General features: G+C 38.4%; 3 protein-coding genes and 1 long non-coding RNA gene across 5 annotated transcripts; 2 read left to right on the top strand and 2 right to left on the bottom strand.

The window, feature by feature from the left end:
• Positions 1-4,619: 4,619 nt before the first annotated feature.
• Positions 4,620-5,044, top strand: LOC129408891 (uncharacterized). Its single transcript, XR_008632134.1, has 3 exons — positions 4,620-4,688; positions 4,800-4,896; positions 4,987-5,044. It is a non-coding gene; the product is annotated as an uncharacterized LOC129408891 (long non-coding RNA).
• Positions 5,045-5,178: 134 nt separating this feature from the next.
• On the top strand, positions 5,179-6,732 carry LOC129408875 (uncharacterized). Its single transcript, XM_055153200.1, has 5 exons — positions 5,179-5,250; positions 5,496-5,679; positions 5,813-5,940; positions 6,087-6,353; positions 6,640-6,732. The coding sequence occupies exons 1-5, from the start codon at positions 5,179-5,181 to the stop codon at positions 6,730-6,732; spliced, it is 744 nt and encodes a 247-aa protein (XP_055009175.1).
• A 2,636-nt stretch (positions 6,733-9,368) lies between these two features.
• LOC110168522 (radial spoke head protein 6 homolog A) lies at positions 9,369-23,869 on the bottom strand. The gene is made up of 6 exons (XM_055153201.1): positions 23,825-23,869; positions 16,977-17,255; positions 15,333-15,500; positions 13,679-13,817; positions 11,606-11,723; positions 9,369-9,594 (listed from the first exon to the last, which is right to left on the bottom strand). Exons 1-6 carry the CDS (start codon positions 23,867-23,869, stop codon positions 9,369-9,371), a joined length of 975 nt encoding a protein of 324 aa, XP_055009176.1.
• A 17,887-nt stretch (positions 23,870-41,756) lies between these two features.
• Positions 41,757-110,902, bottom strand: phf24 (PHD finger protein 24). 2 transcript variants are annotated; one of them, XM_055153879.1, is made up of 8 exons: positions 110,471-110,902; positions 91,510-91,695; positions 70,308-70,386; positions 67,377-67,579; positions 59,709-59,875; positions 59,423-59,425; positions 50,298-50,375; positions 41,757-41,873 (listed from the first exon to the last, which is right to left on the bottom strand). In XM_055153879.1, the coding sequence occupies exons 1-8, from the start codon at positions 110,900-110,902 to the stop codon at positions 41,777-41,779; spliced, it is 1,245 nt and encodes a 414-aa protein (XP_055009854.1). In that variant the 3' UTR covers positions 41,757-41,776. The 2 variants fall into 2 exon arrangements, with proteins under 2 accessions (XP_055009854.1, XP_055009853.1); XM_055153878.1 differs by lacking the exon at positions 59,423-59,425.
• Between the last annotated feature and the right edge of the window lie 33,277 nt (positions 110,903-144,179).

The following is a 144,179-nucleotide window of genomic DNA, read 5'->3' on the forward strand; positions in this document are numbered from 1 at the left end:
GCTGCTGCGTCTCTGTAATGGTATTTTAATCTTTCACTGACAGTTTGAAACAAACAAAAAAAATCCTCCATACAACCTTTAATTATTTTGTTACAGCTACAGTTTTGTTGCTTGTTCAGAGGAAGGAAACTCATTTATGCGACACATTTGACATTTTTTGTTTTATGAGCATGTTTCATAAAAACTCTGCACAGGAAGTGGTTTAACAAAGACTTTTAGTATCACAGACATAATTTAACCTTTATTTTTTAATTGAATCATATCGAATTGATTGATCGAAAGCTCACTGTATCGGGATATGTATCGTACCATGGCTTATGTATCGAGGTATGTATCGTACCAGTAATTTCACGACACCCAGCCCTAAGTCACCCCTCACCCTAAATAAATGTTTACTGAAACATGTGTGAATGAAACAAAACACAACTCCAGGTCTGTTTTTGACGAGGTAACAACATTAGGGTGACTAGATTTCAAATCAAAAACTGGGACTCCTCCAGTTTGTGGTGGTTGGTAATAATAAAATTGTGAAACGAGTGTGTGATTAAAGAAAATTTTTATACACTTGGCCCATTCATGACGAACACGTGAGTCGGTATAGTCACATTTTCTTTGTGTTTTGGTCGTTTTTAAGCAACTTTTCTGTATTTTACCTAAACAAATGTCAATGTATGCCTCTTTTTAGTGTTGGCAGGGATCAGATTGGTCAAAAATCTGACATTTCTTGTATAAAACTGGGACAAATCTGCAGGGACAGGGGACACACGACTCAAAACTGGGACTGTAAAAAGGGTAAAAATCAGTGTTGTGGAGTAACAGATTACATGTACTGGAGTTACATAATCAGAGGACAAATTATGAGTAACTGTATTCAGTTACAGTTACTGTTTCAGTGAGTGGTAATTGAATTACAGTTACTTTGTTGAAATAAATGGATTACACGGCGATGTATTTCTTATTCTGTAAAGCACTTTGAATTACTTTGTGTACGAATTGTGCTGTACAAATAAACTTGCCTTACAGGTGGTATTACAACTCAAAAATACATAGAAAAAAACTTTCTGACTGTGAGCGGGGTCGCCTCTCCACAGATTTGACCTGGAACTTGGTCTGGTGTGGTCTCCATGAAGATAAAAAGATTTAATACCATACTGTGGAACATTCTAGATCAGGGGTGTCAAACTCATTTTGGTCCGAGGGTTGTATCCAACCGACTTTGATCCCAAAGTGTCCGGATCAGAAAACTCATGACATATAAACCCCAAAAATAACAATAAGTTCAAATATTTGTGCAGAGAAACACAAATCTATTACAGAAATCTTTTTTAATTGATAAACTCTTTCTTTTACAAAATATTATAATATTATGAACAACCTGAAACTTTAAGAAAAAATACAATTTCAACACAAAGTTTTAATATGAACTTGTATGTAAATAGGAATAAGTCCATTTTTGTTGTAAAATTCTGCACTCGGCTCCACTTTTCTCATGTTGGACATTTTGTTGATGAGGGTGTCACGGTCAACAGTCAAAACGATCGTCCTTTAAGAGCGTTTGGAAAGAGACAAGTCTTCATTTGTGCTGCTCTGGTGGGAGGGGCCACGTACAGAGACACTGGAGACGCTGCTGTGATAAACACCACAGAAAATTAACAAGATTTTAATAGAAAATATAATTCAAATATTTTAGTAGAAAATAAGCCGAGGGCCAGATTAAAGGACTTGGAGGGCCGGATCTGGCCCCCGGGCCATATGTTTGACACCTGTGTTCTAGATGGACCCTTCATCAGAAAAGTTACACAATGTACCTTTAAATCTCCAAACTTCTTGTATCTTTGTGAACATCTGCTGTTTCTTTTAAATAATGAGTCAACTTCATACAGTGCTTATTATTTTATTTAACTTTATTAAATATAAAACAAGAAACTACTTTATAAAATGTAATAATAATGTAATAATTCAAAATAAACAATGAGCATTTCCTTCCTGAAAAGCAGTCTCGACTTTTATAACGTTATACAGACCGATGAAACGCCCTAAACCTTTTAAAACCCACACAGTAAATTTTCCAGTGTAAAAAATCCATAGTAAAAGTTTTTTTTACTCTTTAAGAGTATATATTACAAAAAATTGAGTGATACTCCCTCTAGCGTCCTTGTAAAAACACAGTGTAAGTCCTTCAGTGTCATAATTGCACTGAGAAGCTCCGCCCCCTCAAACTCCTCTCAAACTTTTTCGAGTCCGCCATTTTTCCCTCCTCGCTTCACTTCGACCAGTGGCCGCTACAAGTCTCAAGTAAGTAGTAGTTTGGCAATTTCAGCTACATTTCAAGTATAAATGTGCTAGAATGGCTGGGTATAGCATATTTATTTGTCTACCTTGTGATGTTTATGACATACTAAGCGGTTATATCGAGCCCGCGCGAGGTGCGAACGGGCGGGCTGGCTAGCTAGTTTCGGGGGAGAAAAAACGGACACTCAATTTGAAACGAATTGCCAGATATGCAGTTTGAAAATGGTTCTAAATGGATAATTATATTCTAAGAATCTACATCGAAGTAGTAGTAACTTTCAAGTATTGCTACCAAAAGTAAGATTTTATTCTCCGTTCAATTCATTTAAATACGGACAGTGACCAGGAATTAGACGGAGCCAAACGATGCTACGTTAACGCCCCGTCTCCGTCTATATCATGGTCACAGTCTGCAAATGTCTTTGCTACACTTAGCAAGTAATGTGCGCGACTAAGAACTATAATCTGAAGGGTTTTTTGCGTTGTTTTAGCATTAAGTAGTTCATGTGTACTATTTGATTGAATCTGGACTATGATAGGGAGCGTAGCTGAGGCGGACCATGAAATAGTCGGTGACAAAGGACTATGTAAACCGGAGTTTTCTTAAGGATGTGCTCATAATAAACCCAGTCGAATCGTGCCTGAGCACGGAAAGCCAAGCACCATAAATGTGTCTAATGTGAGTGCAAACGATCCATATCCAGGCGCGGAACATTTCCATTTTGGCTCTGTTTGGGGAAGTGAACTAAAGTACGGCACGTTACCTTGTTTCCGTGCACACGCACGACTTTAGTGTACGAGCCCGGTCAGGGCTATGCGTGGAGGTGAACCCGACTGGAGAAAGTGTTTTAACTCCTTTCCAAAACGACCGACGGATCCGCGCACACCATAAATAGGACTGAGGATGTGAAGCCCTGTTGCGAGCGCGGCTCCGTGTTGCCATTGAGTCACGGAGGAGCGTATCACAACAGGACTCGTATCGGCGCCACTATTTGTGTCCTCTTGTACGTATTTTCGCCGCTGGAGCGTTAGGACATCAGCTCGTCATGTAAACAGCTCTGTGTGGTGACGTCACTGTACCGGTGCCGTGTTTTTATTTGTGCAGGTGAACGTGCAGGCAACAAAATCTCCCACATTCGTGCCCGAGCACGGCAGCATTGGTGTAAGTGTGCACAAAATAACGGTTGAACTGTATGGATTTCATAATACAGTGAAGAGTGTCTTGGCATTATAAACATGTTCTGTCTTTTTTCAGGAAAAATGCTGCTGAAAGTTAAAATAGCCAACGTCCAAAAATTTGTTCGAGTTCCTGAGCCGAATCTGACAGCATTTCTGGATGCAGGTAAGTAATATAGTATAATGACCACATTTTCAACTTGTAACTGGTAACTAATATAAACTGTTTAAATATCAGAACAGTACTAATCTTAACTGTCAGATGTGGTGCTGCTGGTATTACAGCAACAAATTACACTGAAAAGAACAGCATTATTTTTAGTTTTAATTCAATGTTTGATAGCAGTAAATATAATGAACTCTGAGAATAATTTTGCAAATGAAACATGGCTTTAAGTTTGAAATGTCAAACATTGTTCATACTGTTTATTTCTTATTAGCATTTACCAAGTTTGGTGTTCCAGCTGTGACAGAAGGTGTACGTGTCCTTGACAGTTCTGGAACTGAGCTTGATGAGGATGTTTTTGAGGATGTGGTAAAGGATCCTCAAACTGGTGTTCTGACCATCACATATGATACTGGTTTGTATTGTTTGTTAAACATGACTTGGCCACTCTTTACTTTAATTGTTTTTCTTAACTCACTGATGGTCTCAGAACACAGTATGTTTTTAATGTTTGTTTTACTTTTCTTTTTACAAAGGGAATGTTGAGAGTTTCTCTTCTCCTGGGCCTTGTGCTTCTTCACCCAGCAGTGGTGACTCCCAGGACACAATCATACTTCCTGTTAGTCCTGCTTCGAAGCGTCAGCGGCTGGATGACGAGGCTAAGCATGTATGACTTAAGTGAAGGTGTACAGCTTGAATACTGTATATTTTGAATTGCTTGGTTTTAATACCTATTTCATTTTTCTTTTTATATAGTTGGTGAAAGACATTCTTTCCAAAAAGCCTGGGGGAGAAAGGGTAATAATGGAGTACAATCGAACTAAGTCTTTGGCAGATGACACCCGAAAAAAAATGGTGAACATTCTTTTGCTGTCATATGACAGAGAAAAATGGGTATGTTTTTATTTATCTGCAGCTTTTAATGTACAGAAATGGTAATTTATCGTTCTAATTTTGCAGTACATCTCCACCCAGACGAGTGAAAGAAAAATATGCCAGAGGAATTGTGAGCTTGTTCCCCCATCTCTGGGACCCCTTCTCAGAAAATGGACACGTGAGTAGTATATTTCAGTGAATTAGTAATTTCTAATCTATCTTGTATTCACTAAAAATCTTTTTTTTTAATTATTATTATTATTTTTATTATTATTATTGTTACATCCAGGAGCATTATTATGATGGTAAAAGTGACAGTGGCTACTTGGCTTGGAGGCTTAAATACATTCAAAGATGCAATGCCCAAGAAAGAAAATCAATTGAAGGTAAGTTTTTAAAATACATCAAGACAAAATATTGTACATTTTGAGGGCTGTTTTGTCCTGCAGTTATTTTTGATTATTTGTGCATTCTAGCCTCCTCCACTGAAGGAATGAGCGGTGACGAACTGTTGGGAGGACCAACAGCCAGGCGGGAGTCCCAGTATCTTCCAGAGCCACCAATGAGTGAAGAAGAATGTCGAGAAGCCATGTCCCTGATGAAACACTCCTCTGATGAAAACACAGTGAAGAAGAAAAATGAAGCAAACGTTTGCTCATCGTCGAAGCATGGTCCTGGACCCCCAGTTGTCAAGCAACATACTGTCACACTTCCCTCGATTCAAAGACGTCAAAGGATTGGTAATTATCAATTATGAGTATTGGAATTGAGGCTATGTCTAGACATCAGATATTACGTGCATATTTGATTAGTTAATAATTTTGTAGAATAGGTCTACTCATATTGCAATGATTTAAAACCTAAATACATATATTTATCCCTTTTTTACTGATAAAATAAATCTGATCTGATGAATTTAAGGTTCATAGTAAATCAAAAGGCACAATCAGCTGCAAATTCATCAATCCATTCTCTCTTAATACAGATTGAACAAGATTTTGTTCTGATGTTTGGTGAGGATGTATCTGGCAAGTTTCTGGAGAAATGGCCAACAATGTTCAAGGAGAAGATAATCAAGCAGTGCAGAAAGCTTCCCTCCACCACAGAGCTAAATGACCTCCTATTGGCTGCAGATCCTCAGGAGGATGATGCTGATGGTGCTGACTTTGGTAAGTTATTAACTAACCTTTCAAATTCTTTAACATGCAAATGACCTCTAAGAATTAAAATTCAGTTCAAAACATAACATCAGTTTTTAAGTAAAACAATGTGTGTTGTGTTTTTCTTTTTTTCTTTTCAAAGGCTGGGATAGTGACTTTGCTTCTATTTTGTTGCTTCTGCATCTTGTTCCACCCACTGCTCAAGGCCGTAAGAAACCGGGGAAGATGTCAGCATCTCAAGCAGAAAAACATCTTGTGGTCTTCAAGAAGGTGTGCATAGTTTCTTGCTCATCACTGGAAAAAAAAAGTTTCTGACCATGTTAACCAGTGCAAAGTTGCCTAAATTTTTTGTCTGTCATAAGAACAAGTTTATGCTGTTATTTTTAAAAACTAAACATCTTTTACATGTTTTTCAGAGTGGCACAAGTATCGAAGAACATCTCGACACCATCACTTCTAGCACTCAGCCTTATCTCCTTGCTGTTGGCACCCAAAGGAACAGGATCAGCCAGTACTTCATTATCCTGGACAAGACTGCCATCCCCTGTATGTCTAACTCCTCTTTAAGTTCTTTTGATGAGTTGTTTAAGGCACATTTTGTGTTTGGCACATCATACCACACCATGTTGTACAACATGTACACATTCATTCAGACCACAATTTACAATATTGATGTTGGCAAGGTGAGGGAGAGACCCCGTATTGCAGAAATAAGAGCAAGGTTACTTCATTATTAGTGTTTCTATGAAGTGCAGTGTTTGCCGAGCTGAGTTCCAGAGTTCAAATTTGCTTGTTAGGCATATCAAACTGTTCCATGGGTTTCTTCCAGGAAAAACCCTCCGTCTTAGATGTGTTGAGACTGGATGTGGTCGTGTGTTTGGTTCCTTCTCTGGGTTTAGAAAGCACTTAAATGCCAAGCACAGTGACCATAGTGCAACAGCTACTGAATTGGCTGATGTTGTGTCCCAGATGTTGGTGGCAGTTGTCAAAGTGAGACACACATGGGTTACATGGAAGAGAGAACTTCAGATGAGCTTCAACCTTCTAACAAGAGCACTCTAGATATATGCGCCTCTGCAGTTGCACAGCTTAAGGCAGCTGGTTTAAGTCAGTCAACCCTGAATGGTTTTGTTTCTTGCATGGAGGAAGCTTTTACTGAGATCCACATTCAGGCTAAAAATGCAGCTTTACAGTGTTTGTCTTCACAGGATACAGAAATTATGAACAAAATTGAGCAGTCCTTTCATATGCTTGAGAATCCATTTACACCCATAAATTCAGAAAGTAAACGAGTAAAACATTTTGCTGAGAAATGAAATGGAAAATTGTTGACCCAGTTGAAAAGGTTCTTGGCACACGATTTGATAGTAGAAGAAACAAATCTACTGGTACCTATGAGCAAGTTGTTGTTACTGATAAATTTGCATACATCCCAATTTTGGAAACCCTAAAAACTGTTTATCTAAACCCTAATCTGGCCGTAATTTTAAACAGTCCACATAATGAAAATGAAGGCACATATTCGGACATAATGGATGCCACCTATCTGAAAGAAAATCTTCTCTTCTCTCAGAAGATAGATGCTTTGCAGATTCAGTTGTTTTATGATGATTTTTAAAACTGCAAATCCTCTAGGCTCCAAAAAGGGGATTCACAAATTGGGTGCCATTTATTTTACATTGAGGAATTTCCCACCGGTTTATAATTCTTCACTATCAAATATTTACTTGTGTGCTCTTTTTTCATGCCCAAGATGTCAAGCGGTATGGTTTTAACGCTATACTTGAGCCTCTTGTCGGTGATCTTAAAATTCTTGAGAATGAGGGTCTTAAAGTTCCCAGGTCTGATCATGTTGTTTATGGAACAATAGTTCAAGTAACAGGAGACAATCTTGGCTTGCATAGTATTTTTGGCTTTGTGGAGTCATTTGGGGCTCGCTATTGCTGTCGCTTCTGTCTTCTTGAAAAAGAAAAATTCCAAACTGTATTCTGTGAAGACAATCCTGAAGTAATATTAAGAACTGTTGAGTTACATGCACAGCATTGTCAAACTGCTGACTCAGACTCTACACTGTCTCATGTATTTGGTGTGAAACGCAGTTGTTTGTTGAATTCACTGCAGTATTTTAACACAGCCAACAATTTTGCTGTTGATATCATGCATGACATTCTAGAGGGTGTTGGGCAGTTTGAAATGAAGCTTATTCTCCAGTACATTCAAGAAAACTATATTAGTGCAGAGCAGCTTTCAGGTAGAATACATGCTTTTGATTATGGCTACATTCAACGGCGAAATCGACCACCAGGAATCAAATTGTGTGATGGAAGCAATGATTTGGGACTTAACGCTATACAATCTTGGTGCTTACTGCGCAACTTGCCTTTGTTGTTTGGGGATTTAATAGAGACAGGAGATGAGCATTGGGAACTTCTGCTTTTGCTTCTCCAAATTGTCAACATTATATTTTCTCCTGTTCTTTCTAAAGGTATGACGGTATACCTAAAACATTTAATCGCTGATCATCATAGACTTTTTAAGCGCTTATTTCCAACAATGAATCTCCTTCCGAAGCATCATTTTATGCTCCACTATCCCCGTAGCATAAGAAAAGTTGGCCCAGTCCTCTACTTTTGGTGCATGCGCTATGAAGCCAAACATAACTTCTTTAAAAAACAGTTGAAAAGCTTCAAAAACATCACACTGACTTTAGCCAAGAAGCACCAGAATTGTATGGCGTTGGGCCAGGAGTCATTTACCAAGGAACAGCTAACTTTAGGTCCAGGAAAGATCATCCCACTTTGTCAGATCAGAGAAGGTCCAGATATTGCTTCCAAGTTGAAATGTGACTTATCAACAAATGTATTTTCCGTTAAGTGGGTTAAATGTCATGGGACAGAATATCGTCCAAACTGCATTGTCTGTACAAAGGTACTTTCTGGAATACCTGTGTTTTATATGATCAAAGCCATTTCTGTGATCAATGAGACTGTTGTCTTCTGTGGTGGTCTTATGGACACTGTCTGTTTTGACCAACATTTCTATGCTTTTAAGATCCAACGGCATCCAGACAAAGTTTCAAAAGTGTTTACAGTGAGCGAACTGTGCTACTACAAGCCATTTGATGTTCAAATGAAGTATGGAACTTTGGATTCATCCAAGTATGTTGTACCTTACTGTCATTTTGTATCTTAAGTCAATGTTTTATTGAAATGTTTTAACATAAATAAATTGGCATTTATATTTGCAATTTGTGGTTTTATTTCTTTAGTAGCAGAGTGTAATTTGCACTATAAAATTGTGAAATTAACTCTTGCAAGAGTAAATATGATGATTAAATATGACCCTTACAAAGAGTAATTTTTACTCTATGGAGTGTTATAGCTGTTATTAAAATCACTCTAATAAGTGTCATTATTAGCATTGCAACAGAGTAAACAATGAACACTACTTTTAGTACTATTCACTCTGTGTAGAGTAAATAATCGACTAGAGTAAAATTCTGAAAACACTACAGAGTGTCATCAGCTTACTCTTTAAGTGTAAATTTGACACTGAAAATTTTTACTCTGAAGCTAGAGTAAATTTTACTCTGTACAGATAAGGACCATATACACTCGGAAATAGAGTAAAATTTTATTCTTTAAGTGTTAATTTGACACTTGGAAATTTACTGTGCACAGAATATTTCAGCTGGTTCCTCAGTCGTCTTCGTCCTCGTCCTCCTCTTCCTCGTCTTCTTCTTTGGCCGCCTCCTGCTCCTCCAGCGCGTCCTTCAGGTCCTGTTCTTCCTCTACGCTGGGGTCCCCGTCCTCTGTGATCTCGGGGCCGCTCGGGTACTCCCTCTGCGGCGGGGGAGGCACGGGCGGGCTGTACCCCTCCCCCGTGTACTTCAGCCCCCAGCCGATGTAAACGTTCTCAAACTTTCTACAGGGAGAAACAGAAGATGGTTTGGTTTAAGACACAAGAGAACTACGAGGAATTTGAGCACTGGTTCCATTTCCAGTTTCATGTATAGTTTACCAATCTAGTTTATTTTGAATTGCATATTTTCTATTCACCTGCTGATCTTGTACTACAACACTGGAATTTCCCCCATTTTCACAACTCAAATTGATCTATTTTCTTAAAAACTCGTTATCCTGACCTGATGTAATCCTCATTTGTCCATGTTACTTAACAGCCCATGATCAGAGCTGGGACCAGATCGTTGTTTTGCGAGTCCCAAGTCAAATACAGGCAAGTCCAAGTTGGGTCTCAAGTCCCTGGCCCATAAGTCCAAATACAACTTAGATTTTTGCAGTTTATATGAATTTTAAACTAAACTGTTTTTAAAAATCATGGTATATTTATATGAGTTGTAGAAATGCTATTTTTTTTCTTTTTAAATGGCTTGACAAGATCTTAGTGTGAATCATTACGCTCAGACATAGTGTTGCAGTCAAGAGCGCACTAATCGAGACCAAGACCAGTCCGAGACCACAGGGACCCGAGACCAGGACAAGACCAAGACTTTTAAAGGTTGAGACCGAGACCACAACCCATCGAGACCAAATCGAGACCATCTTTGTAGTTTTGGATATTTTTTTTGTATTTTAGAGTTATTTTGGCACATTTATATCAGTGTTTTTATGAATCTGTCTCCATTTTTATCACTTGTCACGTCCAAGCGCCTTCCAGACCGAGACAAGACCGAGCCTAAACGCCTTCAAGACCGAGACAAGACCGAGCCTAAACGCCTTCAAGACCGAGACAAGACCGAGCCTAAACGCCTTCAAGATCGAGACAAGACCGAGTCCAAACGCCTTCAAGATCGAGTCCAAGTGCCTTCAAGATCGAGACAAGACCGAGTCCAAACGCCTTCAAGACCGAGACAAGACCGAGCCTAAACGCCTTCAAGACCGAGACAAGACCGAGTCCAAACGCCTTCAAGACCTAGACAAGACCGAGCCTAAACGCCTTCAAGACCGAGACAAGACCGAGTCCAAACGCCTTCAAGATCGAGACAAGACCGAGTCCAAGTGCCTTCAAGACTGAGTCCAAGCGCCTTCAAGATCGAGTCCAAGTGCCTTCAAGACCAAGACAAAACCGAGTCCAAACGCCTTCAAGACCGAGTCCAAGTGCCTTCATGACCGCCCCTTCAAGCCTGAGACAAGACCGAGTCCGAACGCCTCCAAGACCGAGACAAGACCGAGTCCAAACACTGCCGAGTCCGAGACGAGACCAAGAATGCAAAAAGTGTCGAGGCTGGTATCGAGACCAAGACCGGTCTTGAGTACTACAACACTAGTCAGAATAAAAAGAGTAAAGATTTAAAAGAGCTAAATAACATTTTTTTTGGCGTGTGTCTGCACTGAAATGGAAGGATCATGTTCTGTGTAGTTCCCTTTGTTTTACTGCATTGCACTGTAAATACTGCAGTAAATTTGAGTATCACTGTACTTCAGTTTCATCCAAAGTAACAAACAGAAGAGTATTTTCTAAAAGTATTTTCTAAAAACTTTTTATTTTTAGGAGAAGCATCGACTCTTCTCAAGTCACAGGTTTTAAGTCCAAGTCCCGAGTCATTGACCTTCAAGTCCAAGTCCAGTCCCAAGTCTTAGTCTATTTCATCAAGTCTCAAAAATAGTCCTAAAAAGAGTGACTCAAGTCTGACTCGAGTCCAAATCTCCATCTCTGCTTTTTATTCTAATTGTCTCTTTCTGTGGCACAAATGGAGTAAAAATATAGGATTAAAAGTAAAAGTTGCGTTCACATTGTAGATCTTGATGAACCTTTGTAAATATTGAATCTTATTATTATTTTTTAGGAATTGTCTCCACAAAATTGCCTTATTAAAGTAAAGGCTATACCAATACAAAATTCAAAATAACCTAATTGTGATAAATGCTGCAGCCCCAAAGCTAAGAAAAACATAAAAAAATAAATAAAATCTTACTTTCCGGTGGCGTAGGCATAAGCTCCGGGCCACAGGTTGGAGCGGACAAAAGCCACGGCGTGTTCTGGAGTCAAACTGGACGACATCTTCAGAGTCCAGGGAGGAGTGTTGAACAGTTCTACGAAACAGAGAAGAGTTTTTTTGTTTGTTTATTTTGTATCTCCGTCCAAAATCTAAACTCTGCAGGTGTTGACAGTCACATCCAAGATAAAAATATATTGTTAATGGGCAGATTTTGTTAGGACAATATTGTAGTGCCACTGTAAAAATGTTTAATTATATCAACATTTAAAGGTGCACTGTGTAACTTTTTGGTTTGAGGTCTGTCACATTCTTGTTTCAGCTAAAATTTGGAATCAAAATAATTCAAACATGTTTTATCAGGGTTAAAAAATTCAGTGGCATTTTAAATTCATAATCTAATGGAACAAATTATCTTCCATAGGGACGCCTCTCCACAGATCTGACCTGCAACTTGGTCGGGTTTAAGAGAATAGATAATAATACTTAACACTTGTAACACTTGTATGGCGCTTTTCATGACACTCAAAGACGTTTAAGATAGAAAGCTTTGATGCCAAACTGTGAAACATCTCCAGAAAAATGCACATTTAAAGGTTGTATGGAGGATTTTTTGTTTTGTTTCAAATTGTCATTGAAAGTTTAAAATACCATTACAGAGACGCAGCGGCCTTGTAATCATGATGACCAAAAAAAAAAGAATGAAAATCTATCAACTGTGGATGTAGTGAGGCCGGATAAACATCAGCCAATAGAAAACGAGGCTACCTCATTTTCTATTGGCTGTTAGGTCGTCAATCAAACTCCCTACGTTTATGCAGAGGTTCTTAGGCTGCGTTCAGACTGCAGCCTGAAGTGACCCAAATCTGATTTTTTGGCTTCTATGTTCCTGTATCTGATCTTTTAATGACAGTCTGAACGACACAGATCTGATTTTTTCAAATGTGACCCAGGACACTTGGATATGTGCTCCTGAAACCGATACATATCTGATCTTTTGACATGTGACTTCAGTGTGAACGGCCAAAGCGCATTCATCCACCTACACGTTATCAACAAGACACAAACGTCACTATTCTGCGCTGAAGTCGGCGAAAATTGTTAATGAACTCCGTGTCACTGAAGTGAAGCACATCACCACTCACCACTCTTGGCTCCGTCTCCACATCCACACGTTCCTTTCAACAGACACTGCCCCACAAAACACCACGACCAAAAACCTCGTCCTTCTCCTTCTCAATCTCCTCCTTAAAACAAGTAAGTTGTTCATGTTCTGGCTCCGGTACGAGAGGAACTTTAAAATCTCTCAACTAAAAAGTTGGACAACTTCTGTAAACACAGAGCACGCTCGCTGCGGTTGACGTCGTCGTGTCTCCAGTGCACATACGGGACACTTTTGGGCCGTTTAACATTCACACAGGAGACGCATACAAATCACATTTAATTGGAAATGTGAACGACCTCGAAAAAAAACATCGGATTTCACAAAAAATCGGAATTGAGCGTTAAGCCCTGCAGTCTGAACGTATGTCTTAGAGGCTTTTTCAAACTGTCACTTCCTCGCAATTTGCAAAGTTTGTTGCGATGGTGGACAAGAATCCACGACCAGTTCGCCCCAAAAGAAAATCCGTTTTTGAGATCGCTGAAAGAACAAGAGAAGGGGAAAAGGAGCGAAACCAAACTGACGTGATTCTTGGAGATTCCTTCCAGCGATGGCGCGAATGAAGCAGACGAAGGGTCTAAAAACTGACGCGTCGATCACTAAATTATTTCTAGACAGGAAACTTCAACAGTAATTCTGAACGAGCACTGGCTGTAAACAAATGTAATTTCTAGAGTAAAGAGGCAGGAGGAGATGTTTCTACTGAGGAGCTGTGGAGGAGGAAGGTGGTGTCACACAAGCACAACATTTGAAAAAGGACTGTCGCTGTATTTCACTTCCCTTAAAAAATCCTCTGTACAACCTTTAAGCATGAATTTACCGTGCACCTTTTTGATTGCCAACAGTAATTTTTTTTCTACTATTTGATTTAAAACAAAATATGACTGTACCTATGTCTTGGGACAGAGGTGTGAGCAGTGGAGGCCCCAGCTCAGGCTCTGCTTCCTCTGACTCTTCCTCTCGCTCCTCCTCTCCTTCCTCGTTCTGTTCTTCTGCTTTTGACGTGAGGTTCACCCACGTACAGCGACCCTGAAGAGTAACAATAAGAAATACTAAACTTTCTAAACTTTTCCATGGCTTTTTCATGACCTAAAGTGAATTTTCCATGACTTTACAGCACCTACATGTGGAGAACTGATCAGACTTTTAGGGCTAAATATGAAATGTGAACTCTTCCCACTCACCTTATGGTTTGGGATTATACTTTTTTTAACATTCTAAATCCTGTCAGTGCATTTATTGTCGTCTCTTTTAAACAAAAGGTGCAGACGTTCAGAAATAATCAGAATCGCTTAATGAGAACTTAAAAGAATGCTGGAGTTGTGTGAAAGAGATACTAAAATTCCATGACTTTTGCGAAACTTTCATTGAATCTACAAAATTCCATGAATTTTCCAGGCCTGGAACATGACATTTTCAATTTCCATGACGTGGGAACCCTGTGTACAACAAGCTCTATTCACGCTCACATCACAAAACCAGCAGACGTCAGAAACATGTGGATGACGACTTCCTTTGGGCTTTGTTGGCAACAGTAACACAATCTGGGAAAACTGAGAAAATAGCCCAGTTTTCTTCATCTAGATCAGGAGTGTCAAACTCAAATTCACAGAGGCCAAAATTAAAAAAGTGAAACTAAGTCGTGGGCCAAACTAAATATTTATTGAAAAACTTCAACAACATTTGCATATTTTCTTTTCTTTCGAATATGTAATGTTAAACCTTTTCTTATTAAAATAAATGTTTGATAATAGATTTGCTTAAATATTGAATCCAGAAGAAGCAGAATATAAAACAATAACAACATTTTAAATAAATAAAGTCAATATAGTCTATCTGAGTGGGTCAGCTCTAATACATATTTGATATGATCTTGTGGGCCAAATTTAATTATATCACAGGCCAAATTTGGCCCCCGGGCCTGAGTTTGACATGTCAGATCTGGATGTCTTTGTATTCTTTCTTTTTTCCTTTTATAAACTGCTTATTAATTTGTGCTTTTATAATTTGTCTAATTTAATAAAAAAAGACGTCATTGTAGTGTTCCGTTATGTTCGACAGATCAACAGTTCCAACCAGCTGTTTGTAAGTGACGTGGAAGAAGTGGATTAGAGTCTTGTCCTCCACGGAAATCTTTGGCAAGTTGTGAAGACGCTGCTGCTGAATCCACAGTTTTATTGTTTTATCTCATGCCCAGTGTCGGTAAGTACACCGGAAGTCGTCATCCGCATGTTTCCAAACGTCTTAGAGCCAATACATAAGAAACAAGTGACATTCTGTAACTCCTTATGTCCTATATCTTTAGTAGTAGATTCTCCAAACAAACTTCTCTTATTTGAGTAATTTATTGGACCACTACTTTGTACTTTTACTTGAGTAGTATTATTTTAAAGTACACAAGCACACAACAACAGTAGAGCTTCAAAACATCAGTATTTCTAGTATAAGATGACACATTTTCTCCCCTCTAAAACCACTGTCCTAAAATGTTTGCAGACAATTTATGATGATTTGTTAAACGTGACTAGTTGTGTGCTCACTCACCTGTTCCAGAATGTGCTGCGTGTGGTGGACCCACGCGGACAGAGACTCGGACAGTTTGACGGCCGGGAGCCCCTCGAACTCTGGGTCCGCCTCGTAAGTGTCCTGGGTCACCTCGTCCTCCTCGTTCCCCTCCTCTTCTTTAAAGTGGTAAAAACCCTTTGGACTCACCTGTCCAGAGGAAACACGAAAAAATGACAAATGCTGAATATTTGTTTATAATTCTGGAAAAGTAGAATTAAAAATATACAGTATAAAATATATTTATGGGGTAAATTCTCCTGAGATACACATGAACATAAACATGGGCATTGTAGGGCACTTCCACTCATCCTGTTTTTTCCTGGTCAGTTTGAATCCTGATGTAAATGTGGGTTAGTCTTGTCCCAGTTCTGGTCTAGTCCTGGTTTAGTACTGGTCTAGTCCTGGTTTAATTATGGGTTTAGTCTCAGATTGTCCTAATTGCGATGGACTGATTGTGCAAACTCCTGGACGCCTCTCTGGGGAGGGCACGTCCCACCGGGAAGCCAGAGGAATTATATCTCCTGGGCTGGTCTGGGAACACCTCGGGATCCCCTGAAAGAGCTGGAGGAAGTGTTTGTGGAGAGGGAAGTCTGGGAGTCCCTGCTCAGACTGCTGTCCTCGCGACCCAGCCCCAGATAAAGTGGAAGAAAATGGATGGATGGATGATTGTGCGAACTAATGAATGCATCCTTTATAGTACTGTGTTTTTCGGACTGTAAGACGCACTTTTTTTCATGGTTTGGGTGTTTCCTGTAACTTATACTCCGGTGCAACTTATATATTAAAATTTTCAGACTGAAGCCATGAGAGGCTCTAGGCTCGTGTGTCAGTTTTCTGCGCATGTCTCTGGCAGAAAAAGCCTCTGTCCTGCTGCAAGTAGTGAAATATACAGCAGAAAACAGTAATCAAGCAGCAGAAAGAAAGTTTGGAGTGAGTGAGAAACTTGTGAGGGACTGGAAAAAAGCGGGAATGGAGAACACAGCTTCACGGTAACAGGAAGGATGCACCATGAAACTTTCTGGGAAGTCACTGGATCGACAAATCCTGGACTTCAGCCTGGACTCTCCACAGATCTGATGATAGAAAGCTTTAATCTTTACTGGCACACAATAACATTTCCGTAGGGAAGAGAAGTTGGCGTCTACAAATTTTGCACAATGTGCCTTTAAGATAAATTTATACCCTCTAATTTGAACATTTTGGAAGCCCTGAGAGGCAAGCTTTTATCCAAAAAAAAAAACCAAACAAAAAAACAAAAACAAAACAAAAAACATAGAAAATTGAGCCAAATGGCGTGCCTCTTTTTTTTTTTTTTTTGCTCTCTGCTCAGGGTTTCCGAAAAACCTTTAACAAATAAGTGTTGATAAAAATGTGGTTGCTGAATTACTGACATGATAAATGGTAAATAGTCACATTTATATCACGCTTTTCCACTTTCAACGCACTCAAAGAGCTTTACACACTCACACATTCACACACTGGTGTATGCAGACATTAGGATTGAGGTGAGTTAAGTGTCTTGCCCAAGAACACAACAACAGCATTCATCTGTGGGAGCTGGAATCTTTGCACAAACAGGTGGTGTGGTATATTTTTCATGTAAATAACTCCGGTCCGTCTCACCTGTGTCCCTCCGGAGATGCGAGCGATCTGGGCCCTCAGGTAGTTGGCCTCGTTGCCGGGGAAAGGCGGGAAGCTCTCGATGGGAGCGTCCAGTCTCCCGGTGAAGAACTTCTTGATGAGGCGCGCGGCGGTGATCTGAGCCGGAGTGACCGCGGGGAGCCTGGTCCACGGGAAGCCCGGCTCTTTACACACATAGTACACGTATTTGTTTGTGCCTGTGCCGAGGGCCTCGGTGGGGACGACCGGAGGAGGTTTGTACGTCGACTGAGGAAGAAGATCCTGAAACAACAAACCAGCGAGTATTTTTACACTGCCAAAAAACAAACGAAACCAAAAAATCTGTTTTTATTGGTATATTTTTGTTCTTAAACTACAAATGTGCTTCAAAATAAACTTCTCAACAAGTCTCAAGCTAAATTAAAAATACTGTTCATTTCAGTTCAAATACTGTATGTAGTGGAGCAGAAATTACAGACACTTGTTCTCAAATGTAGTGAAGTAAAAGTATAAGCAATCCAATAGAAGATAATTTGGTCCACTAGATTTTGAAATTCTAATACAGCTGAATTTCTCTTTTCATTTTGAAACTCTGAAAAAAGATGTTTGAATAATTAGGCCCGATCCCCGACAGGGCGTAGGGCCTATTGCTTCCACTCAGCGGAGCGAATGGGGAGCGACGTGCGCATGTCCGAATGCGACAAGACGACATGCAACTATGTCCACGGTCGCCCCCGGCACGAACAGCAGTATCCCAGTAACCCACGCCCAAGGCCTGGCTCATATTTACTACTGCTAAAATGAATGGAAGTCAATGGGAGGTCGGGGGTGACCCCGACGAGATGGTCCAGACGTGCCCGTCACTCACCAATGACCCCACGGTGACGTGGGGAAGGTCGAGAGATTTCAAAAAATGTATAATATGTTGTTCTAAAGTTTTCGGATATATTGTTTTTGCTCGAATTATTATTATTTTATTTTTTTATTATTCTTCTGCTCTTTGAGCTCTAATTTGACCCCCTAAACACGTTCAAACACTCACCAAACTTGGCACAATATTCAGAAGTGGCGAAAAATTCGATAAAATACAGGTTTCGTGCACGGGCATAAAAAAATGGCGACACAGCGCCACCTGGAAAAGTAAAAAATTTTGCGTCTATGGGAGATTTCTCGGTCAACTTTGTCGTAGAGCCACTAAATTTGGTACACACATTCGTCATGTGAAGACAAACAAAAAATGTTATTATGGCCACGCCCCCCGACAATCCAGAAGGCGGCCATCTTGGATTGAAATTTCCGTCCGCATTTTCATTCACATTGCATTTGAACGAACTCCTCTGAAGGCGCTTCACCCACAGGGCTGAAAATCACCGTACATCATCTAGACAAGTGGAACATCTAAAGTTAGCTGATTTATGTTGATAACTGTCACGGTTTACGTGCGGCAAAGCCGCAAATTTCACTCAAAATTTCACCTAATTTCAAGGTAACATTATTTGCTCCTGTTCGCACAGACTTAGTCCGATCGTGCTGAAATTTGAATCACTAATGTGTGATCTCAGTCTGAATATAATACACTATAAAACATATGAAAAGTGAACACTATAGCGCCCCCTACCATAGACATGAAAAGTCAACATTATCAGATCTGCACCAAATTTGGGAATTAAATTCTATGCATGATTACGAGTAAAAAAGTATAATATGGACATGGGGAATTTTTCACTGTTGGCCAGCAGGGGCGCAAATATTCCTCCAAAAAACATAAAATAATATATTACACGCACATGCGTAGTCCGATCATGCTGAAATTTGAATCACTAATGCGTGATCTCAACCTGAATATAATACACTATAAAACATATGAAAATTGAACACTATAGCGCCCCCTACCATACACATGAAACGTCAACATTGTCGGATTTGTACCAAATTTGGGAATTCAGTTATATTAATGACTAGAAGAAAAAACATATATTACTGACATGGGAATATTTCAAGGTTGGCCAGCAGGGGGCGCATAGAACATTTAAAGGCGTACTATGTCATTTCGCCATTTGCAGGTAAAGAGTTTGCGGGCACGGCGTTTAGGGTATGGTGTTGGTAGGTCGCACGATTTGCGGGCGCGGCGTTCACGGGCGCGGTGTTTGCGGGCACGGCGGGCGAGGGCCGTTTGACGCCGCTTGCGGCTTTAATTGTTATTGTTATTGTTATTATTATATTGATTCTAAATAAAATTATCATTGCTGTTTTACTTTGTCTCCATTTGATTTTAGCTCTCCATTTTGATTTTGATTTTAACCTTTAGGAGCTTTATGTTTTTGTTTTTATGTTTATGTTTAAATTCTTGCATATATGGATGAAACAATGGGGTGACGTGGGATGAAAAGTGCTATACAAATAAAGTTTGATTGATTGATTGATAACTCTGAAGTTTTTGAAATGTCACTATTTTAATGCAAACACTCACATGCACATATAACCTATTCAGATGAAAAAAATGAAATTAGACTCTAAGTTAGTATTTCTATCTTTGAGTAGGCACATATGCACATGTGGCTGGGCACTGTTAGATTTTTTTCAATACCGGTAACCTAACAATACCTGTTTTTCGAAACTGATATATAACTCAAAAAATATAACTTTTTGACAAGGGTTCAGTATTACAATGAGGACTTTTCCCCATTCAAAAGCTATATAGCATTGTTTTTTCTATAGTTATTGCTAGGGATGTAACAATAATTGAAATATTGTGATATTGTATTGTCAAAGTTCTCACAATATTATCGTGGACCATCACAATATATTGAATTACAAGTCTTTTTCTTAAATTAAGAGTTATGGTGCAGAAATAACTGAAAAAAGACAGAGGGAACCACATAGACCATGATCCTTTGCTCCATTTCAGTGTAGACTGCATGAAGAAATAACAGTTCTATGCACTTATAAGTCTTAGTTCTTGTCAAGGACTTTGTCCAGGACATTTTTAAGAGGAAAAAGTAGCATATTAACAGTTTTGTTAGCCCCCACAAAATATTGCAATAATTGGATATTGTTACATCCCTAATCGTGAGCCTCCCCAGCATATAGTGAGCTTTCCCACGATATCGCAAAAAATATTGTACAGTGAGGCTCATACCGTGACAATATCATATCATGAGACTTGGATATCGTTACACCCCTAGTTATTGCTTTTAAGGAACTTTAGCCTGTGCTCTTGCAGTTATAAAAAAGGTATTATAATCACAGCTAAACCTGGGTTGCCAGTGCCTTAACAGTGCAGATAAAGGACAAAGACAATGTTTTTTCTTTCAGCAATAGAGGCTGCACTAGCACTACCTAATAATTGGCTGCAGGTTCTGAGGTTTAGGTAGAGAAGATGCAGATCAGAGACTCATTTTTGGGTTTTAACAACTGGATTTCAGCATTGAAACTGGCAAGACAAATGAGAGACTCACGAGAGGCTCAATCTGCATTCTGATCTTGAGAATCTGTATATATATATTTTTTTTGTAATTAAGAATTAAACCAGGATTACAGTTGTGATCAGCAAAAGCTATACTTGATTTGAGCATGTCTACCACGTGTCTGTGAACACTGTTAGGTAATGTTTATGGAATTTAAAATCAATTTTACAATGACGAACTGTTGCCATGCCAAATCCTTCAAGTCGCTAAGGAATCCTTTGCCTGAAATCCTTGAATAGGCCTCGTAATAAGACTGAGATCTGAGAATGAGTGGAGTCTTTAGAGCAGAGAGAAAAGGCCATTAGGATAAACTGATAATAATTGAAATCATTAAAAGAATGTTTAGCCCCAATTATTTTAATGTGCATGACTTGCTGATAGTACATTTACTGTAGACCTATCTAAATTTAGACTTGTGAATAAAAAAGTATTAGCAGTATATATCTGTGACGTGGGAGCCAACTTACCATTCACATAAAGGTCTCCCTGTGACCTCTGACCTTGAGGTGCAGCTGGTACAATAAGCTTAATAAGGCCATCTTTTCTGTAATAGTGTCTGTCCGAGTGTGCAGTGACTCAGAGGTCACACGATAGAGATGGGGTCTGGCAATTACCGTCAAGAACTATGGAGAAAATACAGTGTGCTTCAGTTGACTAGTATAGGATTGTATGTTCAAATACACATGCCAGATGAATTTGGCAATTAAAGCAGACCTTTTTTTTAAAAAAATCTCGAAATAACATGATTTTACTCTACCACAAGCTCTTTTGAACATTTTTAAATATTACAAAATTCTCTCTGGTAAGCCTTAAAGGTGCATTGTATAACTTTTCTGGTGGAGTGCCCGTCATCTTGTTTCTATGGATATGTCATTGCTCTGCCTGGAATGTTCCACAGTATGACATTAAGCATCTCTACTTAACATCACATGAATCGTCGCATGTTGAGGGACTATTTTCTTATATATCAGTCCGCTGCTGCCAAGCTTTCTATCAGGAATTACAACTCGCTGTTGCTCAGACATAAATCTTTCTAATGCAAGGTTGGTTTTACTTCTAAAATTATTCTATCGACACAGACATTCACCTCGACAGTCTGGTGTAATGATAGATTTGCTTCTGGTGCTTTGTGGAGTAGGTAAGACTGTTTTTAGTGGCAGGACAACTATGGCCATTGACATGCACTAGCCTAGCACCAGCGACCTCTGCAAATACAAGTACTGGATGGAATATTTAAAAAAGTGTCTCCACACATCTCCAACACACTGGCTAACAAGGAAATTAAGCCCTATGTCCAAAATTCCAAACTATCCCTTTAATACAAACAGACAAAGAAAGCAATAATATCTCCATGGAGAAAAGCTGTGGATGGACCCTTCACCAGAAAAGTTACACAGTGCACCTTTAAAGGAGATACCTTGTGCCTGCTATATAGTTATAATCTATGACACCCATGGATCATTATGTTATAATTTACACTTTTGAAATCGCAACATACATCTAAACGTCTCTAAGATGCTCAAATATGCACAAATCACTCTAAATACAACTTTGAGCAAGAGTAAAAGAGAAAGGGAGACAGTTATAACATGGTTCAAAGCTGAAAAAAGTCAATTTTGCATAATAGGTCTGCTTTAACCTCATAAGAGTCCTGGGTTTGCCGGTGGGCTTTTCTTGTGAAGCTACGAGGCATGTGAAAGATGAAGGGAAAACTGTAACCCCCTTATTTTCAGACAAATCAACTATTTTGAGAAGAATGTGGACCAATTTGTTTACTATGACCTCACAAATAATAAAATAAATAACTCTGAATTAAATTTTTAGTGGGATATGCTTCAGCTTTGACGTGGGAATTGTCAAGATCCGACCGGACAAAACTCCAGAGCCTCGGCTTCGCAAAGAGTCCAACCATTTTTCTGTGCTCCAAAGGGTTCAGACACAGATTCAGTTTGAAGAGAAAAGGCTGGAATTCTAATTAATTACATTAGAAAGAGTATTTCCAGGTATTTCCAATCAATTCAAACACGCCATACCATAAATATGATTAATTTACAAAAGTATATCGCATAAACATAAATTATTTGCTTAGTTTTATTACATGACCACCATTTTAAGTTATTTATTTAACCCTTAATGTATTTGTGATGTCTTACCACGACCTATCCTGGACCAATGATTTATGGTCTTAATTTGCAGGAAGTACATTTTAATGGTGGACTGACTTTCATTCTGTGATTGTTCTTGCAAAAACAAACCCACAGTTGCGATGGCACAGAGGAGCCTGCCAGTTTCTCTCCGTCTCAAAGTTTGACACACATTTAATCTTCGTAATGATGCCAAGGCTGCTATGGAGCTCCAGCATTTTGCAGAAGCATGGTGCAGTGTGCCGTTCTATCTGGCACACACAAAGCTCAAAAAGAATGTGTTCTAAATAAGATCTAACCATGGTTTGTTAGATTGACAGTTTCTTACACAGTTTATTGCATTCGGTTAAAGAGGGGGTGTTACATTTCTAAGGGGTATTAATTGCTAACACATAACATCTTTAGATCACAATGTCCATTATCTTTTATTGTATTCTTTTATTAGTATCCCTCCCTTTAGAATGCTATCACAGCACAATCATTCGTGCATCCCGCTAATGAAACTACTGCACAAAATATCAATTTGTTAAGTTGTAGTGTATTGTGTTGTGTCCTGCTATTGTATATCTGTGAAAATTGTCATGTGGGAGCACAGGTTATGTTGGCTTGTGGGCTGAATAATGTATGGGATCATCTAACTGTAAGTTGGGTTCAAATAATGCCCACACTGCAAAAAAACTATGGGCATTTTGTCAACAAAACTTACAATTATATATACATATATACATATATATATATATATATATATATATATATATATATATATATATATATATATATGAACTTATGATTATAATTTCAGCTGAGTTCAACTGTATTCATTCACTGTGTTTCAGGGAATGATGATCGCAGCCTCTCGGGAGTGGAACTCTGTCCCTGGCAGCATTAGGGATCTAACGTCATTCATCCATCCACCCATTTTTTTCCACTTATCTGGGGCCAGGTCGTGGGGGCAGAAGTCTGAGCAGGGACTCACAGACTTCCCTCACCCGGACACTTCCTCCAGCTCCTCCAGGGGCACCCCAAGACATTCTCAGGCCAGCCAAGAGACATAGTCCCTGCAGTGTGTCCTGGGTCTTCCCTGGGGCCTCCTTCTGGTGGGACATGTCCGGAACATCTCCCAAGGAAGATGCCCAGGAGGCATCCGGAACAGATGCCTGAGGCACCTCAACTGACTCCTCTCGACATGGAGGAGCAGCGGCTCTACACCGAGTTCCTGCTGTGTGACTGAGCTCCTCACCCTATCTCTAAGGGAGCACCCAGCCCCTCTGCGCAGGAAACTCATTTCGACCGCTTGTATCTGCAATCTCATCCCTTCGGTCCTTACCCAGAGCTCATGACCATAGGTGAGAGTAGGAACGAAGACTGACTGGTAAATCTTCACCGCAACATCATGCATTCTGTTCAAAAACATGTTAAGAATTGACTAATAACTCATCAAACCTGTGATCATCAGTGTGCCATCCTCCCTACCCAAGTGTGTGTGCTCTGTCTGTGTGCTCTAGTGTGTGTGTTATTTCTCATTGTGTTCATTGTGGTTATGGTTGTTAGTGTCTGTTTGTATTCTCACCGCCTTTTAATTGAACTGTTACGCACAATTGCACTTTTTTGTATAATTCTTATTGTTGTGTTGTTAGGGTGACCATGTTTACCATCTGTCCAGGGACTACAGATGAAAAATAGCTTCTCTGGCTAATTCTGGTACATTTACAGAAGTGTTGATTAATGTACACTGTCCCTGCTAAATAAAACAAATAAATAAATAAACAATATGTTGAAAGAACTTGTTATCTTAGTTCTGTAGTTGAAAGCTCAAACTTCATTTTTTGGACATGCTCAGTCAGAAAATGCACAGATTTCCCAGAGTCCTCTCGACAGCCATGTTGACTGAACACGTGGCTCTTCAAGTTAATGTAATTTTCTGTTTTATGTCAAAATTAGCTTCATATAACAATGGGCATGTCTTTCTTATGAACATTTTGCACTCCTGATTAAGATATTTGTTCAGCTAGCAATTTAAATAAGCTAGAGACATAAGTAACTGTCTGTAGCAACACAAATAGCATAAGAAAATAATTCATGAGTGTTATCATTAAGTCAAATAAAACTGCGTGGTTTATGTTTTTAGTTAAAGTAGTTTAAGTCAATGTTTCCCAAACTTTTTTTCTGGGGACCCATATTTTAAAAGTCACAAACCTTCACAACCCAAGTCAACAGACATTATTCGTACATCACAAAATAAAGGTGGATTTGACCATTATTGAACATTAATGAAAAACAGTCATTGACCCAGCAATAAAAGGATCCATAAGTCACCTATTTGGACATTAAATGTAGCCCATTTCTTTTTCTTTTGAACATGTAATTGAACCAGCAATATTGGAACAAAACAGTCAATAAAGTAATTACAAAAAGATTAGAAATTACACAAAACATGTCTTAACATTTCAACATTTCTAATGAGATAAGTGGACCTGTCTGCGTTTTTGTAGCATGTTCCAGTCTGAGGTGCAGGAGAGCGCAGCCGCAGATCAGGTGACCCAAAAAAAAATCTCTTGCGACCCACCTGAGGATTGCAACACAGTCTTTGGGGGAACAATGGTTGAAGTCATATGGCCAAATACTTCTGTGTAGGATATTTCCCGCACTCTTAGGTGACTCCAGTGTCTTGGACTTGGAAGAAGTGCGATGGACAAGAGGCGAGTCTGCCCACAAGGAGAGGGAAGTCTGGATAAAGATAAAGCAGCAGAAAACTGGTGGATTCATGAAGTAAGTGCCTTCTTTAATTTTTCCGCACCTCTGATGATGCACATGCCATATAACAGCATTTACACCATGTAATGTATTCAAAATGATGAAGGAGGTGGAACAAAACAAAACTCCAGGGATGTTCTTGATGAGGAAACAATAACATCAGATCAGAAAATAGCACAATATGAGCTCTTTATTTATTTATTTTTTATTTATTTATTTTATTTATTTATTTATTTTTATTAAATAATTTTTATTTGCAAACTACATAGATTACAACAAATAGGAACCAAACGACATACAAGATACAAGACAGACATTACATACAAATAGGAACAAAGATGACAGGGGTTGGTGACAGTGTGAACCTTATGTGCGTGTCTGTGTGTGTATATGCGTGCGTGTGTGTGTGTGTATGTGTGTGTATACGCGTGTGTATGTATGTGTGCCGGGGGGGGGATAGACAGGCTATGCGGATGATTTAATGTTGACCTGTATTATTGTTATTTAATTTGAGTATTGAAAATTTGTTAAGTGTGTGTTGGCATTTTGCCTCAGATCCCCACTGAAGTGGGAGCAGGCCAAGCCACACTCATGCCCACCAAGGCGGGTGCGGGGGCCACCCCCAGGGCTCCGCACGTGGTCGCCCATCGACCAGGCCGGCCCACCCCCCAATGAACCACCTCCCGGTCTGAATGCTCCCCCTCCCTGATATATATGTACATGTGCATACATTCACACGCACACATGCATGCACGCACCTGCCTGCACAGGAATGTGCACGCACATCCACATACACACAAGCCTACACACATACTCACACAATTCACACACATGAACCCACATTCATCCCTGGTTGACTTATGATGCATTAAAAAAAAAAATTGGGTGTGATGCATTAAAAGTATCAGGGAGGTAAGGAGCTTGGGGGTAGCCCAGAGAGTGAAGCCAGCACAGAGGGGAGACCCTGAGGGGACGGGAGAGCACGCAACCGGGCACCCGTAGGAGGACCCCCACACCCAACACCCAGGTGACAGCAGAGAGGGCCCAGCCCGCTAGGGACCTGAGGCAGACAACTTTGTGCTGTGTTCCTAAGTCTGTTAAAGTTCTATTTTATATAGCCTGTCTATCCCATCCCTGTTTCTTTATAAAATTAAGCGGTGTGTATGGCATTGTGTGTGTTTGTACAGGTGTGTGTGAGTGTGTATGGGTGTGTTATGTGTGTGTGCATGTGTGCATGTGTATGTACTCTCAGGACTTCATCTATTTTAATGTCAAGCAAAAGGTGATAGGCAACCAGACAAAGAAAAGTGTTAAAGAACGAGGAGGAGAAGAGTAATCAAATATGAAATTACATTTGTAGAAAATCGAGGAAGGTGGACCAGGGTGAGTGTGGTGCTGTTGTGCTGACGGGGGTAGTAGATGTGTATTCCAGAGAGATATGGTCAATGAGTAGGTTTTTCCAGTGTGTCAGATGTATGTTGTGTCTTGATTTCCAGTTCATGAGGATAGTTTTCTTGGCGATAGTTAGGGCCACAAGGAGAGGTTTATGGTTTTTATTATCTATTGAGATTATTGAAAGGTCTCCTAGAAGACAGAGTGAGGGGGACATGGGGATGCGACAACCCATGAAGTGGGATAGTGAGTCCGTGATTCCTTCCCAGAAGTGCCTGATGGGTGTGCAATGCCAGAAGGCGTGAATATAAGTGTCGGGGAGGTTTTGTGTGCAATTTGTGCAGTTAATTTCTGATGTGAAACCCATTTTCAGCATTTTTTGACCAGTGTAGTGAGTTCTGTGGAGTACCTTATATTGTATGAGTTGTAGATTTGCATTTTTTGTCATGAGATAAATGTTTTTTAATATGAGCTCTTTAAAACCGCACCATCCAGAATTTGCTACACACAAATGACTTTCTTTTATTTTCTTTTTTGCGTAGGCGTAAACTGGCTGAGACTTGCGGTCCAAATACAGACAAAGCATCTCTATGTTTGATCAGATGTGCTTTAAACCAGAGGAGCTGTGTGCAGACTGGCTGTAATTGGCCGCAGACAGCTGGAGACTGACTGGTATTAGTGGGATGTGATTCTAACGCTAGCGGAGGTGGATCTAAAAATGGCGCGCGGTGTGAGGGTTGGTTGGCTGGGTGGTGCTATGTGACACTTAGCTGATGTATTTGAAAAGGCTTTTGGGAATAGAGAGATTCAAGACGGAGAAAAAACAGTGGGATCTGATGCATTGTCCTTCTAACTGTCCTTTCCGCCTACGTGGATTTGCAACCTACACTAAACAAATTTATGCCAAGACTGTGAAACGGACTAGGTTTTATTGTAAATTAGTTTAGAAAAAAAGTGTTTGTGAAATATTTTATTATTACAACAGAGAATCTTGGGTAATATGTTCAAAATACTGTATATTAAAGATCCTGTTTATGCGCATACGACTCTTGTAAGCTTTTAGCCATGTTATAATTCTATTACCTCTTCAAAATCATACCTGGAGTTGTGTTTTGGGTCTGTCTACATCTTGAGAGCTCAAAATGCTGTGTTCCACCTTGTGATGTCATGAAGCCATAGTTGACAGCTACAGTGTTGAGAATAACGACGTTTAAGTATAACGGAGCTACTAACGGTGCTACATTTTTGGTAACGGAGTGTTAGGTTTGGGCACTTTTTGTTTTTTCCCTGCTTTCTTTTTATTGTTTATATTTTTTGTAGCATTTCTGCCTAGTTTTGTTCTTATAAGTTAATTATGTTTTTGTAGTTTTTTTGTACTCATTTCCGGCAGGAGGCCTTAAATGCGCGAGCCCGGCGCCGCCTCTCTCTCTCTCTCTCTCATTCTCTCCTCCTCGTCCGCCGCCGCCGCAGGTACCAGAGCGCTCACGCCTTGCGATGGGAGCCGCCCTGCTGGCTCCCCTGCTCCATCATTTTGGTAGCTTTTGTTAGTCGTTAGCCTTTTGTTTTGACCTGGTGGGACCGGCTGTCCTGTTTTCGCTTTTCTGTTGGGTTTAGGTTGTTGGGTTTTTTTTGGTCTTTAGTTACGGGTGCTGGCACCGGCTCCTACGGCCCTGTATAGGGTTGGCCCGGTGTCGCACCCTTTTGTTCTTTTTGGCCGGCTCCCCAGGTCCACCTTTCCATTGATACTTTTGGTTTGGGCACGGGTAGGGTTTCTTTTTTTGGGTTTAAACATCTCTGCACAAACAAAAATAAAAACTCTAAAATTCTACTTTGGTTTCCGTGTCCTTTCCTAAATATGTTGGGACTCAAATTTTTTGGGTCGTAACACGGAGTAATCTAATTAATTACACTCCCCATTGTACATACATACAACACCGTTATCATTACCGAGAAAGCAAAGTGACTTCCTGTGACTTCCTGTATTACCAAATGACATCAGAAGGTGAGACAGAGTATTTTCAGTTTGAGAAAAAAAAATTAAACATGTGTGAATGAAACAAAACACAAACTCCATGTATGTTTGTGATGACAAAACAACATTATAACATACATCACAAAATACTGTAATATGGGCCATTTAACAAGTTTTGAAATTCACTAGAATTAGTTGGATGATGTTTTCCCTGGAACTGACAGTCTCTACTGACCAAAACGTAAAATGTAGGTGATAACTTGAAAACTACCATTACATGACATCACAAAGTGGAACAGAGAATTTTGAGCTTTGGAGATGTTGGCAGACTAATAATAAAGGATTACGTAGACATGTGAATGAAACAAAACACAACTCACGTAATAAAGAACCTTTAGCTTTCAACCCTATGGCAGCCTTGCCCTATTGCGATGGACGTGTTGACATTTGTGCAGAAGTGCATTGTGGGACGGGATCACGCTGCCCCTGGTGTTTACCGTTTGTCATGCAGGCGGAGTGTCCCCATCACCGCTGCCAGGGCAAAGCACCTCTCCTCCCCTCCTCCACCCTTTCATCCAGCTCCTGTCCACTCTCCTCAGACAGGCCTGATAACCTTTCCATCGAGAGCCCACTGTTTACAAAGCGGCAGATGACTCACACAAACAGCCACTACTTCATAACTATTCTAACTGAGAGAATGGCCTGATAAATGGTGTTGAATTTTGTATAATGTAAGGTTGTTGTTGTTGTTTTTTTGCTATTTTCTTGCCCAATGCATCTGACACTGGCTAAGTTTACATGCACATCAAAAATCTGATCATTATCTTGTTTCTGGAGAGACCCGATTATTAAAGTGTCATGTAAACAGTTATATCTGATGTGAGGAATAGGATTTCTTGCTGATTCCTAGTGCCTTCGTTCAATTTCATTTCTCTCCAATAACTATGTCAGGAATCGGAATACATGGTTCGCAAAAACCCCGAAAGTGCAAGTTCGGGCACCAGCCAATCAGCGAAGAGCCATATATTCTGTGTTGGCAACGATTCCCGAAATCGAGAATTTAAAGCTGGAACAAAGAAAATGTTTGGTGAATTTTATCAAGGGGAAAGACGTTATTGCCCTTCTTCCTACAGGATTTGGGAAATGCTTAATATACCATTTAGCCCCATTAGCAGCACATTACGTACGTCATGACCAAATAGCAGTGAGTGGTTAAGTAAAAAAAAGTACCCACCTACCGTCGAGCGAATAAATTCTAATGCTGCGAGGTCAGACTGATGAATCAGGCTAGGTAGAAGAAAGGAAGAATTATGTAAAAAAACGAACAAAAAAAACAACAAAAAACTATGTAACAAAGACAAAAATGAAATAAAAGATGTTAAAAGTAAAGAGATATTTTAAAATTCACTGGTCTTTCTCTTCCAAATTCCAAAATGAACTGATAAAAATCGACATGTGTTTTTGATCATGACATTTGATTACAGAACCACTGCCTTAAGCCTTATTGTCTTCTAAGATTGTTGAATGTCACACAAGACGACGTGAGGAGTTTAAATAGTTCAGCGGCACACATGCACACTGTGATGGTGCACACGATCAAAGTTTGCCAATAGGCTCCAGGCTCCGTGTGGTAACGCCTCTGTAGCTGTACCCATTTGCTGAGGCTAGTGCTACATTCTAGTCATGTTTTAATGACTCAAGATTTTCCTCACGTTCAGTAATCTTTCTTTGAAGATTGCCAAAACTGTGCAGCGGACACCAGACAATTCATCACCGACATGTAATCATAATAAAAACTCAGGACATGATCAAATTACATTCACCCAGTTTTAGTTTGTGCACATAGATACACACAAAGGTCAGATCTAAATATCGGGTCACATCAATTTTCCAATTTTCAGACCTTTACCGGCCATGTAAATATGACTCATTGTATTTGAGGAACTCACTGGAAGAGAATTTGCCCTCAGATGAAGATTGGTGGTTTGATCCCAGCTGTGCATATTGTATTTGTGTCCCTGGGCAAGGTACTCACTTTTGAATTTAAAGATGCAAATAAATTGTCACAGAATGTTGGCAGAGCAGAGCAAAGTCTCAGGTTTGATTCCTAGACTGGAGTATGTCTTTGTGCATGAAGTTCTCATGTTCTCCCTGTGTCTGCATATGTTACTTGCACTTTATATTGGTCAAGCACAACACAAAATAGAATATTGAGCTGAAATTAGATTTTCTGGATAAGCTGTTAAACAGTAGCACCAATTATATAGACATTGTTGATGACTTCCTGTTCTTCCAGCTGATTTGAAACATGTTTTAGTTCAAGGTTTAATTACCTATATCTTAGCTGTTTAACATTTAATCATTTCATTTGGAACATTCAGTTTATAGCTTATTTAGTTTGGTATCTCTCTGTAAGATGACCCATTTCCGGCTGTTCTCTCTTGTTCTTTGGCTCTGTGTTCTGACTAGCCCTGGCTGTAATGGTGAAATGATGATTTTAAATTGCCTTTAGGAGTGACTGAGTGTGAATGGGATTCTGCTTGGACGTGTCAGACGTGTGATTAACTGGTGTCTACATAGCCTAGTATATATAGTCTAGTGCACTGTATCAGCAGTACAAGGCTACAGTGTGAAAGGTCAACTCTACTAAAGAAATCATCTCTTCTATAGCAGTGAATGGCTTAGAAAGCTAGAAAGCTTTTTTTTTTTTTTTTTTTTACATCAAACTCTTTAAGATCCATCAATTATTTTCAGTTTTATCAGGAGACAAAGGAATTCTGAAGCATCCAGGGGCCATCTGGAACAACTAGATGTGGTCAAACCTCCTTGTCAAATCCTGATCTCATCAGATACTCAGGTGAGAGACCACTGAGAATACCACAATATTGCTGCATCCTTAGGCAAAACACTTCACCCATTGTGTCTAATCAGTGTGGTGTGGATTAATGATGATCAGAGGGTCCATCAGTGCAGGTTGGCAGTCTCACTTCTGTCAGACTGCCTCAAGGCAGCTGTGGATGCAGTTGTAGTGTACCGCCATATAGGAAAGAATATAAAGTGCTTGATATGTGCCACATAAATCGAGTGCTACTTTTCTCTTTTCATTATTAACTGTCGTACACCTCAGCAGTGAAGGAGAAGCAACTCTTCTCTTGTCTCATGTGATTGATGATAAAAAACTCATTATGTCAAACATGTCGATGAAATTACATTATTACACTATGATGCATCTTAATCTCACAATGAGCATCTATTGCTTTTAGCCCCATTCAAACTGGTTTTCTGATGGTCAGTTTGTATGTTCAAATATGGGTGCTGAGTAGATGGAATAATCAGTTTAAATGTAAAATGCCCCTTGAATGTATGGATAGAAGCTGTGAGTGTCATAATGAGAAAAGTGCTATAAAAAGACTTGATTCAGTTGAGCTGATGAGATAAATAGCTTTCATCCTACCATGTACAGACACATACAGTGTCAAGAGAGTCACAGCCCATGGTAGCACTCATAAAAGCCATTGACGCTAAGTGTGTGCTCAGGTCAAGGTTAAGGACTCTTATTTACACTGTATCCTTGACCCATTTTGTATCCTATTATAACCAGGATGTATATACTACTGCTAGCAGGTCAAGGAGCAAATGAAATCGACTTGCAATTGCACTGCAGAGAGTGTACCTGTTATAGTACTTCAGAAGTCCACCTCTGCATGCCAAAACCTGCACTGTTTTTATTTGACCGTAAAAAGGTGAGTTAAACAAAAGGTCAGTGCTGTGAAAAGTGAAAGAGGCAGCCCACAGTGGTACAAGCTGGAGACAAAGACACATGAAGAAAATAGCTCAGAGAAGTGTGTAGGAGATTACAGATTGTGCTTGGAAACTTGTGAGGATTAGATATTAATTTTAACACCTGACAAACTGTGCACATTTCTGTCACAAAGAAAACATAACAGGCTTATTTAGGTCTTTACATTTCTTGTATTATTGGCAATGTATTGTGGTGTCTATATAAAGGAGCACTGTGTAACTTTTTTGGTGTGGGTCACATGCTACAGTATCTCCATGAGGATGTTTGCCTGGAATGTTCTACAGTATGGCATTAAATATTGTTTTTTACAACATGTGTTGCTATTGTGAGCAGGTTTAACTCTCCCCAGATTCCAGGCAAAGCTATTATGTCTCTAGAATGAAAAGTTACATCGTGCGCCTTTAAATTAGAGAATAAATGTATTAACTTGTTGGTTTCTTTTTAAAGGCAAAACAGTAGGAGATGTATTTGTCTTGTTGTTATGTTTTGGCTGTGAGTTGCACTTCAGAACTTTCCTACTGTGTTGTCTTTAAAAAGATGTTATTATACAAAAGAAGACAAAATAAATGTTTTTGGATTAGAACAAACAAGTATACTCTTGCAATAATCGGATAGTAATGTTTTGATTTCATCCTTTGCAGCTAGTGGGGTAATTATAAAAGCCATCAGCCTGTTCAGCTCCGAGACTTCACACTTCACTGTGATTGGTTGGACCTGCCTCTCCATTGACACTGTGACTGTCAGTGACATATGTGACTGTGAGCATACTTACTTCCGCTGTGCTAAGTGGAACTCATTTCATTATGGTCTGAGTTTTAGATATAATCTCAGACTTAAAGACATTTGTGTGAAACAGAATCTTGGTGAATGCACTCACCTTTGAACCTCTTCAGAGCTGGTATCGATCTCACTCACAGTGTAAGAAGTCCTAATGTTTGCTACAATTGGGTTTGGTGTAAGAATGTAACAGAAGACTGGAGAAGCACATATTTACAGACGATGGACACGCAACACTGGAGCCATGCTGTCTGCACGCTCAGTTTGTGTAGTGTGTTGTTTGGGAGTTTGGTTGGAGGATCATTGTCTAGTCTCCAATCATTTCACAATCTGCCATATTTAACCTAATCACATTAATGCCATCAGTGATTGTGGAATGCTTTTATGGAACCAATAGCAACTGTGTTCACATTGACATATTTCTGAGTTTCCAGAATACATCTACAGGCCAGTGCCATGGCAATCCCCCCAGATCAAAAGTTAGTTTTTTTCTGTCCCATTAGGCGTATTAAAGGTTTTAGAATAAATTAGAATAAATGCTGATATGTAGCTCCAACAATCCATGAAATCACTTGTGTTAAAAAGTTATATGCTTATGTGTCCATCAATTAGTGAATTAAATAACATGTGCTGAGTTATTAATGTAGTGCTTCGAACTCCACTTTTTGTTTGTTTTAGATATGTATCACTATTACATGTTCCGCACCTTGGTGAACAGTGATTGTTAATGGGCTATAGAATAAGAAATTAATTAAACACTTTTGCTACTAAAGAAGTATTTTCTACTGTTCTTAGTCCTCATTTGAGTGCAAACTGCATATACATATTTGCAGCTTTATGGTCAAAAACAAAAAGTATGTGTTGCCTCCAGTGTCCTCTGTGATTTCAAGTGCTATGTGACATCACACCAGACTGCTCTTATTACAGCCATGTGTTTCTGATACGAACACCTGGGTGCAGGGTGTTTGAAGTGATGATACCTGTTACACCAATCACATTGTTCCTTCTAAACTCATATCAAGAGTAATAAAATTGCTTTCCTGCCCTCTCATGTTGTCTCCAGCTCTGTATGGGAAGTTAACCAGACGTGGGGGTAATTAGGAGTTTAGTGCCTCGACCAATGCATCACATGTGTCTGTCTAAAGGTGAATGAGCGGCTGTCGCTATGGCAATATTGTCTCCCTGCTCCAGCCTGCATAGGAAATGAAAGAGAGCTGGTCACTTGCATCGCTCTTGGTGTTAGCCTTTAGTCCTCGAGGTACTGTCCAGTTTAGCAGTTTTATTTGAAATGTAAGTGTTTAAGTGTATTGTGATTGACACTTAATTGTTTAGTCCTATTTTAACACATGTGGGTCACAAAGCAATAAAAGTGATTCATTTGAATAACAATTAAGACACACATGTAATAATTCATTTTCTAAGTGTATGTTTAAATGCATTTACTACATATTTATTTATAATACGTGAGCTTGATATGAATGTGGTCCATAGTATATATAAATAGACATAGCTAACCCTTAAGCCACAGTGTTGTGAATTGGAAGTGTTCATGGAGTTGCTTTTGGCTCCATCAACTGTTTCCCATTGACAGTACTTTTTTTTTTTTTTTAAGTCACCCCTGTGTAATTGTTGAAGTGAGCCTTGCTATTTTGCTCTTAAAATGTTCATATTAAACCACTCTACCTGATCCTGGTGTTTTTATTTCGCTATATTGTACGTACGGTAAATAAATTCCTATTCTTAATATGGACTTGGCTCCTATAACTACCAGCCTCGACGAGCTTCATTTGACTGGAGCCGCTATGGGTGACGTCACACTCACTTAGTCCACTTCTTTATACAGTCTGTGAGGTGGTAGAGGTGGAAAAAGTACATGGTGATGAGAGAAGACACCAGACCAGGACCGTCCAGGAGGTAAACGCCATGCATTTATTTCAGTGCTGTGACACAACTGTCAGAACCAAACTCTTTTCACTAACAAACCCTGCATATCACATCATACACTATATATTACATTCTATTATATTCATCTAGACTGTCAGTGATCCTAGAGCCATTTGTGCGTCATAATCTTTAATCAACATTACAGCTTTGCCATGACAATTTTCTATACATTTGAACAGTACTTATGCATATCAACAAGGGATGCAATCAAACCTGTGCACCATCTCCTATTGTCTTTCTGTAGTTCATTAGGGACTAGATACCTTCAGTGATGGGAAGAACACTTAAAAAATGTATTTAGTATCATTTTGTATCATATTCTACATGGTCCAATGAGAGTACTGTATTCTGAATACTTAGAATACTTTTACACAAAGTTGCATTATATTATAGTAAAAAAACAAAAAAAAACAAAACATGGTATATAATTACAAACATCTTGATTTATTTTTTATTTTTTTGCTTACACTACCAGTCAAAAGGTTGGACACCTTGTTCAATGTTTTGTTTCTTGATTTTTACTACTTTTTACATTTTAGATACAGTGGTCCCTTGTTTATCACAGGAGATTACTTTCTAAAAATAACCCGCAATAAAAAAATCCACAAAGTAGTCTGCTTTATTATTATTTCTGTTTTAAGGCTGTAAAACTCCTCACCACACACTTTAACCACTTTTCTCAGATAGGACAGTTAACCCTTTTTACATCCTTCTTAAAACGTATTGCTGCTGTCGTCCTTTTGTCATTTTCCTCTTTCTTCATGTAACGAACCGAAGATTAATTTATTCCATAATGGAGCCCTACAGCCGCGTAACTTCTACCTTCCTACAGCATGACCAGAAGTCCAACTTTTTGTGCGATGGTTTGCATCTTCCTCTGCCTTTTGGGTGCGACCCATTTCATCGACTTTGGGGGTTTTGTCGGGGAGAAAACTTGCAAACATACTGCACTTCAGAATCACACTGCAGGTGATCGAACATTTATGTAAATTTGGGAAGCTGAACGCATTCTGTACTGTACAGGAGACACGGCACAGAGGAGATTGATTGACAGTGGTCTACAATCTCTTAGCCAATCAGGACACAGGACACACTGCGTTATAGTGAGGGACGACTGTACATACAGAAGACTTCAAATATATGAAGCATTCTATCTGGATTAATTTAGTAAAGAAAAGAATATTGTCTTTGCTAGATAATTCCATACATCTTACTTCATATATTTGATGTCTTCTGCATGTATATCAAATGTAAAAGTAGTAAACATATAGAAAAAAAACACTGAATGAGAGTGTAAGTCCAAACTTTTGACTGGTAGTGTACTTCTTACTCAGAATATACATTTTCAGTACATGTATTTAGCTCCTTCCCATCACTGACTGTAGCTCACAAATTCATCAACGTTCACCAACCCCACACACTGCAAAAAGCGATATCTAGCGAAGTTAAAGGTGCATTATGTAACTTTTCTGGTGGAGGATCAGTCAAATGCTTTTCTCCATGGAGATGTTATTGCTTTACCTGGAATTTTCACAGTTTCACAGTATGGCCTTAAACCTAAATCGTCATGGAGTTACAGGTCAGATCTGTGCAGAAGCAACCCCACAAATGCCTGTTTTTCTATGTATTTTTGAGCTATAAAATCACCTGTAATTGAATAGAAAGATAGAGCTGTTTAATGTGATACTGTGGAACATTTTAGGCTGGGCAATGACGTATCTATAGAAACAAGCATTTGACAGACCCCCAACCACAAAGTTACATAATGCACTTTTAAAATGACTTAAATTAAGAACATGTAACTTAATTCGAGTAGATTCAACTTGACAAGTAAAACGGGCTACTAATGGAATAAGTGTGTTTTAATTCAAGCAACATTAGATTTTGTTTCTTATTTTAAGTGCAAAAAGTTGTTGTTTTTAAGTGTAGCAAGATGCATTTTCATATTTTATGTACAAAAAGTCTTGTTCCATTGGTAGATAAGTTTACTTGTACGTGAAATTGACTCAAATCATGATAAAACTTAAAGATGCATTGTGTAACTTTCATGGTGGAGGGCCCGTTATCTGCTTGCACTGGAAAAAAAAAACTAATATCTAGGTAAGTTAAATGACTTAAATTAAGAACATTTTACTTTATTTTTATGTTGATTCAACTTGATAAGTAAAATTATCTCCAACTGAATAAGTGTGTTTTTCTTAATTCAAGCAACATTTGATTTTATGTCTTATTTTAAGTACAAAAAATCTTCTTCCACTGGCAGATCATTTTACTTGTCAAGTAAAATCGACTCAAATCATGATAAAAATTTCTTAATTCAAGTCAACTTAACTTGACTAGATTTTGTTTTTTGCAGTGTGTGTCCATGGAGATATTATCACTATGCCTGCAATGTTCCAAAGTACAGCATTAATCTTATCCACTCCATAGAGACAAGCAGAAGACACAACTAGGCCAATTTACAGGTGAGATCTGTGAAGCGATGACCCTAATCAGTAAGAATGCATGTTTTAATGGTATTTTTAAGCAATAAATCCATCCATGATTGAATAAATGCATTCTATATATGTTTATTTCCAAATTTTGGAACATTCCAGGCCAAGCAACAGCATCTCCATGGTAGCAGATCTCCAACCTGAAAAGTCGCACAATGCAATAACCTTAAAGGTGCACTGTGTAACTTTTTGGTTAGGGGTGTGTCACTTGCATGTTTTTAAGGATATGCCATTGCTCTGCCTGAAATGTTCCTCAGTATGATATTAAACAGTTCTACCTTACATTTATTCAAATACAGGTGGTTTTACTGCTCAAAAAAAAAAGCATTTTGAGGGCCTGTTTACACGAGAACGCTTGTGGATAAAAACAACAAAATATTTTATCGGAAGTGCCTTTCATTTAGACGGTGACGGTGTATTGGGGTAGCCAGGCTGGCACCACCTAGTGCCTCTGCTCAATTTCATTTCTCTCTGGCAACTAGGTCAAGAATCAAAATACACTTGACGGTTCGCAAAAACTCCAGAAGTACAAGTTCGGGCACAAGCCAATCAGCGAAGAGCCATACATTCAGTGTTGTCAACGATTACGGAGATCAAAGGTTTAAAGCCGGAATAAAGAGAATGTTGAATTGAATGATGAATTTCATCAAGGGGAACAACGTTATTGCCCTTCTTCCTATGGGATTTGGGAAAAGATTAATATACGAGCGAACAAATTCTAACACTGCGAGGTCAGACGGTTTCTATGAAGTGAACCCGGCTGATGAATCAGGCTAGTATTGGGGGCTTAAAAATGCAAAAATCTGAAACCACCCTCCAGAGTGGAAAAGTTGAATACGCTTCGCCGTAGCGTTTCCGTCTACACTGCCCAAGACTCAAAACTCTGGTCAGATCTGCTCACGTCGCCTACATGTTCACCAACTAGCGTCACCAACTAGTCGCCTAGCATGCATACACAATCGAATTCCACACACTTTTGCGTCACGGTATGCACGCAGATTTACTCCCGAAAACGCTTGTCTAAACGCGGAATAAAAAGTGACGACGTGACACCACTTTTGCGTCTTCTGTTCAGACCATCATCATATAAACATAGCCTGAGATCTGACCTGTAACTTGGTCTTGTTTGGTCTCCATGAAGATAGAAAGGTTTAATACCATACTGTGAACCATTCCAGACAAATCAACAACAACCATTTGACGGACTCTCCACCAGAATAGTCAAGCGATGCACCTTTAACTCGGCTAGATTTTAGTTTTTGCAGCGCAGTGCAAAAAATCCCGCCGGTCCAAGCTTAGTCCCAACCTCGTATGCAGCTCCAGAGAGACACTATGGCCGTACACATCACATAGTGGGTTAACTTTCATTAGCATCCATTCACAGTTAGTACTCCAGAATGAAACAGGGCGTGGCGGAGGAATACACAGAGCTTCGTAATAATGCGTTTTCATTTATACCGACATGAAGAGCAGTTCTTATAATACTGAGTGTGCAGATAGCTTTCAGTCCCACCAGAAGTCTCGGCAAAGTGCGTATACCTGGATTTGTGAAATGGTTTAAAGGGATAGCGTGGTGTTATGTAGGTATGTATCAATACAATACAATGCAGGTTTTGAAGAAGCAGACAGAAAATGAGGATTGGAACTGGAAATACTCAAAAACACTATAGCCATATCTCACAATGTTTCCTCTAACACTAGTCCCAAATGTGCACACTTGACTTATTTTCCTTTTAATGTGTTTTATGTTGTTTCTTTATTGAAATCATAAGCGTTGGTTTTGTATCATTCATATGCTGTGACATATTTACCTGACAGGATATGATACATTTCAACGCTCAAGCTCTATAGTTGCCGTCAGCCGAACTGATTTATCCTTTCATCCTCCAGGGGCAAATGTGGCATTTTGTTTGCGAAGAAATCAGGACGGTTTTATTTTTTTTCATACATATACATAATTTAAAGCAGTCAAAATGTGAACTACTAATGTGATGTCCAAATAGTTAAAGGCCCCATCTGCTGGGATAATGCTTTAATTGAACATTTGAGTGCCAAAAGATTACCGCATGAAATATGACTACCGTAATTTCCGGACTATAAGCCGCTACTTTTTTCTCACACTTTGAACTCTGTGGCTAATAAAACAATGTGGCTAATATATGGACAGATTCTTTGTTTGGCACATTGTCCATTCATATATATACGGTCTATGGTTTGGCAACAGAGCGGATACAGTAGTGCAGAAAATGCCGCTGTCTGTGCAGTTAAACATGGATCTAGGATTAACATGAAGTTGCTACACTAACTAACGATGTTGTCAGCGAACTCAAATACTTTCTTGCCGTGTGACAAAATAAGTTATGATGTTAAATGAACATTAGTGAGGGGGATACGTCTTACCCGTATGCGTGAATGATGAGAAGAAACGTCTCAAACGTCAGTAGCTGGACATCCACTCATGCCTGATTGATAGAACTAGCCCCGCCCCTGAGAGAGTCTGACACGATACAGACAGGACAGAGGCTCTTTCTGCAGGAGACATGTGCAGTAGAGCACGGGGAGAGACGGGGGTGATGCTGAGGAAGATTCTAGTGTGAATGTGTTTTGAACAGTTATTTTGCGCTTTGTACACACACACTCCTCATGGAAAATACACAAAGAAATGCAGATGATGCAACTTTTAAGTTAACAGCAACTGATGTGGCTGTGGAAGAAGGAAATCGAGCTGCTGCACGTGAGCTCTGCAACAATGAGTCGATGGTGAGATTTTAGCAATGGCAGCGTGACGAACTGACTCAACGCAAAAAGACGACAAAAGCTTTCAGAGGCGATAAAAGCAGACGACCTGAACTTGAAAACGTTCATGAAGACATGGACACCTGTAGTCAGGTGCGGCCTATATATGTACAGTTTTAAGATTTTGTTAAAATTTAGTTCATGTAGCTTATATTTTGGTGCGCTCAATAGTCCAGAAAATACGGTACACTGCTCTTTTATAGGTTTATGGTTTAAAAAAGGCTGTGGGTAAGAGTTTAGTTCACTGAAATTAGGGGGGGGGGTTCTCAGTCAAAAGCACTTACTTGTACTTTTTTTGAGATGAAGATGCTCCTATATTTCTTGATGTGGTGTGCATTTATGTTTAAAATGTATGACTTTCAACATTACCCAGATACTAATCAATACTAAGATCAAAACTAGATACTCATTTGAACAATAATTGATATTAACAATCAGGAAAATAGTATTCAGTTCTAATTTCTATGGTTTCTATGACCTTTAGACATATATCTGAACAGTATCAGACCACAATGAAGACACTGTTACAATTTTATGTTGAAAATGACTCTCTTCTGCCTAAAGAAAGATTGCAGTATCAAAATCTGTACTGAGTTTTTTTTAGCATTTTCTAAAGTAGCAAAATTAAGTTTAAAATTTTAGTATCATAACAACACTGATCCTCGTGCAGGTTTATCCAGACTTGCACCGTGAAATTATAAGTACTTACATTACTGTTAACAATACCGCTAGTTCACAATATAGTTTTCCGTCTGCTTCTCCAAAACGAACCACCAAAAATCTCAGTAAAAACATAATTCAGTTACAACGAGGTCTACCAGAGCAGATGGGTAAGAATTCTTCATTAGGCTAGCATGTAACGAGATGTACACTCACAAAGCAAGGAGGACGTTGCGCATAAACTTATAACAGAGCCTCGTGTCTACATCTCCGTCGGCAGGAGCGCGGAATCCCATCGGAACTGCCCAGTGTGGAGAAGGCGATTGTCTAATATCCCTCTTCTCACAAGCTCCTGTCTTTCTTTCGTCAGTCCACCGTGTATGTAGTTAGCGTGGAGTGGGGGAAGAGGACGAGGAGGAGGAGGAGGAGGAAAAGAGAATGGGCTTGTCTCTCAAAAACCCGGACATTTTTTCAATCAGGTTCTCAGTGGTGTCGTCATGGCGATCTTCCCGGTCTGGTCAAAAGCTTGTGGGCTGGATTCCCCTCTCTCTCTCTTCTCTTCTCTCCGTGGACTCCGTTGGTTCTATAGAGGCCCGAGGACTATAGAGGCATCCGGATGTGCATGGCGGAGCTGTTCGGGCGCGCCGCCAGAATGTAGATGGCGCTGTCCTTCAGGAAGTCTGCCCAGGTTACAGGCCTACAGTGGGAAAGAGAAAAACAAATGTTGTATTTTAAAAGAGATGTAATTCTGTGGAAGAGTCATCACAAAGAGCCCATATGACACTATTTTCTGATCCATGTTATAATGTTGTTTCTTCATCAAAAACACACCTGGAGTTGCATTATCTTTATATAAATCCATACACCATGGATCTATTAAAATAACTGGATGGGGTATGGCTAGCTTGTAGATGCCTCCAGTTGATGTATTGGTCACTCACTGGAACTTCAGCGGAAAAAATCACATGGGCCGAGAGAAGATTTTTCTCATAGAGGCAATGTAATCACAAACAGTTTGTGTTCGTGAAAGCACCACTGTCTGTGCGGCTCACACATGGATCTAGGGTTAACATGAAGTTGGTACACTAGCTAGAGATATTGTCAGTGCACTCAAATAGTTTATCGCCTTGTAAATAAGTTGTGATGCTAACATTATTGAGGGGGATACGTCTTACCCGTATGCATAGAGCGCAATGTAATTACAAACTGTTCGTGTTTGGCTGACAGGGCACCTACAACTTTCAAAAATGTAGGATTTAGTGGCGATTTTTACCTATTTAAAACTTTTTTCTCAGCTCAAAATCCTTTAGTTGTCTTAAAAAACATGTTATAATCATTAGTTCCGGCTACGCTCTAGCTCCTCTCGCTCTGATTGGTCAAAGCGATCACGTGATACACGATACCCTGTGTGTGCACTCGCGTGCATTTGCGTGTGCCCGCAGAAGAAAAGAGCACTACTGCGAATGCTCAATTGGCCCACAGCCAGTGGAAGTACTTTGCTGGGATAAAGGCTAATCTGGAATCATGCGCCACTGAGCTTGGCCCTTTGACTTGACTGGACGGCCATTTTGAAACCCTGAGACTTGCCATAAACCATCATTAGAGTCATGTAATTAATTTCAGCCCTGGAATTGACACTGTCAGCTAAACTAAAAGTAACAGGTAGCTGTTAACTGGAAAACTACCACTACATGACATCACAAGGTGGAGCAGAATATTTGAGCTTTGAGGATGACAGACTAAAAATAAAGATATTGTTGAGGAGGTAATGACATTCTAACATGGCTTGAAGCTCAGAAAAGTCAAATGCGTGTGACATTTAGGCCCTTTAACTCCATGACTCCCATAATTCTGAAACTACTGGAATGTTTATCCATTTAAACATTACATTGAAAATACTGTACATCCACTGAAAATTCCAGATTTTGTGCAGTATTTTATGTTTTGTACTTCAAATTACATTAACTTCAAATAATAAATCAAATGTTTCATCCTGACAGCTACTCTTTAAGGAACTCTTACTTGAGTAGTACTTTTTTCTATTTGAGTAATATTATTCTGAAGTAACGTAACTCTTTCTTGGTGCAATTTGTGACTACTCTACCCGCCATGTGCAAATGTAAGGAATGATGAATTATGGTCATACTGCTGTGAAAAGTGAAAAAAGTTCTTATAGCTATTATCATGCATAACATAACCCAAACCAGGCATTGTGATCCTCCACAGTTCCTAACAGGCTGTACTGGCTCTGGTTAAGGGTGGGTTTACTGCAAAAGACACATTTCCCTACAGAGAAAAAATATGAGTTTAGAAGTAATTCATATTACCACTAAAAACTCTTTCCACTGAAGAAAGTTCCACCTTGATGTTGTAAAATGAAGTGAGTGATAAATTACACTGCTCACTCATGGTGCTGCATTATTCATTAGGCCCTTCACAGTTATCTGATCTCTTAACAAAGTTTATACTGCACTATTAAGAATTGTGTGTCTCCTGACAAAGTATGTGTTTCAAAAGTATCGAAAAGTCACTAAAACTAGTATTAAAACTAGAAACTCAGCAGGTTACACAGATATAAGGCCACATAGTAAAGTATTACTGCCAAAATAAACAGCTTTTTTTTATTTCGTTTTTGTTTTTGTTTTTAAATAATCATTGTGATATCGGAATTGGTATTGAGTCTATTCCTTAAAGGTCCTACATTACGCAAGATTACGCAAGACTCAAAACATCCCTGAAGTTGTGTTTTCTTTCATTCACACATGTTTGAGGGTTTTTTTTTTATTTTATTTGTTTTTTCATCAGGGACAATGCACATACCGTCAGTCCCTGGACAGGTTGATGTCATACATGGCGTACATGCCAATAAAATACAATGTAATGTATACTAATGCAATCATTCATCCAGTCAATCAATAAGTAAAACTATAATCCCAATTCAGTCTCAGTCACCACATCCAAACACTATTTACATATTTACAGTCCATATGGCTGCATTCACACAGGGCAGATTAATGTGTACAGGTTAGTTTGGTTAAAAGCCATTGTTTGGTCAGGCGTGCAAACATTTCATAATTAGTACATGACATAATTTCATGTGGGAGGCTGTTCCAGAGGCTTATGACTCTGTAGGAGAATGATGACTAACCAAATGAGGTTCTGCATCTTGGAACACTACACTCTCCTGTGGCTGTGGACAGCGTGGCTCAGCAGGTTTTCTCTGACGTGAGCGCCACAGACTTTCTCAGTGGGGGGGCTGCTGAGTTATGAATGATTTTAAATAATGTTAACATTTGATTAAATTTAAGCAAGTTATCAAAATGTAAGAATTTATATTTGAGAAGTATTGAGCAGTAGTGGTGCAGGCGAGGGTTTTTATCATGGATTTATAGTGCTCGTTTATAAAATGTTTCTATCAGCGTTAGAGACGTTTTACACGCCTGAGACCAGCTTGGAATACAATATCGAAGGTGTGAGACAATCATGGTATTAAAACATGTATATGGGGCTTCAATTATTATATTATGACTTTTAAAATTAAGTTTTGAGTCAAGTAATAAACCTAAATATTTAAATTCATCTACATTACTGATATTAGAGTCTCTGGGGATTTACACTTATTGGTAAAATTCACTGAAACTGTTTTATCAATATTAAGGTAAGACAGGAGTTCTGAAGCCAATTTGAAACCTTTTCCATTTCCATTTCATTGTGAGTAATGCTTTATTATTAGTCTGTGTGCATCTCCAAAGCTCATAATGCTCTGTTCCACCTTGTGAGGTCATGAAGTGGTAGTTTTCAAGTTTACTGCTACCTTAGAAGAGATTGGCAATTTCAGGTCTCAAATCACCCAGACGTTATGGAGTTTTAAGACAGGGTTTGTGTGTCAAACGTGTGAATGAAAGACAACACAGCTCCAGGTATGATTGTGATGAGGAAACATGATAACATAGATCAGAAAGCGGCATAATATGGGCCCTTAAATGTCAAAATCGAGTTTGAAATTTGAGTACAACATACGCAAACAAGCAAATCACCACATAACACTTGTACTTGCATCTGCACAGTGATTTCTCTACACACATGACAGTAAATCAGTCTTGTGTTCATTTGCCCCACGCTGCTTCACAAATGTAATTAGAAGCTTTCATTTGCGCGACCTCTGTCAGAGTTAATGAGTAATTCCACTTGATTTGACTATGGGCTGTTGGTAAGCAGTAATTGCAGATCCCAGTGGTCCAGTCTCCAGCCAGGCAGTATTAGTGTTTGATAATCAGAAACACATTGTAACATGGCAACACACTCTCTAAAAAAATAACTGTATTCACTTTAAAGGGCCTCTATTACACAATTTTCTGATCTATGTAATAATTCCTCATCAAAAACATGCCTGGAGTTGTGTTTTGTTCCATTTGCATATGTTTAACAAACATATTTAGTATATTTAGGTTGAGTTCTTCTCTCAAACGGAAAAAAGAAGTGCTACATAGTGTTTTTAAACTTCATTCACTGTTACTAGAATCATTTGGATCATTTCAATCCTGGAATTGCCAATCACTATTGAACTAAAGGTAAAAGGTAGCTGTTAAAATGAAAGCAACCACATCATGACATCACAAGATGGAACAGAGCATTTTGAACTTTTGAGATCTAGGCTATGTTATATGATGACGATCTAAACAGAAGATGCACTTTTTATTCCGTGTTTAGACAAGCGATTTCAGGAGGAAATCTGCATGCATACAGTGACGCAAAAGTGTGTGGAATTCGATTGGGTATACATGCCAGGCGGCTAGGTGGTGATGTATGTGACATAAACGCGTAAGAGACATGCGCAGATCTGACCAGAGTTTTGCATCTTGAGCAGTGTAGACGGAAATGCTAAGGTAGAGCGTATTCAACTATTCCACTCTGGAAGCTGGTTTCAGATTTTTGCATTTTTAAGCCCAAAAAAACACCATCACCATCTAAACAAAAGGCACTCCTGATCAAATATCTTGTTGTTTTTTACCCACAAGTGTTCTCGTATAAACAGGATCTTAGAAAGACTAACAATAAAGGATTACTCAAACACATGTGAATGAAACAAAACAACTCCAGGTATGTTTTTGAGGAGGTAGCAACATTCTAAAAAGTTTTACGTAATATAGGACCTTTAACTATCCAGGCCGTGTGCAAATTTTGTCATTTTGTTGTTCCATGTAATAATAATAATGATAACAGTTTATTTTATCTAACTACCTCCTAATTAGTTATTAGTTAGACATTTACAAACACTTTCCTATTAATACACTCCTTATTACTGCTTATTAGTATGATACTAAGCCATTTTTGTGCATGAATTTTGTACAACTACCTATTCATATATGAACTATGAATATGCATATCAGAATTCATGAATTAAGTGTGAAGAAGAGACCACTTTAGAATAGGAACCATATTCATTTTAATTTGTCTCAAACTCATCATTTATTAATGATCGAAACATCACTTTAGAATGGGGAACATATTCAGAGCTTAATGACTTAATTCATGGCTAGTTAGACTCTATTAACATCTAACAGAGAGTGTTTTATTACACAAGAGTAAGCAAAATTTGTTACGTGCAAATAAGTAAAAACTACATTTCTTGTGCTACTTAACAAGTCCTTAACAACTCACTTATTACCAAAAGCTAATTAGAATCATAATTCATGGACAAAAATGGCTTAGTATCGTACTAATAAGCAGTAATAAGGAGTGTATTAATATTAAAGTCTTTGTAAATGTCTAACTAATAGCAGAATAAGCTTATGGGAAATTAGACATTAATAAGGGCTAAATAAATACTAATTAATGACAAAGTAACCATCTAGAACTATGCTAATTAGCAGGTAGTTAGATGTTAATAAGTGTACGCTAATAAAGTGTATTAGTCTTATATAGTGCTTTTCCAGTCGCGCTACAGTTTAGTGCCTTATTCTTTCACTCCATACTCAGTGGTAAGTCACAACTGTAGCCACATCTGCCCTGGGCGAGAACGTCAGAAGCGAGGCTGCCAATCTGTCTCTGACTAACACCAACACTCACCCACACATCGCACTTATCCCGAGCAATGTGGGTGAAGTGTCTTGCCTAAGGACACATCAACAGTTTTGCACTGGCATCTCACTTCTGTTTTAGAAACTCCAGCTCAGTCCTTGTTATCTTGGCCTGCGTCATCAGAGGTGTAATACTCCCTACAACGGAAGCACAGCCAGATTGGACTAGACTGAAATAGAAACAACATCGTAATGTGCTGAGGGTTCATGTCGCTAACTTACTCCCTACAACTGTACAACTCACCCTAATGTGTCAGATAATACTCCCTACAACTGTACAACTCACCCTAATGTGTCAGATAATACTCCCTACAACTGTACAACTCACCCTAATGTGTCAGATAATACTCCCTACAACTGTACAACTCACCCTAATGTGTCAGATAATACTCCCTACAACTGTACAACTCACCCTAATGTATCAGATAATACTCCCTCCAACTTTCTGTATTTTTTATTTTACTTGTACTTAACATTTATATAATTATGCCATATATGACACCAGTCTCTTGTTACTTTTGATACTTATTTAGAATTTATTAGTTTGAGTTTATAAGTTTGCTCTTTCTTATTATATTATATTGTGATGTGTGAGTTATTGTGTCCAAATAATTTCCCTCGCGGATAAATAAAGTTTGCCAAAGTCTAAGTCTTCCACACTTTATTCTACAACAACCCCCAGCGGACTCTCATCCAAGTCCTAACCAAGTCCGGCTCTGCTCAGCTTTGGAGATGTGACGAGATCAGGCTTTAACAAATAGATCTGGCTGCGTGTCTGTACACATTTGGTTTGTAGTCTCATGAATTTGCGATTGTGAAACCCATTGAAATATAATGATTATTATTCGTTTGAACAGATTAGTGGGTGTTGATGTAGACTTGGCCACTTGTGATGATTGACATGTTTGAGCATTAGAAGTTTTAATTGTAATTTTTCTTTCTGGTATAAATCCCGTTTTGTTTTGTTGCTAAGTTCGGCACAACAGATTCAGTCATTTCTTTATTTGTTCTTTATATTTATTATCTCTTGAATCTGGTGAACTTCAGTGATCGGCTTGTCTGCTCTTTCACAATAGCCCAGTTGCTTCACACCAAAATGTGAGATTTTGAATGTTCAGCAAACCAAAAAATGTGGGCTTCGGTTACACAAGAACAATGTGTTAATGAAATTCCCTCCTGATTCCTTCTCATGCCATTACACTAGTGGTTACATTGATAGTCTGCAGTGGTATCACGCTGTGGATGTTCTACATTTATGTGTATGATGGAATATTCAGAAGTTACCATGGTGACGCAATGCGCACATTAGATGGATTTAAACAACACATTTTCAGGAGCCCATGATTAAAAAGACCATTTATGGTTCTGTTTAGGTGTTTTGATTTTCACCAAAAACGTAAAAGTGACGAACTGAAAAACTGTTGGCTAAACTGACTATAAGGCAGAGGTGGGGACTTGCAAGTTGTGACTTGGACTCAAGTCAGATTTGAGTCACTATTTTTAGGACTTGAGACTTGAGACTTGACTTGATAAACTTGACTAAGACTTGGGACTTAACTTGGACTTGAAGGTCATTGACTTGGAACTTGACTAAGACTTGAGGTCTGGAGAAGACTTAGGAAGCACTTTTAAATCTGAATTCTTTCTGTTCTGACCATAATGACTCACACTAAGATCTTGTCAAGACAATTAAAAAGGAAAAATGAACTAAATTAATTTCTACAACTCTTACATACTTTATAAATACTTGTATATAAATATACCATGATGTTTTAAGTACAATTAATTTTAAAATTTATATAAATTACAATAATCTAGTACTTTGGTTTAAAGACTTGAAATAATTTGAAGCTCAAAGCAGATGACTCGAACTTGACTTGGATTTATGGGCCAGTGACTTGAGACTCAACTTGGACTTGCCTGTGTTTGACTTGGGACTTTACTCGGACTTGAGGTCAAGGACTTGAGACTTACTTGAGACTTGCAAAACAATGACTTGGTCCCACCTCTACTGTAAGGTCAAGGGGACTCTTTAACAGCACAAATCAACTCAAAAAACTGTAGCTCCAACTTAGTTATTTTTTTTGTGGTAGATTATGTTAAAAAAAAGTTCAGATTAGAGTCTAACAAAGCTTCAGACACAGCAGTGTCTACATTAGGGTACATTAGTATTAATACTAAAAGAATACTGTTGCTATACCTGCTTGTCAATGTCCCTCGGCAGATCTCAGAAGCTAAGCAAGCCTGGGTCTGGTAAGCTCTTGGATGGGAGATGGCTGGGATTACCAGGTGCTATAAATGGGGCACTAGGGCTCTAAATTGTCATTGTGTCCTTAGGTAAGACACGTCACTGTGGAGTGAATTAGGCCCCACCCACACTACTACGTATTTGAGTCATTTTCGTTGTGGATGCCGTGTTCGTCCACACTAATCCAATGGAAAACGGCTCCAGAGACGGAACGATCTGGTGGCACGATTTCTTCCACTGTGTGGATGCCTGAAAATGCTGATACACTGATGTAGGTCTATGCACCGTTAAGTAATTCAACCCCAAAACGCTAAGAGGCTAGAATATATGTCCATTCATATATACGCTCTATGCTTATGACCTGCAGATGTATAATCTCTGAAAAGTTTAACATGACCCATCTCCAACACGACAGAAGCACAGAACAGACTCACCATTAACTAAACACCCCTCTGTCACAGAAAGAACAGAAATATTCCACTGAGTCATGTCCTTTAGTCCGACAGAAGCTGAACCGCATCAGTGCACAACAGTGAGCTGTTTTTTAAGCACTCACTTTATGCAAATTAACCATGTGGTTTTAAGTTTTGTTTCTGTAAAACGTAAACAAATATGCTCAAAGATATGCGGATAGGGAAGGCTTGCAGACACAGAAACAACGTGTCTGGACGCAAATCGTTTCTGATATGCTGATACGGTGATTTGTTTCATTGTAAATGTAACCTTAGTGATGCACTGTAAAACATCGATATAAAACAAATGCATTATTAACGTTATAGAAAACACAACATACCTGCTGTCATCCGTCTTGCTCCTGTCACTGCCCGAACTGGCCGGACTGCTCTCACAAATGGGTCCAACATGACTGATACTGGAACAAGAATCAAAACAACACGGGACACATTAGGCATAATATATTTCACATTTTGTCTTGAGAGCAGAGACTAAAACACTTCCTAATTTGCACATCTTAGAGGACACTCATTACAACCTTTTTTTTTTTTTTTTTTTACTCTTTTGATATTTACAGACGAGAACTTCACAGTGAAAGCTTTCTGTGATCCCTGTAATTAGACTGCTCCTCTCTCCACGTAAAGAGTGAAGGGTCTACTCGTTAGTATCTATTCAGGTAGCTGGGGTTCAGGTATAAAAAGCTTGAATTCAGTAAAAATGTCATTTTAAAAAGTGCAAGTTTTGGCATATGGGTTAAATGGTTAGATGGAAGATGATAGAGAAGCCATGCAAAAGCTATAAGTCACACTCACCCACAAAACATAGGAGTGCAGATCGCCATGAATCTGCAGGGGCGGGGCACAGGTGGTGGAGGATGAGAAGGAGGGTGGGGGGTGGAGGTGGGGGTTGGAAAAGGAAAAGCACATTAGTGATACAGAGAGTGAGTGAAATGGCTTAAATACCATGATCGAAGCATAGACTGTATAAAGAAGTGGACTAAGAGAGTGTGATGTCACTCATAGCATTCAGCTCTATATTTGGAATTCCAAACATGAGTATTACAGCAACCAAAGAGCCAGTCCAGAGTGAGTTTGTTGAAGGTAATGCCCCTTCCTTAGCAAAGTTGTAAATGACACCTGCTACTAACACTAGGGGGAGCCTAAGAAAAGGTTGGTCTATTATCAGTGTTCATATTCTGATTGACAGACAAAATAGAGAAATAAAAACACCAGGATCACGTAGAGCAGCCCCGGGCTGGGGACCGGTACAGGGTCGCACGTTTGGTACTGAGCCGCGAAAGCGCAGACCCCCTTCCCCTACACCCCACATGCCTCGTGGACTGCCCCCCCCTCATACGTCGTGCAGACTGCCCCTCCTCCTGTACGTCGTGCGGGCTGCGTCACTAAACCAGAACTAAACCAGGTCTAAACCAGGACTAAACCAGGTCTAAACAAGGATGAAACCAGGTCTAAACCAGGACTAAATCAGGTCTAAAAACAGGTCTAAAATAGGGTCTAATACCAACATTTTAAGACCAAAATGAGGAGCAGCACTGACGGCAGCAGTTACAGAAAGAGGGGCAACATTTTTTCATGGATTAGGTCGATTTAGCCAGATCACACCCATGCTCACTTCCTATTTGGAACACAGTGGCTAGCAGGTTACGTATACAGTCTATGGATATACGATATACAGTGCAAGCAATGGAGTGATGTCTTTTATACGTAATTGTTATATGTCATTTTCTTTTTGGAAACTGAAAACTTGTCACATGTTGATCTGACAATTCCCAGACAAAGATGAACTATTACTACTACTAATACTGATTCTGTTACAGCTACTATACTGTACTTTGTAGAGCTACTGCTTCTGCTACTACTGCTAATGCTAATATTACTATTAAAGGGACAGTTTGGAATTTTGGACATAGGACTTAATTTCCTAGTTAGCCAGTGTGTTGGAGATGTGTGGAGACACTTTTTAAAATATTCCATGCAGTCCTTGTATTTGCAGAGGTCGCTGGTGTTAGGCTAGTGCATGTCAATGGCCATAGTTAGCCTGCCACTAAAAACAGTCTTGCCCACGCCACAAAACACCGGAAGCAAATCTATTATTACACCAGACTTGCATTTGAAGGATTTATATCTGAGCAGCAGCAACGAGTTGTACTTCCTGATAGAAAGCTTGGCAGCGGCGGACTGATATATGAGAAAATAGTCCCATGCAACGATTCATGCGATGCAAGGTTAGTTTTATTTCAGACATTATTCTGTCAGCACAGACATTCACATTGACCATCTGGCATAATTACCTCCGCCAAGGAGGTTATGTTTTTGCCGGAGTTTGTCTGTTTGTTTGTTTGTTTGTCTGTTAGCAACATAACTCAAAAAGTTATGGACCGATTTTGTTGAAATTTTCAGGATTTGTTGGAAATGTGAAAAGGAAGAACTGATTTCATTTTGGGGGTGATCCGGAAGAAATCCTGGATTCTGGATCACTTTGAAATTTTAGTTAACATTGTGGTAAATGGGGCCAAAAAATTTGTTTCTCAATATCTCAGTTAATTATTGACCAAACCCCATGAAATTTGACTCAGGGATGGACAATGGGATCCTCTTTCATATTCCAAAGGCTGATCCGGATCTGATCCAGAAGACTGATTTTATCGCAATTTATATAAAAAATGGGGGTAGTCCTTGGCGGACGTCTGCGCTCTCTGAGTGCTTTTCTAGTTATAGATGTTTTGTCATCTGTCTCCACACGTCTCCAACACTCTGGCTAACAAGGAAATGAGGCCCTAAGTCCAAAATTCCAGACTGTCCCTTTAATACTGCTACTATTCCTCAGCTACTGCTACTGCTACCACCTGCTTCTGCTAATACTACTGCTGCTACAAATACTACTACTACTGCTGTTGAAATACCACAATTGCTACTGCTGCTGTTGTTGTAGTAGTTGTATTAGTACTACTGCTGATACTACTACTGCTGCTGCTGCTGCTGCTGCTGCTGCTGCTACTACTACCACCTGCTTATACCATTACTTCTAATACTACTGCTGCTATCTTTGCTACTACTGCTACTACCGCTGATACTACTCATGTTACAAATACTTCTACTACTGCTCAAATACCACCACTACTACTGCTGCTGTTGTTGTAGTAGTTGTATTAGTACTACTGCTAATACTACTACTACTCCTGCTATCAGCAGTACTACTAAAGAATATGACAAAAGTGCAAAATTGTGCAAAATTGTTTAGATTTTTTTTTGTTTTTTTTGTTTTTTTGATAATTTAAGTACTAATATAATTTTAAACCAGGGTCAGGTAGTTAATAGACCAAATGAGATGTTTTTTTTTTTTTTTTTAATGTTCTCACCTAAATATTATGAAACTACAACCATTCGAACTACTCAAATATTTCAGTTTGATTTTAATGAATATTTCAGTCCATTTAGACATACTCTTGTGACGTACTTTCAAATACTTATCATTCCTACGTACGCATAGTTGTCTGTAGGTCTTTTAATAAGATAAGATAAGATAAGATAAGATAAGATAAGATATGGCCACACATGTCAGACAAATAGATTTAATTCACTTTTCATTTGCGAAAAGGCGGCTCACAAAATAAAACACCAGCTGCTCTATGCATTTTAATACATATACTGAAGGATTCATGGGCCAATATAAAAACTGTATTACAAATAAGGGCATCCGTGAACATTATTCTAACAATATTTTCTTCTTGTTTGACAGAAAACCATTACTAGGGCATCTCGTACTCAGTGTTGGGTTTGATAAATGGATATGAGGAACTGCAGGTAAGATGTAGCAAGTAGACTTCACAGTATAATGAAAAAACAGTCTATTTTGAGAATTTGTATTTCAAAGTGTTTTTAGTCAAAGCTCAGTTTCTTCAAAAGGATTCCTAATATAGATTTCAAACAAGCCACTGGCAATGTCAACAGTGCAGTGCGAAGACAGGACGCTAAAAATATGACTTCGGTTGACGTTGGCAGGTGAACGAAACTGTAAAAAATTTGTTGTAAAAATGTGGTTAATTGTGTTTTGATTAGTCTTGCAAATTCTAATAATAGGTTTTGATAGCTTAGAGAAAATAGCTTTTAATTGTTGTCACTTCACGCTGACAGGTAAAAAAAAAAACTGTAAAAATAAGTTATTGGGGTAATTACTTCAGGTCACGCTGACAGGTGAAAAAAAAACTTAAAAATAAATTATTGTGGTTATTACTTCAGTTCATGTTGTCAGGTGAAAAACGCAATAAAAATAATGAATTGTGGTAATTACTTCAGTTCACTCAAGTAATACAAGTACAACAATTAAAAGCTATTGCATTTGTATAACTTTTTGTTGTAGTTGTTTTTAGGTTTCACCTGTCAATGTGAATCCAAGTAATATCCACAAACTAACTTTTTTCACCTGTAAAAATAAGTTAGTTTGTGGATATTACTTGGGTTCACATTGACAAGTGAAAAAAACTTTAAAAAAAAGAAAAAAAAAAAAAAGTTATACATAGCATGCAATAGCTTTTAATTGTTGTACATTACTTGAGTGAACTGAAGTAATTACCACAATTATTTTTATTGTGTTTTTCACCTGTCAACATGAACTGAAGTAATAACCAGAATAACTTATTTTTAATGTTTTTTTTTAATTTTTTGGTTCGGTTTTATTTTTTGGGTTCTTGTTGACAGGTGAATGAAACTGTAAAAAAAATAAATAAATAAAATATAAATGCAATTCATTTGTTTTGATTAGTCCTTGAAATTATTATAATATAAATGAGAAAAACAAGCTTTAATTGTTGGATATTATTTAGCTTCACGTTGACAGGTGAAAAAAGTTAAACAAATGCAATGAGTTTTGATAGTCCTTCAAAGTATAATAATGTAAATGAGAAAATACCTTTTCATTGTTGTATATTACTTGGGTCCTTGTTGACAGGTGAATGAAACTGCAAAAATTAAGTTATAAAAATGCAAATCATGTGTTTTGAACTTCTTGAAATCATTACAATGTAAATGAGAAAATAGATTTAAAAGTTGGATATTATTTGGCTTCATGTTGACAGGTGAATAAAACTGTAAAAATAAGTCAGTTTGTCAATATTATTTGGGTTCACACTGACAGGTGAAAAAACAAAACAAAAAAGTTATAAAAATACAATCAATTTGTTTTGATTAGTCCTTGAAATCATTATAATATAAATGAGAAAAACAAGCTTTAATTGTTGGATATTATTTGGCTTCACGTTGACAAGTGAAAAAAAAAACTGTAAAAATAAATTAGTTTGTGGATATTACTTGGGTTGACACTGACAGGAGAGAAAATAAAACAAAAAAAAAAAAAAAGTTATACTATACTAATATACTATACAATTTAATTTAAAATACTTTTAAGTGTTGTATATTACTTGGGTTCTTGTTGACAGGTTAAAGTTATAAAAATGCAATTCATGTGTTTTGAACTTCTTGAAATCATCATAATGTGAATGCGAAAATTGCTTTAAATGTTGGATATAATTTGGGATCACATTGACAGGCAAAAAAACTGTAAAAAATAAATGTTGTCATTGTAAATACATTTAATTAGATTTAGATTTGTCTGTTTCTAATTGTGAGAAATTATTTCTCTATTACATCAGTTCATGTTGACAGGAAAAAATAAGTTATACCAATGTAATCTTTTTCTTGAAATCATTATCATTATAAAGTAAACAAGAAAAATAGCTTTAATTACATGAGTTCACTTTGACAGGTGACGACTGTAAAAAAAAAAAACTAACTAAATAAATTAATAATTAATAATAATAATAATAATAATATATTTTTTTAAAAGTTCTAAAAATTGAATTCATGTTTAATTGTTGGATATGACTTGAGTTGACAGGTGAAGAAAAATGTGAAAATAGCAGATGTAGGTAGTACTCAGTATACATTTTTGTTTGTTTGTTTGTTTGTTTTGTTGAAGTAACGGTATTCTTACTTCAGTAAAATTTTTAGCTACTCCTCTCACCTTTACAAAACAGCTTTAAATTTTTAGATATTACACCGATTCATGTAAATAAACTAATTAAAATAATATAAAAATGCAATTAATGTGTTTTGATTGGTCCTTCAAATATAATAATGTAAATGAGAAAATAGCTTTGATTGCAGGACTTGTTAGCAATTCTTTTTTATTTTTAACAAGTACTTGGATAGACACGGACAAACAATTGTAGTGTTTTGTTTTCCAGCCAAACGGTGAATTATATTTTTAGCTGCAGAATTGTGGTGCAATTAATGAAGAGAAAAACAACACGGCTCCACACCCAACTGCTCAGAAAACTAACAAAATCACAGCACAATATGGTGTTACAGCTGAAAGTTAAAGCTAAAAGTTTTGAGGAAAAGTTTGTGAAATTTAATTGGTTTGGGAATCGCAATTTGTTGGTTTAGGACTTTTGGCATAACAAAACAAAACAAAAAAAATATACCTGGATGTTATTTGTGTACCAGTTGACAGGTAATTAAAAGGTAAACGTGTACCTGACTTTTGCTTTCAGTTAGTGGGGTAATATAGGTTTTATATAGTAATAAATATAGGCATATTTGTAAATACTGAAAATTCTGCACCCATTTTGCGCTCTGATCTATGATTTCTGATCTAATGTTATAATGTTTTCTCATCACAAACATACCTGGAGTTGTGTTTTGTTTCATTCACACATCTCAGAAAACACTCTGTTCCACCTTGTGATGTGCTCAACTGTGTTTTTAAAGACTACACACCTTCATTAGAATCATTTGGATAATTTCAGCCCTGTTATACATGTTTGATTTCCCAGTGGGATACGTCTATTGTCAAAGCTGATCTTTTCAAGTCTTTTGAACCGTATCGCTTTTGTTTCTGGTTCTGATGTTGTCATATTTTAGTTCTGGGATTCGGACATCATAATTGTGTGGTTGTTGGATGTCCTAACAGCAGAAAACGGGCTTTGGAAGTTTACTGTTTCCCTTCCCAACGAAATTGAGAAATAGTGAAAGGCGAAGGCGATGGGCAGTATTGATCCACAGGAAGGACCGAAAAGGAAACCTTTGGCTCCTTAAGAAATCATCCCGAGTTTGCAGCAAACATTTTGTATGTGGAGTGCCAAGGCCCATTTTCCGCTGATAGGACCTCCAACAACCACACAATTAAGATGTCTGAATCCCCTAACTAAAATATGACAATATCAGAACCAGAAACAAAAGAGATATGGTTCAAAAGACTTGAAAAGATCGGCTTTGACAATAGAGGGATCCCACTGGGAAATCAAACATGGTGGTTTGATGCTCGCTTTTTCAGAGAATCCTTCCCAGTATGCATTGCGCGATGACCAGAAGTCTGAAATTCGGGATGCATGTATTGCCAATCTCTATTGAACTAAAGGTAAACGGTAGCTGTTAACTCGAAAATTACTGCTTCGTGACAACGCAAAGTAGAACAGAGCATTTCGAGCTTCGAAAATGTAAATTAATAATAAAGGATTACTCAAACATGTGTAAATGAAACAAAACAACTCCTTTATGCTTTTGAGGAAGAAACAACAGAATAACATGGGTTAAAGCTCACAAGAGTCTAAAGCTAAAGTACCTGACTTTTTTTCTCACAACAAAGTAAATTCTGTTCTTCCCCCATAAACATATTGTAAAAACAGAAATTTGTAGCAGAAATCAGACCTCTATACACTGTCTCCTTCTACGTTTATATGATGATGGTCTTAACAAAAGATGCAAATGTGGCATCGCGTCTTCACTTTTTATTCCACGTTTAGACGAGTGTTTTCGGAAGGAAATCTGTGTGCATACAGTGACACAAAAGTGTTTGGAATTCAATTGGGTATGCATATCGGGCGGCTAGGTGGTGACGCTAGGTGGTGATGTATGTGACGTAAAAGCATATGTGATGTAAATGCGTACGCGACGTGAGCAGATCTGACCAGAGTTTTGCATCTTGGGCAGTGTAGATGGAAATGCAACAGCAGAGTGTATTCAACTTTTCCACTCTGGAGGGTGATTTTTGCATTTTTAAGCCCCAAAAACATCATCACCGTCTAAACCAAAGGCAATTCCGATAAAATAGTTTGTCGTTTTTTACCTGCAAGTGTTCTCATGTAAACAGACCCTAAGTAGAAAACATTTATCTATTGCAAACTTGTAAGACAGAACCAAGTGAGTCTCTATATGACACTTTGGAATGAGAGCTGATTGGCTGTGTAAGGGTGGTCCCCCCTACTTCACTTTTTTGTTTGAAAAAGCAGTTTTAAAGCCGTGCTAGTGACCATATATGAATGCATGTGAATACTGATGTGCCAAATGGTTTATGAGAGCTACAAACAAGTGAAATTTAAATACCTACTTTCTCCCTTCATTGTGTTAATCAAATCAGACAGCACAGTTTTAATGTCTGTATGTTGATGTTATCTGATCTTGTTTTGTTACAACTTCAACTGTGGACTGAGCTTTTACAGATAAGACTGTTTTCCTCGAGCAGTGTTTAGTGGATGACTCATGATTTTTAATCGCACGTAGATAGCTAGTCTTTTTAGAATGATAAGGTTCTTTCTGCATTCTGGGTGGTTCTGAGAGATAACAGTTTAAAGTTCTGAGCACTCATAGAGCAGACATGAACGAATCATATAATAACTTACTTTAAATATCTTTTGTATGTGGCTATGTTTGTTTCTGTGTTGCTGCTATTATATTTAGTCAATGGTATAGACTTGACTGTGACATAGGATCAGTGGTGGAAAATAATATAGAAAAGGTATCTGTACTTCAGTTGATTTTTATTTTTTTTGTAAGTGTCTAGTTTTTACTTTACTACAATGGAGAGCCTTTATCTGTACTTTCTCTTCAGAAAAGTAAAAGTTTTTTGGTTTTGTTTGTTTGTTTTTTTTGTTTGAGACCTGCTGAAAAGACTGAGGGGGTTATTTTTGATCAAGTTCATAATTTGAGCGAACAAAAATATACAAAGAAAATCACCTAGGAACAAAATGATTGATTTAATTGTTTCAACATTCATCACAAATCTGTATAAAATTCACTAAGTTGGAAGCTTTATAAGACCTCAAAATTGGCGTGAAATACTTTCTCTTACAGCTTCATTCATCATCCTGTTTCAATTCATGGAAACCATGTGACCTCGCAGCATTAGGATTCATTCGCTCAACAGTAGGCGGGTAATTTTTTTTAATTTAACCAATCGCTGCTATTTGGTCGTGACGTAAGTAATGCATCACTAACGTGGCTAACTGGTACATTAAGCTTTTCCCAAATCCTGTAGGTAGAAGGGCAATAACGTCTTTCCCCTTGATAAAATTCACCAAACATTCTCTTTGTTCCGGCTTTAAATCCTCGATCTCGGGAATTGTGGCCAACATAGAATGTATGGCTCTTCGCTGATTGGCTGGTGCACGAACTTGCACTTCTGGGATTCTTGCAAACCGTCTAGTGTATTCTGATTCCTGACCTCGTCGCTGGAGAGAAATGAAATTGAGCGGAGGCACTACATGGCATCAGCCTCTCTACATTTTTACATGAGTACTTCAACACTTTTACTTAAATAATTTTTTTTTCATGTGATACTTTTACTTGAGTTTTTTTTTTTTTCTGAATTAAATTGAGTACTTCCACTACAGCAGTCAATGTCTCACATAGTATACACAGCTGTAGTAGTGGTAGTACTGGTCACTTGGACTGACCTGACGTTGCAGGATTGCGAGTCCTTGGTGCCCTTCTGGAACCAGGACTGCTGGGCCTGACGACACTCAGCTCTGGTGATCACTCCATCTTTGTCCAGGTCCAGACTCTGGAACACCGAGCGAGCCTTGTCCCTCTCCTTCCCCGTCAGCAGGCGCACCAGGGAGTTCTGCACACAAACACACAACCATGCAAACACACAAACACAGAACCATGCAAACACACAACACACAACCATGCAAACACACAAACAGAAACACACCAGTTATTTCCACTTTGTCTTTTCGCTTGAGTTGTTCACTGACATTGTTATCAGATCAAAACAAAGTGGATTAAAACACAAGGCAAGAAACAATAAATCAAAGCAAACTAATGATGTCAGTCTTTTTCCTGAGAAAAAAAGAGAGGTTGCATTCCTATTGTGCTAGTAACTTCCCCATTGACTTTGCATGGGTTTCAGAATGATGAGGAACGTTACCATTAGGGCTGGGTATCATTAAGAAGTTGCTGATATGATACATACCTCGATACTTAGACTATGATACGATACATATCTTGATGATATATTTCGAATTGATTTGATACGGTTCAATAAAAAATAATGGCTAAATCATGACTGTGATACTAAAAGTCTTTGTTTCTTGTGCAAACATAATATGAAAAATGTCCATTTTAATCATAAAAACAGTGAAAATGTCAAATGTGTTGCATAAACAAGTTTCTTTTCTCTAAATAAGTAACACAGCTATAGTTCTGTAACAAAATAATTTAGTAAAATATACCAAATCTTGGAGATATATCGATACAGCAGCCCACGATAACAATACTGTATCATCAAATTAAACAATACGTCAGTATTTCGATATTTTTGCACACCCTTAGTTACTATAACAATGAACCATCAATTAACCCATAAACACAATATTATGTCTTTAGAATGGTGAAAAAAACTCAAAATGTTGCCTTTAAACAGGAAGCCAAACAAACATGTCCAAATTGTACACCCTGAACAGTAGAGATTCGCAATTCCAGGGCTGAAATTAGCCAAATGATTCTAGTGAAGGTGTGACATCATGACATCACAGGGTGGAATGAGCATTTTGAGATTTCCATTCAAGAGAACTCAGCCTTAATATGCAGGGTTTGTGTGTTAAACATGTGTGAATGAAACAAAACACAACTCCCTCTAATTTTTGACGAAGAAACAACATAACATCAGAAAATGGTGTAATAATGGCCCTTTAAGTTAATAAATGAAGTCTCAAGTCTTTTGGGGCAACACATGAATCCACTTAAATGTTTCTAATGCAATATCTGTAAGAAGGACTGCTGTGTAATAGATGATGGATCTCCCCTTTTTAAAATTTCAGTGACTATAATTCTGGCCCCAGCACTGGTATTTTTAGGGCTTAATCGCTCTCAATCACATTAGTGCTGTGTTACCTAATCTCCAGGTGCTCCTTTACCTCCAGTTACCCCCAGAGTCCACAAATTTAATCTCCCTGGCCAGAATATGACAGCTTTTTACTGTGGCCACCAGACTGTAACTACAAGTCTTTTAGAGAAGTGGAACTAGGCCAGAACTGCTGTAAAAACTATAATATTTGAACTTTGGGTAATGGTCCGTGATCCATTGCTACCTATATATATTTTGACTTAAGTAGTACTGTCACTTAAAGGTCTTATATTACACAAAATTAACTCTTGTGAGATTTTAGCCATGTTCGAATGTTGTTACCTCATCAAAAACATACCTGGAGTTGTTTTGTTTCATTCACACATGTTTCAGTAACCCATTATTATTAGTCTGTCTACATCTCCAAAGCTTAAAATGTTCTGTTCCACCCTGTGATGTCATGTAGTGAGTTGTCATGAGTAGTGATCCCCAACATTTTTGAGCCACAGGCCGGTTTTAGACCTGGTTTTACTTATGGTTTTAGCTCTGGCTTAGAGGTGTGGTCCGCATGGCGTAGGGGAGGAAGGGTGGTCCACGTCGGCATATGGGATCAGGGGACATTCCACGTGGCGTATAGGAAAGGGGGGGACGATCCGCACGGTGTTCAGGAGGAAGGTGGGGGTTGAGCTCTCGCGGCCCGGTCCCAAACAACCGATGGCCCAGTACTGGTCCCCAGCCAGGGGGTTGGGGACCCCTGATGTAGAGGTAGTTTTCAAGTTAACAGCTATGTTTCATCTTTAGTTCATAGAAACTGATGATTCCAGAGCTGAAATTATCCGAATGATTCTAGTGAAGATGTATGGAGTTTAAAAACACAGTGGAGCACATGACACCATCACATCACATCACAAGGTGTAATGGAGTGTTTTCTGTTTGAGAGAAGAACCCAGCCTAAATATGAAACAAAACACAATTTCAAATATGTTAGTGATGAGGAATCCTTATAATATAAATCAGAAAATGGCATAATATAGGTCCTTTAAAATTAAGAGTCATGACATATTGAACTGAAAACACTTTTAGGCAAATTTGTGACTAGAATTCATGAGTATTTATTTATCTATATATACATTTTTCCTATAGGTCCTATATTACATGTTGGATTTAGTTTTAATTTTCATTCATTCACACATTTGATTAATCCTTTATTATTAGTCTCTGCCTATATCTCCAAAGCTCTATTCCACCTTGTGATGTCATGAAGTGGTAGATTTTCAAATTAACAGCTACCTTGTCCTTTTTGTAAAGTAGAGATTGACAATTCCAGGTCTGAAATCTTTCAAATTCTAGGTCTATGGAGTTTTAAAACACAGTGGACCACTTCCTCTATTACCACATGACATCATAAGGTGGAACTGAGTATTTTCTGTTTGAGAGAAGAGGTCAGCCTAAATATGCAGGTTTGTGTGTCATATCAGTCAATATGTAAATGTACCCTAGTTATTTAAATCAAATCCTTACACTGCCTCACGGTTTCTATTTTTACACACAAACAATCCCTGATTCAAATTATTGTCTACTCTGCTAATCCACATAAGCACGTACACGAGTACATGCATATACACGATTACATATGATCCTCTTTTTTTATGTAGTTATTTCCACTTCAAACGCACAAAATATGCAAATATGTAAACAACCTTATCTGTCACAATTTCATTATGGCCTGGTTTAATTAAGCATATTATTTCTATGCGTTAGTCATCTATATCCATTATGGTCTGGTTTTCAGTTTGTACATAAAAGAATCATGCTAATACAACATGGTTAGGGGAAAACAATCACCTTTAATCAAAAATCTTATTAGATACTTGGAAGCTGGAACAACAGTTAAAATCTTTCATTCATTATCTTCTGCTTAAAGGGCCCACACAGCTCTGTATTCTGATGTGTTATAATGTAGTTTTCATCACAAACACACCTGCAGTTGTGTTTTGTTTCATTCCCACATGATTCCCACATTCCTATAGGATCATTTGGATAATCTCAGTCCTGGAATTTCCAGTCTCTTCTGAACTAAAGGTAAAAGGTAGCTGTTAACTTGAAAACTACCACTTCATGACTTCACAGTGTGGAAAAGAGCGTTTTGAGCTTTGGAGCCTATTGACAGATTAATAATAAAGGATTACTCAAACATGTGTGAATGAAACAAAACACAACTCCAGGTCTGTTTTTGAGGAGGTTCCAATTTGTGTAATAAAATCTTCTGCTTAATTACAACGCAGTGGCTTAGTGGTTGGGAAACGATCTCACAGCAACAAGGTCGTGAGTTGGATTCTCACACTGCTTTACCCCGGTATTCTGCTTCACCCCACCAACCTACAAATATGTGCTTTAGTCTAATCCTCCAGCTAGGTTTCAGAGTTTGCCGTCACGCCAACTAACCCAGAACATATTTAGAGCACCATGTTACCTTTTATTGTTTTGAAAATGCCATAATTGCCGAAAACAACATATTAACACACTTCAAGTCTCCCCCTCCTTTTGCTCTCCATGCTAAGGCAAAGGAGAAATTCAATTTGTCAACTGGACAAAAGTTTATTTGGTTGAATACATTTCACTGCTCATCCAAGCTGCTTCTTCAATTTGAACTGAACTGAACAGAACTGAAGAAGCAGCTTGGATGAGGGGCAAAACGTATTCAACCAAATAAACTTTTGTCCCATTGACAAATTGAATTTCTCCTTTGCCATGGATTGTACCTGGACGACTGAGGGATTGTTCACACTCTCCATGCTAAGTCACTCCCCTTTCATAGCACTATCACAACACAGTCCACGAGCATTGAAACTACTGCACATCGCATCAGGTATGTCAAGTTGCTGTGAACAGTTTTGTATCATGGTTTTGTATATTTATGGAGAATTGTTGTCTGAGAGTATCTGTGATGTAGGTTTGTGGGCTTTAAAAAAAAAAATTGGTCAGTAGGGGCGTGCAAAAATATCGAAATATTGATATGTCGTATAATTTAATGTGATGATACAGTAACAATATTGGGGGCTGCTGTATCAATATATCGCCAAGAGTATTTTTTGGTATATTTTACTAAAATATTTTGTTACAGTGCTACAGTTTTGTTGCCTGTTTAGAGGAAGGAAACTCTTTTTTGCAACACATTTGACATTTTCACTGTTTTGATGATTAAAATGGGAGTGTTTAATTTTTACTTTGCACAAGAAGTGATTTAACAAAGACTTTTAATGTCTCAGCTATGATTTGGCCTTTATTTTATTTTAAACAGTGCTCGGTTATTTTAAACCGAGCACTGTATAGAGATGTGTTTCGTATCGTGGCCTATGTATCAAGATATATATCCTATCAGCAATTTCTTAATGATACCCAGCCCTATTGGTCAGAATCGTACAGCTAAAAATAAAGAGGGCCTGGGAGAGACTGCTAAATTACTGAAACATGTTGCATAATACCATCCCTTTAAATTAATACATTTATAGGCCTACTTTTCATGGTACAACTACTTGCAAACACACTCTCGTTCTTTCTGATATACTTTTGTACATCAACATTCTTCCCCCGCATATCTCGAAATTCACACAAAACTCGTCTCTTACTCCAAAATTCTGCGCGCCTAATAAACTGTCTCATTTGTAGATTTCACTTTGCACTTTTGCTTTGACATCTTATACAGCATCGCAATGAACCTCTTAGCAACCACATCTTAATAATGTTGTCAGCGCAGGTCAGAGCTACAGAAATAGATGGCATAGTTAGGCTGGGAGATGTGTGAAACGATGTAAGATAAGTGTGGCTGCCAGATGGCTCTTTACTGTGCTCCAAAAAATTCCATTCACTTCAGAGAGACTAGGCACCCAATGACAAGAGCAAAATGGGATGTATTGTATATCTCAGAATGCTGCATCTGTTACATGGGGACTACTCCTTTTACTAAAACACAATTAAGATCATTACATGTAAGATTTTTGTAAAAAAAAAAAAAAAAAAAAAAAAAAAAAAAAGCACACTTGTTTTCCCATTTTTAAGTTTAAAATCACACTTCTTGGTTGGAAATCGTGACATAACACTAGGGATTTCCATAGCTGTTACCTAGCAAAACTCCTTTAATGTATACGGTAATTATTATTTGACAAAGAAAAATATAAGAAAACACCTTTATTTTGCTGAAATCATGTTTAAAGTAAGAGAAATGTGTCTGTGTGTAATTTGTGGCAAACTTTTCAACAGAAGAGTGATGTCATTGATATGTTTGAACTGTAGTTACTTTAAATCCTTTAATTTTCAACATATTTTTCAGCTTTTCTTCACAAACTGCAAAACTATAATTTATATTTACAACAGATATTATTCCACCAAATAAAGTAAACATTTGAGAATCATATACTTGTCATATGCCATATGTCATATTTAAATGTTAATAAGTTTGTTTGTGTTATTATATTAGTACGGAAGCCCTGTGCGCTGTGGGTTAGGACGTGGGAGAATGGGGTTCAAAACTCACCTGCTCCCGAATCTGTGTGTACTTTGCACTTTTGTTAAAACCAATATTTTCACAAGTTTTACTTTTGTGTTTTCTTTTATGAGTTATATGAGAAGTAAGATCAATGCATCACTGATCACATTACAGGCATAAGACACTGTTTTCCTATTGTACTTTAGTTGTGCTGTTGTACTTTGTCGATGTTCTCCTGTTTAGCTTATGCTGCAAAGAGCTGCACTATCGCGTAAAGGGGTCAGAGTTTGAGTTTTAAGATAGATGGGTTGTTTTTGTCTTTTCTTGTGTTTTCCTCATGAAGTGGCGCTCAAAGTGCCCAGTGAAGCTTATTTCTTTATTTTATCGTATTTAGGACTCAAGTAAGAATGTTACTGCAAAATAATAATAGTAAATAGGACAAAGTACAATTGACTTGGGCCCATATTACGCTATTTTCTGATGCATGTTATAATCTAGTTTCCTCATCAAAAACGTAGCCAGAGTTGTGTTTTGTTTCACTCACACAAGTTTAACACACAAACCCTGCATATGTAAGCTGAGTTGAGATCATATGGAAAACATTTCTGATGTCATGTGCTCCACTGTGTTTTTAAAAACTGTACACCTTTACAAGAATCATTTGAAAGATTGTCCATCTCTAGAGAACTAAAGGTAAAAGGAGCTCTTAACTTGAAAACTACCTGTTAAAGACATGACAAGATGGAACAGAGGATTTCTGTTTAACTGTGCATATAACTGAAAGGTTTTCATTCCGCACTCTTCTCTCCAATTTATGTCTCTCTTTTTTAATTTTAATCTTCATGATTATTTATGTTTTGATTTGTTTTTATTATGATTTTAATGTATTTCTTATTCTGTAAAGCACTTTGAATTACTTTGTGTACGAATTGTGCTATACAAATAAACTTGCCTTGCCTTGCCTTGCCTTGCCTTTGATCTTTGGAGATGTAGAGAGATAGTAAAGATTATTCAAACATGCGTGAATGAAACAAAACACAACTCCAGGTATGTTTATGATAAGGAAACAACATTACAACATGGATTAAAGCTCACACAAATCAATTTAGCATAATACAGGACCTTTACATGATATATAATCAGATTCATGCATTCAGTCCAGAGATGGTTATAAGGTGTTACGGCCCAGGCTGTGCTGTGCCCTGCCCCTTTCTGCCTTCCTCTTCTTTCCCTCCAGGTGTCTTCGCCTCCCTCCACTGACCCGCCTGCTGGCTCCACCTGCCAATCTGCCATAACACATAAGCAGCTTTAAGCACAATTACATTACAGGAATGCTTGGAGTAGAGACACTGTTCCCCCTCATTCGAAAGGAATCAGTTCTCATGTTACTAAGGTTGAATGTACTTACTTAACTTGCCAGCATCACACCATGTATGTCCACATTTCCTTTTTTCCCTTAAAAAACAACGGCAAAGGAGAAATTCAATTTGTCCACTGGGCAAACATTTATTTTGGTCGAAGACGTTTTGCAGCTCATCCAGTTTGTCCAGATGAAAAATTAAATTTCTCCTTTGCCTTGGATTTTACACACATATTAAAAAACAAAACAAACATGTAAAATACAAAACAAAAATGTAAAAAAAAATAGTATTCATTCAGAAATCATCCACACTTAGTGCTCTTCTGGCATGCTCCACTCTCCTCCAAAGTGAGTGAAGATGACCTATTCTAAATCTCCATTCTGTTAAAGCACTTATGCACCCATTAAAGACCATTTAACCCATTCACCTCTGTGCGCAGTTTCCTCAGCACGGCCAGGGACTCGAAGTAGAGGAAGTCAGACCACTCGATGTGTCCCTTCTTTTCTGGGTCCAGAGCGGAGAACTGTGCCAGCACCTCCTCCTCCTGCTCGTCTGTCAGGTCCTTGTCAAACTGCTGCTTAGAGACGAAGTGACGGTACTGCAGGAGCTCATCTGACACCAGGCACGACTCTGAACAAAAGCATGGAGACAGCATATTAGAGAATATGCCAGGATAATTAACCTGCAATTAGAGAGACAAAGAGGACTGTGCGGGCAGGTAGGGGTGCTTTGTTCTAGTCAGTGTTGGAGCCACTCAAGATAAAAGTCCAGTTGGGTTTTGCCTTGTGTAAGGATTTAATTAATTCAAATGAGATTAAATGTTCATACAGGACAACACTGACAATTCTTTATGACTACCACTTTATGACAGCTTTAATGGAGAGGGTATTAATGTGATGAAAGTCTCAAATTTCCAATAGATCAAGAAGAATTAGTAGTCCATTGTCTGTATAAAGAAGTGTGACCACCCATAGCATTGGGCTCCAGTCAAATGAAGCTCACTGAGGCTGACAGTTATAGGAGAATTTGGGGGCAAGTTCCATATTTGGAATAGGAACCAACAAAATAGCAAAATGAAAACAAAAGAATCATGTAGAGCAAGTTAATACGAACATTTTAAGACCAAAAAACAAGGCTCACTGCAGCAGTTACAGAGAGAGGGGTGACATTTTCAGAATAAAGTCAATTGGAGTTGAAGGACCCGGAAGCACCCTCATGCTCACTTCCTATTGCAGAAGTTTATGTTATGCACTTGAAAAGCAAATTTAGAGTGAAACGCACAGATAAACTGGTCTAGACTAACTCCACGCTGTGTCCCTGCAGAGGACAGAGGCATGTGGGCTGTACTTTCTCTTATAAAAGTCTGCAGAGAAGCTAATTTGATAGCACGACGAGCTGCTGACAGCTACTCTGTTTACACCAATATCTCCCACCTGCTAAACTAATCCCTGATACAGAAAAAAAACTATGCAATTACTCATTTAAATAAAACAATTGTGTTAAATAAAAGTCATTCCTTCATCCTGCAGCTCTGCACATTTAAAAAAAGCCATTCATTTGATATGAACTGTAAAATGTATAGTAAAATACAAAGATGCACATTGGCAGCAGAATCGTAACTGAACTGAATCGTGAAATGGCCCTAGATTCCCATCCTTATGGCCCTGTCACACCTTGATGATTTAGCCAGTGTATGCCGACGTACCAGAATTTCCCTAAAAAGCTGGCAGCGTTTTAGGAAAGCTTTCCCTAAACATTTTGGGCATATACATAATGTATTAGTAACTTATATAGAATGGTTTGATGACTTATATATAACTTATACCAACTAATGTGTTGCCAGCGTCCACAACTTATGCACAACGACAGTCAAACTTATGCATAGCACACAGCAGTGTATCGCCAATGCTCACGTGTCGTCACCTCGATAAAGGCTGGCACGTGAGGATTCATAACTGCACTACACATTGCAGTAACAACATTAAGTTCCACCAATCAGCTGATCATACATGCCAAATTGCAGTCACCTCCTGATCCATGTTCTCACCCAATTCCTTCTCTGCCGCTGATCTCTTCTTCTCCTGGCTCTACTGGCACGCAACTGGTACAATGACAAATCGATGAGATCATGCTGATGTTGGAGGGCAGCTAGTATGTACGCTCGTCTTAGCCTGGCTGGATCCTCCATCTCTCAGATGATATATGTAGGGAGTAGTACCACGGGGTCATCACCATGAAGTCTGGAGGAGCACTGACGGTTCCCCATTTTTATAAACCAATTTCCCTACACGCTGCCAATACACCATTATACGGTAGCTATGAGTTAGAAACACATTCAGTAAGTTCTGTGGTCATCAGAACATGTCAAATACGTCTGCATACATCAATATGCATTGGAGGTAAGTTCAATTTAAGTTACACATCGGTTCAAAGCATGGTATTCATAAGTTATGTGTACACTAGACATTATCTCAGCGTATTTGGACTTGAGTAACTTACAATTAATGTGTGTGAACGTGTGTCAACGATCACATAAATTACCTATAATTTATGGCCCACATATGCAGGACGTATAAGCATACACTGACATACGCTGAGAAATTTTCAGCATGCTCAACATTTTTCAATGACCTTGCCATATGTCGACATATGCCAGTGTGCTTCAGCGTGCTCAGAACTTATACAAAACTTACATATAACTTAACTGACGTACACCAGCGTATTTTGCATACGCTGGCTAAATCTTCAAGGTGTGACTGCGCCTTTAGTTACTATATATTGCCCCACCCCTAGTTACTGTATATTCCAACTGTCATCCATTGACTGAGAACTACAGTAACCACATCTGAAATGGGAGTGGCCAACAAATCCAGTTCAAGCCTCTCCTACCACCATTAGTCCCTGCTACACACGTACAGCACATAGGCATGGCGGGTTAAGTAACTTGCCTAAGGACACAACAATACCTATATGTACTGGCTAGAGATAGGATTTAACCTGCCAACCTCAATCTGATTATAAATTGAACACTCTGAGCCACTTCAGTTCAAATGCAGGGCTGCAGCTAACAATAAATGTATTTCTTATCTAGTAAGCTTCTTATTAGACAAACTGTTATTTCAATGCATTGTATATTTTTGCGTACATTTGGTTTTTTTTAAAGGTAAAAGTCATGGAAAATTTTTTTTAAATCCTACTACTGTCTTTTGATAGCAAGATTCGAGCCACTATTCATTTCCAGTAATCTCCAAACACAGCTAAAGATTCCACCTTTGTTTATTAGTGATCATTTCATGTTTCATTCACATTTCATTAGCCACAAACACATTTAGAAACATTTATATTTTAAGTGTCTGACCTGGGATGATCTTGCACTGCTTGAAGGTCTCCATGAGGCTGTACATCTCCTCCTCGGTCAACAGCAGATTCAGATTGTCCTGCAAAATCAACACAATCAATATTTAATGAACCACAACATGGATTGCAGGATTAATCGAAATCACAAAGGCAGCGTTTTTTGAAGTACCATAATTTCCCCCATAAACAACAAAATATTCTGTTGTATTCTGCATAAAAAACTGCTAACCCTGTAGTTTGGAGCAGTATCACATATTCTGAAAACTATTAGTTGGTCAGTTTGTATTTCAGTCTTTTTCTCAGTTGTCCTGGAACTTTGAACTGAATCCTATTATTAAAACAGAATTAGCAAATCTAGCCAAAAAATTTAATTTAACACTTTTCTTAAATCCAGCAGCCCTACCATAACATTAAAGTGCCCATATTACGCTATTTTCTGATCTATGTTACAGTGTACGGAAGACGGGAAGGCTCGTAACAAATGCAAACATCAAACAAATACAAACGCGACAACACAACAAAAAGCCACAACAAACCAAAAAAAGCCACAACGGAAGTGACCACGGGACTCTATTTTAATGCAAATACCACAACACAAATACAAACGCCACAACACAACAAAAAGCCATAACAAACCACAAAGCCACAAAGGAAGTGACCGCAGGACCAAGCGAAGCGTTAAAGGCTCAGGTGGGTGAAAGGGAAAAGCTGAAGAAGAACAATGTGAATGTGAAAAGTAAAGGAACAGAGAAGTGAATGAAGTTGGAAACATAAGTAAAAATAATGTATTGTTTTGTGGCCAGGATCGATGTCACTGTCTGACCGTCACTTAGTCCGTCGGAAAATAGTCCCACGGTCCCTTCCATTGTGGCTTTTTTTGGCTTGTTGTGTCTTTTTGCTGGTGTTGTGCCATTTGCATTTGTGTTGTCGTGCTTGTATTTTTTGCTGCGTTTGCATTAATATAGAGTTCCGTGGTCACTTCCATTGTGGCTTTTTGGATTGTTCTGGCTTTTTGTTGTGTTGTGGTGTTTACATTTTTTTCAAACAGAAAACACTTGTTCCACTTTGTGATGTCATGTGCTAATACAGGAAATGCTCCACTGTGTTTTTAAACTCCATACATCTTCAGTAGAATAATTTGGATAATTTCAGATCAAAACTTGCCAATCTCTGCTAAAGAAAAAGGTAAAGTTAGCTGCTAAAGGTGCATTGTATAAATGTTTTCATGGGATTAAACCTTTCTATCGTTATGGAGACCAAACCAGACCAAGTTACAGCTCAGATCTGTGGAGAGGCAACCCCGCTCACAGTCAGAATGTCTGTTTTTCTAGGTATTTTTGAGCTATACTATGTTCCAGGTAGTGCAATGACATATCCATAGAAACAAGGAGGTAACGGACCTCCAACCAAAAAGTTGTACCTTTAACTTGAAAACTACCACTTCATGACATCACAAGGTAGAACAAAGCATTTTGAGCTTTGGAGATGTAGATTCAAACATGTGTGAATGAAACAAACACAACAAAACACAACTTCACATATGTTTTTGATGAGGTAACAGCATTCTTTCATGACTTAACCCTCACAGAGTCAAAAACAGATTTTTTTTTAACACTGCACGGACCAAGAACCAAGCCAATAGAGAGCTGTTAATTAGCCAGTAGCTAATTACATGTAGAAGTCCCCAGATGAGGCAGCTGCAATTAACATGAGCTAATAACGAAGCAGCAGTGTTTTGAATGCGGCACGTGTTTTGGAGCAATGCTAAAAGTGGAGTAATTTGTACGACTGTAATGTGGTGGTGCTTTGTGTGCAGGATGAATGCTTGTAGATTGTAATAGCTATGTTTCATTCACAAACTGCTCACTTGACGTTTGGCTATTCAAGTGCATAATTATGTGTATTATCTTGACTTTTTTCAGATTTTACGCATGTTATAGTGATGGATTCTTTTCAGTAGCATACCTGGATTTGTGTTTTTGTGTCTCTTCTCTTAGTCTGTCTTCCTCTGCAGAGCTCAAAATGCCTGCCAAGATCTAATGCATTTTCAAGAGAGCAGTTAGCATTAGCCGTACGGGCCATACCAGCCTCAGATCTCAGAAACTAAGGCTATGTCCATACGACAATGGTCCTGGATTTTAATGTATTTATTTTTTTGCAGGTTGAAAAAAAATTGCATCCACACACACGTTGGATCAATAAATATTCACGTCCACACAACGGAGCACTGAGTGAAAACCATGTAATACATCAGCCACACCTGTATGTGGTGCTGTTAACAATGATAATAATATTTAACAATGTATACTTCATCACTGTTTTTTTAGACTTTAAGGTAATTTAGCTTATTTTAGATGTATCCCAGAAATATAGCCGTTTTGTTTTGCAAAAGTTAAACATAACTTTACATTTTTAGCCATAAGATTTGGATGAGAATTATTAGAATAACTTGGTTTCAAAATCCAGTTTAACTACCCATGTGTAATCTTTGTTATTGATCCGTGTGCGTAATCTGTGTGGTGCGTGTTGTTAGCATTAGCGCTAACAGCGTGTCTCGGTTGCTGGGTGACGGGAGAGGTTCCGTAGGCTACACCTGTCTCATTTCGGCAATGGTCTTACTGTCTGCAGAGGCTAGTTCGAGGGCTGCAGTCTTCACTGCATCGGAGGACCCTGGCGATGACTTGGTCACGACGTCATCGTTTTCCAAAAGCTGCAGTTTGCTTGTCCACATGACAACGCAACACTGGCGTTCTCAGATTCCTCCACTCTGGAATCCCATTCTCACAAAAGCTCCATGTGGACAAAAGGCCAAAACGAATACAAACTTCACCATTTTGACCAAAAAACGTTGTCTTTTGGACAGGCCCTAAGTCAGGCCGTGCCTGGGTACAGAGGCAGCGTTACAAATTAGGCAAAAGTAGGTGGGCCCCCAGACCTGGAGGGGCTCCCAGCCAATTACCCTCAGTGCCACTAATGACCGAGGCCTCAGAGATATTTGATTTTCTCTCAATATTACATTAAATGAGAGTAGTGTACTTTTAAACAAGAAAACATCATCAAAATAGTATCTGATTGTCAAATCTATTTTAAATGTCAAAGCATTCCCCCCTTTCACATTAGAATGGACGTGTCAGCTTGACCCTGATTTGAACATAATCACAGCATAATCATAATCATAATCATATGTAAGGGATGTAAACAGAAATGTAATTGTACCAGCAAAAAAATAAAATTACTTTCAGCTCACGTAGTAGGCGATGTAACTAATAAGACAAGTTTCAAATCCAACTTAATTCAAATAGAGATGTGACTGTCTCAAAAACAAATTGGAAAAACAGACAATAAATATTTAAACAATTCAAAAAACAAACAACAAACAGTGCATTATAGTGAGGGCCCCAAACTCAATTTCACATTGGGCCGCTGCCTGGGTAATACTGGGATGGGAGACTGCTGGGAATACCAGGCATCACAGTGGGTCATTGTGTCCTTAGGCAAGACAATTCACCCACATTGCCGAGAGTGAATGTGGTGTGTGCGTGTGTGAGTGTTGGTGGTGGGTGGAGGGGCTGATGGTGCAGACTGGCAGCCTCACTTCCGTCAGTCTGCCCCAGGGTATCTGTGGCTACAATAGTATCTTACCACCAGCGAGTGTGGAGTAAATGAATAATGAAATACATACGCCATCAAGAACTTCAGTATACTGTGGAACATTTCAGGTGAAGTTTGAACATCACCATGGAGACAATGTGAGAGACAATGAGACCTTTAAAAACAAAAACATCATAGTGATAGAGTGTGCAAATGTCTATGCGCATGACTTAACTAATGTTGATTGAATGTGTTTGTAGATGAAACATGGATTAATGGGTTAAGTGGGTCATGAATAATGTGATGAGATTTTGTTGTTCCAAATATTTGGCTTGCAGTGACAAAAATAGAAGCAGAGGTGGATTGTGGGTAGATGTCTCATTTAGTATGTGACAATGTTGGTCTTTGTTGCTTTTACATTTGTTTGTTTGTAATTTTTTTTTAATATTTGTCCATTTTAAATTACATATTGTGTTGTAATAAATTTAGGTTGACAATCCTGTTGATCCTAATCCTAAAATATACCTTGAAAGAATAAATTCTTAAAGTGAAATGGCTCGCCTCTTCACAGATTTGACTTGGCGACATCTCTTGCTTGAATTCATGGAGATAGATCAGATTAAGTCCATACTTTGGAACATTCCAGGCAAACAACAAAATCTCCATTCTCTGATTTGCAATCTCTTGCCTATGTTCAGGTCAGATTTATTCAAGAAAAGACAGTTCAAGCGTGATTCTGGTCTTCTATAAAAATTGTATTTTTTGCTTTTGTGCCACCTTGTATTGTGGCTCACAGTTGGAGCTGTCTCATCACACACCAGGACTTGACCTGAAAGACCCTTAAAGCTAAGGCCCTGGCAGGAGGTGTGCAGTTACATTTGGTTTACCTGTCACCTATCTCCTAGTTACTGCATTCAGATGCACACCAGATTTTAAAGGCTCTGTACATGATTTTTTTCCCCATGTATTTGAGCATTTTTCTAGCTCCAGTGCAGATATACTGTAAGCAGTTTGTGAGGTAAAAATAAGTATGGGGTCTGAATCTAATTAGAAAGCAAGTTACTGTCGGCTAATCAGGAAGTGTGCTATAGCATGCTAGTTGTTGTTAGCTTTACTGTAAATATCACTCATTTGGATGCTCGAAATGGTAAGTGAGGAATAACTTTGGACCATTACAAACTGTTTAAAATTTAAAAGTTAAAAAGTGCCATTTTTAATTTTTTCTCATATTGATTATATTACTGTGCAGTGACATCACACTGGGGGTGTTCTACATGCATTTCTATTGTCACTGTGGTGACACAATGCACACACACACAAAAGATTCTAAGATTGTCTGAAAACTCAAGAAAAAATACAATATGGATTTAAACAAGACATTTTCAGGAACTTGTGTTTAATACGAGCTTTCATGTGCCTATTTAGAATTTAGATTTTCAACAAAAAGGTGAGAGCGACTAACTGAAAAATAATACTTCCAAACAAGTCAAGGCTTTTTCTGCAAAGTATCAGTAGTACTCACACAACTGGAAAATGCTGATCATACTTGGATAACTGCCTAACGAGAAATCCAAGAGAAGCATTCAACTGCACTGAGTAAAAAGCAGATAGGCAAATATTACGGGTGTTTAGAGGTTTACAATAAGGTGACCATATTTAGTTTGTGAAAACGGACACCTTACCGGGGGTGAGGAGTGGGGGCCTCGACGTTGAGCTAATCTTACCTTGTGAACTGTACACATGGCCTCTCACTTGTCCCGACTGGGACAGAAAATGGGGAATTTCTTGTATAAGTTATCATTAAATGCACATTTGCTCTTCGCCATGTTGCCAACTGTTTGTGTCAGCTCGCTCCTTCTGAGTGCACAGAGAGCTACAAGAGCCGCTCAATTTAATGGCCCAATGAAAGGTAATGAAAACCCGGACATTTCCATCACTTTAAAAGAAAAAACCTGGACACTCAGGACAGGACGCAAAAAACTGACATGTCCGGGGAAAAACAGATGTTTGGTCACCATAGTTTACAACTCATTGTAGAATTTTATCAAGTTTTTTTGGACTCTCGTCTTGCCAAGAAGGAGGTTCTAAGGACAGAATGTTCTGGTTAATCTGCTTGTCTGTTTTTGACCAATGACTTTTTCACTGTTGGATTTTCTCACTTTCTGTTGGTTCTATTGTGCTTTTGTGCTGTATCAGAGTGAAAACTATAGTAGCTTTTATGTCGTTTTTGCATTGCAGGAGAGGAGATGTAACTTTAATTTTTCAAACTTGTCTAAAAAAAATTGCTCAAAGTAAATGGGCTGACCCTTACTTACAAAACTGTGATTATGTCAGCAGTCTTTTTTTTTTTTTGCAATTAAAGACAATGAATAAAATTTTACTGTTTATAAGTGCTTTTTATAACACTTGGAGTAAAGAATGGAGCTTTTTGACCGTAAACCTAACAAAAACTAGCATGCTAATAGACACTTCCTGACTGTCAGGCAATAAAATGCTTTCTAAATAGATGTAGACAGCACGCATATGACTTATTTAACCCTGAATACATCTGGGGCACAAAAAATTTTACTCAAATACATAGGCAAAAATCAGGTACATGTACTTTTAAGACAAGCAGCTAAATTACATGACATCACTGAACGCCTCTTGCTGACTCTAATGTGGTGAGAGATTGAAATGCACGGATAATGCAATAGTACATAATGACCGTTGTTGTATTTAGAGAGTTTGGAACAGCGTGTCCTTGGAAAATGTCAATATTGCAAATGAAGTGGAGTTGAAAGCAAGAGTGAAATGACTTATTTATTACCGTATCATATCTCAAATGTCATTGGTAATTGTTAATACAGGCACATTATAAATACCACAAGCACTATTACTTTTGTTTGCAAAAATATGAGTATGAATATGAGTATGAAGACTTTATTTCTATTATTTGAGGCATTAAATTGACCAAAAGCTAAATTAGTTTACTCTTTGTGGATGCAGGCTTATCCAAATCTAAAACCACTTTATTTATATAGTACATTTTACAAACAAAGCAGTTTCCAAAATGCTGCACAGAGGTCATAAAATGAAGGTAAACTGCAAAAAATGTTATCATAGCAGTCCTAAAACAATAAAACCAGTAAAAATCAAATAAAAGCAAAACGATAAAAATCAAACAGAGGACAACGCAACCAGAGAATAAAAGTGGGTTTTTAGATGAGACTTAAAACACTCCACTGTGGCGGCTGTTCTCCAGAGTGTTCCAGAGTTTAGGGCCAGCCACAGAGAAGGCTCTGTCCCCCCTCGTTTAAGTATTTATTATCGGTGACAGTGACTCAGTCGTGCTGTTCTGTCCTTAGGCAAGACACTTCATCCACATCACCTATTATGAAAGAGATGTGTGCTGACTAGAGATGCAACAATAACCGAAATATTGTGATATCATATCGTCAAAGTTCTCACAATAATATCGTGGACCATCACAATATATCAAATTACAAGTCTCCTTGCTTAAATTAAGAGTTATCGTGCAGCAATAGCTAAAAAAAAGACAGAGGAAACTACACAGACCTTGATCCTTTGCTCCATTTCAGTACAGACTACAAGAAGAAATAACAGTTCTAAGCACTTTTAGTGTCTTAGTTCTTTGGATTAAGTCTTGTCAAGGCATTTTAAGAGGAAAAAGTATCATATTAAGTTTAACACTTTTGTTTGCCTCCACAAAATATCGCAATAAATGTTGTACCTTGTACCTTGTATATCATGAAAATATTGTGTAAAGAGATTTGGATATTGTTACATCCCTGATCCCAAACTGCTCAGAGGACGACACAAGATCAAGGAGGGGCTGCGCGCTATGGTGAGTGTCCTCTGTCTTTACGCGATCTCAGAGCTTCTGCTTCCGGCTGATGTGGTGAGTTGTGTAAATTTCTAGGCCACATGCTGCTGTTTATGAGTTCATGATGATAACTGGGATGAGGACGGCTCGCGGTGTTAATGGGGAACTTTGCTACCTTTCGCAATTACAATTACAGGAAAACAGAGGTACGAGGACACAAACATGATAAAAAACTTTTTTCACCATATTGCAGTGCGTCATCAGGTGATCCAATATGCATCCGCTTAAACGACTGGAATTATTTTTTAAGCGGAATAAACGTTTACATCAGGCATGTCCAAACTATGGCCCGTGGGCCAAATGCAGCCCCCAGATAAATTTTTCTTGGCCCTTAGGCTTCCAGGTGAATTGGCCCAAATGACCTTGCATCAATTAAAATGAAGTTTTTACTGCAAGTTTTTTTGAAAATCTACCTTGATAAAGCTAATATTGAATATATAGTGAGTGGTTTTAAGGATTTTAGCATGAATAAAGACTAAAGTGTTAAACATGCACATATTTCAGTTATTCACTGTATTGAGCACCAGTCTACGGCCCTCGATCAGCCCTTTCCTCTGTCTGTGTTTAGATATGTGACCCTTGATTAAAAAAATTTGGACACCCCTGGTTTACATGATTGCGGAATAAGTTAATTCCACTTTAAAATAATAAACCACCCACTTAATTCAGATTTAAGTTTAATTCCGAATAAGTTCAATTCTGAATAACCATTAGGAGTTAAGACAAATTAAAGTATTTTTAACCAGAATTAAAGCTCTCATGTAAACGGGGCAATTGATGCACTTCCTGTATTACCACATGACATCAAGGAGGAACATAGATCAGAAAATAGCGTAATAGGGGCCCCTTTAACGCAACCATGTCCACTTTCACAATACACTAAATAATTATTCTACTCTTTTTTCTCTTCTTGTATGTAAAATGTGTAGAAATAGAACAGATTTTGGTTATTCTAGCAACATCCAGCGAGGTTTCTACTTTCAACTGAGATAATAAATTCATTCAGAATCCATGTGTCTTAATTAACTTTGCGTTAAGTCGCAGAGTTTGGAAGTACGACAACTCCACTCTCCACCATCAACATGTAAAACTACGACTTTATTTATGTCTGCGTCTTATTACAAGACTGTAGGCAATCTCAAAAAACATGCGCAGTTCCAGACCCAGAATTTAGAACAACACTGAGCTGTCTCCAAAAAGTGCTGCCAGCTTTTTATATAGACTACAGAACAAAGAGAAAGAGATAGAGGGGGAAGGGTGGGTGGGGAGAAAGATAAGTAAACACTATCTGAGCTGTCTGAAAACTAAAACAAAGCCTACTGCTGGAAATACTGTCTGAAGCTCTATTCTCACAGGGCTAGGTTTTATTTAGGGTCCCCTGATAAATTGTAATAATTATGAACGTCATCTGTGTTTCTAGTCCCGTACGAATCATCCATGTTTGACTGAGACAAGTGTTATTGATGCACAAGGGAAATTATTTGGACACAGTAGCTCACACATCAAAATATAATATAAAACCAAAATGGCAATAATGAATTCTAAATAGCAAAAGTAACAAACTGGTGTGAAATAAGGCATAATTGTATAAGTGTAAAAGTAACAAAAAATATATTTCAGTTATATACATAAGCTCATAAGGAAAAACAGTGCAAAAATCATAGACATAATGATGGACACAAACTCAGGCGTCCTCAGGTAATTCTAGTCCTGTCTGAACTGTTTTTCGTCTGTGCATTGAAGCTAATAGTGATTGAAAATGTCTCTATGGTCAATTTTAGGTCCAGATGCAAACTAAATTACAAACTAATATAAATTCACCACGGACCATATGTAATCCAGTCATTGTTTGTTTTGTTTTTTTCTACAATTAAAAAGTACAACCGGGAAGTAGAAGTACATAGTTGTGGCTCCTGAGGAACAGCAGCAGGTGCCTTTTCGGAAGTTTGGGTGCTTTTGGTGCACAGTTTGTAAAGTTTGGATGGAGGGGCTGTATAGTGTAAACAGACTAAAAAAGAGAGACTACTGCTGTTTCTTAATAAATCTGATCTTGTGACTGTGATTGTGTAGCCTGATTCATCAGACGGTTTCCACGAAGTGAAACCTGACCTCACAGCATTAGAATTTGTTCGCTCGACGGCAGGCAGGTACTTTTTTTAAATTTAACCAATCACTGCTATATGGCCGTTTTCCCAAATCCCGTAGGAAGAAGGCCAATAACATCTTTCTCCTTGATAAAATTCACCATACATTCTCTTTGTTCTGGCTTTAAATCCTCGATCTCAGGAATTGCTGCCAACAAATAATGTATGACTCTTCACTTATTGGCTGGTGCCCGGACTCACACTTCTGGGGTTCTTGCAAGCCGTCTAGTGTATTTTGATTCCTGACTTAGTCCCTGGAGAGAAATGAAATCAAAACACGATGAATTAAAGGGTTCTTGTCTTTTTTGGGTGGGTTTATCAGTCCACAATAAGTAAGAACTTCCTGGGTTCAACTTCCAGATGTTATAATGTTGTCGTCTTGTGATTGGAAGAATCATACAACTGTAATATGCAAAAATGATAATACACGTTGCATATCTTTTAATATATGTTTGATAACCTTGCCCAATGTTAGTCAAAAAATCTTTGGGGGGAGTTATGTAAACTGATGCATTATTATTATATGGTGTAGTGGGTTAAGAATTCGTGTATGGCATATGCCATTAACGTTACAGTGTTTTCTGATCTATGTTATACTGTTCTTTCTTCATCACAAACATACTTGGAGTTGTGTTTTGTTTCATTCACACATGACACAAACCCTCGATATTTAGGCAGAGTTCTTCTCTCAAACAGAAAACACAACCTTGTGATGTCATGTGGGAATAAAGGAAGTGCTCCACTGTCTTTTAAAACTCCATATACCTTCACTAGAAACATTTGGATTGGACCTGGAATTGCCAATCTCTACAGCACTAAAAGTAAAAGGTAGAACTTCACTTCTGAATTACCGCTTGATGACATCACAAGGTGGAACCGAGCATTTTGAGCTTTGGAGATGCAGACTGACTAATCTTAAAGGGTTACTCAAACATGTGTGAATGAAACAAAACACAACTCCAGGTATGTTTTTGATGAGGTAACATTATAACATTACTTATAGCTCATGAGAGTCAATTTTGCATAATATAAGCCCTTTAATGAATCATATTATAATAACATTGAAATTTTAGTTTATTACTTCCACTATACTAACCTGTTCTTTGCAGCTCTTACATAGTGTGTAATCTGTTTTTAAATACAGTTGAGAATTCTATGCTAAATATAACACAAGAAATAATATGAAAATCTTCAGTTATGTGGGAGGTGACAGACAAGGCGGTTTTGCACCTACAGTTTACATTTTACATATATACATTTAGCTGTATATACTCTTTCTTCACAAACTTTTTTTTTCTTTTTTTTCTTTTTTTTTTAGCAAAGGTTTTTCATAAGTTTTGAGATTTTTTTTTTATACTAGCACTGCCATTCACACCCAAAATTGGAATTGTGAATTTTTATATTTTCCAGCATGTCAATATCTCCACTCTCCTGCTCTTCCATCTCTCTATGCCAGTTCTATTTCTCTGGCAGTGTTTGCCTTGTCAAAATTTCTGCAGAAATAAAAAAGGAAAAAATAAAAAATAAATGTGGTATTATTTTTGGGATTTAAAGTGTTGAAATGTTTTTTGTTTTTTTTATTTATTTCATTTTGTTCAAGTGTATAATTTTACTTGGGTGGACATGGGCAGCAGATATGACATAAATAGAGCTATTTCCATAACTAGAGATGCACCGATATTGGAAATTTTGATGGATCGGATATCAGTTCAGTCGATATTGGTTCAGTCGATATCCTATTTTTTGTTTTTTCATTTGTGCAATACAGGGATCTCCAGACTTTTTCCTCCGGTGAGCTACTTTTACAAAACAAAAATGCCAGAGAGCTACTAGTTTTAGCGGTCACAAGAAATTGAGCACATATAACAGCCATGGCGAGTCTTAGATGAGGTATAGTTAGATGCCTATTAAACATAAACCAATATCCATTTATTAGTGCACAAAGTTAGGAATCAAAATGATACATGTAAAATGTTAAAAGGCATTTCATTCATCAAATTTTACTTATTCAGCACAATACGTGTAATTCCGAAATCCCTTGGCGAGCTACTTGGAATGGGGTGGACAGCTACCCCTGGTGTAATAAGACGACTTCCTGGACAACGTTGGCCCAAACACCTAGTAGTATTTTTGTAGTAAGTTGTTCTGTAGTTATTTGGAGTATATTAGTAATATTCCTTAGTTTATTTTAAAGGAAAATGCATTATAGCTTTACTTTATTTAGTCTCTGCCGAACCACTGATTGATATCGACTATCAGCAGATACTTAAAGCCAAAGTATCAGCATCACTCAGTATTGAAACAGAAAAAGCTGGATCAGTGCACCCCATAACTGTTACCTAGCAACCATACAGAAAACATGGGTCTAAACTGCACAACAGTTATAAGAGACTAATGTAAAATATATGACAACACCTTTATTTTGTTAAATTATTGCTTACTCCATCAAAAAAAAAAAAGGCTTCCTTGCATGTGACCCATCTTTACATTTAGGATGATTTTTTTAGTTTTTTTGTTTTGTTTTTAAGAACTTAACAGTACTTCCTTTATTTTTGTACTAAACTTTCAGATTTATGCTTTGATCCACAAGGGAAATTATTGGTACACAGTAGTTCACCCGTAATAATATATTATAATAACAAAGAGTAAAAAAATATAATGGTAATAATAAATTCAAAATTAGTAGCAAAATAGGAAGAGACTGGTGTCAAATATGACATAATTATATAAATGTATACAAATAAACTGCCACTTGACTGATGTAAAGCTATATACTAAACCAAGAATTTGGAAACATGAAAACTTGTCAAAAGCTTTTTTAAGTGTACAAAAAAGTTGCATAGAAAATGTCTATGGAAGAAGAAAAAACGCTTAGGGAGGGACCCATTATATCCACAATGCCTCTTATCGAACAGTGGCAGCTTGAGGGTGTTTTCTGCATTTGGAAAAGAGACAGGGCTGGCTGTTTACAGAGCTGCTTCTAACTCACTGACACATCATTGGGGCGGCTCAAAAGTTGTACTCAGAAAGAGAATAATTGTGAGGATTTTAGAGGAATCCAAAATAGAAGTGATTTAGGAAAAGCTTGCATCAACATGGCTCTACTGAGAATAGACCAGTTGGTAAACATGGAAAACAAGGAGCTAGTTCTGTTGATACAAAAATTTCAAAATCATTTTCAATATTAGGGAAATAAAAAAAATATATATATATATATATATATATATATATATATATATATATATATATATATATATATATATATATATATATATATATATATATATATGTGTGTATATATATATATATATATATATATATATATATATATATATATATATATATATATAAAATCTCACTGTTTTTTCACACACTGGACGATTTTGATTTGAAGTAATTGAAGCAAGAAATGTTCATCTTTCAAAAGGCGGAGGCTTTTGACATTTTCATTCTTATTATTGCAATCAGTTAAGAAATTATAAACCACATTCATTTACATCTGTATAGATACCTGACTGTAGTTGCACAGTGACCCTGTTTTGCACGAAAAAAGGAGTAAACTTCTTTCATAATACTGCAAACCTTGATTTCAAGATTTTGCATTTTTTTCAGAATCACGATTCAAAAGGTGAATTCATCAAATTTCCCATCCCTATACTCAATACAGATTCCGATACCACAATGATAACAAAAACAGTCTTTCTTTAGACAGTAGATTCATAGTACCATCCATTCATCCATTTTCTTCCACTCATCTAGGGCCAAGTCGCAGGGGCAGCAGTTTAAGCAGGGACTTTCAGACTTCCTCACCCCAGACACTTCCTCCAGCTCCTCTAAAGGGAACCCTGAGGCATTTCCAGGCCAGCTGAGAGACATAGTCTCTCCAACATGTCATGGGTCTTCCCCAGGGTCTCCTTCCGGGGGGACATGCCCAGAACACCTCCCAAGGAAGGCGCCCAGGAGGCATCCGGAACAGATGAAGGAGCAGCAGCTCTACTCCGAGCTCCTCCTGCGTGACTGAGCTCCTCACTCTATGTCTAAGGGAGCACCCACCCACTCTGTGGAGGAAACTCTTTTCAGCCACTTGAATCTATGATCTTGTCCTTTGACCGTAGGTGAGGTGAGGAATGTAGATTGACCGGTAAATCAAGAGCTTTGCTTTTCAGCTCAGCTCCCTCTTTACCACAACAGTCCGAGATGAGATACTGTGGTTCCCAAACCAGACCCCCACCAGCCCCTGACTGTACCTAGAAATTCTGTCCATGAATACAATTAATAGAACCTGTGACAAAGGGCAGTCCTGGCGGAGTCCAACATGCACTGGGAACAGGTCTGACTAAATGCCAGCAATGCAATACTTTCTTTTATATTATTAAATGGTGTTATATTTGTAATCTCTCAGTGGCCCAGGTAGGTTCCATATTGATCCATGTGCTCTTATACTTGTTCTGATACAGCTCAAAATCAAAAACTATTCAAGAAAGACTTTTTTTTTTTTTAGTTGAATTTTTATGTTTGTTTTTTTATGTAAATATGTTATTGACTTGCCTGAAATGTTCCACAGTATGATATTAAACTACTCTATTTTGATGGAGACATATATAAGTCACATTACAGGTCAGAACTCCATACACCTTCACTAGAATCATAATAAAGGATTACTTAAACTTGTGTGAGTGAAACAAAACACAACGCCATCAAATGTTTTAGATGAAGTAACGGCATTATAACATGGTTTAAAACTCACAAGACCCCATTTTGTTTATTATAGGACTTTTAAAATGCATTCAAATAATTTTTTTATATATCAAGAAAGTATTCAATTGGGTGAAATTTGAACCAGCTATCTTCTGGATGGACTGCACTGTCTGCAATAAATTCTAGTAATAATTTATGGAGGAGCAGAGAAGCATTTGAGACACCCTATTCCACACTTCCAGCCAGACTATATCGAACAAATGGAGTAGTAGAGGTTGCCAATTGTGAGTGACTTATTTTGGCTGTTACTGCTAATACCTCCTCCAAGCTCTCAAGGCATTCTGGGTTGGGACAAGTTACGTTTATTTCCCAGTCTCTGTAGAATAGAGGAGTTGTATTGATGATGTTGTGTGGCAAAAAACAAACAAACAAAAAAAATCTACTTACTGCTTTTACTGTTTCTGGCCCTATAATTGTGAAACTCTCTCCCCTTTCAGACCAGCTGGCTACATCCCTGGAGTGTTTTATATCTCTGCTGAAGACACACTTTTTTTTTAACACTATCTTTTAATTCAAACTAATTTGCTATAGTGTTCTTAACTTTTATAATGTCTTGTTATTGTGTTTTGTATAAAATGTTAGGGGCAGTGCTGTCTGCTTTAAATATGATATATAAACCTTGAGCTTGATTATTGAGCTGCTGGCGTAGTCTTTATGTCTAAGGCAGACAGTGCTTATAGCTACATTACATATTCTCATGCTCACTAGCCACTCATCTCATCTTTCTGCATTTTCTTAAAACCAAAGCAGCAAGGCTTTTACTGTGTACTACATCCCGATGGGTGAGGAACATGAGGAAGCAACTACCTGGAGCTGACAGTTGTTTTCAATTAGAGATGCTACTGGATGAGAGCCATGTTGAAACAGCTGCCTGTGACAGTCTCAGCCAGTTGTTTTTCTGTCATAGTTCCATGTCAGGAAATAAAAGTGATATATGAAATATGTTTTGGCCAAATGTGGAAACAACCGTGAAAATGTTCTATTTCTTATGTTAACTTGTCACTTAGGCTACGTTCAGACTGCATGCTCAATTCAGATTTTTTTGTGAAATCCAATGTTTTTGCGAGGTCGTTGATATTTCCAATTAAATGCGACTTGTATGTGACTCCAGTGTGAACAGTAAACGGCCCGAAAGTGTCCCACATGCGCAATGGAGGACACGATGACGTCAACCTGGCACCTGGCGATTTTAAAGTTCCTCTCGTACCGGAGCCAGAACATGAACAACCTACTTGTTTTAAGGAGGAGCTTGAGAAGGAGAAGGACGAGGTTTTTGGCCGTGGCGTTTTGTGGGACAGCAGCAGCAAAGTTCGTTGAAAGGATCGTGTGGATGTGGGGATGTAGCCAAGAGTGGTGAGTGGTGATGTGCTTCGCTTCAGTGACACTGAGTTCATTAACAATTTTCGCCTACTTCAGCGCAGAATAGTGACGTTTGCGGCTTGTTGATAACGTGTAGGTCGGATGAATGCGCTTTGGCCGTTCAGACTGAAGTCGCATGTCAAAAGATCGGATATGTATCGGTTTCAGGAGCACATATCCAAGTGGCCTGGGTCGCATTTGAAAAAATCAGATCTGTGTCATTCAGACTGTCATTGAAAGATCAGATACAGGTCACATAGAGGCCAAAAAATCGGATTTGGGTCACTTCAGGCTGCAGTCTGAACACAGCCTTACTTTGCTCTGAATACACAGAAGTGGGATTTAGGCCTCCTCCTGAACCTTGGATGCCAGTGCCTTAACTCAGGAATTCTCAAACTTTTTGAGACCAGGACACCTATCGGTATGAAAATATCCCATTATTATCCTCTGCAATGGCATCACATTCACATTCAGAAGTTCAAATCATGTTTAGAACCTAATTTGGATGAAAGATTCAATTACCATACCATTGTTACAAACAAGAACATTATATATTTGGGATTATAAGCACTGCCTTAACCTGTGTATACAGGACACACAAAAGTGTGTTTTCTCATTCACATCATATGGACAGCATGCAGCTGTGGAGGCTGCACTACCACAGATTAAAGGCTGGCTGCAGGTGCTGAGGTTTAGGTAGTGACCATTCAGATCAGAGTCAGCTGTTTAAACCAGCTGGAGGGAAACTGGCAACTCAGATGAGAGACTCATGTGAGGCTCATTCTGCTTTCTGACTGGATAATCATCTTTTGAGCCAAACCACCAAATTATCACATAAACATCAATGTTTTTGTAATGAAGAATAAATCAGCATTACAATTGTTACCATTTGTACCAATGGTTACCTCATATGTGGGTAGTAGTTAGGTCATGTTTATGGGATTTAAAATCAAAATCTCAAACATACGGTTCTTGTAATGTCTCTCTTCAATGCATCACTGATGACGTCTCTACGTGCCAAATCTGCACCATTTATCTAGTCAGTAAACTAATCAGCCCACCTAGTTATTTGTGTTTCTATTTAAGTTTTGTTTGGTTGAAATCAGCACAAAACCCACAATTCCAAATCAACAATCTCCTTTGTTTTTGGTGACATCACTTGGCCTTTCTCAGACTAACTGAAAACACTCTTGACAAGTTTGGCAAATAAACAAAATGGTCGCCCCCCCACTCCACTTTGAAGGGTGCTCTTGTCTTGTGTGGAATCACTCTTCAGCCGAAGCCATTATTATTTCTGCATGTCCATGGAGGATGAGTTTGGCACCAGTTTGGCATTTGTGATGAGACTGAACTTTAGTTTTTTAAAATGCCCTCCCACACAACCCAGCGTTAGTTTGTGTTGTAGCACATAAGCTAACTGGAATAGATTTGCACATTTTCACTTGACCGTCAGATGAACAAAAACAACAATGAACAACAAATGTGTTAAACGTACATAGTCTCTTCATTACCGAGTGCTAAAAATCATATTTGTTTTGTTTTTGGGTCTGGTGTAGGCGTAAATTCATCCACATAATAGGATCTCTGTAAACTGAAAGACAAAACCGAAAGGACAGTGTATACATATTTTAATACGTGATTTTTATTCTAAAGTGTTCAAAAGCAGTTCAAAATATAGAAATGAGTTACTAAATAAATTTAAAGAATTATTTTGTTTAAGAATTAAAGATGATGACTGATATACTGGTTCAATATTTCAATTTTAATGTTCAATATTTTGACTTTTTAGAATATCACTTATCTCCAACACAGGCCCAGATTTAGTTTTTGTCCATCTGCCAGGGGTGTAGTGGGCGTGGTACGTGGGGGTACACCATCCATCCATTTCTCCCAACATGAGGTATAAAAAATAACAAATATAAAGTAGCTACAACTTAAATGTCAAACCAGAGTGATTGGCAATGGTGAAAACAAACTGCATAGGCTCATGAAGGGACCAGGACTGAACCAGGACTGAACCAGAACTAAACCAGGAGAAGTAAACCAGGACTAAATCAGGAGATGTAAACCAGGACTAAATCAGGAGAACTAAACCAGGAGAAGTAAACCTGGACTAAACCAGGACTAAAACAGGACTAAACCAGGTCTAAACCAGGATTAACACAGGACTAAACCAGGTCTAAACCAGGAATAAACCATGACTAAAAGAGGACTACACCAGGTCTAAACCAGGACTAAAACATGACTAAACTAGGACTAAACCAGGTCTAAACCAGGACTAAACCAGTACTAAAAGAGGACTAAAACAGAAGTAAACCAAGTCTAAACCAGGAAAAACTAGAACTGAACCAGGAGTGTCAGGCCGGGCTTGGAGGCTGCGCCCATGTAGAGCGTCGGGTGACCACAGGTGAAATGACCAGTGCAGAGCTCCACCCCCACAGGGCAACCATCACCTAATCGCGCTTTGCCGACACCCTGCTCCACGGACCCGGTTCTCCCTCTCTCTCAAGTCCAAGATTAGTCCTGGTTTAGTCCTGGTTTATGTTTAGACCTGGTTTAGTCGTGGTTTAGACTTGGTTTATACCTGGTTTAGTTCTGGTTTAAAGCTAGTTTAGTCCTGTTTTAGCGCTGTTCAGTCCTCGTTTAGTCTTCCTGGTTCAGTCCTGATTTAGTTCTCCTGGTTCAGTCCTGGTTCAGTCCTGGTTTAGTCCCGGTTCAGTCCTGGTTTAGTCCCAGTTCAGTTCTGGGTTAGTCCTGCTTCAGTCCTTATAGGTTTGTGGCAACATAAAGGCTGTGGTGAGTTTGTGGTAAATATAAAGGTGCATTGTGTAACTTTTCTGGGGGAGGGTCCGTTATGGGGGGTCCGGCATGAAACCTGTATTGCGTTTCTATCTCCATGGAGACCAAAGTAGACCAAGTTACAGGTCAGATCTGTGGAGAGACAACCCCTCAGCAGTCAGAATGCTTGTTTTTCTATTGATTTTGAGCTATAAAACCATGTGTAATTGAATAAATAAGTCTTTATTTAATTATATAGCGCTTTTCACAGACATTTTTTGTCCCCAAAGATGCTTTACAAAGCATTATTCAGCATTATTCATTCAGCATTATTCATTGTCTCTATACCTGGTGATGGTAAGCTACTATTGTAGCCACAGCTTCCCTGGGGCAGACTGACAGAAGTGCGACATTAAACAGCTCTACTTTAAATGTAAAGTAGAGCTGTTTAATGTCCTGTGGAACATTTTAGGCAGAGCAGTGACATTTCCATAGAACCGACACCCTGCCAAAGAGTTACACAGTGCACCTAACTAAGTAAATAAGTGATAATTGCATAAAACATCTTTAATAGGTTTGTGCCAATAACGGCTGTGGGTGAGGTTGTAGTAAATTTAAATGACATAATTTAAGCAAAATAATCTACATATATCAGCCCAAAAATATCAGCAGAACCTACAGGCCATTGGTTTCTCTGGTATTTAAACAATCAGCCATGAAAATAAATATCGGTTGATCTCTAATAAGAATGAAAAGGCTAAAAAACACTGTTACCAAGCAGCAGTAATGAATGAATAAATATTGCATAAAGTAGTCATCAATAAACATGACCGTGCTTCTTCCCCAGTCGTAGCAACAGGAAGTAACGGACCAAAGTAACAGTTTCGTTAATAAATGAATAAATTTGGTGATTAATGATGGCTCAAAACCAGTTAAAAATGATTAGCATTTGTGAACACACTCCACAATGACACACAGACCATCCGCACTAGCAGTAACGTTGTCATTTTCAAGTATTTAAGCAATAGAAGTACTGGCAGATGTACAGTACACACTCGTATACAGTTTTGGTAGTACAGCTTACAGTGGCAGATGGCAGTGGCTCAGTTGGTAGAAATGTTTGCATGATAAACTTAAGGTTGACGGTTTAATGGTCCATTGTTTCTGGGCAAGGCACATGACCACTAACTCTCTTCGACTGCAAGTGTGAATGGTTCCTTGTTTTTTAGGCGCTTTTATTTGTATCATTTATCACTGAGCAACTCCACAGAAGAAGTGAAGTAGTTTTATAGTAGTAACCCAACTTTTGTATTGCCGTAGTTGTATAGTACTTTCTACTTACTTTTTTTCTAATTACTTACTTACTTGAGTAGTTACCATCAAAATTTTATAGTATTGTTATAGTTTTAATATACTAGAGAAGAGCCAGTATTGCAGTATAAGCAACCCCACTTTTGGACTCTTTCACTGGTTTTATAGTACTTGCATGGTGTACTTTTTTGCTGTATGGTGTCGTTTTCTTGCAGTACTTCATAACACTTACAGTGTTGTACCAGTATGTTAGTAGTTTGCCATTGCTTACACAGTAGCAGTATTGTAGTACTTCATAGTGCCTACAAAATAGGTGTACTACCTTGTGTTAATCGCTTGGCTTTACCGTACTTCCTTAGTGTTCTTGCAATATGTTGTACTTTTATTGTGGCACTAATACAATAGTAGTAGTATATGGAGTTTTCGTGTAGTCACAACTCACAGTGGTAACAGCTCAACCATTGTAGTTTATTTTACTGGTTTATAGTACTTTGTTGATGTACGTTATTGGTACACTTAGGGTGTAGTCATAGCATTTGCACAGTTGTAGCAGTATTTCAGTAATTCGGTATCACTTCCGCAGTAGCAACGGTATGTCAGTAGTTTCACTTTTTTTATAGTACTTCCTTGGTGTACTTCATTGTTATAGTTTTTTGGTCTAGCTTACACTACTTGGCAGTATTTCAGTAATTTGCTAGCACCTCTACAGTAGTAGCAGTATGTCAGTAGTTTCTGTTGCAGCTCAACCTTTGTACTTCATTTCTCTGGTTTCATAGTACATAATGTGGTGTACTTTATGGTGTGGTGTACGTAATGGTGTACTTTATTTAGTTTTGCTGAGGTCTTAGCACTTACATTACTTCGCAGTACTTACACAGCAGCAGCAGCGAAACCTCTGTACTTTATTTCATGGTTTTATAGTATTTCCTTGGTGTACTTCACTTAGTATAGTTTTGGTGTAGTCATAGCACTTTCAAATTGTAGCAGTACTTCAGTAATGTGGTATCATTTTCCACAATAGTAGCAGTAGTAGTTTCTGAGCTCTAACATAGTAGTGGTAGCTCAACCTTTGTACTTTATTTCACTGGTTTTATAGTACTTCCTTGGTGTACTGTATTTGGTAGAGTTTTGGTGTAGTCATTCCACTTACATAGTTGTAGCAGTATTTCAGTATTTCAATATAATTTGGCATCACGTCCACAGTATTAGCAGCTCAAGCTTTGTACTTCATTTCACTAGTTTATAGTACTTCATTTGTGTACTTTATTGGTATATTTTGGTGTAATCATAGCACTTCCATAGTTGTAGCAGTATTTCGGTAATTCTGTATCACTTCCACAGTAGTATCAGTATGTCAGTAGTTTCTTAGCACTTACACAGTAGTAGCAGCTCCAGCCCGTCACCGTGTGGGCTGTGTCTCTCATCTCCTGCAGGGCCTCTGTGCTCAGATAGCCCAGCTCGCGGAGGCAGCCATCATGGAAGACTCTGGTGCAGATCCGGCAGGGGTATAAGTCATCGGCCGTCCACACCTCGCACACGTCACACATCTCCTCACTGGAGGGCTGTGGGGAAGAGGTGAAAGAGAGAGGGGGAGTGAGAGTGACGCACGGCCAGAGGGGAGGCTGGGGAGATGAAGAGATTTGGAGGTGTATAAGGTGGGATGTTCACTCACAATGAAATAAATGTTGATCCTACATACTAGTTAATATATTATGTCTATTTTTGTTTTCAAATATTATGTCATTTTTATTCTTGTGGCAATTTCTTTGAGTTTAAGGCTACGTTTATATGATGATAGTAAGTAGAAAGTAGAGTCACGTCTTCACATTTTATTCCACGTTTAGGAAATCTGCGTGCATAGGGTGACTCAAAAGTGTGTGGAATTCGATTGGGTATGCATGTCAGGCGACTAGGTGGTGCTGCGAGAATGTATGTACGCAACGTGAGCAGATCTGGGCAGAGTTTTGCTTCTTGGGCAGTGTAGATGGAAACACTACGGTGGAGCGTATTCAACTTTTCCACTCTGGATGGTGTTTTCAGATTTGTGCATTTTTAAGCCCCAAAAATGCTGTCACCATCTAAAGGAAAGACACTTCTGATAAAATATTTTGTCGTTTATATCCGCAAGCATTCTTGTGTAAACTGACCCTAAGCTTAGTAGAGTTCTTTACTTGAGTATTATTGACCTAATGTGTTTACTGTAGTGCACAACACAATGACCAATAAAAGTGAGTGAGATATAGAAGGTTGACATTTTTAAGCTTTCTACCGTGTTATAACGTTGTTCCCTCAACATGCCTTAAGAGGTTTTAGAAGCTATCATGCATGTTTTAGTAATTTAGTGATCTCTCCGAGGCACTATTCAAACCCTGCTTACGGTTAGCTGTAAGATTCTGTCCAGTGCTCAGCCCACAAACCAACAGCATCCATGCTCCCACACGACAATTCTCCATGAATATAAAATAAAGCATGATACAAAATTATGCGATGTGCAGCACTTTATTAAGCAGAAAACATGTTGATTGTGTTGATTTAGCAAGACACAGAGCTTAATAATAAAACAAAAATGAAACTTATAAAACACGTTAATACATTGTTTAGGGTGAATATAGCTTTTTAACATGGTGGCCTAAATATGTTGTGTTAGCAGTTAATCCCCCATAGAAGTAAAATACCATTAAAATATCATTAACCATTAATTAACAGTGGGTTGATGGTTTGATGACAGTTTCAACCAAAGCATACAGTTGGAGTATCATTGGGCACTACAGCCGCAGACACCTTACCCACCATGCTTAAAGGTGCATCATGTAACTTTTCTGGTAGAGGGTCCTCCATCTGCTTGCTTTTTTCCCATATTTCCATAGAAACATAGTCTGACCTCGCAGCATTAGTATTCGTTTACTCAACGGTAGGTAGGTACTTTTTTAATTTAGCCAATCGCTGCTATTTGGTCGTGTCGTATGTAATGCGCCGCTGATGGGGCTAACTTTTCCCAAATCCCGTAGGAAGAAGAGCAATAACGTCTTTCCCTTGATAAAATTCACCAAACATTCTCTTTGTTCCGGCTTTAAATCCTAGATCTTGGGAATCGTTGCCAACACAGAATGTATGACTTCATCTACATCCATCTGTTTACTGTTGTGCTGTACCCCAAAAAAGCACTCAGTCATGACTTCACAGCTCTTCACTGGCCGGTGCATGGTCTACAACTTCCGAGCTTCTTGCAAACTGTCTAGTGTATTCCGATTCCTGACCTAGTTGTTGGAGAGAAATTAAATTGAGTGGCAACACTAGGTGGCACCAGCAGTTACAGATTGGAGAGACAACCAAATCGTACTCAGACTAAAAATTACATAATTTTGGGGAGGCAAAAAAGGTAAACAAGCAGTTACATGTCCATGGAGACAAGCAGGTATGGACCTTCCATGAGAAAAGTTACATAATGCAACTTTAAGTGTGAATGTAAGAAAGTAAAGTTCAATTTAAATCCAAGATATTCACGTTCTACCCCTTTTCTCTCCAAAAACAGCACCGTAACTACCCAAATTATAACCTACCAACTGTTACCCTATTTCGTACACTGGACTCTCTTATAAGATCAGTAGTGATTAAAATAGCAGGTTGTGAAGTTGCAACTTTTCAGAACACTGACCTTGAAGACCAACTTTATGTTATTTTCCTTCAGGGGATTACACTTTCTCCCACGCACCATTTCTAGTTAACTCCGACTGTATTTTAGGAACTGCAGCCATGAAATTAGGAACAAGATGAAAGAGCCCCGCAGACTGCCTTTGATAAACACTAACAAGAGTAACACAAAATAAGACAATGCACTTTGTGACCATGTGAAAATCCAAGGACAGTCATTGTAAAGTTGATCTGTAGTATAACTTTGTCTATGCGTTGTGATTAGATTGGGATATATGTATAAAAAAAAAAAAGTAGGATTCTGTTCAGAGTGCACATTGTAAACAACTTCAGGAACTTTAACAGTTAAGAGAAGATGAACAAAATAAAATCCTAGAATCCCATGCATTTTAGAACATGTTTGTAGAGGTATAAACAAAAGTAAAGTACAACAACATTCTTCTGTAAAAAGACAGGGATGACTATACTGAAATATTCAGCTACCTGCACGATACTGAAAAATTTGCGGGATCAGATATCGGCTTCAAGCTGATACCCTAGCTGGAAATATAAACTGATATAATTAGATTATTTATTGGTCAGCCCAAAAAGTCTCATAATGTTTGAGTTTTTGTTAACACAAAGCTGTTTGGTAGTAGCCTGTTTCATCAGTCAGTTTCACTTTGTGGAAACTGTCTGACCTCGCAGCATTAAGATTCATTCCCTCGATGGTAGGCAGGTACGTTTTTTTATTTAACCAATCGCTGCTATTTGGTCGTGACATATGTAATGTGCTGTTAACGGGTCTAAATGGTATATTAAGCTTTTCCCAAATCCCATAGGAAGAAGGGCAATAATGTTTTCCCCTTAATAAAATTCACCAAACATTCTCTTTGTTCCAGCTTCAAATCCTCAATCTCGGGAATCATTCGCCAACACAGAATGTATGGCTCTTCTCTGACTGGCTGGTGCCGGGACTCACTCTTCTGAAGTTCTTGCAAACTGTCTAGCATATTCTGATTCCTGACCTAGTCGCAGGAGAGAAATGAAACTGAGCGGAGGCATTAGGTGGCGCCAGTATGGCTAGTTCGGTAGTTACTTGATGGATAAATTGTGTGTGTTAAACATGTGTGAATGAGACAAAACACAACTCCAAGAATATATGTGATGTAAAAACAACATTATAATTTTATAGCTCAGAAAAAAGAGCAATATGAGCCCTTTGACACCACTAAAATTTGAAAAAGCTGGAGCGGGGGTGGGTATGAAAAGGTTCAGCGTGTGGTTAACCAGTCAAGCGTCTCCGAGTCATTTTTAGTGAGCTGACAGCTGAGTGCAATGGCTGGAAAGGACAGGGACAGGGGACCAGGATGCGCAGCTAAATATATCATCCCTGGGTTTGGGTGAGGAGAGAAAGGGAGCATGTTGCAGCGGGGTGTGACGTCAAAGGGTGATATAAAGCAACACCATGAGGGGGCGACGTAGATGTACCACCCCTGTCTTCCATTAAGACCTGATGAAACCAAAAATACAGATATGAAAAAATTATGTTTGCAGAAAGCAGCCGAATGTCAAGGTTAATTACATCTTGCTAAAAAGTTCTGGTTAAGGTACACTGAACTGTAGCCGTAGGAGGATCTGTCCTCTGCATTTGACCTATCCTTTAACGTCACTGGGACAACCTGTCAGGGCCTGACCTGCTCACGTCAAATTGATATGTGTGTCAATCTGAATCTGGAACAGCTCTTGGGAAATTCAGAGCGTTATGACAAATATTTGAATCTGATTAGTTGAAGTGTCTCAAAAGTGGAACAAGTTGAAAAATCTAACTTTAGTTAAATCCAGTTGAGAGAAAAATACATCTTCCCTGTCCACAAATGCACAAAGCTCTTACCGTCTGCATGTTTTTCACAAACAAAATAGTCTGTATTGATGCTAAAATAGACTGATGTTGCTTGGGTTGCTTGTCTAAAAGAAAACAAATAGTACTGCAATGATCCAACTTTTTCAGTCCAGAAACCAATACTTTACCCAATAGATACCCAATAATAACCCATACCAGTCTAGGAACAGTTAATTTATTGCTGGGTTTCAGATGACACCACAACATTCTAAAGACCATTGTTTTTAATACAGATGGGGGGCAGCTAAAATTCAAATTGTTAAATGACAGATTTTTGTTGCCCTATAAAGATTTCTTGTGTCTAGACTGTAATAGAAATGTTCAGGTTCAGCATTTGTGAATTTAGCTTTTGGATATTTCATGGTAAAGTGCAACATAATCAACAGGAAAATCTGCTCCTTGCCCCCCATTTGGGAGTAGGACATCATCGCATTCTAGAATTTGAAAACTGCCAATTACACAAGAGATCCAATTGTGTTCAGCAACTGTTATTTATCCTTCAAATCACTCCTGGAGAGTTTTGTTTGATTAAAAGTGCAAGCATTATGAGATGTTTTGGGCTAAAATCAACCTGTAGTTTTATTACATCCAATTAAAGTCCCAACCAGGGTATCAGATGAGCTAATATCGATATCATGGAACTGATACCCGGATATGTGGGAATTATGTTGGGTGCAATGCAAGGAGCAATACATGCATCCCAAATTTTGGACTTCCGGCCATCGCACATTGTGTGGTCCTTGGACGTCTTAACAGAGGAAAATGGGCTTTGTAGGTTGGCAAACTCCATAACTGCAAAAGGTAATCAGATCTGTGACTGCAAAGCTCCATTTAAACTGTTTCCCTTCCCAACAGAGTTGAAAAATAGTGAAAGGCGAAGGCGATGGGCAGTATTGATACACAGGAAGGACCAAAAAAGTAACCTTTGGCTGCCTAAGAAATCATCCCGAGTTTGCAGCGAACATGTTGTATGTGGAGCGCCAACAAAGCAAAATCTTGTTTGTTAAGTGAGAGGCACAGAAGATAATCAGGCTGAACTGGCACTTTCTTGTTCGACTGACCTTACAGCAACATCACGTTTTGGTCACTTTGCAGTGGAAGGTCAGCCAAATGTTTCCTTTTTTGTCCTTCCTGTGGATCAATACTGCCCATCGCCTTCGCCTTTCACTATTTTTCAGTTCAGTTCAGAAGTCAAACAGTTTAAACGCAGGTTTGCAGTCACACAGATCTGATTCCCTTTTTTCGCAAATTTTCAAAGACCATGTCTCGAGCTGTTTTCCGCTGTTAGGACATCCAAGAACCACACAATTACGGTGTCCGAATCACATAACTAAAATATGGCAATATCAGAACCAGAAACAAAAGTGATATGGTTCAAAAGACTTGAAAAGATCGGCTTTGACAATAGACGCATCCCACTGGGAAATCAAACATGGCGGTTTGATGTTCACTTTTTCGGAGGACCCTTCCCAGTATGCATTGTGCGATGACTGGAAGTCCGAAATTCCGGATGCATGTATGTATGTATTAGAGCCCGACCGATATGGATTTTGCTGTGGCCGATATGAAACGTATATAATGGGAGTTGGAGCTGCCGATAGGCCATATAATCGCCGATATATTTAGTGATGTAAAAATTCACTGTAAATGTTGAATTGTTTAAAAAACTTAGGTTTGGCTCTGGTGGATTTTAAATTGGGTTTATTTAGGCAACATTTATTGTTATTCTGCCTCTTTACATCATATTTACAGACAGTAGGTTGACTTAATGGCATTTTTGCATCACATTCTAGACACTAGTGATGGGTATTCCAGTTCTTTTTAGAGAACCGGCTCTTTTGGCTCGGCTCACTAAAAGCTGCTGGTTCTTTTGGCTCCCAAGTGGCTCTTCAGATTGTTTTGTTGCAAGCAGAACTAAAGCACGTCTAAAGCAGGACTGAATCATGACTGAACCAGGTCTAAACCAGGACTGAAAAAGGACTAAACCGGGACTTATTTATTTTCTACAGTCAAATATGCTCGTTTTTTTTATTTTTATTTTTTTTAATCCTACGTACACGCAAATTTCTCAAAGTTTCGTTTTTAGCCGCTGCCGCTGTCAAACCACGAATCTGCACGCGGCGTGAAGAGAAAAAAAGTGAGAGAAAGAGAAAAACACGGCTCCCAATAAGGATCAGGCTCCCGTCGTTCCCTTCAAAGAGCCGGTTCTAAGAGTCATTTCGTTCGCGACGGACCCATAACTAGTAAAGAAAGTAGCGCTATTAGCCTTTAGCCGTAAATACGTGCGCGCCGCGGTAATTAATTATATGCGCAAATGTCATAATTCACACGTCTGTTCACAGCTCATTTACATATCAGTGCAGGTCCAGTAGCAAATATACGGCCAATATAGTCACTTTAGAACAGACCAATAGAAAACAGTCTGTTTATGTGCGGGAGCTACAGCAGCTAACCCATAACAAATGACAAAAACTAGCTTCAGAGTCGACATATTTCCAACATTCACCGCTCATACAGGCTCCTCCTCACATCACAAATCTGCACTAATAAATGTCCTTTTAATCCAGACTCAAACCGATTGTCCGTAAAAAGAATATAATCTCAGTGTTTGGATCTGTGTCTGCAGGTGTAAACAAACACACGTGAGTGACGCGACTCTGTGGTGTGTTCAGGGACAGTACAGGACACACACAGACAAATGACTCCGTAGATAAATACTGATGTGGAGCCACATATTAGGACATTTATCTGTCTGTAAATTGGATTAAATGAACAGAATGTAGAGAGTCTAAGCTTTATAACGAGGTATAACATGCCCACGTGAAATATCGGCCTCTATCATCCGATATGCCTAAAGTTGCCCATATCAGCCGATAATATCGGCCAACCGATATATCGGTCGGGCTCTAGTATGTATACTAGACTTTAATTTCTTCTGGTTCAGGGAAATGGCCTGTACGTCTGTGGACAGCCGAGCCTGCTCATGGTAAGAATATTTGTTTTTCGATGTATTTTTGAGCATGTGGAACACGTCATGCTCAGTGATAACACATCCACGGACACATTAACGGTGGACCTTCTACCAGAAAAGGTACTAAGAGCACCTTTAACACATGTTACAGGACCACTAACAAGCATCCGTTTTAGTTCAGTTTTTCTATAGCCCTGTCTCTCTTTGTCCTCTATGTTTTCTCTCACATCAGTGACACACGTTTTGTAGTGCGGCTGTCTATTAACACACTGTCCATCTCAGCTTCAGGCAGCGTGAGTGATGTGGAGAGACGAGCTGTTACATTCACTCTCTTGAAAAAAAAAAAATCCACTTTGCTCTGAACAGATAGTTGCCAGATTCTGTTGTAACACCTGTAGTTAAATGAAAGCAGCACTACATCAAGTTGTGTTGTTGGCTTTTAGCAGAGGAGAAGTTTTTGTACCTCGAGTTAGAGAGCAGTGTTAACCCAGTATCGGTTTTGTTACTTGAGTAAAACTATGGATACAGGGGCAAAAAAGTAAAAGTTTCACATGAAAAAATCAGATTAAGTAAAAGTATTAATGTACCTGTTGAAAAACGTAATTAAAGAGTAAAAAATAAATGTTGTTTGGGGCGATTTTCAGATCTAATAAAACTTTAAATGTGGTGATTTTGTGCTGAATTTTGTTCAACAGAAACAACTGAATCAATTGTTTTCCCCCAAACTGTTTTTTTTAATGGTTTTTATGGGGTTTTTTTTGTTTGTTTGTTTGTGGTGGTTTTTTGGGTTTTTTTTTTTTTTTTTTGTTAACCCCTGAGCCTTTTCAGCAGGTCTCAGACAAAAACTGTAATGTAGTATAGTATAGAAAGTACAGATACTCGCTCACAAATGAAGTGAAATTAAAGTAAAATCTAACATCACGTGAGTTGTGTGGGACTGTGTCTTTTATTTATTTTTAATGTATTTTATTAATTAATTAATTTATTTATTTATTGCTATTCTGTGATTTTGCTGTTATTTTATTTTGTTGGTTTTATTATTTTAAGACTAATATGATTAAATCTGAGCATTTATTTTATAATTTTATTATTGTTATTATTATAATGTATTTGTGCAGCACTTTGGAAACTGTTTGTGAAATGTTCTATAGAAATAAAGTGGATTGGATTGGATTTAAAGTACAGACACCTCCCCAAAAAAATACTTAAGTATGGTACATTACGATGTTTCCTGAGCATCTGTCACCTCTCACTGCTATAGCACACTGCCCACCTAATTATGATAAGCCTTTATGTAAAACTGTAAATGAGGAGTGACCTTAATATTCCTCCGGTCATTGGTCTTTTGAATAAACTATAATATAAATGTCATTGTTCTATAGGTCAGAGTTGCACCGTAGGCGGTCGCAGGGGCAGCAGCGGCAGCAGCTCTGACTCAAAGGTTGGCAGTTCAAATCCCACTACCAACATAAACATTTTAGTAGAGTGATCTAACAGTTTAGCCATTCTACCTCTGAAAGAATAGTACCTTTGTGTCCTTAGGCATGACACTTTACCCACCTCTGTATACTGTGTGTATGAATGAATGGGTGGGTGGTTCCTTGATGTAAAACACTTTGCAACTATTTACCATTTTACCATATTGTTCTATAGCATTTATTTATCATAACTAAGGATGCACCGATCCAGCTTTTTGAGTTCTGATACTGATTCTGATACTACAACTTTAGAATCATTCCACACCAAATCTCCGAATGCCTCCACGCGACCATCTCAGATTTGACTGAAAAAATTCTAGGAGCTTCTGAAAGTGTCTTCATAGACCATGAATGCTACCACCACATTTTCAAAAATTCATTTTGTAAAAATAAGGCAGAACACCATCACAATTTTTTTTTTCCAAATTTTGGATATGTTAAAAACCGACATATAGTCTTTCTAAAACAGTCCATTTTATGATGGTGGGTGCTGTCATTTTTTTGGTATAACATGGTAAAGATGGCACCAGAATTGTTTTTTTTTTTTCCATTTTTATCACTTAATATCTTCTAGAGCGTTCATCACAGTGGGTCAGGGTTTTAAAATACAAAGTGCACAGCATGTGTGGGAAGGTGTACGTTCAATATCAAACCTCTGTCTTTGAAACTGCACTTTCCACAGTCCCTCAAAGATGCCCTCATACTGGAAGAGGAAAATTTTTGAGTAAATTCAAGCCCCCAGAAATCTGTGATAAACCAAAAGCACATGTGTAAAAGTCCATATTCTACAAATACATCTGACAAATTTTAACCCTTGAAAATTTGAAGGACCTACCTTAAATAGTTTTATAGATAAAGCAATCTGAAAGTGGCTCCTTTTATATTGGAACGTGTGTGAACCTCCTAGAATTTGGAGATCTGGCGTGAAATGACCCTTTAAGTGCCAGCCCGATACCCGAAATCAACCGATACCAGTGCAGAGACTGAATAGCATTTATTTTATTAAAACAAAAATAAAATAAGACAAAACTGATCCAAATATTTTATGTAGCTGTTATTTATCCCTCAAGTAACCACAGACTAGTTTTGTTTAAATAAAAATTCAACATTATGAGACTTCCTGGGTTGACTATATGACCAGTGTTATTACATCGGTTCATATGTCCAACCAGGATATCGGCTGGACCTATATTTGGAAGTTGATATCTGATCTCGTAATTTTTTCAATATCGGCCCCAGTATCAGACACCAGTACTGGACCAATGTACCCCATAGACTGTATATATTACAGTAAATAGCATAATCCAAGTAGCAATTGTGCTTTCGGCTCCAATCACTTCCACTGGAATATTGTACCTGCTGCTGTGAGTCATGTCATTTTGGTCTTAGTATGTTTGTATTAAGCCGTACTACATACGTTTTTATTTTGCTATTTTGTCCGTGAATAAATTCCCATTCCTAATATTGAACTCAGCTCCAAATTGGGCCCTTAGTCACTTAGTCCACTTCTTTTTACAGTCTATGGTGCATCCCTAATCATAACTGGTCTTTTGACAGTGCTGTTTTTATAATCCTCTTGCTCGCTGCTGTTTGTCATTTGGGAGGTTGTACGCATTAGTTGTCACTTCTATCTGCAGAGTAATTGCCCCTCTGGGATCTAAGTGTTGACGTTAAAGTAATACAAACTGTGATCTGTCTACACTAGTTGCTCATTTACAGCTTTAATGCTAACATGCAGTCTATTTGTCCCCGCCCACCTGTCCTGTTGGTCAGCAGTGATTGACAAGTGGTTTTCAGCACCCCCAGTGAAGTGAGAATTCAGAGACAGCAGATTTTGTTATTTTGCAAAGACATAATACTAGAATGGTGATTCAATTGAAACTGGGCTAGGCTCAATCTTATACTGAAAGATATGAACCTAATCTACATTCAACCAAGAAGATCTAACTTGGTTCCCCTCTACCTCATCTCCTCTTCACAGTTTACCTGGTCTTCATTCTTCATCATCTCACGCCAAATACTCCTCCCCTCCTCTCGCCGCACCTCCTCCTCATCCAATCAGAGCCCATTGGACAGGAGGAGGAGTGGCGAGCGGAGGTGAAATTTAAACCCCCATTGCAGGTGCACAGCCGCTTCAGTTTGTACCCTGCATTGTCCCCTTCAGTTTCCTCATCCTCTCATCCTCCTCTTCACTCTTCTCATCCTCTCATCGTCCCCTTCACTCTTCTCATCCTCTCATTGTCCCTGTTATTCTCCTCATCCTCTCATTGTCCCCTCACTCTCCTCATCCTCTAATTGTCCCTGTTATTCTCCTCATCCTCTCATCGTCCCCTTCACTCTCCTCATCCTCTCATCGTCCTCTTCACTCTCCTCATCCTCTCATCGTCCTCTTCACTCTCCTCATCCTCTCATCATCCCCTCACTCTCCTCATCCTCTAATTGTCCCTGTTATTCTCCTCATCCTCTCATCGTCCCCTTCACTCTCCTCATCCTCTCATCGTCCTCTTCACTCTCCTCATCCTCTCATCGTCCTCTTCACTCTCCTCATCCTCTCATCGTCCCCTTCACTCTCCTCATCCTCTCATCGTCCTCTTCACTCTTCTCATCCTCTCATCGTTCCCTTCGCTCTCCATATCCTCTCATCGTCCTTTTCGCTCTTCTCATCCTCTCATCCTCCTCTTGATTCTCCTCTGTCTCATCTCTACCATATCCAGTGTCCAGGCCCGGAGGTTATCACATCTCCTAAAACATCATCTAAGCGACCATGCCCTTCATCACAATGTCTTCTGTCGGGATCTGAGCTTCAAAGCTAACTCATTCCATAAAACTACTAAAACTTTCTCTTTGAGTCTGTCTGAGTCTCCCCAGGTTGAATTACTAAAGTATTAAAATGACTTTTTTTCTCATAGAATTGTCTGGATTGTCAGCTCTTTTAGTTCTTACACATACTGTATATTGTTTATATCTATAAATAGATATATTACAAACACATCTCATATAATATAAAAACAAAAACATAAAGTTGTGCTACATAACTTTTCGGTTGGGGGTCTATCACCTTCGTGTTTCTATGAATACGTCAATGCTCTGCCTGGAATGTTCCACAATATCACATTAAACAGATCTACATTACATTTATTCAAATACAGGTGGTTTGTTTTTTGTCTTTTTTTAGTTTTGCCTTTTACTCTTAAGCTCTTACTTTAATACTGTTTGCTTTTTTTTTTTTGCATATATATTCATTGTCTTTTAGTTTAAACAAAATAATCAACAAAATAATAACAAAATAAGCAATACAAACAAAACAAACATTGGCCCATTCATATATTAGACACAGATACACCCATTTTAAAATGTAAATACCCTATACATAATAGCTGAAATCTCAAGTCCAGTATACATCAAAAAAGGTTCCCAAGTCTTCTTAAAAATATTGTGTATTAATTGTATGATGAAGCCAACACAAAACAGGCATTCTGACAGTGAGTGGCAGTGTTGGGAGTAACACGTTATAAAAGTAACAAATTACTGTAATGCATTGCTTCTTGCTGTAACGCAGTAATGTAAGGCATTATAGGGGGAAAAATGTAATATTTTACTTGGTACAAATGTCAGTAACGCGCATTACAATGCTTTTTTAACCTGGATTGAAGTGGTGGATTTTTCTTCATACAAATTCGCTAAAATCACTGCAATATCAGCAGCTGTTTAGACCTGGTTTACACCTGGGTCAGTTCTGGTTTAGACCTGGTTCCTTCCAGGTTCAGCTCTGGTTCAGTTTTGGATTAGTCCTGGTTCAGTCCATATACGGCGCAATAGTTCAGCATCTTTGCAGTTATTTTGGTGAGAGTAATTTAAAAGTGCTGCAATAGTAATGTAATGCCTTACATTTTAAATGCAGTAATATTGTAATGTAGCAAATGACTTTGAAATGACAGTAATAAGTAATAAATAATGCATTACAGTTTTAAAGTAACTTGCCCAACAGTGGTGAGTGGCGTTACCTCTCCACAGATCTGACCTGTAACTTGGCCATACTGTGAAATATTCCAGACAAAGCAGTAACATCTCCACAAGGAAAAGCAAATGGCAACCCCTGAACTAGAAAAGTTACATAGTGCACATTTACATTCAAGAGTAAAGACAATACATAGTATGAAAAACAGATTTAAATTTGTGTCACTGTTTTTAAAGCATTTCCTATCACACATTGGAGATGTAAAAATCACACAAGGTAGAAAAGTAACTGGATTCTGAACACCACCAAATGAAAAACTGTACCGGAATACAGTTACTCAGAATTAGTATTCAGAATATTCTTGGTACATGTATTCAGTTACTTCCCTACACAGTACACAGTTCATTTAAAATACAGACACAAACTTTAGTTGCGGATTCAAAGTTTATCCTTTCTGTGCCCATGAAATATCATATTTACTCTGCTCATCTCCATAAGCCGACGGTGCAAACCTGGCACTGGTCACCTCTTGCAACACTATAGCCTCCCACCTACAGACTGTGAAGGGCCCTTATGCGCAAACAACACCTCTCACTGCTCCCGACTGAAAATAACCACACCAAAAAAAAAAAAAAAAAAAAAAAAAAGAAAGAAAAACTTGTGTCCCATCTTCTCCACTTTCAAACAGGAGTCCCTTTGCACATCTACGGGGAGATTTGTCAAGAGGAGGAGGAGGAGAGAGAGCGCTGTTGCCATGGAGACGCTCTGACATCGCACTGACATCTCTTTAATCTACTGCACTTGGGGATAGAAGTGTTATGTCAAAGGAGAAGGTGTTTCAAATGGCACCTTTTGATGTGAGTAACTATCTGGCTTTACTTTGTCAAGTTCAGATTTAGTCCTATAAATGTGAAATATATATATATATATAATATATATATATATATATATCTATATATAATATATAATATATATATATATATAGGGTCTGGAATCTTAATATAGTTAGTGGACTTTAATTTATCTGTACTACATGACTGGAATCCATCAGCCTTAATTGTCAAAGGTGCATTATGTCACCTTTCTCTTGTCTTCTTGGAGATGTTATTACTTCATCTGGATTGTTCCACAGTTTTATGTATCTTTAAATGTATCTACCGTATTTTCCACACTATGAGGCACACTTAAAAGCCTTTAATTTAATAAAAAAACTACTGTGCACCTTATAATCCAGTACGCTTTAGAAATGAATTTATTGGGGTGTCTTAATATGACTTTAGTAAACTACAAAGCCGCACCACTTGCAGTATTACAGCTACCTTAGTCAGGAGCATTGCGGAGTAATACATACTGTGATTCCTTTTAATATCAAAATGCACCTGTCAATAGACACACTTACAACGCCAACTTTTAACTCAAGGCTATTATAAAGTGAAAGTGCGAACTGTGTGGGAGCAGTGGATGAGAGAAGGCGAACACACATTCACCAAGACAGAGAGACAGCGCCGAGCGACTTACGCCATGATCTGCCAATGGATTGTGGACGCCTGAGCTAAGGATCAGTATCAACTGTGGTCCGAGCTTTCACCAAGACCGGAATCATCACTGAACTGCCAGGGAACAGTAACCACACTGATTCGGATAATGACGAGAGGGATGAGGGCGTGCTGGACGCCGTAATCGCCCAACTGTTTGAACAATTATGAGTTATTGTGAATACACAAAAAATTTAGCGTCTCAGACAGTATTTTTTTTGCATTACAATTAAACAAAGTTGAGAGTTATTGTGAACACGTTAAATAAAGTTTGACTGACTTATCTGCATATCTGCATTTGTTTATTGCGCCTTACAGTCCAGTGTGGTTTATATGTAAAAAAAAGTTAGAAAATAGAGCATTCAATGACAGTGCGCCTTATAATCCAGAGTGCTCTATAGTGCGGAAAATACAGTATATAGCATATTTAATAACAGTTACAGGTCAAAACTAAGTGCCGTTGAATTTCTCACATTGAATGTTTTAACTCTGAAAAAAAACAGTTTGAATTATTTTTATTCAGAATTTTAGTTGCTGAAGTTTTGAGTGTACATTTTCAAGTGTTTAAAATTCTAAATAAAAAAATCACCTTTTAAATATTCAGCACAAATATTTTCAAGTCGTCAAACTTAACAGTCAAAATTCAGAGTGTAACCCTGCATTCGATTTTCTTCCGACTCCCACTTGGACCTCGGATTTGACGTCACATCCGAGCTTAAAGCGCATTATTATGTTCTCGGAGCATGTAGCCTCACCACAACCACCACTACCAGACCCATAGGCAGTGATACGGACGCGGTAAAGTATTACAGTAATACGAGTGGCTGAAATTGTCATTTAAACCACCAAAGTGTCCAAACATAATGGAAACACTTCATATTTACACATCACAGTGGGCGGAGCCATTTGGCTTCTGACTCGGAATACATGCTCGGTCTACTTTTTCTGCCACCGAGGTCTGAGTCACGCTGTCCCAGGAAAAGGGGCATGTTGCTAGGGAACTTCCTCGGAAAACTGACTCAGAAGGATAATTGAAAGCAGGGTAAAATCGCAGTGAAAAAAATTAGCAGGAAAGATCCAAGATGCCAAGGCAGAGGCAATCGATCCAAAGTTGTCCAATCTAACTTAGTAACAAGCAGGAAATGGTGCAGCGAATTGATCTGATTGGTCAGAACTAGCCTTATCAACACCTCATCTCTTTTATTTCTTAAGTGTAAACTCCACCCACATGTGAGGACGGCCAAGAGGAAACAGCCTCTGTCCTCCTCATGCACAGCGGATCGTTTGCTTCTGCCTTGGCATCTTGGATCTTTACTGTGAGAATTTTACACACTTTGAATTTGAGGGCTTGAAAATATCTGTGCTGAATGTTTAAAAGGTGACATTTTTATTTTGCATTTGAAATATATTGGAAAAAGTATACTTAAAATTTCAGTAACGAAAATTCAGAATAAAAATAGTTCAATTCTTTTTTCAGATTAAAACAATTCAAAGAGAGAAATTCAACGGTATTTAAAATTCAAAATCTGATGGAACAAATTATCTTCCATATAGCGTCACCTGCTTGTTTCCATGAAGCTGTGTCTAATGATCATGTAACAGTACATGCAAAGGAATAACATCTCCATGGAAACAATCATGGCAAATCCAGCACAAGGATTACACACACATATAGTGCCTCTTTAACCATTTTGTGTTTACCATGCCTAAAACAAGGCATGGTAAACACAAAAACACGCTTTCACTCAAGTAATTATTCTGCTCATAATTAATTTGCAAACGCCTCTTCACAGTGGCATTTCACCTTGGCAACCAGACAATATATAACATGGTTGAAAGCTCATAAAAGTTAACATTTATCCTTTAAAGAGGGGGTATTATACTTTTTGGTCCTTTCTACCAGGTTATGACAGTCTCCAATCAAAAATATGCCTCAAGTCATCCATGCATGTTTAAGTAATTTAGTGATCTCTCACCTGCAGAAGTTTCATTTGTGTAATGCACATCAATTGCAATAAAAGGGGAGTGACACAGTAGCCAGGCTGGTGCCACCTAGTGCCTTCACTCAATTTAATTTCTCTCCAGCGACTAGGTCAAAAATCAGAATACACTAGATGGTTTTCAAGAACCCTGTAAGAGCGAGTCCAGGCACCAGCCAATCAGCGAAGAGCCATACATTCTGTGTTGGCAACGATTCCTGAGATCAAGGATTTAAAGTTGGAACAAAGAGAATGTGTGGTGAATTTTATCAAGGGGAAAAGCTTAATATGACAGTTAGCCCCAGTTGCAGCACATTACATATGTCATGACCAAATAGCAGCAATTGGTTAAATTTAAGAAAGTACCCGCCTACCAATGAGCAAACAAATTATAATGCTGCAAGGTCAGATGGTTTCCACGAAGTGAAACTGGCTGATGAATCAGGCTTGTGATTCAGACCATCAAAACCTAAACTGAAACTTGTTAAACATGTTCTAAACATGATCTAAATATGTAATGTAGTAGCAGTTAATACCCTATATAAGTGTATTACTCCTTCTTTAAAGGTCCTATATTTTTAGTTTTAAGCCATGTTGCTACCTCCTCAAAAACATACCTGGAGTTGTGTGTTGTTTCACTGAGTAACCCTTTATTATTAGTCTGCCTCTCAAAATACTCTGTTCCACCTTGTGATGTCATGTAGTGGTAGTTTTACCTTTAGTTCAGCAGAGATTGGCAATTACAGGCCTGAAATTATCCAAATGATTCTGGTGAAACTGTATGACGTGGAGCACTTCCTGTATTACCACAAGACATCACAAGGTTGAGGAGTTGTCTGAGTGAAGAACTCAGCCAAAATGTGCAGGGTTTGTGTGTTCAACATGTGTGAATGAAACAAAACACGACTCTGTATGTTTTCTGATTGAACTTTATAACATAGATCAGAAAATTGCAGAATATTGGCCCTTTAAATAAATTCGAAAGACCAAAGTTATGATTATTATTCTAGTATTATTTACAAAAAATCTATTTTAAATGTGTATAAATCATAATATAGGACTTTAAAATGATGCTGTGTGTTTTGCATTGAGTGACAGAAGCTTAGTGGAGCCGTGTGCATGGTGCTGTTCCATATGTGGTTCTGGAACACACTTGAAAGACAGTGGTGAGCTGAGGAGGTGGTAAGCCCCTACACTATACACAGGGATTTGAGCTGCACTGTCTAATCATTACACCAAGTCTCCAGCATGGGAAAAGATGCTCGCAAATGTCAGCCACAGATTAACCAATGTTCAAGACTCAATATGCTAAATGAGGTTTAGGGTTATTTATACAAAAAAAAAAACTCTTCAGGAAAAATACTATATTGTACAAAAACTGGCTGGCAACTACTGGCAATTTGGACACATATTGTGCTTGAGCATGCTATAGTTATAATCTATGACGCCCGTGGATCATTATGTTATAATTTGCGCATTTTAAATTGCAATATTCATTCAAAGTGACAAGAAACAAGCCAGCTGACTTCCGCATATGAAACTGTGGGAGCTAATGACGCCGTAAACATCATCACAACAACAAATCGGCAAATGGATCACACTAGCAAGTAGTAGATTTTTTTTTCATTTGTACAAAAATGACTACACTATGTACCAAATCCTACACATATCATTGATTAAGAAAATAAAACTGGAGAATGAAGTACAGAACAGTGGGTGGATGCAGGCGAAAACAGGGGCTGATTGGCAGTATAGTAGCTTCTTGAAAATAAGTGATTAAAGATTTCTTAAATGCACAAATCACTCCAAATACAACTTATTATATAACAAAGAGGGTAAATGAGAAGGGCAGCAGCTATAGCATGGTTAAAAGCTCTGAAATGTTAATTTTACCCAATAGGTCTGCTTAATGAAAAGAATGTCCCCAGTACAAAAAAATTACATAATGTGGGGAAACTAAAGCATTACTGAGTGGAAAAATCACCATAGATAAAATCTTCCATCTGAGCTAGTCCTGACCAAGACCACTTTAAAGGTGCATTGTTTAACTTTTCTGGTTGAGGGTCCACCACCTGCTTTTCTCCTCAGAGATGTTATTGCTTTGTCTGGAATTAATTAATCATTGCATTTATATAGCACCTTTCAAGATACCCAAAGCGCTTTACAGTTCATCATTCATTCACTCAACACTCAGCTACTAAGCTACTAATGTAGCCACAGCTGCTCTGGGGCAGACTGACGGAAGCAAGACTGCCAATCTGCGCCATTGGTCCCTCCGACCACCACCATCACTCATGCACACACCACTTTCATACTAGGCAAGGTGAGTGAAGTGTCTTGTCTAAGGACACAACAACAATTTTTGCCACTGGCGCCCCCCTGTGGCACCTGATTTTCCCAGTGGTCTCCCAAGTACAAACCAGACCCGGCCCTGCTTAGCTTCTGAGATCTGACGGGATCAGGCTTTGACGGTATGACCACCATGTTTCACAGTATGACATTAAACCTTTCTCTCATCAAGGAGACCAAACCAGGCCAAGTTACAGGTCAGATCTGTGAAGAGGCAACCTCACAGTCAGAATGCATGTTTTTCTAGATATTTTTGAGCGATAAAACCACCTGTGATTGAATTGCTTATAGTCAAATTGTGGAATATTTTAAACAGAGCAATGACATGTCGAATAAGGTGACGGACCTCCATCCAAAAAGTTACATCATGCATAGTGTTATGTAGTTTAAGGATGGATTAATGAACCAATTATAACTTTGAGAGTGTGAAATGGTGAGTGGAAACATGGTTGAAACATGGTTGAAATCTCTTAAAAAGTTGATATTGGGATAATATTTTTGCTTATATATAGCATTTGTAAAACTGTCCCAAACCTGTTCTCTTATCCCCAGCTCGATCTCCACGGGCTGATCATCGTCCGCTTCTCTCTTGGGCCTCACGAACGCCGGCGGTGTCAGCTGATGGCTCTTGTCCAAATCCTCTGGCTCCACCCCCTTTCCGTCCCGTAGCCTTGACCACGCCTCCTGGTTGACTTTGCACTCCTCCCGACCAGGAAGTGAGCACTGCTGAGACGTGGATGGTGCCGCGCTCTGGTCCGCCTCCTGCTGCTCCGCATGCTCCTCCGTCTTCTTCTCCTCTCCCGAGTTGTTAGCTTGAGTCTGTTGGGTTTTGTCGCCCTCTTCTGGTGCCTCTGTCGGTTTGGGTGCAGGTGGGCGGTCCTTGATGCCTGCTTGGAAGGCGGAGACCACGGCGTTGCATTTCTGTACCTTCTCCACCTGCTGCTTCTTGGACATGAGCACTCCCATGGCTGTGGAGAGAAAGAAAGTACAATAGTGAATGCTTGGAGTAGTTACAACCTTTTATAATAGCTGAAATAACCAGAATCGCCAGGTGCTCATCGCCAAGCTGTGGATTGCCTGGCCATTTGGCAATAACTCAAAATGGCTCTCTCTAAATCCAAGGACATGTACCCAATCATTTTTCTTTCTTTCTCAAAGTCCCAAAACAGTTATCCAACATTTAACTGTTGTTTATTGTAATAAGAAAATAAAAGAGGTTCAAAAGAGCACAAAAGACATCTCCATATGATTATGATGAAGGACTTCAAGCTCTTATATTATGCTAGAAGGATTCTTGTGAGCTTAAAGTCATGTTAAAATGTTTCCTCATCATAAACAGACCTGGAGTTGTGTTTTGTTTCATGTGAATGTTGAGTAAACCTTGTATACAAGTCTGTTTAGCTCAAAATGCTCTGTTCCACTGTGTGATGTCATGAAGCACTTTGTGTTGCATAAGCGCTTTGTGTATCATTTTTGTATGAAAAGCGCTCTATAAGTAAAGTTTTATTGATTGATTGAAGCAAAAGAAGAAATAAACAGCTACAGACTAGCCTGATCCATCAGCTGGTTTCACTTCATGGAAACCGTCTGACCTCGCAGCATTGGGATTCGTTCATTCGATGGTAGGTGGGTACTTTTTTTATCACTGCTATTTGACACATGTAATGCGCCACTAACGTGGCTAACTGGTATATTAAGCTTTTCCCAAATCCCATAGAAACAAGGGCAATAACGTCTTGACAAAATTCACCAAACATTTTTTTTGTTCCGGCTTTAAATCCTTGATCTCGGGAATCATTGCCAACACAGAATGTATGGCTCTTCGCTGATTGGCTGGTGCCCGAACTCGCAATTCCATTTAGTGTATTTCGATTCCTAACCTAGTCGCTGGAGAGAAATGAAATTGAGCGGAGGCACTAGGTGGCGCTAGCCTGGCTTCAGATAGACAATTCCAGGGCTGAAATCATTCAAATGATTCTAGTGAAGGTGTATGGAGCTTAAAAACACAATTTTATTTCAACAAGAAGCTGAAAGTTATTCATAAAGTTATTTTTCAGTTCCCAAAAAGAGAGAGAGTGAGAGAGGGTGCTGAAACAGCCTCCTCCCCAAATCTTTATACAGTTTTCATATGTGCCATGTTTTCTGAAGTTAATCCACTCTTACTGCTTTACCCTCTAGGCTAGCCACCGCTTACCAACTCCACAGCTGTTTACAACCACGGCTGAAGTAGCATGACAGAAAGCAAACCCACAAACATGGCACAAACTCGCAACAATTTTCCGACGCAATCACAGTCAAGAAGAAGGCCCATTTAGCAAGCCTGAGCCGCACACAGGAGGAGACTCATCTACGCTGCAATTACTCAACTCTGAAAATCTCGTTGTGCACGGCATCCCCCATCTCTCCCTCACCAACATGCCTGCTCCTCTCAAACCAGCACTGCTTCACAATGGACCATTTGTAAGTGTAAGCGTCCAATGTTTATGTAGAAGATACTGATGGCCACTAGACACATTGTTACGCAATTTTCTGATCTAAGTTATAATGTTGTTTCCTCATCAAACATACCTGGAGCTGTGTTTTGTTTCATTCACATGTTTAACACACAAATCCTGAATATTTAGGCTGAGTTCTTCTCTCAAACAGAAAACACTCTGTTTCACCTTGTGATGCCATGTGGTAATACAGGAAGTGCTCCACTGTGCTTTTAAACTCCATACAACTTCACTGAAATCATTTGGAAGATTTAAGCCCTGAAATTTCTCTGCTGAACAAAAGGTTACAGGTATCTGTTAACATGAAAGCTAGTGCTTCATGACATCACAAGGTGGAACAGAGCATTTTGAGTTTTGGAGACAGACTAATAATATGGATTACTCAAACATGCATGAATGAAACAAAACACATCTCTAGTATGTTTTTGATGAGGTAACAACATTCTAACATGGCTTAAAGTGTACAAGTCAATTTTGTCTAATTTAGAACCTTGAAATGAACAAATTGAATTTTATTATTCAGTAACAGTCAATATTTGGAAATTGCACACATCACGGGCTACCACATTCTGTTCAGTGTTGTAGATTGAACAGAACAATACAGAACGGGTATACAAAAACTCCCTTAAGCCCAGTCAATGGACAGCACAAGTTCAAATGAGACAGCTTCTGGAACTTTATGCCAAAATCAATTATTATTGATCTGAGAACAGAAAATTACATTTCAGACTTGAGCAAAGTTTGACTGTCTCTTGAACATAATAACAGCTATCTTAGTTCAAAACCAAGTACAGAAGCTGAGGGATTTTGATACACTTAGATAATGAATTAGTACTAGCTCCTCAAACTCAAAATGGATAGCAAAAAAACCCCCCAAAAAGTCAAGTATAAAAAGAGTTACTGTATATGTAACGTAATGTAAAAGGCTTAGAAGTAACTGGGGCTGACACAATTAAAACAAAATAATATAGCCTGCAGATAGTGGGGAATGCATGGATGATGGCATATAGAATAATATATTGAAAAGTAAGGTACAAACCAACACAAAGCTTATTTTATTATTCATGTATACTGCCTCTACTTAGGAGGCACTTAAGAATATAGACTTACAGACTATTGGCTATAGGCTATATACTCAATAACATTGTTTCCCAAAGACTGGGTCACGACCCTCAGGTGGGTTGCAAGAGATTTTTTTTGGGGTCGTCTTGTCACGATCTGCATGGACGGTCTGCAATCTGCAATACACAGTTCTGACACATGAGAGAGAGAGTGAATATTTTGTTCCAGTATTGCTGGTTCAGTTGAATGAAAAGAAAAAGAAATGGGCTACATTTAATGTCCAAATAGGCAACTTATGAATCCTTTTATTACTGTTTTTCATTGTTTAAAACTTGAGTAATACCAGTTGTTCAGAGAGACACGATCACTCAGTCAACAATAAAATATCCTCATTAATGATCAATAATAATCAAATCCACCTTTATTTTGTGATTTACAAATAATGTCTATTGACTTGGGTTGCGAAGGTTTGTGACTTTTAAAATAAGGACCCCAGAAAAAAAAGTTTGGAGAATACTACTCAATAAAAAGAGAAGCCAAATCTCATAGTCAAGCAAAGAGGTGGTTACTTCCAAATAATAATATAACACAAGTGCAAAGTGTTATGTGAAACAAAAACACAATTTCTCCTGAAAAAACAAGTACTGCACCTAATTTTACTGTCTTAAAAATGTGAAAAACAGAACTAGTTCATTTTTAACTGTTTGTTGGCGTCGTCATGTTTTGGTTCATTTGGGCGCATGGCCTTTGGCTTTCGCACAAACTCCAATACTGCTCTGATAGGTCACCACCTGCCAGGCCATGTCATACAGATACACACCCAGATGGATTCTGTGAGTTTATGAACACTCAAAAATCGTGATGGTCCATCTTTCTGTGCAAGATTAAAGTTATTCCTCACTTTCCTAATGCATTGTAGCTTATTATTCAATCTGATGAGTTTATAAACACATTTCACAACTTTCAGAGACCAAAGTTTTGCCATGATGTCACTGCCTACAACAACTATTATATATCAACAGTGCACCAACGGTACTTCTACGTTCTCATCTCATCTGTTTTATAATTAGATGAAGACAGCCCACAGTGGTCCCAGTTTCACCCAAAAGAGCGGTTTTAAGATATACTATATGCTATCTTTTCAAAAGAAATTTAACTTTATTACATAGAAAAAATCTGGTACAGTCCATTTAATTTCACTGAACAGATGAAACTACTAATAACTATACAACCCACTCGTCCATGCTGCTTAAGGGTCCTGGCTCTCCACTGCAACCCGATCCCTGCTACATAAGAGCCTGTGTGAAACCCCATCGCATTTATCTGGCCTAAAATGGAGTCTTTGCCTTTCACTTCCTGTAGGCTGAACCCATATGGCCTGGCAGTCATTATGTTCTTGTCGAATTGCCTGCTTTATAGGCTGTGCAAGACCCAGAAGCCCAAAACAAGCCCACTTCTCCCTCTTGAGTTTCATACATTTAAATGGCCCTAAAACACAGAGCGTTGCCGTAGAGATGCCAGCAGATAGAAAACAAATGAGACTTAAAATCACTCTGTTATAGTCTGGGCAGTGAGAGAGTGATAATAAAATGCTTAAAGAGGAGGTATTTTACTTCCATGGGGTAATAACTGCTAACACATATCATATTTAAATCACTGGGTATAGTTTTGAAAATGTTATATTCACCAAAAACAACATTCTAGTTTCATTTTTGTTTTTGATGCCCAGTCCTCTTTTAAGTCTAAATCACTCCCCCTTCAAAAGGTTATCAATCAGCATGCATTTTGCTAATGAAACTACTGCACATTGCATCCAGTTTGTCAAATTGCTGTGTATAGTTTTGTATTTAACTCTTACAGCTAACCAGGGCCCTGTGAGAGATTGCTAAATTACTGAAACATGCATGGATGACATCTAAAACCACTACAGTCATGTTTTTGATGAGGGAACAATGATATAATGCCAGGCTGGCGCCACCTAGTGCCTCCACTCAATTTCATTTCTCTCCAGCGACTAGGTCAGGAATCGGAATACACTAGACGGTTTGCAAGAACCTCGAAGGTTGTAGACCATGTACTGGCCAATCAATAAAGAGCTGTGAAGCCATGACTGAGTCCCTTTATGTGGTACAGCACAACAGTAAACAAAGTGGTCGAGATGGATGTAGACAAAGCCATATATTCTGTGTTGGCAACGATTCCCGAGATAGAGGATTTAAAGGCAGGAACAAAGAGAATGTTATGGTGATGATGTGGTGAATTTTATCAAGGGGAAAGACGTTATTGCCCTTCTTCCTATGGGATTTGGGAAAAGCTTAATATACCAGTTAGCCCTGTTAGTGGTGCATTACATATAGCAGCGACTGGTTAAATATAAAAGGTACGAGGCTACGAGGTCAGACAGTTTCCACAAATTGAAACCAGCTGATGAATCAGATTAATAATAATAATAAAAATATATGTATTTGGCTTAATACCCAGTCTTTAAATAAAAGGATTCAAAGTTCACTTTTTAAACATACCAAAAAGTCTGAGCTCACATCACATTTCAGAACATGTTTGTGTAGATCTACACTACAGGGTTAGTCTTTTATATGCAATAATGTGGTTTGTGGAGAGAATTATGACCTGCATTACAACCTTTGCCATTTGCTTATTGGGTCCATTCAAATTGTGATTTTGACTCAGTCTTGCAGCTCAAATAGGCCTGATAGTGATCCATGTATATTTTTGCTTACTGACGTTGTGTCTCTACTTACTAGGGTTGATACCATTAATTCTGACACCGTTAAACCTTCTCAGGATTTTACTGGGGTATCCGGTATTACCGTATTACCAGAATGTTTTAGTACGACTTTGGTAAGATACAAATCCGCACCACTATACAGTCTATGTGTATGACCTGCAGATTTATAATCTCGGAAAAGTTTCACATGAAGCAACTCCAAAGTGATACACACACAGAACAGACTCACCATCAGCTGCACATCCTCTGTCACAGAAAGAACACATATAATCCACTGAGTCGTGTCGTGTCGAGAAGCTGCATCAGCGCACAAGGAGAGAGCTGTTTTTATCAGTGCTTTTAGTTTACAGAAATGAGCCATGTGGTTTTAAGTTTTGTTTCTGTAAAATATAAACAATTGTGCGCCTGAAGCCAAAATGCTGCTTTTGGGGGGGACCAACTCGCTTGCCATCTTGTCTTGGTCTCCCTTATGAGCATCACGTGACAGTGGAATGAAACTAATCGAATGTCATCTCCTCACACAGTTAAAAGAAACACACACTACTACGACTATTATATATTGTTAGTTTTAAATCGTGATAGCCTTAAATTGAAAATACAACCACTCATTAATTTGTGCTGAGCAAACAAATCTAGGTATCAATAAATTACAATATTATATTAGGTCCTTAAGCGCTGCAGATTTTTTAAATAATGAATAACGGTAATGAAACTGATACTGTTGATATGGTAATACCGTATTTCCGCCCAACCCTACTACTTACACTTTCACTTATAATATAAACAAGTATGAGTGTACAGTATTTGCAGCGGTTGTGGGTGCAGAATGGCAACAATGCTTCCATCAGTCTGCCTCAGGGCAACTATGGCTACAAGAGTGCGAGAGAAGTGAAGAATGAATGCATTTTATTAATTATGTACAATAGTAGTTGCACAAGGAAAAGTAGTAAAAGTACTTTATTTGTTGTACTCTCAATACACTAATGGAAATTCAGACCCGCAGTGATCTCACACAGCACATTACACTGCCTAAACATCTATTCTATTTCAGTAATGTAGCTAATGGCACCATGCAGGCAAGTTTGGCATTTCAACAGTGCTCCGAGTGGTCAAGAAAAGTGGGCTACATTTTCCCTGGCCCATATTCTCTGCGTGGATGACTCCCAACATCCCCACAGCGTTTGTTTGGCTTTCTGCACAGGCTGGAAGTGACCACAGCGGAGAGGAACCCAAACCTGGAAGCAAGTGGTCATGAAGGAGCTCAGACATAATACTGTGCCATTCTAAACTAGGACAACAAACTGGAGTGCTCTACTGGGCAAGAGAGCGCCTCAAGCTGCTGTGAGAACCGTCCGACAGATGGGGGCTCGTCTAGTGCTTTAAAGGGCCTGTACTTGATTTCTTTCCATGTACTTGAGCAAAATGTGTTTTTGCCCGAGTACAGATGTATTGTATAAGCAGCTCTTGAGGTCAAAAGAAGTTCACTGTGTCCTGTCAGCATCTAATATTTAAAGCGTTAAATCAGGAAATGTGTGTTATAGCATGCTAGTTGTTGTTAATCTGGACTCTGAAAGTTGTAAAAAGCACTTATAAACTTATTGTGGTAAATAATTAGGATGCTTGGAATGCATAAGGTAAGTGAGGAATAACTTTGGACCATTGCAAACAATTTCATATGAACTACTTTTGTATTTTTAAGTTTTTAAGACATTAAATTCAGTTTCTACACCTTTTAAATACTGCTGGTGACAAAGGGCATACTTGACCATGAACGGGATACGCTGAATGCTCATATTTGATCATTTTCAAAAATTAGAATTACATTATCCAAATCTCCTAATAAAAAATGTAACTTTGAATCCAAGTAAAGCCTGAAAGTCATAGTAAAAAGATATGTTTAAGTTTAATGGGATGCTAAACTAAATTTAGTCTAAGCCTTTCCCTCATGTTTCTAAGCATCCTAGCCTAGCAATTATTCACCACAATGAGCACGTTCCATGACTTTCAGAGGCCAGAGTTTTGCCACTACAGTTAAAAAACTACAATAAAACTACAATTCGAAAAGTTTACTAGTGCTACCTCCTGATTTGCCAGTAATAAACAGTTTATAATTAGATGAAGAAAGCACAAAGCAGCCTGCACTGGGACAAGACGAATATTGGCTAGAACATCCCCCTGGCTTGAAAGTCCCAGCTCGAACATCCCATTCCCTCGTCTTGAACATCTCCCTCCTCCCTTTGGGTGCTCCCTTCTCTTGGGCAGCACTCAGGTAACTGCTGTGCCCGGGAGAGGGGGGATGTTCTCGCTGGCCTTTAGTCAGCCGTGTCATGCACTGTGATGTATTGAGTTAGAAAGTCAGCATAAAATGAAAAAATAAAATGAAATGTGAATGTACCAGATCAAATGTCAGGCCTTGTTAATGTAATTTTACCAATTTTCCTGAAACAGCACACATCTTTTCAGTTTGTAATATCAATATAATCCTCATTTGCTCAAAGAAGTTTACTCTGAAATCTTGTTCCTCATGTCCTATAGCATCTGTAACTGTTGATTTAGGAAGAAATATTAATTATTTCCATACATGCTGCCATGAACATAATTTGTAAACAGCGCAACACAAGAAACTTAGAAAACTTTGTTCAAAAATCATTCATAATCACTTTTAGGAAGGTTTTAACTATATATTTCATTGAAATATGTATGGAAAAAATCCTGAAATAGTTGTGGCACAGTTGAGACTATATATATATATATATATATATATATATATATATATATAATATATATATATATATATATATATATATATATATATATATATATATATATTTTTTTTTTTTTTTTTTTTTTTTTTTTTTATGTATATACATTAACTTAGTTTTTCCAATTTATGGACTTTCCAGCCAGCAGGACTTTCCAGCCAGGTTCCCAGCAAGACGCATTTTTAAGATGATCAACCAGACACAATGTCTAGCAGGCAGTCATATTGCATAGTGCATATTGCCATTTAATTGAGTCAGGACATAAGATATCCATAATGAGTAAAGTACACCAATGTAATTGCACTTTACTGTAGTCTTTAAATGTACCCCTGGCAGACGATATATAGAGCAAATGTGTGCATTGTGTCTTCTTGATAACTGCTGAACATCCACCATACTGTAGAGATACATGTTGAACACCTCCAGCATGACGTGCACCATACAAGATATCTTCTCTAGAATTTTTCCAAACAGTGACAGTATGTCCATTCTTCATTATAATAACCTCTTCTCTACCTTTCTTGCACATGTCTTCTTACACAAGGTAACTTACAAGAGTAACTTACACAGAAGAAGATAAGTGACACCAAGCAATTCATTTTAAGGTCACCCCAACCTCGGCCATTGTAGAGGCTGACAGAGACATGCTGGCTTCACACTGGCCCGGAGTCAGTGGAAGAGGAGAGACAGACTGTTATTTAAAACATGGCGCTGATAAGCTCTGTGTGTCGTCTATTCCCACATTAATGACATGCTTGGACAGAAAGGAGGTCCATTCTTTACCCAGATATAGTCGAACATAATGAAACACTTTGTCTGGCAACTCTTCAGGGGCAGACTGAATCATCTATCCTCATGTAACCTCCACGTACACTTTGGTGACTTAAAAGTATAATCAGTGTGTGTCAGAAGATTGATATAGGCTATATAGTGATAGGTAATGTAATGATAGTAGTGACAGTATATAGCCATAAGCATTTTTTTTATATATTTCAAAAAGTCAAGCTATGATTGCACATCTTATTTAAAGAGAGTGAATAGATTTAAAGCAACAGTTTAACTTTTTTTAATTTCCGTTGTGTTTATTTCAATGAAAAACATGTGTCTTTACTCTGAGCGGGCTTGCATCTCCACAAACCTGACTGTTATCTGGTCAAAAGGATTGCATCCTCATGGTTGTTTCCATGGAAATGTTGTTCCTTTAGCTATAATCTTATGATATGAAACTTCCATAAAGTTACATACTGTGCTGTGCCTTCATTAAAACTCCTGTAACTGAAGACAAGATAAATAGATACGTTTACGTATTTCCACAATTGGCAACATTCTAGGCAGAGCAAAAACCTCTACATAAAAAAACAAGCAAGTGGCATACAAAAAGTTACAACTAAACTCTTAATACTACTTGAGTAATATTTTTTAATTGAAGTACATAAAAACAGTACTCTTACTTGAGCAAAAGTGTTGGTTACTTTTCCCACTGAGATGCTTGAACTCCTCCACTTGAGCCAAGGGAGCTTTGAGCTTTGGGTAATGACCGAAAGGACGAGATCGCGGATACAAGTGATCGAAATGAGTTTTATCACAGGGTGATAAACTCATTGCCCATCCACCCTGTGCCCATCTACACAGGGTGGATGGGCACTCCCTTAGAGATAGGGTGAGAAGCTCGGTGGAGGAGCTCGGAGTAGAGCCGCTGCTCCTCCACATCGAGAGGAGCCATCTGAGGTGGGTCGGGCATCTGTTCCAGATGCCTCCTGGGAGGTGTTCCGGGCATGTTCCACAGGAAGGAGGCCCTGGGGAAGACCCAGGACATGTTGAAGGGACTATGTCTCTAGACTGGCCTGGGAATGCCTTAGGGTCACCCCAGAGGAGCTGGAGGAAGCATCTGGGGTGAGGGAAGTCTGGGAGTCCCTGCTAAGACTGCTGTCCCCGCAACCCAGCCCAGGATAAGCGGAAGAAAATGGATGGATGAACCTTTCCCACTGTAACTACAAGTGATAAAAGCTTTAGCTTGACCATTTAAATTATTAGAACTTTTAGGTTTGCACTGCTCCTTCCAGTATAATAAATAAATTATTTTGTATTTTGTCCTTCCAATTACATTCACTTTAAATTATAAGTCAGATGTTATGTCTCATGAGTTACCCTGTAAGTTAATCTTAAGTGAGTAATAGTTTTCCCTAATACTTTTTTTTACTCTTACTTGAGTAATTTCTTTGACCACAACTTTGTCCGTCTACTTGAGAAATATCTGTAACTTTACTCTTACTTACTTGTTGAATACAATTTTTGACTACTAAACCCACCTCAGCTAGAAACCCACCTTACCGCAAACACACTGAATGATTTTTCTTTTGTTTTGTTCCCTTCCCCTGTATTCTACCCTACTGTTTGCAAAATCACAGCTCTTTCCTCCTGTACACGATCCAGCCCTGTGCACAGCAGCAGCACCATACACACTGTAGACAGAGCAGTTCTCCAGCAGACTTATTACTATGGCGGACTTAATCACCCCCTCAAATGACCTTTGGATGGGAGCTGGGAGCCGCACTGGCACCAGCATAACATTAGCAGCAGCCCGGAGATACCACAGATGTCCTCTTTCCCCTTCAAATCCTACAATAAAAAACGATAAAAAAGTACTTTCCAGATCCCATATGCTTGCGGCCAAATCTTCAAATAACGTCACACTTCTTATAGTGACTAAACACCGTCGTGACAGCTGTTATGTTATTATGAAGATAATGGCGTGATCAAATGACCTAATAAACAATATAGAAATGCGGTTTTAATGGCTGCCTAAGTGAAGAGGTCCGGATGATTAAAGGAAGTAATACTGGTAAGCTGAGTGCTACATGTTTCAAAATGTGCTTTCAAATCAATGGACAAACAAAGCAAGTAGGATATGCATTAGTAGAATGGAAAAGTAAAAAGAAATGTTGGTTAGTTGGAGTCTAGTGTCAGTTTCAAGTAAAGTATAAAGTATAAAGTGTTTGCAGTGTTGGGAAGTAACTGAATACATGTACAGAGAATACAAATTTTAAGTAAGTGTATTCCAGTATAGTCACTCTTTCACAAAAATACATACAGGAATACATTACGGTATATGATCATGTAATTTTTTTCAGTTCAAAATGCACAGAATCAATGAGAAAAATAAACAATTCTGCTGTTGTGGTGTGTGCGGGTGTGATTTTTTCCATCTTCAATTAGTGATAATGATAGTGATGCTTTAAAAACCTTGAAATAAATAGAAAGCTGTTGTTTATACCCTACTACCGTAATTTCCGGACTACTGAGTGCACCTGAATATAAGCCGAATCAACAAAATTTTAACAAAATTTTAAAATTGTATATATATATAGGCCACACCTGAATGTAAGCCGCAGGTGTTCACGTCTTCAAGAACATTTTCAAGTTCGGGTCGTCTGCTTTTATTGCCTTTTGTTGTCTTTTTGCATTGAGTCAGTTCGCCATTCTGCCATCGCCAAATTCTCACCATCGACTCACTGATGCCAAACTCACGTGCAGCAGCTTGATTTCCTTCTTCCACAGTCACATCAATCACCTTTAACTTAAAAGCTGCATCATCTGCATTTCTTCGTGTGTTTTCCATGATGAGGATGTGTGTATGAAGCACAAAATAACTGTCCAAAACACAATCAAACTAGAATCTTCCTCAGCGGATCACCCCCATCTTTCCCCATGTTCTGCTGCGCATGACTCCTGCAGAAAGAGACGCTGTCCTGTCTGTATCATTTCGGTGTCTTGTAGGATTTCATCAGATTTCAGGCTCTCTCAGGGGCGGGGCTGGTTCTATCAATCAATCTTCTCGTCATTTATGCATATGCGTACGATGTATCGGCCTCACTAATGTTCATTTAGTATCGTAACTTATTTTATTACATGGCGATAAACTATTTGATTGCTCTGACAAAATCGCAAGCTAGTGTAGCAATTTCATTTGAACCCTAGACCCAAAGACTGTTCATCCACAGCTAATATATGGAATCTGTCCATATATTAGCTGCATCATTTTCTTAGCCGCAGGGTTCAAAGTCTGAGAAAAAAGTAGCAGTTTATATTCCAGAAATTACAGTATGTTTCACCTTCACTATAATTGAAATGCAACTTGATGTAAAAGTATTCTATTTATTGAGAATACTCTCACTCTGATTGGACAAAATGCATTTTATGGCAGCTATTCAGTACTCTCTATGTAAATAGATTTTCAAAGTATTCTTCCCATCGCTGAGCATTTGAGATCAGGCAAAATGGCAGATTATGAGTTGGATTGAGGAATAGCAGTTGCAGCCAAATGGTGCTGGCAAAAGTTAGGGTCTTTTAGTGACAGAGATGTGAATTGGTTTTGAAAGATGAAAAGAGATGATAATGCTGGAAGGAGTCTGGATAAAGAATTTCGGAAAATGACACAGTGTGATACAGGGTTTGCGCTCGTTTTCAAGGGAACACACAGCTGCAAATCACAACCTTTTGGAACGGTGCTGGCTATGGAGACAAGATACTCACTTATCTGTAATCTTTTGCAATTCTGTGGATATGCCAGGATAAACATTACAATAAAGTTACACAGCAGCCATGAAATTAGAGAGGCATATTGAAAAGCTTACTACAATTGCCAAAGTTCACAATGAGTGGTTCTATTAAACTAAATGTATTTTATTTTTAGCTTTCTACCATGCTATAACGTCCCCTTATCAAAAACACGCCTGAAGTGGTTTTAGATGTTGTCCATGCATGTTTCAGTAATTTAGCGATCTGTCCGGAGCTTGTTTGAACCGACTTCTCAGTTAACTTTAAGATTCTGTCCAAGACTCAGCACACAAGCCTACGTCATCCATACTGCCACACAACAATTCTGCACATAAAAGCCTGATACACAACTGTACACAACTTGACAACTCTGATGTGACAAACCTGTGTAGGAATTTCTTTTGCGAAATGCATGCCAGAGTCCTGCACGGGTCCAGTTTTGGAGACCTGTACCCGCCCGCATTCGTGCAGTACAGCACCGCATCCACCCATTAACCCGTTATTATATCAAAGTTAAATCCACCTGCCCGGACCCAATAACATTCCACCCGTTACCCGCCCGTGCCTGTGATAAAACATACACAAATTAAAAGCATTCTAACTGAAGCATCCGTCACAATAAGAATTGAAAAGTTACAACTTCAAGAACTACAATCATGAAATGAAATGAAATGCTTACACTTTCTTCAGTACCGATGAGTCTTTACTGTCATCATTTCACAGGCATTATTTATTGAGCAGAAGAAACACACCACGGACTGAACCAGGACTAAACCAGGACTAACCCAGGACTTATTCCAGGACTGAACCTGGAGAGCTATACCAGGACTGAACCAGGACTCACTGTCGGGATGGGCTCGGAAGTGTGCGAACACTGCCGTGTGGCCGCAGGCGAAAGGACCGGTGCAGCGTTATGTGCCCTATGGAGGTAAGGGGCAGTCGTCACCTGATCGCGCCTTGTGGACACCCTGTTCAACAGGCTCGGGGTTCTCTCTCTCTTAAATCCAAGATTAGTCCTTTTTTAGACCTGGTTTAGTCCTGGTATAGTCCTGGTTTAGTCCTGGTGTAGGCCTAGTGCAGTCTTGGTTTAGTCCTGAACCGCCCATGTGTAATTAGTACCCGCTCGCATACCCGCCCGTAAAATTCCAGAAGATTAAAACCCTCTTGTTTCAGCAACTATTTGCTTGTACCCGGTGCAAGAATCTGATGCATGCTGATTGTGTTGTGATAGAGCTCGAATTGGAGAGTGAAGCAAAGGGAGGACAGACTCAGAGTGTCAAAAACTATAAAGTTAAATTTATAAAACATGTTAATAGGTTTTTTTGTTGTTTGTTTTTTTTTTTTTTTTTTCAGCATATATAGCATTTTGAAAACAATAAGCGGTAACAAGTTTTGTCTTAGTAAAGTACCCCATAGTAAAATACCTCCTCTTTAACAACAATAACAGTACGTATGCAGGGTGGGTTTCAGTCCTCTGGGGGTGGTCAGATACTTCTGACGCAGTGCTAAGTGATAGAAACATGGTTGTCATTCTGTGCAGCTAGCCCACAGTAATACATCACTCATGTAACTTTAAAGAGCAGAAATTGACCTAAGTTGAACTACCTTAATATTTTCTACAGTACCTTCACGTCCAGTGGTGACGTTTTCCCTCCAGGACACAATGTGCTGTACTGGGGGGAGCAAACCGAGGCTACTTTGATGTTAGTGGGGCAATCTCTGGTCATGTCGGAGAGAGTTAAAGTTTCTCATCAAGGCAAAGTTATTCAGCGGACCATCAGTCTTTCAGTTATATAAGATGAAGTCTCAATTACTCAACAACTTTTCAAGCTTAAACTACCCTGCTTCATCCAGTTACACTGCCACAACTAGATTTAAGAGTAAGCTGTGAAAAGTGCTTAAACTCATCATACAGAATAATTAGAAATGCTCGGAATGCTTAAGGTGAGGAATGACCTTGTTTTGCAAACTGTTTAAAATGCACTAGATTTGTTCAGCCTCTTTAACTCCATGGAAATGCTAGCTGGCTGCTTTCAAGACTTGACAAATCACTTTTGGTATAAGTCCTCTTGCTTACTGCATATTGGTTCTTCCACCCAACATTTACTAAACTAAAATACCAGTATCAAATATTTCACACAGTATATCAATGTTAGCTGAATTATTCATTAGTCAGTCTAGTTATTCTAGCAGATAATAGTTCCAAACCAAATTTTAGTTCCTCCTTATTCAGAATGGTCATGTGGTGCCGCTGTGACGGGTCTGATATGTACATGTTTTGCTGCAATCTTCAGACCGGTGGAGGCAAAATGACAGCTCTGTTTGCAGTGTGACTTCTTCAGGACAGTGTCTCAGGTGCGTAGTAAAATGTAAAAAGGCCCTCTCCTCCTAGTTTATAGTCCCATGCTGTCTTCTGTTCCAGTGATGTTTGTTCCGCCCCAGTCCATGTGTGTGTCATGTGCACAGTTTAGGGTTGTCAAAAGTATCAGAAATCAGACATTAAACGGCAGGGGTGGGGACTTGCAAGTCGTGACTTGGACTCGAGTCACTATTTTTAGGACTTTAGACTTGACTTCATAAAATAGACTAAGATTTGAGACTCGACTTGGACTTGAAGCTCAATGACTTGGGACTTGAGGCCTGTGACTTGAGAAGACTTGATGCTTCTACAAAAAAATATATATATGTTTTTAGAAAATACTTTTCTCTTTACAGTTGATAAATGCAGTGCTTAATTTTACAGGAACAAACTAGAACATGTCCCTCCCACTTCTGTTTGGTACTTTGGATTTAAGTGAAGTACTGTGATACTCAAATGTACTACAGTAATATACAGAACAATACAGTAAAACCGAGGGAACTACTGTACATACAGTAGAACATGATCCTTCCATTTCAGATACATGGCAAAATAACTATTATTTAGCACTGAAAATCTGAATTATTTATATTCTGACCATAATGATTCACACTAAGATCTTGACAAGACATTTAAAAACATTTCTACAAGTTTTATATAAATACCATGAATATACCGTTACTGTTTAAGTACAATTTAGTTTAAAATGCATATAAATTGCAAAAATCTAAGCTATATTTGGTTTAAAGACTTGAAATGACTTGAAGCTCAAAGCAAACAACTTGGATTTGACTTGGATTTACGGGCCAGTGACTCGAGACTCGACTTGGACTTGCCAGTATTTGACTTGGGACTTGACTCGGACTTGCGGTCAAAGTCTTGAAACTTACTTGAGACTTGCAATACAATTACTTGACCTATATTAGAACAAGCACATAGACTAGACACTGAGGTATTACCCAGATATAAGGCCACATGGCAAAAATGTAAGAGAAATTGCTACGATTTAATGTTAAAATTTTTTTGTCTAAATAAAGTGTTTTTTTTATTTTCATCATGTATCAAAATCTGTACAAAATATCAAGTCTATTCCTTAGTATCGAAGCTGAGTTGGACAATTTTGTATGGCAACACTAGCTCTCCATTGCTGTTTTTAAAATTTTTCTCTGCTCAAATCAATTATCGGACGACCAAATGAACCCGTTTGACTTGTTAGCATGTATCAAACTTTTACCCTAATTGTGTAATAGCCTCACTCCTCGGCTCCCTTTGACGAATAATAATCAAACAGGAACAGATGGGCACCAGAGCAAGTCAATGCAGAGCTGTGTCACCCATGCTAGACCCACGCTGGCTTATTACAACAACGCAAATTGAAATTGGAAACGCTGGGCCCTGTTTCCTGAATTATTAATAAATCATATCTCCCCCATTCATTTTTCCGTACAGCGTAATAGAGGGTAATGGGAATACAAGCTGGAATAGTTGGAGAGTCCGTGTTTTGGAAAAGGCAGGGAGGAGAAATCAAATCCAGGAAGTAACAGATGTGTTGTAAAAAATGGAGAATGAGAAAGTGTGTGTTTGCACCAAAGACCTTGTCATTTTCAGGTTAAGATATGAATTTGTAATAAGGCATTTGTGTGTTTTCTGTTTTCATGAGTTCTGACAGAATGAGGGCACTGCGTATCTTTGGTACAGCAGTTTATAACATTTAGTACTGCTACTTTTGAAACTATAGAGCCAGTATTTTTACTACTATGGTTACTACTGTTAGGGCTATTACTGGTAGGAATGACAGAACTAGAATAACAGATATCAGCACAGATACTGAAACATTTTGTGTGTCGGATCAGTTCTGTCAATATCCTGGATGACCATATGGACTGATGTAAAAAGACTGTTTGCTGGTAGTAGCTGGTACTGAAAGTCTGTTTGAACTTTAATTTACACAAAGTTTTTCTTTAGTAAATTGATATCACATAAAACATTTGGATCAGTTTTGTCTTATTTTATTTTTGTTTAAAGGAAATAAATGCCTCGACCGATATTGGCAGATACTTAAATCGGTATCAGAACTGAAAAAGCTGGATCAATGCATCCCCAGATAGAACTACCCCATAATATTTGTAGTACTGTAACCTAATTAGTATTATGACTAATTACTAGGGATGTAACAATAACCAAAATATCGTGTTATCGTATCGTCTCTCACAATAATATCATGAACCATCACAATATATCGAATTACAAGTCTCTTTGCTTAAATTAAGAGTTAAGTTATGGTGCAACAGTCGCTTAAAAAAAGACAGTAGGAACTACATAGACCATGATCCTTTGCTCCATTTCAGTGCAGACTACAAGGAGAAATAACAGTTCTAAGCACTTTTAAGTCTTAGTTGTTTGGGTTAAGTATTGTCAAAGTATTTTAAGAGGAAAAGGTCGCATTTTTAACGGTTTTGTTAGCCTCCACAAAATATTGCAATAAATATTGTACTGTGAGATGTATATTGTGAAAATATCGCACCGAGAGATTTGGATATTGTTAAATGCCTAATTGTGAGCCTCCCCACCATATCATGAGCTTTCCCACGATATCGCAATAAATATCGTATCATGAGACTTGGATATCGTTACATCCCTACTAATTACTGCTCCAGCAACTTGTACTTGTAATTTAGGCACTTCATTACTCTTACAAATACTACTGCATTACTATTGGGCCCACTATTACCACTATTTCTAGAATTAAAACTACAACTAGTACTACTCAAATCAAATTTCTATACTACTGCTACTACCACTACTACTACAGTTAAAACTATGACTAGTACTACTCAAATCTACTACTCCTGTAAAGTATAAACATTTCTATACTACTGCTAGTACCACTATTACTTGGGGGTGTAACAATATCCAAATCTCTTGGTACGATATTTTCACAATATACATCTCACAGTATGATATTTATTGTGATATTTTGTGGAGGCTAACAAAACTGTTAATATGTACTTTTTCCTCTTAAAATGCCTGATATGACTTAATCCAAAAAACTACAACTTAACAACAACTACAAACTGTAGTCTGCACTGAAATAGAGCAAAGGATCATGGTCTATGTAGTTCCATCTGTCTTTTTTTTTTTTAGCTATTGCTGCACCATAACTCTTAATTTAAGCAAAGAGACTTGTAATTCAGTATATTGTAATGGTCCACGATATTACTGTGAGAACTTTGACAATACAGTATCACAATATTTTGGTTATTGTTACATTCCTACTATTACTACAGTTAAAATTATGACAAGAACTAGCAAAATCTGCTACTACTATAAACTATAAAGATTTCTATAGTACTTACAATTGTGCTCTCACCACTACTACTTCTTACTAGAACAGCTACTACTATAGAGTGGACAATATTGACAAAATGAAAATCTTGGACTACCAGCCAACAATATTTAGACAATATTATGGCAGTCCATTAGAGATGTGCTAAACTGTGCCAATAAATGTCTTGGTTGAGTTTCAAGAAGTGAAGTGCAGAGATATTACTATATTCGTTGATTGGAAGAGTACACTGAAAGTTGGCTCTTTTTGCATCTATCCTGCTTTCACTGGTGGGTAGAGGGGGCTTAGCAACACTGTCAATCAAATATAACACTAGCGGGAGTGACCTCAGAGAATTAGGGCACCCGGTTTGTCTGTTACAAATGTCCGTATCTTGATTTATGGACAAAATTGGAAAAAGCTTTATAAACGGTGACCAAAACGGGGATGGTTTGTCAGTGTAACGTAAATTGGAGCCACAGTCAATGGAACCAGAAGCACGCCCATGCTCTCTTCCTAGCAGATTAGCCATGTCCCTTGATATATACGCTCTATGATGTTTTTAAATATGTTTCTTGCCATTAAAAGTACTCTATTTTTCAAGCATTTCTGCCTTTTGAACAGAAAAAAAAATGTACTCCAGCATAGGACTACTGCTACTTCAAACTCATTTATAGGCCTTCTTACTTGTATTTCTCATCATACTACATTGAGAACATCTACTACTACTCCCATCACTGTTTCATGAAGTACTGCGGAGTAACTGTCAGGGAGAGTGCCGCAATAAGTCAGTTTTCTCATTCCAGCTCTGATTGTCATCTCATCCGCACACTAGACACCTGGAACTACCCCAGACAATGGTTATGAATGATTGTTTTCATCTCAGATTTCATACAACACAAGCAGATATATCATTTTAAAGTGGGTCCTGACAGAAGAAAAGAGAGTGCATCATTCAGTATTAGTGTGGCAGCAAGTCAGAAAACTATGGATTATATTGTTTTGAGTCATAATGTCGCACTGAGAAACTTACAATAGAAAAGTTATAAAAGGTATGTCGTATTTGGCAAGCTGCAAGTGTGTATGCAAGTGATCGAATGTTCTGCTTCAACAATTATTACAGTGAAATTGCAATCACATAAATAAAATGTATGATAAAGAAATAATGGTATTGACTATATAGACACAGGTTTGACTATGTAAGAGCATGTTAACAATTACCATCATACAAATCGTGTGCATGGTCAAATAATAGCATAAAATTGTATCCACAACAATACACATACAATTAATAAAAGAATAAACTACCAGAAACTACATGACAGAAATGTCTACATGCAATTCATTAAAAGTTGCCTGGGATCCAGAATACACATGTAAGTCTGGTCACCGGTGAATTTCCGAGTTCAGATGGACATGACTGACAGATGGACTGGCCAAAAAGGGACATGCATGGTCAGGAAAAATAAAGGAAAAAAGGGGGACAGAAAAACATTGTGGATTTCTCAGATGAGCTCCTTCATTTCACATGCGTTATTAAAATAAACAAATCTGATTTTACTGCTGAAACCTTTAAAAACATTGTGAGCAGGGTTGCCTCTCCACAGATCTGACCCGTAATTTTACATGGAAGCATCACCTGCTTAATAGACAGGTTCAGACAAAGAAATAACATTTCTGAACCAGGACTAAACCAGGTCCGGGACCAGACCGGGACTGAGACCAGCACTGAGACCAGGACTGAAAACGGTTTAGTCCTGGTTCAGTCGGTATGCGGCACAAAAGTCCGGCATCACAGTTTAAGTCACGAAAACGGGAAACAGCCTTATTATTATTTTTTCCATTATTTATTTAAACACAAAATTGAAAACTGGTAAAATGAATCATTACTCGTTTTTTTTATTTTGGTTTTGGAGACAACTAATGAAGAAAATAGTTGTTTTTTCATTTTCTTATTTTTGGTCTTATATTGAAAAATCAATGAACGAATGATACTCGGATTCTGGTGTTTTTATTTCACTATTTTGTCTATAAATAAACTCCTATTCCTATTATGGAACTTGACTCCAAATTTGCTCCTTTAACTGATAGCATCGTGAGCTTCATTTGATTGAACCCGAGCGCTATGGGTGAAGTCACACAGCGTTAGCCCACTTGTTTATTCAGTTTATGGCAACAACAGATAGAATGCCACGGCGTAAACATAAGAATCGGCTCTAATGGGACTTTGAATAGACATCCTTATGCATGCTATGGAGGGCAGACTTAGTTATGGAGATACTAAGTCCCTCAGGTCTAATCCTCACAGCAGCCGGTGCAGCTTCAGCCTGCGCCTCTCTAAATCATTCATACGCCCCTGGTTTATAAAAAGACGTGGACCATGGAAACCGCCAACAGGCCACTCTCAGGGCACCACCTCACGTAGTAGTAGACGCACATGCATGGACTCTCCGGAGATGCTCATAATGTATTCCAACCAACCTCTCAGCCCTTTCCCGGTCTCTTCATATACCATCGCAGGAGTATGGGATAAATGTGGAGTAAATTTATTGTTGTTGTTCCATGTTTTTGCCTGGGAGTCTAAATACATTATGTTGGAAGGCCGGTTTTTGATACATGTCAGAGATAGAGGTGACGGAGCACTCTGGGACATCTTGGTTGAATGAAATATTGATAATTTCAGAGGGAGGTGCCATCAAGGTGCTTTTTATAGCCTGTCAAGGTGATTTTCCTTCTTTCTCCTGATGTTGGGCGTTCTGGTCAGACTATACATAAGTGCAAGTATATAAAATGACTTCAACCTGGAGAGACTCAAAGAGAAAAGTGTTAGTGAGGAGGTGCAGCTGGGAGGAGTGTTTGGAATGAGGATGAAAGCTGAGGGGAAAGTAAATTCTGAAGAAGTGGTGAGATATGGGACCGAAGTTACATCTTTCAGGCTGAATTTACACTAGCTCAACTACAACATTAAAAGTACTCTATGGGACTTTTGGGAGGCTTCACAATGACTGTCTCTCTGGAGATGCTAGTGCTTGAAAATGTTCCACAGTACAGCCCTATCAGCTTTCGACTTTAAATCTCAAGCAGGCCAATATTTTGTTTTTGCCAATCGGCTGCCTAAAAAATACACATTAAGCTTCATTCATAAACTTGAATGTGAAGAGATAACTGTACAAATCATGAATACAAAGCTCTCCTAGTGCTGTGGGTAAAAATACAATATTTTTAGAAAATAATCAAAATTTACCACACACAAAAATATAGGCAGAGCCAATAGTTGCTCTCGAGTCAAAAAAAAATTGGTATCGGCCATGAAAAAAAAAAGTATGGCTGTAAAATATTTTGCTTGTACACAATTACAAGTTTATATGATTAAAAAAGACCTAGAAAAACATGCATTCTTACTGCAGCATTGCCTCTCAACACACCTGACTTGCAACTTGGTCTGGTGATGTAGAAATAGATAAGTTAAATGCCATAATATGGGAAAATTCCATAACATCTCCACGGTGACCTTCCACAAGATTAACTAAATCACGTATCTTTAATAATGCATATTTTATAGAGAGCTTTAAGAGACAATCAAGATGTTTTATTTTTATTTTATTTTTTTTTACCTCAGTCACACTTGTCAGACTGAGTGAGGAAAGTGTCAATCTGCATCTTCAGCCCCCTCAACCACCAGCAGTCAAGATCACTAACAAATTCACACAGGTAAGGTCGGTAAGTCTGCCCAAGGACACAACAACAATGACCGTAATGGAGATCAAACCTTTAACCCCTGCGCTACAGCCACACCGATTGTATTTCTTATCTCTCTTTGACTAAATTATCTCTGCATGCCAGCCGCTCTCGGACGTGTTACCTTTATCTTTGCAGTTGTTTGTATCAGCTTATAGATGTGATATCTATCTTGTAACAACTTTAATTTGCCAGTAAAGTCACAAGATAAGATATTCAATTGTGTACAAGGTTGTACTGATGATAAATAAACTAGCCAAGAATGTCAGCAGCCACACCAAGACTCTACTGTGCCTTTTCTAGTTCCAATACACTCAAACCTGACAGGTGAGACTGACAGGCAGTTCAGACAATCAGCAACATGATATGCATTCTTGTTGCTTTAATTCTCTCTTTAACATGCTTTTGGTCACCTAGGCATTGTTATTTCACATTTTCTTATTTAATGTCTGCATTTGGAAAATGTAATTTGTAAACTTCCCCTTCATTTCAAATGAGGCATTTAGGTGTTGGAGCTCAGCGACAGCAGTTGATGTTTAGACCGTAAACAATTGTAGTTATATTCCTTTGAGATGCTATGTTAATAGTTTGCTGTGAACACCTCAGAATGAGTCCAGTGACGGTTTATGGGCTTAAAACTGTACAGGAGAAGTCCAGAGTTTTATCTATGCATATATGCAACTAATCTGCCAACAAGCAAACAGAGCATGTATGAGTGCTCAGAGAAAATGTACATTTTGCATAATAAGTGATATCTAAAACATGGTGCTGTACATCTGCAGTACGTTTGTAGTCCTGTAGTCTTTTATTGTTGATGGGGTCTTAGTCGACTGAAAATGTTCAAAAGGAATCTAAGGATTTATGCATATGGACAACCTTTTAACTTGTGAAGATGCCGTTCACTGTGTTTGGTAATATTTTAGAGAAATCCTGAAAGATTTTAGAATTGATTCTACTTTTGTCACATCATGACCCCCTTTCTTGTCTTTATTTAACCAAGAATTTCTTTAGTCTACTATAGCATGTACATGTGACTTCACCACTATCACTGTCATGTTTCTGATGAATATTCAAATGACCCTATGAGTAATTGCATGCTTAAGACAAACGCTTTCTGCAATAGTCATTATGGCTTTTTCATCCTTAGAAATCACTTTTCTCTATGTTGTAGCAGCATGTATAGGGGGGCTGGGAGAAGGCTAAACCAACTCTTTATGTATTCAGCCCTGAGCCTTCCAGGTGTCATCGAGGGAAGAGTTATAGAGATCCATACTAGAAATATCATTTATCATTTAAGCTAGCAGAGTGCACAATGACCTGACAAGTGTGCGTCTCTGTGGATCATTTATACAGAGGATAGAGACATGTACCGCTTAAAAGTCATACATCTAAAGATCCAATAAAATGTTGTACTTTTGGTATAAGAAAAACTTTACTGGACACTTTATTGGAATTCCATGTTTTAGAATTTTTAAATGTACATGAAAAAAAAAAAAAAAAAAAAGAATGTGCACTGCATAACTTTCTTGCTTGTTTCCATGGAGATGTTTATACTTTGCCCAGAATGTTCCACAGTATGGCATGGGGCTGCTCGATTATGGAAAAAAAATATTATCACAATTATTTTGGTAATTTACTGAAATCACGATTATTCCAGTGATTATTTTTTAATTACACAGTACATTTATTCAGCCTTTCTCAAACATGAATGAAATACAACACTGCTAGAAGCTCAAAAATATTTATGAGTTCAAAACATGGGCCCTTTAAAGGACAATTTTTGACCATCAGATAATCAATGTAGACAGTTTTTTTTAATCAAATGCTAATCTGCCATGAAGCCAGATTGCGCCTGCATCAGTACGAGTAAGCAGCTCTGAGCTCTTGTCTGCGGTGGTGATGCTCGTGCATTGAGCGGCTTCATTTACAAGGCAAAAAATGAGAAAAGGAGAAAAAAAAAAACGCACAAATGTTAACTTTTTCAATTTGTCACTTTGCTGCCGACTGAATCTTTAATTACTCTAGACCCCACAGAGGCGTGATTGTCAGCTTTGTGCGTAATTATGAAGGCTTATCCAAATTAATCTGTTCCATTTGGGGATTGTTGAAAATGTGTCCTGTGGCTGCAAGTGGAGGTTTGGAAATAATATTTTTGAGGAATGTTTCTTGAAACTTTCATCCATATTTTACTATTTTTGCTGTAATGCATTGATTCACAAATTTTACACTGTGCACCACCCAGATTAAAAAAAATAAAAAATAAGATTACATTTTCAGCTGCCTTCAAACCTGCACACACACAGATATCAAGTTGAAAATAAATGGTAAATGGTTATGGCTCAGTTTGGATACCGATGATGATACTTGCCGATACCGGATAACGTAAGAATGGAAAATGTAATTTATTTCCTTTAAATACAAACGGCAAAAATAATCTAAATATGTTTTGTAAACATTATTTATTATTAAAACTGTCTTATAGCAATTTATAGACTAAAATGAAATGACTGAAACAATATCTTTGAACTGAAACCCAATCCATCAAAATGTTCAATATCTGCGCCGATATCCAATACCAGTATCGTATCGGTGCTTCTATAAATGGTTACCTTTTTATATAGCCACCTTCAAAGCGCTTTACTTCAAGGGACCACCCACTCACATACACATTAAGTGTCTTCCGAAGGACACAACAAAAGCATTCATCTGTGGCAGCAGGAATCGTTTATGTTGAGAAAAGGATTCCAACCGCCAACCTGAATCCAAGGCGCTGCACCTGATTTCTTCTACATATATTAGCAAAACTGGATCTAATTTTAAAGCATTTTACTGTCCGATAATCAGAAAGTTTGGGTTAGCATGCTAGTTGTTGTTAAGTTTAACGGCGCTGGTCTCAGGGAGTTGTGAAAAGTGATTATAAACTCACTGCAATGAATAATTACGATGCTTGGAATGTATAAGGTAAGCGAGGAATAACTTTGGACCACAGCAAATCTTTTAAAGTGAACCAGTTCTGTTTTTCATGTATTTAAGACAATAAAATGTGAAATTACATGATGGATTGTACATGTTTCTAGCTATATGGTATTAGCCTACATAATATGCCAACTAATTATGATGAGAATATGCCTCAGGATGCAAACCCTTTACATGATAATTAGCTGAATATACACATTTACATTTTTAATGCTGAAATCCAATTACAATGTCAACCCAAATCATTAGCTTAATAAGACTGATTCATTATATTTGACAACCAATGGAAAATGCACAGTACAGCAACCACAAATGGATCAGTTACATATAGCTTTCTTTGATCACTATTTAAAGGTGCACCATGCTTGTCCCTGTGGGTATATTTTTGTTTTCCCTGGAATGTTCCACAGTAGGCTTTAAAGATATCCATTTCCTTAGAGACAAACTTGTGTCTCCACCAGAATATTCCCTCATACAATTTACAGTACAATACAATATATCACATTTACATCTCCATGAGTCAGTGCTAGTGCAGCCTCTGCAGCTCACTGAGGGAATTCTGAGCTTTCACCTGAGGCATGGTCTGTCCATATTATAGACTGGATATATAAATGGACATAGCAAGTGCTTGCCGCTGCGATCCAAGTAGGAAGTTCGCAATGCGGGCTCTTCTGGCTCCTTCTGACCCTGGCTCCCATGGACTTACACTGGAATATTGCTGTCCCTCTCTGTCTAACTGCTACTGTGAGCCTCGTCATTTTGGTCTTAAAATGTTCATGTTAACCCACTCTACATGATCCTGTTTCTTATTTTTCCTGTAACTGTTATGCTTCATGTGAGTAGCACTGAACGCTAATGGCTGACGTCACACCCACAAGGTCCACTTTTTTAAACAGTCTCTCAGAGATGGGGACTTGCAAATCATGACTTGGACTCGAGTCAGACTTGATTTGATAAAATACACAAAGACTTGGGATTCGACTTGAACTTGAAGGTCAATGATTTGGGACTTGGAACTCATGTCCCTCCCACTTCTTTATTTGTTACTCTGGATGTAACTGAAGTACTGTGATGTGGTATCTTCAAATGTACTACAGTAATATAAAGTACAATACAGTAAAACAGCAGAAACTACATAGAACATGATTCTTCCATTTCAGTGCAGACTACATGGCAAAATTACTCTTATTTAGCACTCTTAAATCTGAATTCTTTCTATTCTGACCATAATAATTCACACTTTTGACAAGACATTTAGAAAGGAAAAATTAGCATTTCTACAGCCCTTATATAAATACTCATATATAAATATACTGTGATTTTTAAGTACAGTTTGTTTTAAAAGTCATATAAATAGCAAAAATCTAAGCTATATTTGGTAATTTTTGGTTTGAAGACTTGGACTCGATACTTGACTTGAACTTGCCTGTATTTGACTTGGGACTTGACTCGAACTTGAGGTCAAAGACTCGAGACTTACTTGAGACTTGCAAAACAATGACTTGGTCCCACCTCTGCAGTCTGTGGTCCATATACTGAGAAAACTTGTATGTACAGTATCCTCTGTCTCTGTCTCCATCATACTTATAAATAAATTGTAATTTATTTATCTATCAATTTTAGTACGTTGTCTTGGAAAAAACTTGTATTTTTATATATTTAATATTTATTGTGTTTTTTAGCCAAGCGTGATGGATGAATTTAAACTAATTGTTTATGGAACAAATCATTCTGCACTGGAGCACTGTAACACTTTATTTTGTAATTGTGTTTTTATACCTGTTTATTGTATATAATATGGTTGACTGAAATGTGAAATGTGGGACCTGCCTCTCAAATCTGAAAAACAAATTTACCTACGGGTACAGATAAAGCAACCTAACCTAACCTATCTGCATGTTAAGAAACTGGCAACCCGGGATGTACCTTTGTCAAAAATGTAAGGGCACAGGCTACATACAGTTCCTTAACGTCATATTATTTTTTTAATAGTGCTACTACTTGAGTATAATTTTTGTGTACACCAGTGACAAGAAGCGCTTAGGGCTCAAATTAGATCCCCACCATTCTACAGGGACATTAGATTGAACTAAAGCAGTCTTCTCCTAAATCCATTCATTGAGTTAGCTTCAGCGCCTTCCCCAGACCTTCCCATGGCCTACACTTCCATCTCAATAGCTGTTTACTCTTGTTATGTAACTGTGGCATTTTGTCTGAGTAAACACATGGGGATCACGACCCTAGCCTCATTTGCAAACATGTTGCCGTTATCAACTCGCAAATACAATCACATTTAACTATTTCCATATTTCATTTCAACACCATGACTAATAGAGGTTTATGATGTCTCTGGATGTCTCCATCAAACTATTGTATCTCGGAAGTGTTGAGAATGCTAACCAGGCTCCATTGTGTTGCGGTGGATGGGGGCGGGGGGAGGCGCTAACTAGGAGCCCCACAAAGATGGCTCTTTCATGGGGATGGGAATGAGCCTAGTCCCTCTCTGAAGATCGCACCCACACGGACCAGGGATGCATGGGCCTGGAACTAATGGCCCTAACGAGTTCACTCTGGGTGCTGTAATGTGCACACAGAGGAGTCATTAACATGCATTAGGGCCACTGTGAGGGACGTGGGCTGAGATACAAGGAAGTATAAGGCCTATGTTGTGGAATATATAGGAGCAAAAGTTAAGATAAAGTGATTAAAGTGACTATATGTTATTTCATCTCATCAACATACCAAGAGTTGTGTTTTGTTCCATACACACATGTTTAACACACAAATCTTGCATATTAAAGGTGAGTATTTCTCTCAAACTGAAAATGTTCTGTTCTACCTTGTGTCATGTGGTAATACAGGAAGTGCTTCAATGTGCATTTAAACTCCATACACCTTCATTAGAATCATTCAGAGGATTTCAACCCTGGAATTGCCAATGTCTACTGAACAAAAGGTAAAAGGTGGCTGTTAATTTGAAACCTACCACTACATGACATCACAGAGTCGAACAGAGCATTTTGCAATTTGGATTAATGTTGACAGACTCTACATGTATGAATGAAACAAAACACACCTCCATGGACTGACGAGGAAACAGCATTATAACGCAGCTTAAAGCTCACAAGAGTAAATCTCGTGTAATATAGAACCTTTAAATATCTTGGGGCTTGTGATGTGCTGTTTTAGGAATCAAGCTATCAACCTTTACTTCTTTACTTTGGTGGTTAGGGTTGCTACAGAAAACCAGATGAAATGTGGTGTGGTGCAGATTTGTATCCGATGGTCTTCCCGTTACATGTGGGCAAATAGTTTCTGAAACGGGTGAGTTTTAAAATTCTGGGATTTTACGGGCAGGTATGCAGGTGGGTAGTAATTACAACGAGTGGGTCAGGACTAAATCAGGACTATACCAGGACTACACCAGAACTAACCTTGGATTTAAGAGAGAGAGAACCCCGAGCCCGTGGAGCAGGGTGTCCGCAAAGCACGATTGGGTGACAGCTGCTCTTACATTCGTGGGGCGTGGAGCTCTGCGCCGGTCCTTTCACCTGCGGTCACTCGATGGACTACACAGGCGCACCTCTGGACCTGTCCCGAGAGTCCTGGTTCAGTTCTGGTTCAGTCCTGGTTCAGTTCTGGTTCAGTTCTGGTGGTTTAGTCCTTTAGTCTGTTTCATTTCATTTCGTGACTGTAATTCTTGAAGTTGTAACTTTTCAATTCGTATTCCAATGGATGCTTCAGTTAGAAGCTTGTAATCTGTGTGTGATTTATCACGGGCGCGTAATGGGTGGAATGTTAACAGGTCCAGGCGGGTGCGGGTTTAACTTTGATATAATCACGGGTTAACGGGCGGGTGCGGTGCTGGACTGCGTGGGTGTGGGCGGGTGCAGGACTCTGTGTTACCCTAGATAATATCTGTTTAAGTTATTTGTAGTCAATTTATCTATATACAATTAATCTGCATTTTTAGTATTTGCACCAACATGCTCTGGGACTGCAGGAGTAAATTAGCATCCATGCTATAACATGGCACCAGCATCTTTCTTACAACGTGCGTCTTGGTTAATGTATTGTACAAATAAATCATGCCATACCATACCATAGAGAATGGGGTGGAATCAATGCACACTGAATTTTTTGCAGCAAAAGATTTCCTTATTACATAACACATAATAATAATAATGATAATATATTGATTGTGGACACTTAACACTGGATTATGTAATTCAGCAAAAATATATTGTAAAAGTAGCTCTTGAGGTCTACATCCAGCTAGAAAGCATTTATTATCCAATATTCAGGACTAGGGATGGGCATGATTAGTCGACTAAGCAATAATTGTTCATTAAGAATTTTGTTGATTACGTTCGTTTTTAATTGACAAACCGAATGTAGGTTGCTGTGTGTAGAGACAAGGCTGCATCTGCAATCCCACGTTTGGGCTCTGGCACCTACTTGGAGTTCACTGTACCACTCAGTGAGTGTGTTTATATGCACATCAGTATCCCGGTTTCGTCATGGTGCATGTATACACAGTATCCCAGTTACTACAATATAAAGAGCTTCACTAAAACTGCACATGTACGATGTTTGAAAACATGAACCATCTCCAACAGGACACACACACACAGAACAGACTCACCATTATCATCATCATCATCATCATCACCCCTGTCACAGAAAGAACACTAATATTCCACTGAGATGTGTCCTTTAGTCCAACAGAAGCTGACCACATCAGTGCAGTTTTTTTTTTTTTTTTGCTTAGTTTATGCAAATTAGCCATGCAGTTTTAAGTTTCGTTTCTGTAAGACTTGCGCAAAGCTGCATTAAACACATTATAATGCCAAACGGGCTGATTTGGCTCTATAGGTTTATATGTCGTAAAGTTGAGTTTATTTATGCAGATTAGTAATAGTAATAATAATAATGATCATTTTAATATAAAAACCTTCATGATTAATCGAAAGTCGGTCACTAATTCTCCTGATGATCGATTAAGAACAATTTAATCAAATGCCCATCCGTATTCAGGAAATGTGCAGTTGGTTGTTGAGTGTGAAAAGTACTTTTAAACACATTGTGGTGAATAATTAGGATGTTCAGAATGCATAAGTAAAATGAGCAATAACTTATCCCATGGCAATTGTTTAAAATGAGCTAATTATGTTTTTTACTTTCTTAAGACAGCACAAATGTGTGACAGTTTGAGAGCGTGTTCAGCTGTTTGATATTAGCCTCCATCATACGCCGACTGCTTATGATGACAATACGCCTCAGGATACAAACCATTTACATGTTAATACACACCGTTTAAAATTTAATGCTGAAATCTAATTAAAATGTCAACCTAAACGAATTCCCTGTGCTGTCTACAAACATCCAAATCCATGCTTTTATTTTGCTGTCCTATAAAAATGCGACAGAATGTTCATATGGGTACAGTGCGTAGCTATTCTAAACACATCACTTCTGGAAAGCTCTGTACAAACTGTAGCAACAAAGGTCATTCAGACAACCTCCTCAGTGAGACGAAACAAGGAGCTGGGAGATCGTTTTACTCCCTAAAAAAGAATTTAAATTCTCTTCCTTATTCATAACAGCGCTGACAGTTACTGCCACAGAGGTTACAGCAAGTTTATTCAGTGAATTATTCAGCACACTTCGCTTATATGTTTTTATGTGGGGAATTTACTTTGCTTTTTTTAAAACATGATTTAATTGTTCATAAATTAGGACTGCACTGTCATTATAAATAGAATCACTGGGTGTCATTCATGAATATCTTCTTAAAAAACAGCTTGTAACATTTGTAACTTCCACTTTCGCTCCAGTGCGTTTTTATGTCTTCTTAAATGACAGTCAGAGGTGGGACCAAGTTGTTGTTTTGCAAGTCTCGAGTAAGTCTCAAGTCTTTGACCTCAAGTCTGAGTCAAGTCCCAAGTCAAATACAGGCAAGTCCAAGTCGAGTATCGAGTCACTGTCCCCTAAAGTCCAAGTCAAGTCCAAGTTGTCTGCTTTGAGCTTTCATTTCAAGTCTTTAAACAAAAGTACCAAATATATCTTAGATTTTTTGCAATTCATATGAATTTTAAACTAAATTATACTTAAAAAATCATAGTATATTTATATATGAGCATTTATAGAGTATATAGTGTATAGTGTATATAGAGTATATGCAAATTTTTGACAAGATCTTAGTGTGAATTATTACGGTCAGAACAGAAAGAATTCAGATTTAAAAGTGCTTCTCAAGTCTTCTCAAGTCACAGGCCTCAAGTCCATGTCAAGTTCCAAGTCAGTGACCTTCAAGTCGAGTCCCAAGTCCTTATATCTAAAAATAGTGACTCAAGTCTGACTCGAGTTAAAGTCACGACTTGTAAGTCCCCACGCTGCGCCTAATCCACCAACATCCAGATGGGAACACCATGTCACTCATTTACATAAAAATGAATATGTATTTAGACAGAAACCCCCTCTAAACTTCCAGGGAGAAGGAGAGAGTGAACGAGGAAGTTAGGTAGAGCGCCGGATTAGACTCTCAAATATGTATATTTTACAGCTTCAGCGGCGATTAGAAGTATCCAAACATGAACATGAATAAATTTAAGTCACCATCTTACTGAAATAACTGAGGGCTTTCATCATATTTATCACGCTATCCACAAGTCAATTTAAAGTCGCTGGCAAAAAGCGAGGGACGGGGGGTCTGGTCATGGGGGTCACACTAGGGCAGCTTGTAGTCTGTTAGACCAAATAGACCGCACGCTCTATAAAACCCTTCATTAATGTTATTGGATCACATAGTAATATTTTATAGGAAATAATTCAAGAAAATACATAACTTACAATCATAGAGGAATTAGAATTTTGTATTGCATTATCAGAGTAATAATATTCTAAAACAACTGATTTTTTTTGTGTTCTGATGATTATGTAGTAGGATTTATTCATCCAGAAGAACATTTTCACTTACGAAAACATTTAGTGAAAGGCCCAACATTCTCACAAATCTTGCTGTTATTTTCCAGACAATACCTCTCCTTTTTCCTTGCACCTGAACACAACATTTATATAATTTGCCCTCCACAATCCATATCCACAGTTTTGACATTCAGCCTGGGCGCTAACCAAACAATCTGTGCATGAATGAGAAGGAATTTAAATCTCAATGCCCGCCCTCCACTGGAGACACCGAGCTGGCACCGGGACACTGCAAGACTTGCCAACCACAGGGGGTATGTGCCAAGACAGTGCACTGCCTAAAAGCACAGAGGAAGCAGAAGAGAGGAATACATACAACTGTCATTCTAAACATGGGCTTAAGGGGCCTGAGAGCACAGCCTGATTAAAATGTCTAACTGGATTTATGTGAGCAAAGGGTGAATGTGTTGAGAAAAAAATTATAGATGCAGTATGTAGATTTTCCCGGGGGGTGGGTGAGAAATGATCCAAATAAGTCACTAGAATTCTTTGGATAATAATTCACTAGAATTATTTGGATCATTTCTGCCCTAGAATTGTCATTATCTCATGAGCAAAAGGTAGCATTTGAGGAGGTAACAACATTATAACATAGTTTAAAGCTCATGTGAGTCAGTTTTGCTTTAAACATGTATATATCTCCATGGAGACAAGTTACAGGTCAGATCTGTAAAGACGTTTCCTTGCCCATGGTAAAAAAAGCATGTTCTATTTTGAGCAATAAAAGCGCATGTTAACAGTGAATAAACACAGAATGAGTTTAATGCTACACTGCGGAACATTCCAGGAAAAACAATAACTCAATATCTCCATGGAGACAAGATGGTGTCAGAGAAGTTGCATAATGCAACTTAAAAAAAAAGGTTTTTCAGCTCTCAACAAGGCCTGGTTAGTACATGTATGGGAGACCACTGAGATTTCCAGGTGCCACAGTGTGCCGTCATTGTGTCTTTAGGCAAAACACTTCACCCACAATGCCTAGTAAGAAAGTGCAGTGTGTGTGAGTGATGGTTGTGGTCGAAGGGGTCGATGGGGCAGATTGGCAGCCTCGCTTCCATCAGTCTGCCTCAGGGCTGCTGTGGCTACAACATTAGTGACCAGTGAGTGTGGAGTGACTGAATAATGAACGGTAAAGTGCTTTGGGTGTTTTGAAAGATGCTAAATGCAATGATTAATTAATTAATTAATTAACGTCAGACTGCCTTAATTAAAATCCATCTTATCTTTGAACGTATA

The sequence above is a fragment of the Boleophthalmus pectinirostris genome, unplaced genomic scaffold (genome assembly GCF_026225935.1).
Source record: "Boleophthalmus pectinirostris isolate CB_2022bp ecotype Guang Dong unplaced genomic scaffold, ASM2622593v1 HiC_scaffold_18, whole genome shotgun sequence".
NCBI lineage: Eukaryota > Metazoa > Chordata > Actinopteri > Gobiiformes > Gobiidae > Boleophthalmus > Boleophthalmus pectinirostris.

Coding starts and splice junctions, on each gene's coding strand:
- LOC110168522 (XM_055153201.1), bottom strand. CDS start 23,869: ATGAGTTTCCTGCGCAGAGGGGCTGGGTGCTCCCTTAGAGATAGG. Junction 15,501..16,976: donor GCATCTCCGGAGGGACACAG/GTGAGACGGACC, acceptor TCCTCTGGACAG/GTGAGTCCAAAGGGTTTTTA. Junction 13,818..15,332: donor CGCAGCACATTCTGGAACAG/GTGAGTGAGCAC, acceptor GTTACTCTTCAG/GGTCGCTGTACGTGGGTGAA.
- LOC129408875 (XM_055153200.1), top strand. CDS start 5,179: ATGGTCCTGGACCCCCAGTTGTCAAGCAACATACTGTCACACTTCCCT. Junction 5,941..6,086: donor ATCTTGTGGTCTTCAAGAAG/GTGTGCATAGTT, acceptor CATGTTTTTCAG/AGTGGCACAAGTATCGAAGA. Junction 6,354..6,639: donor ACAATATTGATGTTGGCAAG/GTGAGGGAGAGA, acceptor GTTGTGTCCCAG/ATGTTGGTGGCAGTTGTCAA.
- phf24 (XM_055153879.1), bottom strand. CDS start 110,902: ATGGGAGTGCTCATGTCCAAGAAGCAGCAGGTGGAGAAGGTACAGAAA. Junction 70,387..91,509: donor GCTGGAGCTGCTACTACTGT/GTAAGTGCTAAG, acceptor TTGATTTTGCAG/GACAATCTGAATCTGCTGTT. Junction 59,876..67,376: donor TGAGGAAACTGCGCACAGAG/GTGAATGGGTTA, acceptor GTTTGTGTGCAG/AACTCCCTGGTGCGCCTGCT.